Raw genomic sequence first — 144,179 nt, 5'->3', positions numbered from 1 at the left:
AGCTCTGTTTTACCTATGTCTACAGCTTCCTCACTGAAGGACCCAACACATAGGAAGATTGAGGCTGGCCTACCAGTTGAAATATTCAGGAGTGGAAACGTCCGAACTATAGTACCTCGAAAGCAGCTACCATTTTGTCCAAGAGACGCAGACAAAGAAGTAGGAACACCTTCCTTGGTCTGAGGACCAACTGAACTAACAACTGGATATCCCGGGCTTTGTCTATTAGAAGAAAACCCCCCCTGTGTCATATCCAGGATCATGCCCAGAAACAGGAGTCTCTGGGATGGATTGAGATGTGATTTCTTGAAATTGATTATCCAAACGTGTTTGATTAAAGTGTGATATGTCAGTAAGTCATGGTCTGAGAGAAGGGTTACAGATGTAGCCCTGAGTAATAGGTCGTCCAAATAAGGGATTATGTTCACCCCCATTGATCAAAGGAGAGCAATCATGACTGACATGAGTCTTCTGAAGATGCGGGGAGCCGAGGATAACCCGAACGGCAATGCTCAAAATTGGTAGAGATCCTGCAGTATAGCAAACCACTGGAAGGCTTGATGCGGTTCCCAATGGAGATAGGCATCCTTGATATCCAGGGATAATAGGAACTCCCCTGGTTCCAAGCTCACAATGACGGACTGCAGAGATTCCCTTTTGAAACTATATATCTTCAGATATAGGTTTAAAGACCTGAGGTTTAAGATGGGCCTGACCGAACCCTCCGGTTTGGGCACTACAAACAGGTTTGAGTAAACCCCCATACCTCGTTGAAGCTCCGAAACCGGATCTAGCACAGATACTATTAGATACTGGTTAGCCACCTGTAGAACCCTGGCCTTGTCTGCAGGTATTGGCAGACTCGTAGTATAGAGCCGAGGTGGAGGGGGGACTTCGAAGTCTATAAGGTACCCGAGGGAAATTGGTCTGGGAATCCACGGTACTGAAGAGGTTTGGTTCCAAACTTGTTGACATTTTTGCAAGCGGGCTCCCACCGCAGGGTATCCCAGGTGGGACGGAAGACTGTCACGCCACCTATTTTTCAGCAGGTTAGGCTCCTGTCGATGTGGAACAGTGTGCGGTCGACCTCTACCTCTGCCGCCTCTTGCTTGCGTGGGAGCACCTTTGGCTCTACTACGAAAGTAATGTGGCACACGAAAGTAATGAAAAGAAGGTCCAGTGTAAGATCTTCTGGGAGCCGGAGCAGTAGATGGGAGGAAAGAAGACTTACACCCCCCCCCCCCCCCCATGGCTTGGAATATCCATTCATTCAATTCCGGGCCAAAAAGCTTGTCACCAGTGTATGGTGAACCCTTCCCCCGCATGCTTCGATTCTGCGTCCGCTTGCCAAGCGCGCAACCAGAGGGCTCTGCGGCCCGAATAGTAGATGCAGAAGTACTGATAATCAATATCCCTATAAGCTTCTCCCAGGTAAACTGCAGTCTCACGGATGTGTTCTGCTAGTAGGTAATTCCCAGAGCAGAATTACGTCTAAGTCCAATGTAATCAACTGGTCAGCCCAGCAAACCACAGCCTAGTTAACCCAGGCAGTAACAAAGGTGGGTCTAAGTTGAGCTTCCGCTGCAGTATAGATAGATCTTAGTGTTGTCTCCAACTTACGATCCGAAGGGTCTTTTAGTACAGTAGCTCCCGGTACTGGAAGTGCTGTTTTCTTAGAGACGGGAGATAAACGCATCTACAGGAGGTGGCGTTTTACACTTTTCCAACATGGAAAAAGATAGCTAGACTGAAGCCGACCTGGAATTTGGAACCGCCTATCCATCCAGGCCGCTGAAAGCTGCTGTTAAAGGTGTTGCCCATGAAATAATTTGCACTCCTGGGATGCAGGAATTATATCCTCAGGTAGATTGAGGATATTTCTGACTGCCAAAATTAGAGATTCCACCCTGTGAGAGGCGGACTCTCGAGGAGTACCGTCCTGTAAATGGTGAGAAGTGTAGGGTGGGACACCGCTGTACCCATAACCTGTACCAGGGTGTCTAAGAGACTTTGCCTCAGCTAACTCTGACATTAAGTCAGTCATAACTCCTACCATGTCAGTGGCCCATGGAGGAGCAGGTGAGTTATGGGGCACATCCACTAGACGATCTACTCCCTGTTCAATCTCTAAACGATTTTTCCTTGATTTTTTTTCCCTTGAAATTTTATCTTTCAGTCTGAACGATTTGCAAATGATTTACAAACTATCTTTAATAGATCAAGTGAAATTGACCTGCATGTTCAGTCGACTGACGAGACGGTCAAACGACCAGCGGGAGCGCGCATCGTTGATCGTTAACGACCAAACACTGCACGATTTATAAACGATTTTTAAACGATTGAACGATAACGACGTCGTTATCGTTCAATCGTCTGCTAAAATCGTGTAGTGGATGCCCCCCTTTAGTAATAGCCGTAGATGGATCCATTGTTATACAAGCATCACATAACGTGGACCCAGTGACGTGTATTTGTTGTTACACTTAAAACAGACAACCAGCGTTTAAGAAGCCCTTTGTTCTGCTTGACATTGATACACACAGTCACTCAGAAGGACACAGTATAAACAGAAGTTAATCAGAACTGAACAGAGCTGAGACAGAACTGAAAACAGAAGGCTGGTCCGGGACACAGAGGAGGAGATAAACCCCACTCCCTTCACACAGATTTTACTCCCTATACTTACACCCCAGATTTACTCACAGCCTTCTGTACCAGGGATGTAGCCATATGGTTGTGCAGGAGTCCAGCCTGCTGTAGCCTAGCAGCTGCACTCTGCCTTCAGGAGGGAGAGAATGCACGCATGAAGTACAGACATTGGCAGGCACGCTGTTTGTAACAGCTCTGTGCCTTATCAGTGGAGAGAGACCGCGCTGTGTAGGTTCCGCCCCCTTATCAAGGCTGCCGTCCAAAATGGCTGCCCCCATCTAATGGAGGAACTCACTCCCCCGCCATGTGCGCACCCCCCATCCCTCCGCAGCCCTCAGCGGCAAGCAGGGACCGAGGACAGCACATGGCCTGCCTGAAACAGCGCTACACACTGGGCGGGAGGGTGGTGGGCCAGAGCGGGGGAATGCGGAGCCATACCGACTGCTTCCTCGGAGGCTCTCACAGCTGCAGCACACACTCTTCTCAGTGCTGTAATAACGCTGGGCAGCGGCAGGGGTGGGAGCCAGGGGATGCGCTGCTGGTTACTCACTGCGTGTCCCCGTAGAAGTCTCTCTGCAGCAGTCTTCAGCACTTTCTGTTTTCTGTTAGAAATGTGCTGTGGTGATAAGGAGCTGTCAGTGCTTTTGTAATAAGCACTGTGCACTCCTTCCTGTTCTGCTAAGAACAGGGCGCCAGGTACCCGGACCCCACCTTTAGAGAGGTGGCGAAGGGTACCTAATATAGTGTAAAAGATGCATAAAAATAATAAAACCTAAATAAAAACAATGTAATGCTGGAGCACAGCAGATTGTGACCAGCTCCTAGTAGGCACATTTTCTAAACTGAGGGCTGATGGGGCATAGAGGGGGAGGAGCTTCACACTTCTACATTTAAAGTGCCAGCTCCAGATATCCACGCCTCTATACCCCAGCGTAAGCACCTCCAGTATCCCCTAGTAGATGAAAGAGAAAATCATTATTTCTAATCTTGCCAATGTCTTGACTATATGTTCTATTCATTTTGCAACTCATTTGATAAATAAAAGTCAGTTTTCATGTAAAACACGAAATTGTCTGGGTGACCCCAAACTTTTGAACGGTAGTGTATATATTTTGTGACAAGAATCACATAGACTGGGTAAAATCCATCAGTAGCTTTATTGCTCACAACAGGCAGGTACACAGGCAAGAGGTCTTCCAAACAGCAATATTTTCTTCAGTGAACTCGCAGGTCCATGATCCCTAACACAAGTCAGCCCCGGGCCTATAAGCTGGGTGACTATCTCACCATCAGGCTTATGGGCCCCATACATTAGTGACGGATTGCCACGATCCTGCGATGCTGCAACCCGGCATCGCAGGATCGCAGAAATCCAACATGGATTTCAGCGATTTGACGATCACGATCAAATAATGATCGCAATTGTCAAATCGCTGACATTTAACATGACAAATGTCTGCGATCTGGCGACGGATCGCAGAACATCGATGGTGGGAGGTCGGCATTTCCACCCGGAAACGCCGGCATTTTCCATCGCATTGCTGGGTCGCGACAAACAGTCGCTGATGTATGGGCACCTTCAGTTTCTCCAGTGTCTTTGCAGTTCTTAAACCAGCCTCACACAGGTGTCTGTAACAGAGTTGCCCACCCTCCTGATTCCTGCAGGAGACTCCCGCTTCACTGCGGAGCCTCCCGCTGTCCCGCAAAATTGAATCAATCCGACGGATTCGACGACTGCGCATGGGTGAAGTGTTGTGGGCGGGGCCTGGAGGAGAGGAAGCCGCTGGCGTCTTCTTTGGTGCAGTAGCCTGTTCGGGATTTCCAAACTCTCCCTTTGTTGCTCGGTCCCGCACAGGATGATCTCTAATGTGTCATGTGAGCAGGAAAGGCTGATCTGTCACATAAACAAACCCTGTGTGTGTGTGTGGAGTGTCACATTCCAGCCGAAAGTCCACCATCTGGCTTTATCTGGACAATAAGATAAGAACTGTCCCAGTGCATCCTATAGCTGGCTGCACATCTCAATGCTCACAAGAAGGATGTGGTTTATTGTAAAACCTATTACTATATGGGAGCTGGTCATTAGAATCTCCTTATTTTCTCTGTACAAAGTTTCACACCACAAGTTATTGGGCATTCCAATGTTAGAACATACCTCCCAACATTTGCTGAAGGCTAATCGGGATAGCCTGCACCGAAGGCGCGCACCTTCCCGAAAAGGGGGCATGGCCAATAAGTAAAGGGGCGTGGCCTAGCAGCACGCCCCTTTTGCATCACTAAGAGGCGTGCCCAGCATCTCCGGGATGCTGGGCTTCCCACTGTACCGTGAATAGATGCTGTGCGCATGTGCACAGCATCTATTCTCGCTCTGCATACACGCTGCTCTGCTACGCAGAGCAGCAGCGTATGCTTCCCCCAACTGCCCCCCCCCACCGCTGGACACTGCGGCCCGCGGGTGGGACAGTTGGAAGGTATGCTTAGAATGTGGAGAGGCCAGATGAGAGGACGATCCAAAGCACAGGTTGTATGGAAAAAGCTAAAACAGTATAATGCCACTCACAGCCATCTTTAGATTCTACTTTGGTTTTCTGGCTCACCAGTTACCACTATTAACTCAACCACTGAATAAACCAGGACTTAACAAAATGTAGATTCTACCTTTTGTCATAAAATGGCACACAGCAAGTCAGGTCCTTTATGAGAGTTGCCTACCCTCCCGCATTAAGGTGGGAGCTCCCGCTACCCCGCAAAATAGGCTGAATCCCCTGCATTCCCTCTGCCCGTATAAAAATCCAGACGCACATGCTCGAGTCAGGAGGTGAAGGGGTCAGGACCTGAGCTTGACTGTGTCAAGACGCAGAGGTGTAATTACCAAGGGTCACGGATGCAGGGAGTCAGGAGTGCAGTTGCTACTGGGCCCAGAGACCCCTGCACCCAGCTCACTCACCGGCCAAATACAGACAGAAAGACAGATGCTCCCCGCTTTCCCTGGCTAGCCAGTAATAACGGAGGGTGGAGCTGCATGAGACTGTGTGTGTTAAGGTGCGTACACACTAGACCAGTGGTTCTGAAACTCGGTCCTCAGGACCCCGCACAGGTCACGTTTTCCAGGTCACCCAACAGATGCACATGTGCATTCATTACTCACTGATACATTTTAATAGATCTACAGGTGGAGCTAATTATTTCACTTGTGATTCTGTGGGGAGACCTGAAAAACATGCACTGTTTGGGGTCCTGAGGACCGAGTTAGAGAACCTGTGCACTAGACGATATTTTGCCCGATTTGTCCGATTTCGACACTTCGGAACAACAAATGCTGATGTGCGTTCCCGCGGGTCGTACATCGCATCTTCAGATCTTGCCTACAGCAGGAAAGATCTGCCAATCTTGTTAACAAGATTCAGGTCATTGGTCAGATCTTTGTCAGATTGGACAGTTTATGCACGATATCGTTTGGGAGTGCAGGGGAGTTCAAGGGAAATCGTTCACGACATTGCATCTTGTGCGAGTCGTCTCGTGTGTATGCATCTTTAGAGATCACTGAAGCTCATGCAAAATATATTAATGTTAGTGCTGTGGGATAGGAGAGGGGGAGGAAGGGTGGGAGAGATCTATTAATGTGAATGTGTGTGGAGGGGATCTATTAATGTGAATGTGACACGGCGGAGATCGAGTGTTAATCTGAATGTGGCAGGGCAGATAACTTCATGTCAGTGGGGAAGCTAGGGTGTCAGTTTATAGGAATATATATACGCCCATAAGTGGAGCTAGACGCACCCTTTGGGCGGTACAGACCACGCCCCCACAACGGCGCATTCTGCAGCCATCCTCAATCTCCCTGAAAGTGTTTTTCAAAAGTAGCAAGTAGCAAGTATGGTCTGTAATCAGCTGCCTTCTAGATTCTGATTGAGGCAACACCTGTACTGGACATTACACATTCCTAATGCCTTTGCTCTGCCAAACCTGGGAGATCTGGATATTCCACATTTACTTCATGTGGAATTATGCTGATCCTGTCACAATATACATATATATTTATATATATATACAGGGGCAAACGCAGGATTTCTAGAGGGGGGTTTCCAAATGCTTGATTTACAGCAAGTGTTGCCAGTCAATGAAGAGGGCATAATTAGCATTTAACCAGCTATAACAGTGGTTCTCAAGCTCTGTCCCCAGGACCCCACACATGTCATATTTTCCAGGTCACCTAGCAGGTGCACAGGTGTATTCATCACTCACTGACACAGGTTAAAAAATCCACTGGTGAGCTAATAATTTAACTTGCGAATCTGTGCAGAGACCTGGAACACATGCACTGTTTGGGGTCCTGAAGAACGAGTTTGGGAACCTGTGAGCTATAATTTATGTCATACAAAGTATAGTGTATGTAATAATTCTGACATATATAGGATCAGCGATCACAGTAAGCCATTATATGCAGAAGCAGGGCCATCCTGCCTTAGCTAAATGTTTTAATGTCAGATGTGGGCTCCATTCCAGATCATTTGAGCAAGTTTGGGAGTCTGGGGGAGCAGCAAACGAACCTAGTACTGCCCTGGACATATAAGTACACATTGGTCTCCTTATACACTGGATAGTGTATTATTATACAGTATTAATAACTGACCCTAAAGATAGTCTATATCAAAGCACCCCTAACAGTGCATGTTTTCAAGATCTCCTAGTTGGTGCACAAGTGTATTCATTACTGGCTCACACATTTTGAAAGATCAACAGGTGGTGCTAATTATTTCATTTGTGACACAGAGGGGATCTTAAAAACATGCATCTTTAGTATTCTATGCTTATTTCTATTGTGGTCATCATGGATTGGGCTGAGGACGGGGGTTTCCAGGCAACCGGAACCCCCCACCCCCTGCGTTTGCCTATTGTATATATGTAAACACATACACACTTGCTCCTCGCTTCATCTATCCTCATCTTTTAAAAAAAATTAGGAAGTCATTCTTTTTTTAAACGTTCCCAAATTGGTCATTTTTTTATTATCACATTATGTAATTAATAGCTATTTAAACTTGATTTAACATTTTTTGTTTAAAAAAATTATATTGAATCAGGTTTAAATAGCTTTTATTTACAACATCTAAGATTGACTCCATGCATCATGACATCATATCCCACCAGTCCCCCAGCACTACACCTCCTCCTTTCTAGGATCATCCCTCCCCTTCCATTTTACTTACTCTGACATCTTTCTCCCCTGTAATTGCACTCATCCGGTCCTCCCCCCCTTCCACCTCCCCCCTTGACCCTATCCCTTCACGTCTCCTCCACTACCTCTCTCCTTGTGCCTGTTACCATCTTGCCCACCTCCTCAATCTCTCCCTCTCATCTGGCACTGTCCCTTCTGCATTCAAACATGCTCTTTTTTCCCCCATTCTTAAAAAACCTACCCTTGATCCTAACACTGTTGCCAACTACCGGCCCATCTCTCTCCTCCCTTTTGCTTCCAAACTCCTTGAGCCTATTGTTTACAACCGCCTTACCACCTTTCTTTCTTCCAACTCCTTCCTTGACCCTTTTCAGTCTGGCTTCCATTCTCTCCACTTCACTGAAACTGCCCTCACAAAAGTCAGCAACGACCTTCTTGCTGCCAAATCCAAAGGCCACTACTCTCTGCTCTTTCTCCTTGATCTCTCTGTTGCTTTTGACATTGTTGACCACCCTCTCCTGCTGCAAATCCTTCACTCCTTTGGTCTACGTGACACTGCCCTCTCCTGGCTGTCCTAATACCTCTCTAACCGATCCTTCTCTGTCTCCTCTCATGACTCCTCTTCTCCCCCTCATCCTCTTACAGTAGGTGTTCCCCAAGGTTCTGTTCTTGGACCACTCCTATTTTCCCTGTAGGTGAACTCATCAGCTCTTTTTACCTCTATTATCATCTATGCTGATGATATACAGATCTAGCTTTACTCCACTGACCTCTTCCCTCTCTCCTCACTTGTATCTCCAACTGTCTCTCTGCTATATCTTCCTGGATGTCCCAATGATTTTTTTTAACCTTAATATTTCTAACACTGAGATGATCATTTTCCCACCCTCCCACATAACTACACTTCCCACTATTTCTTTATCAATTGATGGCACAACTATCTCCTCTAGCCCCAAAGTGCACTGTCTTGGAGTTATCCTGGACTCCTCCCTGTCCTTCAAACCACATATCCAGAACCTCTCACAGTCCTGTCGTTTCCATCTTAAAAATATTTCCAGGATCAGACCCTTTCGCACCCAGGATGCTACTAAGACCCTAATACACTCACTGGTCATCTCTAGATTGGACTACTGTAACCTCCTCCTTTCTGGCCTACCCAACTCACATCTCTCTCCTCTCCAGTCTGTCCTCAATGCTGCCGCTCGACTCATCTTTCTCGCCAAACGCTCTACTTGCCTCCTCTCTCCTACAGGCCTCCCACTGGCTCCCCTTCCCCTTCAGAACCCAATTCAAGGTTCTACACACTCGCTTACAAAGCCCTCACACATTCCTTTCCCGCTTACATTTCTGACCTCATCTTGCTTCACTCTCCTGCCCGCCCTCTTCGTTCAACAAATGCACGCCGCCTCTCATGCCAACTGATTACTTCCTCCCACTCCTGCCTCCCAAGATTTTGCCCGTGCTGCTTCCCACCTTTGGAACTCTGTCCCTCTCCCCATCAGACTCTCCACCTGTCTACAATCCTGCAAACAGGCTCTCAAGACCCATTACTTCATCAAAGCCTTCCAGTTCTCATCCTAACCCGCTACTTCATGCTCCCTCCTCCCTGTCTACCCCATATGTGTCACGCCTTTAGAATGTAAGCTCTTGCGAGCAGGGCCCTCTACCCTCTTGTGCTTCTCCTTACTTTATTTTCATCTACTTCTTACTCCCCACTAGGGCACCTAACACTTGGTTATTTATGCTCTGTTGCTTATTTGGGTGTTATGGTCACCAATGTAGCAATGGATATTATCCTTGTCCTCGTCCTGTATGGTATTGTACTGTAAGTCACTGGTCAACCTATTTGTTTATGTACTTTTGTAAGGCGCTGAGGAACACTTGTGGCGCCATATAAATAAACGATAATAATAATAATTTTCTATTTAAAAAAAAGACAGACAATTTTGTCCTCGTCCTGTATGGTATTGTACTGTAAGTCACTGGTCAACCTATTTGTTTATGTACTTTGTAAGGCGCTGAGGAACACTTGTGGCACCATATAAATAAACAATAATAATAATAATTTTCTATAAAAAAAAAAAAAAAAAAGACAATTTTGTGGAAGTTTTTTTTTTTTTTAAATATTAGCCAGTTAAGTGGTTATACCATCTGAAGATGGTGTAAACTAATGGGGCCAAAAACAAAGCTTTTCAGAGTTTGTTACATAGGGGTCAGATCTTAGTCCCCATTGATAATAATGGGGACTGAGAACTGCAGTGCTAATTAGCACTCTGCCGGAGATTTCTGTGAAATATCCTGCATTGTGGTATTAGTACTGTTAAATTTGTAAATACCTTTTAATATATTCCTTCCTATAAACCTCTAAGATTCACCTGCCTAGAACCTCTAAGATAAAACCCTGCCTAAAAACCTCTAAGACAAAACCCTGCCTAAAAACCTCTAAGACAACGCTAATTGCGTACCCAGTATGACCGCAAATAAAGACAGGAGTGGAATCTTGTGGTTCCAACGCACAAGTATTATTCAGGTAAAAGTACAGTCAGTTACACGCAATCTATACATACATAATTTAGGCGTAAAAGGAAATAATACAGACCAAGTACGGTTATACATACGCTGCGCCTCTGAATCCAGAGATAGACTTCTCACTAGATATCCTCAGCTCACCCAAAATTCAGCATGAACTGCCAAACCAGTGTTTGGACACATGTATTTATTCCCCCCAGACTGAAACAGGACAAAGGGGAAACTTCCTGCTGATCTCATTGGTTCCCAGAGGAGGAGCATATGTAACGACAGATTTAACAGGTTGTTTCAGATAGACTTTTCCTGCCTCTAACAGCCGGGGTCTTTCTGGTAACGCCTCCTGTAACATTCCATCAACTAAAACATTTTGTTGCTTATAAGTTCTGCGATCCATAACTTGAGTTTGCATGATGCGATCTCTCCACCGATAACACCGGGATTCTGTAAAAAGCGTAGGCATCAGAACGAGATCAAACATACCTTGCTTATCATATATAATACCTTAGATATCAAAAACCTATATTTCTTAGCATTTAAACTAACTTAACCAACTTGAATCATACATTTTGATGCTTATGGAACTTTATGTGCGAATATGTAGTGTGTGGGTATTCGGGGTTTGATATAAGGATGCTAGTTATTAATGGGTGAGATTTAAGTGCATAATCTCTCATACACGAAGTGAACCTCCATCAGTGTGGATGGCTGAGGGTTGTAATTCGACATGCCCTCTTTCAGCAGGCCCCCACCTGCTGTGTTCAAAGGAAAACAAAACCTCTTTTGTTCTCACAGACACTTGTGTGAAGTGCAAATGTATTATCACCTCAAACTATGGGATTAGGAGACATCTTGTCTAGTATTCAGGCAAATCCAATTGTGTAGATATTATATCACAATTGCCACAACTATACTTTATCTGCATCCCGGGATTCCCAATTTGTATGTAAAAATACCCATTGTCTCTCCTTATCTACTTAGAAAGCTGGTTTTTCCCGTTGCCCTTGGTGTTAACAAAAACATTGCCATCTGTTCTTAGTTAATGGGTTATAACTTGAATTAATGCTGACCACACAAAATGGTGTCTTGTGATCTCATTTCCAAAATGGCGTCGCTGCGATAAAATTTTAAACTGAACTTGTCTCACTCAATTATTCAGCTTTGACAGTACATAGGTACAATACATAAATTTATGCAGAAATTGCAGTGTCTACATAATTCTATAAAATTAAAAAAAAATTAAAATGGATAAATAGGCCCCTTATTTTTTTTTAATATCCATCCAAATGCAAAGTTATCGTAAACCATGTGTAAAGCAGAAATGAGCAACCTAAGACAATATTTTTGTTGTGTCTAATGCAGCTTATAGGGCAGATGGGATGGCATTTATACGTATTTTGGATAGTAAAACTGCTTATTTTGTCTCACACCTTTATGGGGGTTCGGTATGTTTTGTCAACAGTAATTATATAACCATAATGCTAACATGTACAAGATGTTGACAAGCACAATGTCAACTTGCAAAACATTGACACTAACAAAATGTCGACAGCTACATAATGTCAACCCCTAATTTAAAGCCTAAACCCTACAATTCTATTGTAGACATTTTGACTGTGTTGACAATCCACATGTCCATATTTGGCATGTTTTGGACATTTTAACCATGTCGACAGGATGACATTCAACATAGTGTCGATCTTTCGATGGTAGACATTGTGATTGTCGATATATTGACTACATCCTCTCTATGGGGTGCGAGCAAAACTGAGCAATGTTTTACTACTTCAACCTTGCAGCTCACTAAATCTGCCCCTAAATGTTCTTTGATTATAAATGTTGTTGATCTTAATGAGGTAAGTGAATGGATGTCTACGTGAGAAGTGCTTGCTTTGCCACAATGTTGACACTGCTTGCTATTGGTAAACATACAGTTTAGTTTTATGGGATTGCTTTTGTAATGTGCTGAAGGGACGTTTTGAGCAGCATTAATGAACACTTGGGGGGGAATCCAGTTACCCACGTTAGAAGATTAAATTAGCAGGCTTTACTGCGCACTAATCCAGAGAAGTGAACTTTTCCACGCAGCTCCTGAAGCGAGAAAAATGCACCTGCATGTTAACGCGTGGTGAATATCCATTGGTTTCTCAGTTTACACAGAATCATGGGTTAGTGTGCGTTAACCTCTGGTTTACTGTGCGGGTAAAATGCTATAGAATTTTCCCGTGCAGCGTGGGTAATTACCTGCGGGGTAAAGCTTGTGGCTAATTGGATTCCTCCCTTAAAAAAACTACAAATTATTTGTTTTTCGCCAATTTGTTTACACTGTTTTTCTTCTCTGGTGTGTACTAGTCTTACATTTGCACTGCTTGCTATGAAGCAATTTTATTAAAGTACACCCCAGCTAAAGTCCTGGTGGCCCCAGGTTTTCATCTGTAACTATGGGTCTAATTCTAAATTCTAATTTACCTATTTCAATGCTTCTGCATTGAAATAGGTCCAGCGTTATAGTGTTACATATCAATACCCATTGATGTTTTTACTTCCAGTGTGCTTTTTGACAATTGTACTAGGGTCCCCCAATTGTCAGAGATCCAATATTTTGTATTTGGGACCACCTCTTTTGGTGTACCAGAAAAATTGCACAAGGACACTGGGCATCGGAATGTACAGGGGGTGTCAGGAGGGGGTGGGTGGGGTACTATTGACCCAGGATGGAGGGGGCTAGGCGGGAGCCCTGGTCCACTGCATGCCTAACCCACCCACCCTCCTCACCTGTCAGCGGCAGCAGCCTGTGTCTCCCCAGCTGTGGTGTGTCCAGGGAGGCTGTGGCCATTGATTAGCAGCAGTCTCCTCTGGCTGTGCAGGGGAACCAATCGCACTGATCCCTCCCCCTGGATTTGTACCTGGCTGAAGGGCACACGGCGCCCCCCTGTGGAGCATACTGCACAACTTCATGGCGCAGCTTTTTCCTTCTGAGGGAGCGTGGCCACACCTCCTTACATTAGGTCACACTGCCCAAAAGTAGCGGGGCCAACACAGTTCTCTACGGCCCTAAGAATGAATGCTGTATTATGGAAAATATTCCCAGACTGACAGGTTTGAGACAAGGCGTATAAACAGGACAGGTCTGAACATAATGGAACACGTTATACACAAAAGCTTCAATTAGGATTTTGGGGAAAGGTTTCTAGCAAAGACATAAAGAGGATTCTGCACAATTGTTGTGGAAGAGGAAGTAATGTGGTTTTAATAACAGCTGTAAATGAACAAAGAAACAGAGTCTGCAGAATACACAGCAGCTACAGTGTGGAATGAATGGAATGTTTCATTGTCATGGTAATCACTATTGGGAAGCTGGGCTTGGTTGTGTCCAGATAAAGCTATACATTTGTTGTAATCATCATGCAACTTACTAATAAGGAGACAGCTGATGTTTTTTCTCTCTATGATGGGGATGTAGTCCGGAAGCCGGCTTCCAGACAGGGGGGTTAGGGTTAGGCACCCTAAAGGAGGGTTAGGGGGTAGAATTAGATTAGTTAGTACTTACCTTTTAGGACGATCGGGATTTCCTCCTTTGTCGGGCAGCTGCTGTCGGGATTTGAACACCCCTATGATGATTTGAGGATTGCAGACCCTGGTTTGAACAGCTTAATACCTCTTTTACACCAAAGTCCCAGGTCTGAACCGAGATTTGGAACATGTTTCCAACCTAGATCAGACCTGGGACAGACTTACTGACTGCAATGCCAACCCGGGGTATGGCTGGGTCGGCACCATTCACACCGGAGCTGGGTCTGCAGTGACCCGGCTGTTCCGGTGTTGCAGTGGACGGTTGGAGATGATGTAATCTCCAAGCTCCAATGAAGCAGGTCAATCGGGTAGTAGGCGGCACGATCCAGGTCATCGTGACCCAGATCGCGCCATTTACACTGCAGGGTGACACGGGAACGACCCGTTGCCAACCCTGCAAACTACCCGAGTTGGATCCCTGGGTCCCTGGACCAGAGAGGATCCGTTTACACTGACAAAAATTCCAGGTTGATGCGCGTAAATGAAGGCCACTGCGACTAGTTAGAACATATGTCATACCTGTCGAAGCCGGATAATTGGCTGAGACAGGATCGGTTTAACATTAGATCAGGGCAACGCCATTTTGCAAATGGCAATGAGATGCCATTTTGCGACTGGCCGCCCAGCGCCATTTTAGTGAAACTCGCCATTATAAGTACATACGGCGATGCTATTATTTAGCGTCGTGCGATTCCCACACAATGGAAAGAAGTTAAAGGTCCCCACCATACAAATACAGACAGTCATTAATGCATATAAAATGATTATCCCCGCAAAACACGTACCATGGTGTATTCCACAAAACACATAGTCGCACAGCGCTAACTAGCGTCTTTTGCCCAATTCCCCAATACTTACACACTGCACACTTACATAAAAGGTTCCCTAGTATTAAAGTGTAATATTCAAGGTTTATTCAGTAATTATTAATGTTATGAAATAAAGATTATTTGATATCTAAGGTTTAGTACATGGTAAGCAGACCGTGTTTGGTGTTGTATTGATCCACTGTGTCTCAACAGATTTCCGGTATCATCGGTGAGAAGATCGGAACATGTGTCTGCAAACTATGGACTATAGAATGTTAAAACATTAAAATGTACTCTGTAGGAAAGGTGGTCAATACCTCATTCAGATTTTTGGAAATACCTGCAAGTTCGCCATTACCTGTCCTCTGCGGGTAGAATGAATGTTTCTAGTCGAGATCTCACTGCTTTCGAAAAACTTTGCATTTCACCAACCGATCCATCCCACACAATTTCTGCTATCTACCAGATACTCCTTAACAACCCTTCCTGTATCATACCTCCTTGGGCTAAAAAATGGGAATTAGATTTAGGCATTACCCTCACAGAGCAAGAATGGCAAACAATATTTCTCAAGGCACACTGCAGCTCAACTTGCTCAATTATCAAGGAAACGCAATACAAAATTTTGATGAGATGGTATAGACACCCTACACTATTACATGCCATGTTCCCAACAAAATCCAACTGTTGCTGGAGATGTCTTAGGGCTCCAGGGTCATTACTACATATATGGTGGGACTGTCCACAGCTATCTAAATATTGGTTGGAGGTCATTTCCGTTTCACAACAAATTTTAGGCGCGCCTGTCCCCACTGATCCAGCATTTTGGTTAATAAATTATTCTGAGTCCTCACTGGGATACTACAAAAAGTCCTTGCTGCGCCATTTGAGTAATGCCGCAAGAGCTGTCATTCCAATTCTTTGGAACTCTTGTAACCCGCCCACACGTAGGGACTGGTTCCAAAGACTCGATTACTACATGTCAATGGAAGACTCTTCAACCCTCTCCATCAATAGCCCTTTTATTCTCACTAATACTTGGCTTCCATGGTTGGAATACAAAAACTCTATGGAATATAGAAATTATATGTTTCCAGCCGTAATTACCCCGTAATATAGACTGCAGCTTCTTTATACTGGCTAACCACTTACTTTTAAAACATGAAGACCCTTCCCTGTTCCCCCATTTTTTGTTACTTAGTATATAGTTTTTCTTTTTACTTTACCTTCTTTATACTGTGTGATGTGTTTATTGAAATGTAAAAAAGTGGTTTCTAATTTGCGTACATTTGGACACGTACACGTTGATAATGTTTTGCTTCTGTATGATGTACGTTCTTTGTTTGAAACCTCTAATAAAAACAGAATGCAAAAAAAAAAAAAAAAAAAAAGTACTCTGTAATGTTAGTAGCTTAGATTAGTATGCAGCGGGAAAAGCGGTTGAAGGCTGTTTGTGTCTATTTGAATTGACCTGTGAACTATCCTGTAACAAAAGCACCTTTAAGAAGAACCAATGGAATCATCTCAAACTTGTCTATTGTATTGCCTATCCCTGCAAGAGTATATATGTGCGCTCTCTGACCCCAGTCTTGAGTCTTCTTGCTGTGCTGTTGACGGAGGTTTCTAATGCTGATGCCGGTATCTGGGCCCAGAGCGCGTGCGTATGTAACAACTGTACCTTGGGTCTGTATGATTTATTTGTGCTAATTGTATTTAGATCACAGTGTGTAACCATCTGTTTTTATTGAATAATCTCTTTTTGTGCTTTGGAACCACATTCAAAGTCTGAAGGCATTTATTTCTTGTGCGACTCATTATGCTGAATTGCGACAATTTTAGAAGGTATAGGCAGGAATCTATTGTTAGAAGGTATAGATAGGAATCGATAGTTGGGGGCTCGCAGTGTTTATCACGCTACCGGGCACCAGGTAACACTCGGTAGTGATCTCTCAGCAAAAGGGTGGAGGCGCCTAGCAGGAGATCGCATTGTGTCTTCGAAATCTGCTATCACTTTGTTGCTGAGAGTCCGCTACCTGTTATTGTGGCTTTACGTCACTGATTGAGAATCCATGGACGAGGGAGGAAAAATTTTATTTTCCTTCATCGATAGTTTTTTGTGTTAAAAAGGGGAAGTCGCATTATTGTGTATGCGACCAGTCGCAATATAGCGTAAAAGTCATAATACATGTTGTGTAGTAGTCGCATTATTGTGTATGTGACTAGTTGCACAATAGCGTATACGTATTTCCGGTATTGTTGCCACGTGTTTTAAACAAAGCCGATGAGAGTACACAGTGATATTGATAGATAGCATTGTTGTAAATACATTGATCAAGATCCTTACCCACACCCACAATATTTCCCTTCCGCTCAACCCACAGAGCAATCCTTTCACCCACCCCACTCGCGAAAGTGCTTTAACTGCAACCAAGTGGGACATGTAAGTAGGTACTCCCTAACCAGGGAATACCTGTATATCCCCATACGGGATATACACAGAGTACAGGAAACCCACAACAGTCACCAGCTCCAATTGTGGCCGTAAATGCTGTATTGGAGAGTGTGAGTCAACGCTAGGGGTCAGGTCATACCTGTAGTCTACAGATAGTCAGGTTAACGGGAAGTACTAGGAAGGAACCTGTAATGATGGTTGATGTAGGTGGTACTAAATATCCTTTTCTTGTAGACATAGGGGCGACCAGGTCAGTGATAAAATCTCCCGCTAACTTACAGGTAACCAGCGAGACAGCACCAACAATGGGTGTAAAGGGTAAAGTGCAACATTATCCTTTAACAAAATCCACAGAGGTCACTATCGGGCCATTGCATACCAGGCATTCTTTCCTACTGGAAGCAGCGGCTCCTACTAAACTACTGGGAAGGGATTTGTTATGTAAGATGGGATGTGTCATATTGTACCCCTGCTGGTGTATTTCTAGATATCCCTAAGAGAGTTGCGCACGAGGTGAGGGATATGTTGGACACTCCCCAAAGGATAATGTATTACTCTACTGGTTCAGGTAAAAATCCATCTCAGGTAGATCAAATGTTATCCCAAATTCCAGATTCGCTTTGGACCAAGGATGGACAGGACACTGGATTAATGGCAAATGTAAGTCCCGTAATGGTAAATATAAAGAGTGGTAGGCAAGCTCCTAAAATTCCCCAGTACCCATTAAAACAGGAGGTAGAATTAGGGGTTTATCCCATAACTGAGTGATTGTTACAGCAGGGAATTTTAGTTCGTACAGCAAGTGTAGCCAATAGTCCCATCTTTCCTGTAAAGAAGAGTGGAGGGAGGGGTTATAGGCTGGTACAAGACCTTAGAGGGGTTAATAAGGTGGTAGAGAGCCAATTTCCCGTAGTTCCAAATCCAGCTGGCATTCTTATGCAGATCCCACCCAATGCAACCCATTTCACTGTCATTGACCTCTGTTCTGCTTTCTTCTCTGTACCTCTTCATCCTGACTGTCAGTACCTATTCACCTTTACATACAGGGGTGTACAATACACATGGACACGATTGCCCCAGGGTTTCATAGACAGCCCCAGTATCTTCTCCCAGGCCTTACACAACTGTTTGCCATCTTTTCAACCTGCCAATGGATCTGTTCTAATACAATATGTGGACGATTTATTGTTATGTTCTGATTCGTTTATGGTCATGTTTAAATGATACTAAACTTTTGTTGCTTCATCTCTCGCAAACAGGACACAAGGTTGATAAGGACAAACTACAGCCATGCCAGTCCAGGGTTACATATTTGGGACACTGCCTAACTCAGGGGTTACAACATCTCACAAATGACAAAATCCAGTCCATACAGAACATGACACTGCCGCAGAATCAACAGCAAATTCGTACCTTCTTGGGAATGTGTGGATATTGCAGAATGTGGATCCCAGGTTTTTCTATTTTGGCCTTACCATTACAGGACTTAGGACCTCATTCAGAGTCGGTCGAAGCGGCCGCTCGGTCGTACGGGAAAAGGGGCCAGATATGCAAATGATTCCCTCGCAAGTTGCGTCCCTAAGTTTGGATCGGTAGCTGGCCGACCAAGGGGAGGAAGCGGCCGGAAGACAAAAAAATACGCCCCCTTCTCGTAGGCATTACACGTGTTCCAGGCATATAAGGATTAATCGAGACCATCGGAACTGGTCGTAGAGCTTAAGGTTGACCATATCCTCTCTTAAGCTCTACGATCATGTCAGTGTAAAAACCTCCCATGTCACATGTGCCATGATGCTACTTTGTTAATTATGCACTCCCATAAACCGCCGTTCGCATAATTAGGCACGCCTGCATTCGGATCTCCACTCCCCCGTTTTCAAGCACCTTAACCTGTTACCACCCACAAACGCCTCAATATGTCACTCAAACTACTGACCTGGCTGTGTTTAAGGAGAGAGAAATTTCTGATCGTAGCGGCTAGTTTGAGCACATGCATTGCGAACTTTACGCATGCGCAGTATAGCGAACATCGGTGGCGTACGACCGTGCGGCCGCTTTGACCGACTCTGTATGAGGTCCTTAGTCTCTTCCTCAAAGCCCGATTGTGTCATACACACAGAGGAATCAGAGCAGGCTTTCCTTAATCTTAAGCATACTCTGACAAGAAAACCTGCATTGGGAATACCTGATTATGAAAAACCTTTTGATTTGTATTGTACGGAAGCCGATGGTTGTGCAGCAGGTGTCCTCACACAAAAACATGGTAGCATACTACAGTGCACAATTGGACACTGTGGCAAAATCACTCCCAACATGTTTAAGAAGTGTAGCAGCAACTGCTCTATTGGTCAGTAAGAGTGAGGATGTGGTACTAGGCCATGATATGATTGTCTATCCTCCCCATGCTGTATCTGCTTTGCTAAACTCTGCCCAAACCAGACATGTCTCCTCAGCTAGGTTCACGAAATGGGAACTAGCCTTAATAGCACCTGCAAACATCACCATCAAAAGGTGCAGTACGTTAAATCCAGCTACGTATTTATCATATGTGCAACATGATGCACAAAGGGTGGAGAGAGGTGAGCCGTGGGCAACAGGTGAGTTCTGCAGGTATATTGATGCACATGATTGTATGGAATATCTGAATCAAACCTTTACTGCAAGACCTGACATACGGGATACACCTTTAGAAAATGTAGATGTGATATTTTACACGGATGGGAGTTGTCATAGGCAAACTGACACTGGAGAGTTATGTACAGGTTATGCTGTGGTAAATGACGAGGACGTTATAGAAGCCGAACCTTTAGGACCACCACAGTCGGCCCAAGTGGCGGAACTGGTGGCACTAAAAAGAGCGTGTGAATTAGCGGAAGGTAAATCTGCTAATATCTACATTGACTCTAGGTACACCTTCGGGGTAGTACACGATTTCGGTGCCTTATGGCATCTGAGAAAATTTATGACAGCAGCAGGCACACCAATTACACATTCCAAACATATAAAAGGACTATTAACAGCAATCCAATTGCCAAAGGCAGTGGCAGTAATTAAGTGTAAAGCCCATACATGTGAGGATGATCCGGTGTCACTGGGTACCAACAGGGCAGACGAAGCTTCAAAATGGGCAGCAGGATTAAAAATGAATATACCAATTGAACAAATCATGACTTTTCAAACAATTGATATGCTGAAATTAATTGAGATGCAAAATTTGTGTTCTATCCAGGAAAAGTCAGTCTGGAGGTCCAAGGGATGTGGGCAAGAGTCCTCTGGACTCTTGAGAGACGGACAAGGTAAGCCAGTGGCTCCCAAGGCATATTACCCAAACCTGGCTAAGGCAGCGCACGGTCTGACTCATCTGGGAAAGCAAGGCATGTGTAAATTGGTGAGAGCATACTGGTGCGCACCGGGTTTTTCTTCTCAAGCGGAAAAGAGAGCAATGTCCTGTGACCTGCTTGAGGAAAAACATTGGGAAAACGATCCCTACCGAACCATCCCACATTCCTCCGACTGACTGACCTTTCCAGGTAATACAAATTGATTTCATCCAATTACCACCCTGCAGGAATCTCAAGTATGTATTAGTGTGCACTGATGTGTTTTCCAATTGGGTTGAGGCATACCCAGCTGCCACTAATACTGCTGCCTTTACTGCCAAGAAAATTGTTCAGGAGTTTGTGTGCAGATACGGTATCCCTAAAATTATTGAGAGTGCCGGGTACTCATTTCACAGGTGATGTTTTTCAAATATGTGTAAACTGATGGGTATTAATAGTCGACTTCATAGCCCCTACCGACCGCAAGCCAGTGCCAAGGTGGAGAGGATGAACGGTACTATTAAAAATAAATTAAGTAAGATCATGGCAGAGACTGGACTAGGATGGCCAGAAGCATTACCGTTGGTCCTACATAGCATAAGGACCACTCCTAGACCTCCTCTAAATCTGTCTCCTTTTGAAATACTGTTTGGTAGACAACCTCATTTGATTATAAGTCCACAGGAAGATTTGAAAGGTAACAACGAGGTAACTGTAAGGTATCTTATAACAATGAGTAAACAGTTAAAACAGCAGCAGAAACTGAAATTGTTGTCCCATGATATGCCTGAAACAAACTGTCATGATGTTGAACCTGGAGAATATGTTATGATCAGAAATTTCTTGCGTTCAGGTTGTTTGACTGATCGTTGGGAAGGTCCGTATCAGGTGTTGCTGACAAGTACCACATCTTTGAAGGTGGCTGAGAGCGATACCTGGGTCCATTTCACTCACTGCAAGAAGGTCAACCAATCCGTGGAGAAACAAGGTGGAGACGAGGCTGATAACGTGGACCTGTCGATCGTGAGCTTGTTCCAGGAGGGTTAAGAGGTTGCAGTGAGATATCTGAACTAAAGAAATTTGCAGGTCCTTGCTATGGCAATGGACTGGTCTGCTGTGTCCATTTTTGTATTCTCTTCCAGAGTTTCCATCATCCTGGTTTGTTTGGGGATTTCTGGTTTCTGTGACGGGGGACCGATACAGGAGATGGGAGCTAATGGCAATATTGATGGAGTGGAGTCGAGAGGAGGAGTGCTATGCCAATCAGGGGAGTGTCTGACCAATCTTAGGGCCTGATTCAGAGCCGGTCGCTATTTGCGCTCGCTCGTCCAGAAAATAGGGGTGGCTATTCAAATGAACCGTTCGCTGTTTGCGGTCTGTTCACGCCTCTAGGTCTGAACGAGCGAAGAAAACTTGCAGTCGTTTTTTGGGAAACAACGCCCCCTGGCCGCTGCCATCCTACGTCATGTCCGCTATTTATTAGATTAATCGAGTACATCGAACAGGGTATGAGCTGCTCGCTATTCTTGTGGTTGGTTTTTGCTACCACAATTTTGCGAGCAGTTCTGGCTTAAAAAAAACCCAGTGATGTTGTCAATGACGCTGCTGTTTTAATTATGCACACCCATAAAACGCCCGTTTTGACCTTTAAGCACGCCTGCGATCGGATCTCCACCCCCCGTTTTTAAGCACCTTCCCCTGTTACCACCCACATACGCCTCATTCTGTCACTCAAATTATCAGGCATTCGCTATTTTGCGAGCACATGAATTTCGGCCGCACTGACTGGTTCGCGCATGCGTATAACGATCCGTACGCATGCGCAGTTGGGCAAACATCGCTCGGAGAGAACGAGCAGCCACTTGTGTCCGGCTCTGAATCAGGCCCTTAGTACAGTAATTGTTAAGAGATCCACTATTTTGGATACTCGGAGACAGTGTGAAGGTCTATCGTCTGAGGATTATTGTATGTGTGAGTTCTGTGGGTCCGTAATGGATGAGAGATACATTCAACGGTGTCAACCCAAGTATAATCAGTATTGGGGTGGGTATCCTTTAGAGGACTATCACACCATGGTGGGAATTGGTATTGGATCCCACCAGGATCGCTCGGGGTACACTGAATTTGGATCCCACTGAATCGCTCCGGGAACAATGGCAGGTGGGGAGTTTGACTGGGGTGGTACACCTGTCAAACCGTAATGCAGGTGTCGTAAGGCGAGCTCAGGGAGGACAAAAACCTCCCGTGGAGCAGAAGATCTTGCTAAATTAATAGATAATATCACCAAGATGTATGATGACACATTCAGGTATACAGGTAGGGAGTTGCAAGCTTACAAGAAAGAACTTGTGCAACATAGACTAGTTAAATTATTTAACAGCTGTCACTGGGGGGTATTGCGTAACTTTGGCCACCCAATTTGGAGTTAAGTGTTGCACTTATATTACAAACGATACCAGCGACCCCAAGGAGGTAATAGACCGGAGGATGGATGAAATTCTGCAGTTAAAATGGGAATTTCGAAAGAACCATAATGCTTCAGTGGCTGAAGTAGAGGAGAAGGTAGAGGAATGGGTTTCATGGTTGAACCCAGTGAAATGATTCTCAGGTCTAGGAGAATGGGTCCAGGAAATGATTGCGAGCATAGGTAAACTCCTGATCCTCATACTGGGTGTCATCATAGTAATTGGCATATGTGTCAGGTGTGTTCCTATTGTGTTGAAGTGTGGAAAATGTAAAGATAAGGTGAATCAAAGGAATGAAATCATGATGGTGGTCAGTGGTAACAATATGAATACTGAGGTAATTGTAGAACTGCATTACAACCCTGAACTAGAAGGCACCATCGTATAATGTACAAGATTTAGACATGCATAAAATGTATTATTAAAATGTTATTTTAAACATCTCAATTATGTAAGTCCCTATTCCCCCTCAAGACTTCCTTTATAAGATTGGTGCATCCCCACATCTTTCCCATGATCTCCCAAGATCCGTGGTGTGTGTATAAGGGTAGTTTTATGTCCCCTCCTAGAGACACATTATTGATTGATGAAGAACCACCTTGTGCCATCCCATAATATAACATTGAATAATATGTCATAATGTAAGCCTAGAGTATGATAGCAGGTTGTTTGCTATCAAAGAGTGGACTGTCAAAGCCAGATAATTGGCTGAGACAGGATTTGTTTAAAATTAGATCGGGGCGATGCCATTTTGCGAATGGCAATGAGATGCCATTTTGCGACTGGCTGCCCAATGCCATTTTAGTGAAACTCCCCATTATAAGTACATACGGCGATGCTATTATTTAGCATCGTGCAATTCCCATGCAATGAAAATAAGTTAAAGGTCCTCACCATACAAATACAGACAGTCATTAATGCATATAAAATGATTATCCCCGCAAAACACATACCATGGTGTATTCCACAAAACACATTTTAACTAGCGTCTTTTCCCCAATTCCCAATATTCAAAGTTTATTCAGTAATTATTAATGTTATGAAATAAAGATTATTTGATATCTAAGGTTTAGTACATGGTAAGCAGACCGTGTTTGGTGTTGTACTGATCCACTCTGTCTCAACAGATTTCCGGTATCATCGGTGAGAAGATCGGAACATGCGTCTGCAAACTATGGACTATAGAGAGTTAAAACATTAAAATGTACTCTGTAATGTTAGCATCTTAGATTAGCATGCAGCGGGAAAAAGGACACAAAGGGCGGTTGGAGGCTGTTTGTGTCTATTTGAATTGACCTGTGAACTATCCTGTAACAAAAGCACCTTTAAGAATAACCAATGGAATCATGTCAAACTTGTCTATTGTATTGCCTATCCCTGCAAGAGTATATATGTGCGCTCTCTGACCCCAGTCTTGAGTCTTCTTGCTGTGCTGTTGACGGAGGTTTCTAATGCTGATGCCGGTATCTGGGCCCAGAGCACTTGCGTATGTAACAACTGTACCTTAGGTCTGTATGATTTATTTGCACTAATTGTATTTAGATCACAGCGTGTAACCATCTGTTTTTATTGAATAATATCTTTTTGTGCTTTGGAACCACATTCAAAGTCTGAAGGCATTTATTTCTTGTGCGACTCATTACGCTGAATTGCTACAATTTTAGAAGGTATAGGCAGGAATCGATTGTTAGAAGGTATAGATAGGTAGGAATCAATATACCCCGCAGCTGCATGGTATCACTTAGAGACCTGTCCCTCCCACTGATAATACTCCACAGTTGCAAACTATTACTTTATAAGTGACTCAGATGATAGCCATCTCATTAGAAATGAGATCCCACTAAAAAGGAGTGCAGACCATACTTGCCGACTTTTATTAACTTTTATTAAGGCCGGAGAGGTGATGTAGCTGACAGCTTCAGGGGAAGGGGGAAGGCACTGGACTCTCCATGTCATTAGGCCATGCCCCCATCACTGGAAAATGCAGTGATTTGCATGTCCACGAGGAGGGGGCAGGGCTAAATGACATGATTTGCATTATGTTAGTCCCGCCTCTCCATACAGGCCCACCAATTCCCTGTATAAACTCATCCTGCCCACTTCACTAGAAAGTGTGTAGGATTCGGGCGATCCACCTAATATTCCGGGGGTGTAACCGGAAAGCCTCCCGCAACTTCTGAGAGAGTAGGCAAGTATGGTGTAGGCCAGTGCCATTGTTAATTAAGTTGATTTAAAAAAAAAAAAGACAGTTGGAGAGAGGACAGATGAATGATATAAATGGGCAGCAGGTGGAGGAGCAGCTCCCTGATGCTGGAACACCAGTTGGAGAAGGTGAGACAGGAGGCCTGTCAGGTTGCGGCCTAGGATCGTCCGTTACCTCAGCACCTGCTTCACCTCACCCCCCGAGCAGTCAGACGTTAGGTGCGGTGGCGAGTGATGCGCTGAGGATTATTCCTGGGGTCTGCTAGGACATCCATGTGTTGCTCCATTATTAGGTTCCTACGGTTACTGTCATGGATGCAGCCATGATAGTCTACATCACCTGATTAACCTTCACCCAATGGTAGCATGGATTGCAGTCAGCTGACACCATCCTCCAATGGATCGTTACCCAAGGGTATTTAGCCAGGCTCTAGGCCTGAACAACTTCGCTACAACTTCGCTTGTTGCAGCGTTCCAGGTTCCACGTTCCTTTCTTCTAGTGAAATATTCCTAGCGTCATTCACCAGTGTGTGTACTCAGTACGGCACCTGAGTACTGACTCTTAGTGTCATTCTCCTGTACCAGTCCTGCGTCTGGATCACCAGCGTATTGTGATGTTAGTTTTGCATCTGCGAAAAAGTTCCGCTTGCCAGACTTTTCGCCTACAATGCGTGTTTTGGATGCGAAAACTTATTGTGCGCGTCCCTGCTTTTCCACCATATTCAATTCCTAAACAGCCGAAAACAGCAAGCAGCAAATGCAGAACAGGCGGAAAGCACTGTCAGACTTGGGGAAATCACACTGACCCCCCCCCCCAAAAAAAAAAAAGCACTAACATTGGGGATCAATGTAGAAGTGTTCCAATAGCCGTAATAAAACTAATTGGGGTACTGAAGTCGGTTAAAATCCTTGTTATTAGCGTCCTTGCACAAGTGGTGAAGAATGGAATTAAGCAGTATTTTTTGGTGAAAATAAGTAGTCATGTCAAATTTGGGGTGCTTGAAAATGGGCACTAGCATATTTTAATGTCTCTAAAGAGAAGTTTAAGAGAAGTGAAATTCCTCCATCATACATGCACCTGCAATCCCAAAAACACTTGGCCCCTTCTTAGAGCACCCCCAGAAGCTTATTTTGCTAGTTTTTGAAGTTGTCTCCCCACTTTTGTAATTTTTAACCCAAATTTCAAAGGCGTTTTTTGGGGTGATCCTGGAAATTTTAATTTTTTTTTTTGGTGAATTGTCCATTGGGGTGTACTAAGGGTTTTGAGTGGTTTCCCAACATCTGCACCCCAAAATATAGATTTTACACTTTTTTTTTTCACCTGCTATTCTGTGAAGAAAAAGTACCTCGACTCTTCGCATAGGCGAAAACGGAATGGAATTGAATATGGAGAAAAAAAAAAAAACAGGCGAAATTTTCGCAAAAAAACCCACGTGAAAATGGCTTTTCGCTACAAATTGAATACGGCACTAAGTCCGTTGGAGTTCTGGACTGCACCAATACATTTCCTTTTGGATACTGGTGGATTTCTATCCATTAGCCACTTTTTTTTTTTACAATCTCTAGAACCCATTAATCTTTGTTGGAATGTGTCCATATGTTATGTTGCGTATTGCTAAATTTAGCTCCCCTACTGGTGTTTGAAGGGAATTATTGTGAAGTTTTTTTGATTGTGCTTAAAGTGTTCTTTGGATTGGTGGTATGCGAAGAAGCCTAAAAAAGAGTGTGTGGCCTAGCTGGCAAACAGGGAGGACATGGATGTATGCAGCTCCTACCCGGTTGACCTTCTAACTGCCCGGTCAGTACACCATCACAGTGTCCAACGCCCACCCGGTGACCCTGTGACTCCCGCTACACCCTGGTGCCGACACCTGAGCTCTGGGGTGACCCTGGGCCCCGTACACAGCTGCGGCCTACCTTCCTTCCAGAAGCTGCGGACTTGAGTTGGGGATGCCTGGGGCGCGTTCACTCCACTACTGCCGCTACACCCACCGAGCACTTCTTCTACCTCCAGGAGGTCCCACTGTCTCTCCCTTGGTGGACCCTGTCCCCATGACACCTCCTGCTGCCCCGTGTGGCTCTCTGTGGGCGGCTGTATGAGGTGCATACAGGTTAACAACCTCTGCATAATACAACTGCACATTTGATCCTGAGCTTACATTTTTATGAAAAAATGTCTCATCTCAACTTCAATGACCCCTACTGGCTCCGCTCAGGCCCCCCCGAGACGATACCCCGGGTGGAAACTCCTCTGACTCGGACTGTTCTACCACTCGCTCCACCACCCACCGTAAACGCAAATCACCAACCAACTCTAGAACATCCGAGATGAAACCTACTGATATTGCCCCTATCCTGGGTCTTCTGCTTGATAAAAAACTTGCAGGAATCAAGGAAGCTATTGAGTCTACTTTATCTTAGTTAACCCAACATTCTACTCGCTTAGATGAAATGGAACAGAGGATATCAACATTAGAACATGACCTGAGTATAGCCCAACATACCATCAAACCTCAACATAAGGTCATCACCACCCTCACCGACAAACTGGATGACCTAGAGAATCGTAGTAGACGTAATATCCTACGGGTCATGGGCCAGATTGCAAAAACACCTCTGATCGCCAATGCCCTATTATACTAAAAATCTTAAATTACGCAGATAAAACTAAGCTCTTGGATCACTACCACAAAACAACTTGTCTATCATACAAAGGGGAACGTCTTCTCATGTTTCAAGGCTTTTCTGTTCATGTCACCAACAAATGCAGGGACTTTGCCCCGATCTGCAAGCACTTATTCGATACTAAAGTCAAGTTTTCTCTACTATACCCAGCCAGACTGCGGGTGTTTGAAGGAGGAAAGCCACTCTTCTTCGGTGATCCAGCTGCAGCAAAAGCTAATTTTTTGCGTCCTGATACTTGACTGATCTGCATTTAAATTCTCTTGCATTTTACTTTTCCTGTCTTACTTATGCATATAGACCACACTGTGGATATACTGAATAACCACGTATGCACACGAAATGCAAAATTTTTTCTTTACACAATTCTCTTATGTTTACTGTTTTGTTAAATGTTGATATGTTTTGTGCTTACCTGTGCTTGGGGCTCCGATCTACCAAGAGTTCTCCTTTTCTCTCATGCTGGGACAGGAAGGGACCCCTTTATGTTCTTGAATCTATTCCTTCACTGATTCCAGCTGTGGGGGTAGGTTAACATAGCAAACCTTACCCTGCCTCAATCATCTATAGAGAGAGATGTTCCACTTCTTCCATTTAATATAATAATGGAACGCCGAGGGGCTTAATAGCCCTATCAAGCGTAAAAAGGTGACTTCGCATCTTGGCCGTATGTCTCCACATATAACCTTTCTCCAGGAAACCCACTGGACCGATGATCCCAGAAATTCCCTAAGGGCCATATGGTTTGGAGATTGCATCTCTGCTCCATTTTGCAACAAAACCAGAGGGGGGCCATTTTACTCCATAAAAATTTACAATACTCCATTTGCAGGAAATACTTAGATCCTGATGGAAGATATATATTATTAGATATCAAGATTGATGAAGTGATTTATACCCTACTCAATATAAATGCTCCGAATGCTTCTAATCAAACTTTCTTTGCAGCACTTTTGCAGAAGGTTCTTTACTGGGGCAGTCAGAATCTTATACTGGGGGGTGACCTAAACACAGTTGTCGATCCATCCTTGGACAGATCTGGGGTAAGTACACAAATAACTGATCATTCTCTTCTTTCCTCCTTTTGTACACAATTAGACCTACTGGACACGTGGTATATACTTCACCCATTTCAAAGAGACTACTCTTTTTATTCTCATCCGCACTCCACCCACTCTCGCATTGACTATCTGTTTATATCCAAACACCTCTTCCATAAAGTCACTAATACATCCATTAATAATATTATCATATCAGATCATGCCCCGATAGTTATGACTATCGAATTAACCCTGCCCCAGCACTTCTCCAGGTGCTGGCGTTTCCCCGCATATCTTAATAAATCCCAATACTTTTATCTATTTCTTAAACATACATGGCTGACTTACGTTAATGACAATTCATCACATGCAGCGGACACACCGTTATTCTGGGGGGCTTCCAAAGCCATCCTTAGGGGACATGTCATTTCATACATCCATTCCAAATGTAAACACTTCACTTCCCATCTGCAAGAGCTGAGCTCCACACTTACAGCAGCTTATCGAACCTATAAACGATCTGATAATCCTACACACAGGGAGGCTTATCGCCCTGCTAGACAGATATATGACGCCTTTCTCACTGAACAGGCCCAAACCAAACATGATTATCAGAGGAATAAATTCCATAGATGGGGAAACAAATCAGGGAAGATATTGGCCAATCTTATTAAAGGCCCACACACTAAGACCTGGGTAAGCGCCATAACGAATTTAAATAATATCCTTACCACTCCGACTGATATCTGCGCTGAATTTGCACTCTTTTGCAAATCACTATACACCAGGGGCCTGGATGATATTAACGAGGGACACTCCTTTTTGAAGGAAGCCCGTCTTCTTGAACTGTCTCAGGAGGAGAGAGAATCCCTAGACGACCCCATCACGGAAAAAAAGATACTTGACACTATTAAATCCCTCCCAAATAACAAAAGGCCTGGCCCTGATGGCCAGGCCTTTTGTTATATAGAGTTTTATAAGATGCTTCGGGAGGAACTAACCCCAAGGCTGGCAAAACTCTATAACCACATTCTTACCACTAAAGAGACCCCTCTTAGATTTAATGAAGCTACAATCATTGTATTAGTGAAACCTGCCAAAGATCCAACCCTGGTAGGGTCATACCGCCCCAAGTCCCTGCTAAACCAGGACTTTAAAATCTTAACTAAATTGATGGCTAATCGCCTACAGGCTTGCCTGCCCCAACTAATTTCCCCTGCACAGCTAGGTTTTATAATGAATAGGCAATCGGTACAGGGAATAGGAGCTGCTATTGCCACAATAACATATACTCATATGCACAGAGCTGTGGATAACATACTCATTAATTTAGATGCAGAGAAAGCATTTGATAAAATAGCATGGTCCCATCTCGGTAGAGTGTTACATCATCAACGTTTTGGTATAACATTCTGTAATTTAGTAAAGACCCTCTACGATACACCCACTGCCCAAATAGTGGTGAATAACGTGACCTCTCCTTCATTTCACCTTGAAAGGGGCACTAGACAGGGATGCCCTCTTTCACCCCTCCTCTTTAACCTGGCCTTGGAACCCTTTATTCGATATCTCATGCAGTTGCCTAGATTTACTGGTATTAGAATTGGTGACCGAGAGATACGTATCACAGCATTTGCAGACAATCTCCTCATATTTACGTCCAACCCTAGACAATCCATTCCTCTTGTAATTGATGGCATAAACAGGTTCTCCTCCTTTGCTGGCTTTTCCATTAACTTTGAAAAATCAGAAGCTTTGGCCATATTCAGACAGGTGGAGAGGGGATGGAGTGGTACATTTCCTTTTCAGTGGGCAAAAAACCACCTTACTTATTTAGGGGTGGCAATTCCTTCCCACTTGCCTCATTTATATACCATAAATGTTGATCCAATCATTCGCAAAATAAAAACCAGACTTAATTTGTGGCAAAATCTACCTATTAACCTGTTGGGGTGCTGTAACTTATTTAAAATGGCTTGTTTCCCGAAACTATTGTATGTTCTGCAGATGACTCCTCTTCTACTTACAAAGTCAGATTTATCTTTACTTAATGCTATTGTCTCTAACTTCATCTGGAATAATAAAAGACTTAGAATTAGACAAAAAAAACTTTCTCAAACCGTACCAAGGGGGGGTGTGAATCTGCCGAATATTAGACAGTATAATGTAGCTTGTCTTCTGCGCTTCGCCATAGATTGGATCATTGAAAACAATATATATGCTGATGTCAGGTTGGAGTCCCAGTTATGTGCTCCTCTATCTCTTAGCTATATACTACATATGCAGTTTTCGAGATTACAGCCGCCTAATCTAGATAACCCTCTCCTCACATCTACCATTCAGGTTTGGCAATCCTCAACTACTCAAACTCCAGCAATTCCATTCTTTAACGTTACCCTTTATTGGCAATCTAGACATCCAGAAAGGCGAGACATCATTGCCCTTTACCACTTGGCGCTCTTCTGGAATCCTACATCTACGCACACTCTTAAATGACTCGCACCACCCCCTCACCTTCAATGAAGCCATGGAAAAATATAAACTCAGACCCCAACACAAATTCTCTTACTACCAAGCTACCCATTATCTACATTCTGTCCTTTCTCAATTAAATGAGCAGGATTATGTAAACCCCTTAGACTCTCACACGCACCACTGCATATTCCAGCTCAACGATATACACACGTATACGCACAGAAATAGATCCAGAAATTGAACTTTTGGAATTAGGTAAATGGTCCTCCCAGATTCCATCTATGTCTCCAGATCTAATTTTAGAGAATTTCCAAACTAATTTAAAGCTTATTCCTGCCAGCTCATATCAAGAGATGGCATATAAACTGTTACATAGGGCATATCTGTCGCCCCAAAAAAACATTAATTGATGGGTATATCTGTCGCCCAAAAAAAACATTAATTGATGGGTATATCGGACGAGTCGAGATGCACCAAATGCTCAACTACAGATGCAGATTTTATGCACTGCCTCTGGGAATGTCGATACATAAGGAAATTTTAGAGTGAGTTACATCACTATGGGTCTGAGGTACTAGGCATACCTTTTCGATGTACTGCGTCATGGGCTTTATTTGGTCATTTAGCTGACCAACTCGAGATTCCCAAATCTGATAAAAAAACTTATACTGATCCTATCAGCAGTGGGTCGGAAAGCCATCCTGCAACAGTGGATTCATGATTCACCACTAACTGTTTGTATGGCCACTTCTAGACTACTCTTTCTGTTTAATATGGATTGGCTGGAGGCATCCTTAGACAAGGAAACTCTAACCCCTGCGCTTTTCCAATGCTGGGGCAAATACATTCAAACACTCAACTAAACTGGCAACACAACAGTGTTTTCCATTCACATCCTGGTATTCCTATCAATTATTAGATAACCAAACTCCTATCACCATTTAATCCTCTGTTTTTATACCACAGCCAAACACCTGTTACTTCCCTTTTTCTCTCTCTATTTGTTATCTTATCTCTTTCTTATCCCATGGATGGATCGACAGCCTCTGGCGTAGATGAGCAAAGGTTGACGTTGTTATATTTTTATTCTATTTTATTTCTCAACACTGTCTGATAGAGTTATAAATCTCTATTCATATTATAATTTTTACTAATTAACTATATAAAATTTTGGAAAATGTTGGTATATTTACACACGCTAACTGTGAATGACCTCTAGATGACATGTCTTCTTGAACACACTTTATATTAACAAAGCTGTATTTGTTATGAGGTCATTCATGCTTTGCCATTTCCATGTATTTTCAGTGTAATGTACCTTAATAAAAATATGTTGGAAAGAGGAAAAAAAATAAAATAAATAAACCTAAAAAAATTAAATAATTGTTTAGGTTATTTAAATAAAAATGGTGCAAGCTACAAAAGTAAGTAGTTGAAGAAATTATCATTGGATAAAATGAAAGTTCCAAAAGATACTGAAAACTAAACCCAAAAATGGTGACTCCGCTTTTCGAGAAAAGTCACATTGTTGCTAAAGGATGACCTCTCTAAGGCCCCTATACATCTAACGACAGGTCTCGCGATCCTGAGAACGGATCGGAAACACCAATCCATCAATGTTCTGCGATCTGTCAGAGGATAGGTGAAATTATGCATGTTACATTTCACAGATTTGCCGATCACGATCATATTTTGATCGTGATTGGCAAATTTGTGAAATCCAACATGTTGGATTTCACAGATCCGACGACCCAGCATCACAGGCACGCAGGATCGTGGTATTCCGTTGCAGATGTATTGGGTTGGGTCCTTTAGGTAGAAAGAAGAAATCTAAAGCTGGGTACACACCTAACATATATTGTCACAAGCCGCCACACTGCGAATGCAGGGCAAGACGAATGCAGAGTGAGCATTCGCTGAAATTCCTCATATCTCCTGTCCATCAGTCCGGGAGTGATCTGGATTGGCTTTTGCATCTATTTCTTCCTGGTGCGAACGCTGCTCCAATGCCGGCGATAGAATTTTCGTGTTGCCAGTTCTGGCATTGTCTCCTGTTATCCAGTCGAGCTACAGTTCTCCTGTCTATATTGTTATATTGCCGTTGTGTCATCCAGGCACCACAGTTTGCATACCATCTATCTGCCGTTTGTGTCATCTAGGCGGCACGGACAGCACTGTGTCCAAGAGTGCGCAGTCCTGCGTACGCTGCTTGTGTCAACCCAGCGGCACAGGCCGCACTCTAGCGTACACTTGTGTCAAATGGCGGCACAGGCCACACTCCAGCATCAGCTGCTTGTGGCAACCTGGCGGCACATGCAGCACTCCAGTGTCAGCTGCTTGTGTCAACCCAGTGGCACAGGCCGCACTCCAGCGTCAGCTGCTTGTGTCAACCCGGTGGCACAGGCCGTACTCCAGCGTCAGCTGCTTGTGTCAACCTGGCGGCACAGGCCGCACTCCAGTGTCAGCTGCTTGTGTCAACCCGGCGGCACAGGCCGCATTACAGCGTCCAAAGTATGCAATCCTGCGTACCAACGCCATTGTCTCTTCTGTGGTACTAGTCCTTCATCTAGCTAAGTCATACCAGCCCTCAAGGCTGTTGAACGGCCAAAAGGCCACATCTTGTCCTACGGCCCACAGGCCACAGCTAGCCAAGTCATACCAGCCCTCAAGGCTGCTGCACGACCAAAAGGCTGCATCTTGTCCTACGGCCCACAGCCCATAGCTAGCCCAGGCATACCAGTCCTCAAGGCTGCTGCACGGCCCAAAGGCCGCATTGTGCCTTACGGCCCATAGGTCCATCAAGCCAAGGCATATCAGCTCTCAAAGCTGCTTCACGGCCGCATCTAGCCAGGACATACCAGCCCTCAAGGCTGTTGTGGGACTAATACCCTCAAGAGTCACACACCCGTAGCTTAACATATATTTGCAGATCAAGTGATCTGCAGATATATTTGCAGATGATGGTTGTCCATACACACTGAACAACCATCATCTGACCGCGGGTCTCCGCAGTAAGTGTATAGGCTGTTGGCTGACCTCCTGTACACACAGCATGATGCCCAATATATCTGCAGATATATTGGGCAACGGCTGTGCATCACAGCCGACGCAATATGTCTGTGAACTATGGCGTTCGCAGACATATCGCTGGTACACACTGGCCGACGCACGCAAGATATATTGGCCAATCAATTAAACGGCCAATATATCTGTCAGTGTGTACTCAACATTACTCTAAACAGACCACCATATCTGTCAAATGATTGCACTTATTGTTAAGTCGCACATAGTGGGTAATAACATACAGTCAAGAACAGTGGATTAAGGACCTGATTAATTATGGAGCTGCAGCAGCGTACGCAGTTGGCCAATTGTTGCGTACTGCGCATGCATCACAGTGCACGACGGCTACACTGCAATCACGCAGAGCACGGTAAGCCATCACAGAGTGATTGACAGGTAGTCAGAGTTTGAGGGTGGTGACGGGGGAGTGATCGGAGAAACACAGGCGTGCCTGTCCGTGGGCGTGCATAAATTAGCAACTGCTACGGCATACGCAGCTTGAGATCTCACTGCGTGCGTTGAGGTTAGCAATTTCTGAATGAGGTCAGAAATGCTGTAGTATACATAATACTGCAAGGTATTATGGATGTGTGAAAGCCGTAGTGGGCGTCTCTCTGTGCTGGCTTTGGGCGTCTCTGTGCTGGCTTTGTGATTGTAGTCATTAGCATATTTACGCAGCAGATCTGTGTGCATAATCGCAGCTGCGATCGCAATAGCGATCCGTAGTGAATCAGGCCCTAAGTAAGGTGCTCAACAAATGTGAACCACTTATAATTTGGTATGTGGGGTACCACGGCACAAAGCAGAAATAATATATAGTGTACACTGTTTGTACAATCTCAAATGATAGCATAAGGACGCTTGCAGTGATGATCAAGTCTATTTACATGTTCCTTGAAATGTTCCATCCATCAAAATGTATCTTACTAAGTGCCCAATAATAAAATATGTTATTTGTGTAATTCTTGTGCATGTATGGAGATGATTTTTGATGGCTTTAAAGATTTGAAGGATCATCCAGATACTCTTGATAATCTAACACTGCAAGCTTTACATCTCAATGAGTGCAGTGAAATGCAACAATATACTACTTTTTTGGATGGCATGAATAGTGTCCACTATATATTATTTTTGGGTCTATATGAGGTGGAGTACCACACATAGCAAGTTAGCATTTAAAAGGAAATTTGAAGCCTTAGTTGGGAATTCAATTGGCACAGCACTTTACAAGAAGCACCTCTACGCTATATGCTTTGGGACACGGTCTGGACATAGGACATGCCAGCGCGGGTACTGGTAAACAGCGGCTTGTCCACTTGGGACATTATCCTTGACATCAACACCAATTACAGGATACTGCTGGGACATTGCTTATGCCGGTAATCTTTTATAGCTGGCGATTGTTACCAAGAGGACTGTAGAGTTATTCAGTCCTGCTCACTAAGATGCATACTCTCACTGCTGCCGATGGTATGCAGTGTGTATGCATTGTGCGCATACCTAAGCAAAAGTTCACAATGCATTCGCTCACTGCGCATAGACAGCCCAGCAGAGTGAGTGACAGGGGAAGCCGTTTGTAGGTGGTAACAGGGGCCGGCCATTAAAAACGGGGGAGTGGAGGTGCAAACACAGGCGTGTCTGAGCATCTCAACGGTGTTTTAGAGGTGTGCATAATTAAAAGACAGCATCATAGTACACGTCACCTGGCTTGTTTTTACATTGAAGTGCTCACAGTGCTTGCGGCAGTGTATGGTCAACCTCAAGCGCTGCGATAGCACCTGATGTACCGATGGTTGCATACGCTTCCTGGACATGATGTACACAAGTGGGCGTCTTAAAACAGGCTGGTGGGTGTCTGCATACACTATGTGATCGCTCTGTAAGAAATACTGGGCATGCTAATGTATTGCTGTGCAGTAGCACTGCCTACGCAATTTGCATACACATCGTGCGATTTTTATGGAAATTGGATATTATGCATGCATGAACTTACTTATTTTTATATATTCCGATGTGCCTTTACAAAATCTATTGAATAGAATTTTTAGATTTTATCTTATTTATTGTGTTAATAAACTGTAGAGATATACACCTTTTACCAGCGCTGTTTTTGTTTTACTTGTTGTTATATAGGAGACTATCTCCTTTCAGCAGCAGCTTGGGGCAAACAACTCCTAACAGCACCCATTTAACGATTTATAGTTTTCCTATTGTTATCCAACGTACCCCTGATTTTTTTCCATTATACTTTTACCCCAATACTGAAAGCAAGAACCTCATCAGCTATACCAATCCACTCATGGGGACCAGACTCATCCTGCCAGTAATACAAGGCTAAAGTAAATTACACTTAATAAAAGGGTATTGATTTTAGTGGAATTGGAATGAGTGCAAGGGAACATGTGGCTTGCACTGTTTTAGGCTCACCTGCACTTATACTATACATTACAGCTTATTCCATGCTGGCAATATTAGTAACACCCTCACACATATTACTAGTCCCCACAATAATATTCCAACAAATTCTACAAAATCACACATTTTACAGGGTTCTTCACTTGTTACACATCACATTATCACAAATGACATGTGGATACCATCTCTCTGCACTTATTCCCGGTGATTGAAGTGTAAATCTAGAAGGTATTTAATAGTATTACAGATGAAGCAGGAGGAAAAGTGTCCATATGGCATAGCGCCGTATACAGGCACACTTAGGGCCTGATTCAGACCTGAACGTTCTGACCAGAGCGCTCAGTCTGAATCAGGGCCCTCCATGAAAATGGAGCGGCCTCCTGGCCGCTCGTATAGCTGTGGGTGACCACCCACAGCATATGCGAGCGGCCAAAAAGATGGTCGCGATGGTCTTGACCATCGCGACCATCGGACTTGCGACGGAGACCCTGCGGTAGGGTCTCCCTGCCACAAGCCCTGGAGTGATTTTGGCTCTATCAGAGCCAAAATCACTCCCACTGACATCACTAGTGATGTCAGTGGGGCCGGCTTCAGACGGTAGGCGTTCCCATGGGAACACCTCCGTCTGGCAGGCACGCCCACCAAAGGGGGCGTGGTGTCAATCAGCATTGACAGCACGCCCCCTTTGGTGCGAGACCCGGAGCGATGGAAAGCCGGTCGCTCCCCGGGTCTCGCGCATGCGCACAACGGAGCTCCCTCCGTCGTGCGCATGTGCAGTGGGGAACATCGACCCGCTTGAGAGCGTACTACCGCTCGCGAGCGGGTCTGAATGACCCCCTTAGAGAATTGCTTATACCACTAGTTATATTGGTCACATATGCAATTATTACACCCCCAATTACTGCCTTATATCCACAAATTAAATATATAGCTGTAACAATAAAAAAACAATCCTTCTGCAATCTATGAAAACCAAATTTTAGGTTTACGTTTGCTAGTGTAACAAGTAGTGATCAGATTTACAGAGTATAATGTTGTCAGAAAATGTGTGACAGGGAGCTAAGAAAATTATAAGGATGTTATATGATCAAGGTTATATAAGTCGTTAATAAAAGAGAAGAGGATCTTGGGTCAGCTCATGTTATAGCCTTGAGAACCCAGGATCACATCCAAAGGAAGTGCCTGGAGCAGGTGGTCAGATCAGGTTATTATATAGAGGAATTTAATCCCACACTCACAGATCCTGAAATCAGAGCCAGATACTCAAGAATGAAGATTCATTGCAACATTATACACGTCTTTCACTGAATGACACTTGTTAATAATGCCTGACAAGCTGTCAGCATGGTTTGTGTATAGATAGGGAGCTTTATCCTGGCGCTCTCTCTGTTTTTTTGGTGGGTATAAATAATGTCCCTTCCATATAAATTACATTTTGCTGACATATTTTGCCTAGGTTGTAATGTAATTATATTGCATAAAACAACCATGTTTGTATAGGCAAAAATGTACAATATTTAATTTCCCTAATAAAGTTTTAAACGATCTATTTAACTGGGCCCTTTTATTTATTGGGACTGTGACACAGTTAGGTTAGGGGGTCCCTCTCCTGGGTAGAGGACTCCTTCCTTTCACACACAGCAGCTGGGAAACAGTACGCCAGACTGGATGCAAGTACAAGCTGGTCGGCGCCAGTCTTTATTGTACAATGACAGAAACAACATAAAGAAAACATAAACATAAATCCTAGCCCTGTCGGGGCACTAACTTCACAGGTAGTTCCCTCACTACCAGAACCTGGCAGGGCCTAATGCCCTCACCAGCAACAAAAGCACAGCACAACACTTACAGTTAGGTTTTCAAGTGTCTCTGAGCAAACTCCCTGTCTGCTCTCCCAGGTGAGACCCTCAGCCCTAAACAAACTAGGCTTATATTGGCCACTCTCAGGTGGAAACCCTAACAAGCCTGTTACCAGGCTGCGAGAACCAAAACCTGGAGTGGCCGTGGGTGGAGCCCTCCCTCTCCTCTCACCCACAAACCCCAGGTCCCAAACCGGCTTTTCAAAAAACCGAAACTCAAGCCTGCTACACTGCAGACTTTCTCCTTGGGGTTTAAAACACATAAGACAGGAATCTGGGACAAATGTACCTGCCACAGACCACTTTACCAATGATCCTATCACAGGACTTATTATGCTCCGGATTTATGGGCTGGTGTTAGTAAATATTTTTCATCGGACTAACGGACATTGGGATAGACAAATGAATGTGCAAAGTTCCTAAATTCACCGAAGTACAGCACTGAACATCCAGACATAAAGAGGACACTACACTGCTGAGCAACCACTACAGGACAACAGTGCTAAGATTGTTCAAAGCTTTCCTTTGTTACTTATATGGAAGTGATATTATTTATACACACCAATAAGACCGAGGATAAAACGCTCAATCTATAAACTACAACCCCCCAGAAATGAAGTTGAACAGTTCCAATGTCCCAGACGGCATATCTCTAGTTTTCATGAATTTCAGACACTTCTGGTGCGAAGCATCCATAATACTAAAGCACTGTATGTCTGTCAGTCTTAAAAGAGAAAACAAGTTGCATTGAGCTATTAAATTATAGATTCTTTATTTTTCTTTTTGTGTTGTATGCTGCTTTCTAATGACCTTCCTGACAGATTAAGTTATGTATATATAGATAGGATGGTCAGTGATCATGCCATATTCATAATTATGTGGGACCCATCGTTAATTAAAAAAAAAAAAGTGGGGTCCTCACTCACTTTCCCAGTCCCATCATAATTTATCTCTCCACATGCCTATCAGATCTCCCACGTTCCCCTTTTGTGCCATGTTCTCTACACGCCTCTTTCATATTGTCAGACTCCTTACTATACTCCTTATAACAGCAGTCACACTCATACTTGTTGACCTTTGGGCTGTCCTCTCTCTCGGGAGGGGGTGGGTGGCAGGTTTAAGATGTTTTGGGGGTTTGGCGATGCAATCACATCATTATGGCCCTGCCCCCACTATACAGTGGAGTGTTTACTGGCATTGTGAAGAGAGATGGAGCCATGATAATGCAATTTAACGCAAATCGCATCAGCAGCCACCTGTACTGGCCACTTCACTGGAAGACCGTTGGCTATGGCTCCGGGATACTTGCCCACTCTTCCAGGTGACCGGGATCTCCACCCAATTTTCGGGAGCCTCATGGTCGATCCAGGAGCATAAGCAAATATATAGAGTTATGGTAGACTTACCTAGATAACTCCTTTTCTTCGAGGTCCATAGGTTCCACAGGGATACCATGGGGATATTATGGTTGGAAGACCAGGCACCAAACAGTTAAAGCTTTGGCTCCCAGAGTGCCCTGAGTCCTCCTCCATATATACCCCACCCCTAGCCATAGGACTTCAGTTCAGTTAACATGCCTAAAGGCAGGAGAAGGAAGAACAATCGTACACCAATCATCTCTCACAGAAGAAGTGACCGAAAGAAAATCCAGGTGCATCAGGGTGGGGGCCCTATGGACCTCGAAGAAAAGGAGTTATCTAGTTAAGTTTACCATAACTCTATATTTCTTCTTCGGGGTTCATAGGGATCCACAAGGATACAATGGGGATGTCCTAAAGCAGCTCCCCTAGGGTGGAGGACGCTCATGAGCAGAAAGGAGTACTCATCGCCCAAAGGAGGCATCCTGATAGGCAAAACTATCAAAGGCATAAAACCTAAAAAAAGTGTGGACAGTAGGCCACGTGGCAGTCTTGCACAATTTTTAGGCAGAGGCACCACAACTGAAGGCCCACTATGGCCCTACAGACCGAGTAGAATGTGCTGTCACCATGCTTAGGACAGGAAGATCAGCCTGTGTGTACACCTGAGAGATACTAATGCGTAGCCATCTTGTCAGAGTCCTCTTATTAGCTGGCCATCCATGTTTGTGAAAACCACATAATACAAAAGAGGTAGACAAAGAGAGGCAAGATGGTGACAAGGAGAGGGTGACAGGGAGAAGTAGTGGGTGACAGGGAGAGATAACAGGCAGTGGGGGCCAGGGAGAGGGAAGAGGCAGTGGGTGACGGAGAGGGTGATAGGGAGAGGTGACAGGAAGTGGGTTACAGGGAGAAGCAGTGGGTAACAGGGAGAGGTGACAGGCAGTGGGTGACAGTGAGAGGGTAGAGGCAGTGGGTGACGGAGAGGTGAAGAGGCAGTGGGTGACAGGGAGAGGGGACATGGATAGTTGACAGGCAATGGGTGAAAGGGAGAGGGGATAGGCAGTGGGTGACAGGGAGAGAGTGATAGGGAGAGGGTGACAGAGAGGGGAGAGGCAGTGGGTGATAGGGAGATGCAGTGGGTGCCTGACACATTATACCACACTGTAGTACCCCCAACATTATGTCACACTGTAGTGCCCACACATTATGCCACCTCTAGTGCACACACATTATGCTACACTGCAGTCCCCACAGTGTACTCACCAGCAGCATCCACAGGCAGCCGGCAGAGCAGCAGTCACAGCTTCACAATGAGTCACACCCATGAGGCTGAGCTGCTTCTGGGTCAGAGGAGCATGTGATGGGCTCCTCCAATCAGAGCTCAGCACATGCTCCTCTGACCCCACTGCAGCGACTACTGGGATTTATTATCCAGTAGTGAACTGCAGTGCTGAGCCTGACTGCACTGTGCTCCGGTCCCCTGTATGTAGCTGCCGGCCGGGTCAGTCACAGCCCAGCAAGCAGCTGCACTGCACCTGCCATACAGGCAGTGTGGACCCCTATATTGTGGAGGGCCCCGTTGCAGTGCATTGGCGGCACCGCCAGTAGTTCCACCCCCGGCACGAACTACATCCAGGGAGGCTTCACCTACAGAAAGGGCTGGAGCCTGAAAAGCTGGAACAACAAATTTCTTCATTTACATGAAAACGGGACACTACCTTAGGAAGGAACAGCTTTATCCTGGAGAAAAATAAAAAATGGGGAGTGACAAGAGAGCACTGCCAAAACCAAGACTCTGTGAGCAGAAGAGATAGCAAGAAGAAAAAGTGTCTTTGCTGTCAACCACTTCATATCTACAGAGTCTAAAGGTTCAAATGTGGAAGCTTGTAACCCCTTAAGAACCAGAGACAAATCCCACAGTGCTACCGGTGGAACAAAAGGAGGCTGAACTCGCAGAACTCCTTAGAAAAAAATTCTAACATCTGGTAATGAAGCAATCTTCTTCTGAAACCAGACTGACAGTGCATAACCTGCACTCTCAAAGTGGCCAGGCGGAGACCATTGTCTAACCCTGCCTTCAGAAAAGCCAGTATCCTGGAAATCCTGAACACCTTAGGATCATATTCCTTTCGAGAACACCATTGAACAAAAGAATGCCAAACTCTAATAGATGCGGGCAGAAGCACACTTCTATGCTCTAAGCATCCTTTGAATTACATAACTAGAAAATCCCTTCACTTTTAAGATGGAAGATTCAAGAACCATGCCGTCAAAGCCAGGACAGGAGAAGTCCGGATGTTGGCAGGGAGCCAGCGTTAGCAGATCCTGCCACAGAGGGAGAGTATGCGGAGTGTCTACCGTCAGATTCTGTATGTCGGTGAACCAGTGACGTCTGGGTCGAGAAATGTATTTTAGAAAACAAACAAACTAGAGAGCAGTTCTCTCCATCCCAGACCAGGAGGAAAAAAAAAAAAAATCCCTATTTTTGGCTAAAATTTGGGAATTTCTTTCAGAACCCTGTGGACAACCCCCCTAATGATAAATGACCCCCCAATTTTTTTGAACATTGCGTACTCTGGCAAAAAACAACCACGCAAATTTTGGGCAAAAATAAAAAACTATATATTTGCATCCATTTTAACGTACCCCCAATTATGTGGAACAGTAATTTCCTGGGGAAAACAATTACTTTCTATAATTTTCAACAATTGATTTTTTTTTCGCCCAAGATTTGCGTGGTCGTTTTACACCAAAGTATGCAACTTACGAATTTTTTTGGGGGGTAATTTATCATTAGGGTGGGTTTGGGGTGTCCTAAGGGTTCTGAAAGAAATCCCCACATTTTTAGCCAAAAATAAGGATTTTTGCATTTTTTTCTCCTGGTCTGAGATGGAGAAAACTTTTCTCTAGTTTTTCTCCATGTCGCGTGGTTGCAGTTTTTTTTTTTCCCCTCGAAAAGTTTACTTTTTCTTTTTTTTGCAAAAAACAGCTGTTTGACACTGGCGAAAACAAAGGGTCAATTTTCGCTATAGCCAGAAGAAAGTCTTCGCAGTGAGTCACTTGATATCCACTGATTTCAGGGGTTCGAATGGAGGTTCCTGAAGTGCTTGGTGCACCACTGACAAATCCCATGGAGCCACAGGAGGGACAAAGAGGTTGTATACGTAGAACACCTTGCAGGAAGGTGTTAACATCCGGTATAGGAGCAATTCTGCGCTGGAACCAGATGGACAAAGCAGAGACGTAGATCCAATCCAGCCTGAAGAAAAGCAAGAATTCTAGAAACTTTAAAAACTTGAGGGTCATAGTTTCTTGGAGTACACCACTGGATATATGTATACCATATTCTGTGATAAATTCTGGCTGAGGCTGGTTTACGTGCTCGGAGCATGGTTCGGACCGCAGAACTGGAAAATCCCTTAGCTGTTAGGAGCGATGTCTCTAGAATCAAGCCATTAAAGACAGATGGGGAAGGTCCGGATGTAGACATGGACCCTGAGACAACAGGTCTACTCGTAGAGGAAGTTAAAGAGGAACATCTATGGAGAGATTTTGAAAATCAGAGTACCAATGGCATCTGGGCCAAGCCGGAGCTATTAAACTGTGCCCCTTCCTGCTTGAACTTTCAAAGAACTCGAGGAAGCAGAGATATTTGGGGGGAGGTATGCCAAATGGAAGGTCCACTTCACTGGCAATGCATCCACGAAGGCTGCATCGGGGTCCATTGTCCTGGCTCCATACACTGGAAGTTTGTTGTTGTGTCTTGAGGCCATGAGATCCACATCCGGTAGACCCCATTTGTCCACCTGGAGCTGAAAGACTTCTGGATGTAGAGACCACTCCCCTGCATGCATGTCGTGACGGCTGAGGAAATCCCAATTGAGAACTCATGGGATGAATACGGTGGAAATGGCTGGGAGATTGCGTTCGGTCCATGTGAGAACATGGGACACTTCTGACATTGATACCCAACTTCGAGTGCCTCATTGGTAATTGAGGTAGGCCAATGCCGTGGCGTTGGACTGTGCGTGTATACCCTGAACAATATCCTGAGCCAGAGTGAGCTCTGTAGATGACTCGAAGTTCCAAGACGTTGATTTGTAACACTGCCTCGTCCGAAGTCCAGCGGCCCTGGAAGGAGTTCTGGCCGGTCAATGCACCCCACCCGCATTCGTGGTGAGGAGAGCTCAGCCCGGGACCCAAAAGGGACAACCCTTGTCTAAATGGGATGTCTGTAGCCACCAGGCTAGGGGGATGCCCATCGACTGGGATCTGATCCGGTGAGGTAACCCGTTCCCACCGGGAAAGAATTAAATGTTGTAGGGGCCTTGAGTGGAATGGAGCGTACTGCACCATGTCGAAGGTGCAGACCATGGATCCCAGAATTTGCATTGCTGAGTGAATTGACACTCAGCGACTGGAGTAATCGGCACACTCGTTGCAGTGTGGAGATCTTGTCCGCTGTCAGGAAGATACTCTGAGTCAGAATCTAAAATAGCCCCCAGATGTACCATCTTTAGGGAAGGGCTCAGGGAGGACTTTTTCCAGTTGATTAGTCAACCATGTCTTTGCAGGAAAGCAAGGGTTACCTGTAGATGGTGGCAAAGAACCTCTGGAGAGCTTGCTAAGAGCAAGAGGTCATCCAGGTATGGGAGCAACAAGATTCCCTGACCCTGCAGGTGGGCTGCCATGGTAGCCATAATATTGGTAAAGACCAAAGGGCAGAGCCCGAAACTGGAAATGTTGCTGTGCAACAGCAAACCGAAAGGTATTGATGGTGAGAGGGAGCTATAGGTACATGTAGGTAAGCATCCTGAATGTCCCGAGTTACCATATAGGACAATACAGCGGAGGGTTTCCATACGAAACCTGGGCATCCTGATGAACGTGTTCAGAGATTTTAGATTGAGGATAGGGCGATAAGACCAGTTTGGATTCTGGACCAGAAACAGTGTGGAGTAATAACCTTTCCTTTGCTGTGATAGTGGAACTGGAACTATTACCCCTGCTTGCAGCAAGGACTGAATGGTTTTTTGGAGGATCAGGGCAAAGTTCGGATCCAAAGGAGGGCCTGCGCAAAATAATTGTTAGGGTGGCCTTCTTAGAAAAAAAGATTACATACCCGTTAGAGACCACTTATTGTACCCAGGAGTCTGTGGTAGTCAGATGCCAGTGCTGGGCAAACTGCAGAAGTCTGCCTCCTACTCTGGGATCTCCCAGGGGGGGAAGCCCGTCCAGTCAGGCTGAAGGCTTGTCCTCAGATTTGCCGGCTGGGCATCTGGTGGCCCGGTCTGCTTAGACTTAGGCTTGGAGGCCTTAGTGGAAACTGAGTGTTGAGGAACTGATTGACCTTTAGCCCTGCCTTGGGAATGAAAGGACCGAATCCGAGGTTTGGGTGTGATGCGGAGGGTATCAGAGTCGGGGCCAAACAGGATCTCCCCACTGTAGGGTAGAGACTCTAAGACCTTCTTGGCATCAGCCTTCCAAGAATGAAGCCAAAGAGTACGGCGGATAGCCACTGAAGTAGTAGAGGCTTTGGAGGCCAGGAGACTAGTATCCAAAGCCGCTTCTCCTTAATAGGAGGCCGCATCCCTACTGTTAGGTATATAGGACATCTAAGGAGAGCGATTCCTCTAGAGCATCTGCCCAGCCTTCAATGGCCTTAGCCACCCCTGTCACAAGGCTCAGGATCTCAGCTGCTTCGGCATCAACAGAACCATCTGAACCCGGTTACCAGAGTGGCTCTCCTTTAGTGGATGCAATCCAACAATCTTTTAGCGGGCCAAAGATTCGGAGTGTGGGGCTGGATCATCGTAACACCGGATGCCAGCCTTCAGGGATGGGGAGCAGTAGTCCTCGATTATCCAGGACATCCATCCCGGGGAATGGAAGCTTCATCCAGACGTGTTCAACACGTTTATTCGTCAATAGGAGTGTCCTCAAGTGGACCTCATGGCGTCCCGATTGAATCATCAGCTCCCAGTATACGTATCAAGAACTCTGGATCCGCAGTCAGAGGCAGTCGACGCTCGGACAGTTCAGTGGATCTACGACTTTGTTTACCTTTTTTCCTCTGATTCCTCGTCGTCTTAAAAGAATAAAACACGAGTCGGCCTCTGTCATTCTAGTGGCTCCAAACTGGCCTCGGAGATGTTATTTCTCGGACCTTCGGTCCCTATTGGTAGACGACCCATGGCCCCTTACTCTGCGGCCGGATCTTCTACAGCAGGGTCCTTTCGTCCACCCCAACTTAACGCAGCTGCGTTTAACGGGGTGGCTCTTGAAACCGATATCTTAAGACGTAGAGGTATCCCAGACTCTGTTATTCCCACCATGCTGTGCGCCAGAAAGCCAGTTTTCGGCTGCGCATTATCATCGTATCTGGCGTTCTTATATATCATGGTGTTCCAGTCGGGGTTTTCCGACTAGGATTTTTCGTTTGTCCCGGTTTCTGTTTTTTCTCCAGATAGGGATTGGATTCTGGCCTTCGCCTTGGAACTTTGAAAGGTGCAGGTCTCTGCCCATTCCATTTTCTTTCAATGCAAATTGGCCCTCCTTCCTGAGGTGCAGACGTTTCTTCAGGAGGTCTTGCATGTGCAGCCTCCTTTTGTACCTCCGGTAGCTCCTTGGGACTTGACCTTTAGTGCTTCTGTTCCTTCATTCAGCCATGTTTGAACCTTTTGGAAGAGGTTGACCTTAAGTACTTTTTTAAGAGTTTCGGAATTGGGTGCTCTCTCCTATAAGCCACCTTACCTTGTGTTTCATGCTGATACGGCGGAACTCCTTCCTTCCCAGGGTTGTGTCGGCTTTCCATTTCAACCAGCCTACGGTGGTTCCGTCATTGGTGGGGGACTCGGGTGATTATTCTACCTTGGTTGTGGTTAGAGCTCACCGCATCTATGTTGCCAGGACAGCGTCCCTCCGTAGTCAGTCGCTTTTTGTCCTCTATGATGCTGTTCAGAGGGGTTGGCCAGCGTCTAAGCAGACTTTGGCACGTTGGATCAGGCTGACTATTCATCAGGCTTATGTTAGTGCTGACCGTCGGCCTCCTTCGTCCACTTCGGCTCATTCCACACGTTCGGTGGGTGCGTCATGGGGGACCGGTAGGGGTGCCTCCAAGTCACAATTATATCGTGTGGCCACTTGGTCTTCTATTCACACGTTTGTAGAATTTTACAGATTTGACACGTTTTGCTGCTTCGGCATCACGTTTTGGCCGCCTTGTTCTACAGGTTCCGCAGAGCGCTCCCGCCCGTGGGGAAAACTTTGGGACGTCCCCAGCGTAAGCAACCTCCAGTGTCTCCTAGTGGATGGAAGAGAAAATGGGATTTTGGTACCTACCGGTAAATCCTTTTCTCTTATTCCACAGGGGACACTGGACGCCCACCTCAGCGCTCTCTGCCTGCCTGTTCGGTTTGTTCCATATGTTGTATGTTTTGATTATTGTGTGTTCTTCTCTTCCATTTACTCCTCTTGTTCTCCATCTCCTCTCGGTATTCATTTTCTAAACTGAGGGCTAATGGGGCATAGAGGGGGAGGTTCTACATTTAAAGTGCCAGCTCCAGTTATCCACGCCTCTATACCCCAGCGTAAGCAACCTCCAGTGTCCCCTGTGGAATCAGAGAAAAGGATTTAATGGTAGGTACCAAAATCCCATTTTTATTTGAAATAATAATTTTGTCCTTTTATTATTATTATTATGATGATTTATATGGCGCCACAAGTGTTCCGCAGTGCCTTACAAAGTACATAAAGAAATTGTAGACAAGTGACTTACAGAACAATACAATACAGGACATGGATAATATATATTGCTACATTAGCGACCATATCACCCAGATAAGCAACAGAGCATAAGCAACCAAGTATTAGGTGCCCTAGTGGTGAGTAAGAAGTAAATGACACTATAGTAAGGAGAAGCACAAGAGGGTAGATGGCCCTGCTCGTGATAGCTTAAATTCTAAAAAGGTGGGGGAAGACAAACTGGGTTGACACAGATGGGGTAGATGGGGAGGAAACTCCTTCAAACTTTGCTTTCGTCAAAGAATGCTACTTTTTCAGCAATTACAGCATTGCAGACCTTTGGCATTCCAGCTGTTAATTTGTTGAGGTAAACTGAAGAAATTTCACCTCACACTTCCTGAAGCACCTCCCACAAGTTGGATTGGCTTGATGGGCACTTCTTGTGTACCATACGGTCAAGCTGCTCACACAACAGCTCAACTGGGTTGAAATCTGGTGACTGTGCTGGCAACTCCATTACAGACAGAATACTGGTATTCTGTATTATGTGCATCTTATGTACACTTTATGTACTTATGTACATCTGCCTGCTTCTTCCCTAAATAGTTATTGCATAATTTGGAGGTTTGCTTTGGGTCATTGTCCTGTTGGAGGAGGAAATTGGCTCCAATGAAGCACTGTCCACAGGGTATGGCATGGTGTTGAAAAATGGAGTTATAGCCTTCCTTATTCAAAATCCCTTTTACCTTGTACAAATCTCCCACTTTACCAGCACCAAAGCAGCCCCAGACCATCACAATACCTCCACCATGCTCAGGCACTCTTCCAGCATCTTTTCACTTGTTCTGCTTCTCACAAATGTTCTTCTGTGTGATCCAAACACCTCGAACTTCTGTCCATCACACTTTCTTCCAATCTTCCTCTGTCCAATGTCTGTGTTCTTTTGCACATATTAATATTTTCCTTTTATTGGCCAGTCTTAGATATGGCTTTTTCTTTGCCACTCTGCCTGGAAGGCCAACATCCCGGAGTCGCCTCTTCACTGCAGACGTTGACACTGGCATTTTGCGGGTAACATTTAATGAAGCTGCCAGTTGAGGACTTGTGAGGAGTCCATTTCTCAAACTATAGACTCTAATGTACTTGTCTTCTTGCACAGTTGTGCACCGGGGCCTCCCACTTCTATTTCTACTCTGGTTAGAGCCTTTTTGTGCTGTTCTCTGAAGGGAGTAGTACACACTGTTGTAGGAAATGTTCAGTTTCTTGCCAATTTCTCGCATGGAATAGCCTTCATTTCTAAGAACAAGAATAGACTGTTGAGTTTCACATGAAAGTTCTCTTTTTCTGGCCATTTGGAGAGTATAATCGAACCCACAAATGCGATACTCCAGATACTCAACTAGCTAAAAGGAAGGCCAGATTTATAGCTTCTCTAACAAGCAAACCCGTTTACAGCTGTGCTAACATAATTGCACAAGGGTTTTCAAGGGATTTCTAATCATCCTTTAGTCTTCTAATGCGCTTAGCAAATATAATGTATCATTAGAACGCTGGAGTGATGGTTGCCGGAAATGGGCCTCTATAGATATTCCTTTAAAAAACAGATGTTTGCAGCTAGTATAGTCATTTACCACATTAACAATGTATAGAGTGTATTTCTGATTAATTTAATGTTATCTTCATTGAAGAAAACAGTGCTTTTCTTTCAAAAATAAGGACATTTCTATGTGACCCCAAACTTTTGAACGGTAGTGTGTATCTATATATATATATATATATATATATATATATATATATATATATATTATATACATATGTGTATATATATATAAAAATAAAAACAGACAGGATAGATGCAAGATGCAGCACTCAGGGGTTTCAATAAATCACACATTACCAATTTTTCCTGGGGTCAATGTTTTAATGACTGTGCATTTTCATGCACAGTCATTGAAACGTTGACCCCTGGAAAAATTGGTATTGTTTGATTATTGAGACCCCTGAGTGAGCATCTATCCTGTCTGTTTATTATAGCATTTAACCATGCTGGTGCTGGCAACGGGGTAAAGACATAATTTTTTTTGCAGGGAGTGCTGGATCCGTGGACATATATATATATATATATATATATATATATATATATATATATATATATATAGAGGCCGAGTCTCCCATATCTGAAATGCTTGGGACCAGGAGCATTTTGGATTTTCTCTGTATTTAGAATACCTGGGGTTCGGCGGTGTAGACAGGGGTGCAGGAGTCCGGTGGGGTGCATGGTGGTACAGCAGAGATGCAGGGGGGTTCTGGTTGCGTCAGCGGGGTGGGGGGCTTGGGGTTGTCCGGCGCCGTCCACCGCTGTTGAGAACTAGCTGGTATATGTGTGTATATATATATATATATATATACACACATACATACACACACACACATGCAAATATATATGTATATACAGTCAGGTGCATAAAAATTTGGACATTGACAAAATTTTCATATTTTGGCCTTTATTCACCACCACAATGGCTTTGAAATTAAACAAACAAGACATGCTTTAACTGCAGACTTTCAGATTTAATTTGAGGGTAATTACATCCAAATCAGGTGAACGGTGTAGGAATTACAACAGTTTCTATATGTGCCTCCCACTTTTTAAGGGGCCAAAAGTAGTGGGACTATCAACTCAAAAGCTATTTCATGGACAGGTGTGGGCTATTCCCTCATTATTTCATTATCAATTAAGCAGGTAAAAGGTCTGGAGTTGATTCGAGGTGTGATATTTGCATTTGGAATCAGTTGCTGTTGACTCTCAATATGAGATCCAAAGAGCTGTCACTATCAGTGAAGCAAGCCATCATTAGGCTGAAAAATCAAAACAAACCCATCAGAGAGCAAAAACATTAGGTGTGGCCAAATCAACTGTTTGGAACATTCTTAAAAAGAAAGAACGCACCGGAGAGCTCAGCAACACCAAAAGACCTGGAAGACCACGGGAAACAACTGTGGTGGATGACAGAAGAATTATTTCCCTGGTGAAGAAAAACCCCTTCACAATAGTTGGCCAAATCAAGAACACTCTCCAGGAGGTAGGTGTATATGTGTCAAAGTCAACAATGAAGAGAAGACTTCACAAGAGTGAATATAGAGGGTTCACCACAAGATGTAAACCATTGGTGAGCCACAAAAACAGGAAGACCAGATTAGAGTTTGCCAAACAACATCTAAAAAAGCCATTCTGGAACAACATCCTATGGACAGATGAGACAAAGATCAACTTGTACCAGAGTGATGGGAAGAGAAGAGTATGGAGAAAGAAATATTATATGCTCATATTCAGTCAAATGCTTCAGAACTAATTGGACGGCACTTCACAGTGCAGATGGACAATGACCCGAAGCATACTGCAAAAGCAACCAGAGTTTTTTAAGGCTAAAAAGTGGAATGTTATGCAATGGCCAAGTCAATCCCCTGACCTGAATCCGATTGAGCATGCATTTCACTTGGTGAAGACAAAACTGAAGGGAAAATGCCCCAAGAACAAGCAGGAACTGAAGACATTTGCAGTAGAGTCCTGGCAGAGCATCACCAGGGACGAAACCCAGCGTCTGGTGATGTCTATGCGTCCCAGACTTCAGGCTGTAATTGCCTGCAAAGGATTTGCAACAAAGTAATAAAAAGTGAAAGTTAGATTTAGGATTGTTTAGTTTGTCCCATTACTTTTGGCCCCTTAAAAAGTGGGAGGCACATATAGAAACCGTTGTAATTCCTACACCGTTCACCTGATTTGGATGTAATTACCCTCAAATTAAATCTGAAAGTCTGCAGTTAAAGCACATCTTGTTTGTTTCATTTCAAAGCCATTGTGGTGGCAAATAGAGGCCAAAATATAAAAATTCTGTCAATGTCCCAATATTTATGCACCTGACTGTATATATATATATATATATATATATATATATATATATATAGTCCACTAACTGTCAGCACTCAGTCAAAAAAAGGGCTATACAGGTACTGTGGCTGATGAAAACCAATTGAAACGCGGGCTTGTGTTTAATTCATGAGTGTGCCGGTTTAAGGGATCGTATGGTAAGTCTATATATATATATATATATATATATATATATGTATATATATATAGTCTTTTATATATATATATATACACATACACATATACACACAGTAGCCACCAGTCTGTACTGCCCAATCACTGTGGCGCGTCGGGCACATGTGAGGAAGAGGCGGAGCTTCTGCAGGAACTGGTCAGAAGGAAGGAGGAGGTGGGCTTTAAATTGGCCGGAGTCCAGGCATGTGCAGCAGCTGCGGCTACCAGGAGCAACGGCTGCTCCTCTCATTGGAGGGGATGGCTGCAGTACATGGAGGTATCGGCCGCTTCCTGATCACTACTGGCTAGTGATTGGGACACAGTAGCAGCCATGTCTACTGCTTATTTGGAAATCACGGCTGCCCTTGCAGCCGCACCAGGAGGGGGGTTCCGCCAGGTCCCGATCACTGTGGCCAGCAGTGATCAGGACATCGTGGAGGGTGAGCCACGGGTGCAGGGGGCCTCAGCAGCCGACCAGTGGGCGTTTCTGACTGGCTGCATCAGATGCGACCATGTCAGTTAAAGCCCAGTCTGGTGTGGTCACATCTGATGCGACCATGCCAGGCAAGTGGTTAAACTGCTTTAAGCCTATGGAGGCTTATGAGCAGGAGAGAGATCTTCCGATCCCACTCCTGCAGCTTCCAGCCGGCAGCAGAAGCTGACACTGTGAGCATGCGTAGTGTCAGCTTCCTCCGGATAAGTCTTTCACAGACGTGAAAGAACTCTACAAAATTCCGGGGATATAACTTGCAGGTACAGAGGTTGTCACAACTGCTGTCCCTGTAAGTTTCCCATAGTACATAACAGGATATTTTCATAAAAAATTTAAATATCTGCCATTAAATGGAACCTTAATAATCATGGCAGTTCCGCAAATCTTAAACCTGGTAGCCCTGTGGTTCCCAAACTGTGTGCCGTGGCACTCTGGGGTGCCTCAGGACACTTGCAGGAATGCCTTAAGATGGTGGTCCAGCACCAAATCCAGTGGCGGAACTAGCGGCGGTGCAGCCGGTGGCTTTCACTGGGGACCGCTGTGGTGCAGGGTCCCATAGTCCCTGCGGCCAACAGCGCCGCTGCACCTGCCGCCAGTGTCCCCCGGGCCCCACAGTGTAGTGCGGACCGCAGTGAGTGCAGTCTGCACTACACAACAAACACCGGCGCCGGCCCCGGGTAGTAAACTCGTACTACCCAGCAGTGGTGTGTTTGTTTTGGCAGCCAATGAGTCAGACAGACATAGGGGGAACTACTACTGGGGGCACTGCACATAGGGGGGAGACTACTACTGGGGGCACTGCACATAGGGGGGAGACTACTACTGGGGGCACTGCACATAACCGGGACTACTACTAGGGGCACTGCATAGGGGTACCACTAAGTGGGGCACTGCATAGGGGGACCCAAAGCATATTCTTGCACCTGGGTGGGCCCACCACTCCCTAGTTCCGCCAATGACCAAATCAAATTATTTATGGTCAATGTAATGTAAATATGTGGACAAACAGAAGCACAAACCTGTCCACCACCTCATACCTAAACCTACGGATGACGGGTAAGCACAATTTACTTAATTTTACTAAAAAAAATTTTTGGAATTTCTCAATAACAAACTTTTGGCTTAGGGGTGCCGTGAAAACAATGCTGATACGATAGGGTGCCATTATTTAAAAAAGGTTGGGGAACCACTGTGGTAGCCTATTACAATCAGGCAGGTGTAGCTGAAGTGAATGGCTACTCGGCATTTTGTGATAATAATAAAAAGGAAACCAAATGTAAAAAATAAATAAACTCCCCCTCCACATCAGGAATATGAATGCTCTGTGAAGTACATGTACAGCTGCTCCACCTGCGTGCCACAATGCTGCATTCCCACTGCAAGGTGTGTCCCAGTCCCACTCCCACAGCTGGCTGGGGAAAAGTTCTCAGAGGAAGTCCCGCCCACAAACTTTTCCGCGCATCTATTGGTCCATCGGCTGTCAGTCTGGACTATGGTGCGTAATCTCATTGGACGAGAGAAGGGGAACCGTTTACAGCCAGAGGGAAAGTGTAGGGAAAGGAAAGAAAGTGCAGGACTCAGGAGATTGGCTGATAGCTAATTACATGTAGTGCGGTGCCCGCTGCTGGCATGAGGAGACAGGGCAGCTGCAGGTGGCGTCTGTGAGAGAGAGAGAGCGAAGCCCGCAAACATGAAGAGTCTGAAATCCAGGCTGAAGAAGCATGAAGTCACCATCACAGTGAGTGCAACAATCTGGCTGGGAGGAGAGGCGTGCACACTGCACAGGGACTGGGTTCAAAGGGACATGAGCTGACCAGAGACATAGATCAATGCTGGATGCTTAGGGGTCCTCTCTATTTATAGCCCAACATCTGTTTCCAAACAATTCTAATGCAAACTAAAATCTGCCTTAAAGTAACCAAATGCACCTGGGAGCAAGTGAGCTGTCTCTCTCCTTACCTTGCAACACTATATAGAGAGCAACAAGTATCTTAATTATCAATAAATGAAAATAATGCATGCTGCCTATTCACTACATAGGGTGACTCAGTCAGAAACCTACTGCCTGCAGCCAAATGCTCTTTTCAGTAGCCTACTTTGTCTAGGAACCTTTTGAATGTAGTGGGTGGAGTTGGGTTATCAATTTCCTTTTGCAGACTCCTTTGACCATCCTGTTTGTATGCAATGCTGTTGGACTGGACTGGCCAGGCTTATTTCCACAGTGTGACACACAGTCATGGTACTATGAGACCATCATATTTACATGACCTGCGTGATCTGAGTTTTACTCTGTTGCATCTTTGTTCTATGAGACTTGGGTGTATGAGTTATTGTATTTTATGTGCTATGTGGATTATATGTGAGCCTCATTGTATATGTGAAAAACCAAGACATCATTTTTATCAGGTAATTTTTTGGCCATGTGTCTCCATGTTATACTGTGTGTGCGCAGAGTGTGCTATTTTGTGTGATCAGGAATTAATAAACTTTATTGAATGTTTTTTATATATACCTTTCATTCACTGAACAGAAGTGCACATATGTTTTATCAATGGCATGAAAAACTCCTGTGCATTATATGCCCCTGAGCAGGACTCCATTCAGTGAGTTGCATGTTGTCCTGTAGGCTGGTGTAACACCCTTTTATATGAAATGGATAAAAAAAAAATCCCAAACAAACGCCACACCCTGTGTTTTGAAACTGTCTCACTCCATAAAAGCTGTCAATTTTCTTTTGGCGCCAAATGAAGTAAATACTCTTTGGCATATGTTTCCACAAAAATAAATAAATAAATATATATTTCTTTAATCTGTATTATCTGCCTTTTCTTGCCATGTCCCCTGTATGTTTTAAAATATGTGGTGATATAATTAATTAGTACCACCACTTCTCTAATACAGTGAGGTATAAAGTCAGTATTATAAACTTCCTAGCTATATATTGTTCTGTTGTACAGTCAGTGAAAATTTTCTGGGACGGAGGGCGGAAAGTTACAGAATAAGGCCGCATATTGGAACGACATATCATCTAATATATATGCACAATTGCGCGGCCCTTGTTAGTGACGTCCCGTCGGCTGTCTGCATGTCTGATGGGACAATGTCATGCAGGTAAGCAATACTCCTTCCCAGGGCTATTCAACATCGTGCTGAATTGAATCACCCTCATACAGATACCTTTTAATTCATTGTTTTGTACTTGCAAATTCAATGTTATTAACTCTGCAATAAACCGGTTATATTCTTTCTGCATGCCATATTTGTGCCAATGTTTAGAGTTACTATATGAAAGCCTTTTCCTTCAAATATATAAACGTGTTTATAAATATGCAATATAATTATTATATCTCCTGTATGACGTACACAGGAGAGAGAAATTACCTGGCATCTTCAGCATGTTTTATTTTGATAATATCAAATACCCGCTGGTCATACCCATGTTATGAAATAAACACTTTTTAGGGGATTGGGCGATTCAGTTGTCTCATAGGGTGCATAACAAATGGGTGCTTGACAGATCAATTCAATTGTTGCTCCGTTCGGGCGTGCATAGCCGCAGTTAGACACACTTCACCTGAGGTGGCAAGCAGAAATGTGCCATAAGTCAGGAGTTTGGGTGCCCAAACCAAGGCTTTAGACTCCCACTAACCAGGACTTTGGCTAACCAGAACTCCCAAACTAACCAGGACTTTAGCTGCTAAACCCAGTCCTTGGGGCCCAAACGGAGCAACAATTGAATTGCTCCATTAGGCGCCCACAAAACAATTGAATCGCCCCCCATTTAGTTTTTTTGGGGGGAAATTGTTTCAATGTGACATTCCACTGCACTCTGTGCCTGATTCAGACCCGCTCGCGAGCGCATAGCGCTCGCAGCGGGTCGATGGTGGGGTACTATTCCGGGACTCACTACAAAAGGGGCGGCTGTCAATGTTGATCGCTAGTTCGCCCTGTTTTGTAGGTGAGGCGGGGGGTGGCTACACAAACGGAGGCGTTCCCGAAGGAGCGCCTGCCGTTTGAGGGAGGCACCACTGACATCACCAGAGCAGGAAGCTCCCTGGGACTTGCGACGGACGAGACCCTACCACAAGGGTCTAGTCGCAAGCCCCGATCACCTGGCCGCCCACAAAAGCTGTGGCTAGTCACCCACAGCTTAGCGAGCGGCCAGGAGGCCGCAACAAAAAACAAAAGAAAAGCACCGTGATTCAGAGCGAGCGCTCTTAAAGAGCGTCCGGCTCTGAATCAGGCCCTCTGTGCATTAGGACGTGTGCGATAAGTAATGGGTCCCTGTGGCACAACCAAAAACAATTGAATTCCCACCTTAGTATAATAAGTGAATAAGAGTAAGTTAGACCCCTATAATGGCATGTTTTAGGCCATGGTGTACAAGTTCATTATGGATAGAACATCTTGATTTTTTATGTTGGAAGTTCTTTAGGTGACATAGAGATGTGTCCTCATACATTTAGCCACCATACACCATGCAGCACGACTTGCCTTGCGTTAGTGAGCCGCCAGGTCCTGTGCTACTCTGCTAGCGTGGGGCGTCTTTTTTGACAGAAAATGCCTATAAGGAGCATATTCAATTAGGTGCGAAGAGTCAATTTCTGCGGAAAAGTATCACTGGTGTCGTCAATTCGCTAGGTGAAAACTTATCCCCGTATTCAATTCCAAAGACTTTTCGCTGGTGCGGAACGTCAATGCATCGGAATAGGTGAAAAAGATTTGCCTATGAAAGCTATCGAAAAAAAGTGCAATCTTGCGGGAACCACCCTAAACCCTTGGGACAGCCCCCGAAAGGTCAAAAAGGTTTTAAAAAAAAATACTTAGGAACACCCCAAAAAATGACTTTGAAAAAGTCCAAAGTTGGGGGACAAACTTAAAAACTAGCAAAATAGACTCCATGGGGAACCCCAAGTATGCCCCAGGTGTTATTAAGATTGCAAGTGTTTGCGGCAGGTGGATTTTAAAGTTTTTTTTGTTGTGTGTTTTTTTTTTTTTTTTTTTTTTAAAGCTTAACTTTAGCAACTGCAAAATATGCTAGCACCCATTTTCATGTACCCCAAATTTGCTGGGACTATTTATTTTCTTCATAAATAAACTGCAAAATGCTATTCTACACCACTTTTGCAAAGACGCTAATTAGCAGCTATTGAGAGCATTTAAGTACCCCAATTACCTTCAGTAGACCTATTCAGGGGTATCTATAGTGATTCCCAATGTCAGTGCATCTTTTGGAGGTGTCAGGCTGATTTCCCCAAATCTGACAGTACTTTTCGGCAGGTCTGAATTTGCCGGGTCCCGTTTTCGCCGATTTCTAATTGAAAACGGGGATAAGCGGGTACGAGCGCTATACTTTTTCGCATGGAAAACCAGCGATGTCAGCAAAGTCCGTCATGCGAAAAGTACGGGACTTTTCGTGTCTAATTGAATATGCCCCTAAGTCGCAATGCAATGTGACTAGGACGCTCCAGCAGACTGTGCTGATTGGTTTGATATGCAGCACTTGTACTGTTGACTCTAACATGCGCCAAAACTGTGCATACAGTGGCAGTATTAAAAAAGGGTTAAACCACTTGGATAACCCCCTTGTGAAGAATGCAGCGACATTTCCCCACTGATTATAAAATGTGGTGATGCATTATTATTTTTCTTATGTAAAATAATAAATTGCTATAACCGAAGAGCTTTAGAGATGCACTGACTATGTTCCAACAGGCCCTGGCTCCTGCCTACCATAGATATCAGGGCCACTTCCACTAGAAGCTGGCCAGTCGGGATCTTATTTGGTAAATATAAACTCATGGGTTAAATGTAGGCTGCTTGGTCGTCATATCTATGTTTTTCTTATAAGCAGCCACTTTGTGACGAAAAGTTCAGGTATATGGGTGCAGGTGTTCCCCAGTCTCATCAGAGCTACAGCCCAGTAGAAAACGTCTTCCACTAAATACAGCTTCCGCCCAACTCCCAGAAGTTCCTACCCTGGGAATTGGGGCCTCCACAAAGAGCGATCCCCTGGATGTTCGAGGTGTCAGCACTGGCCGGGGATTACAGTTCCCGTTGGAGTGGTTAGAAGATGTACATCCATTAGAGCATCTGTTTTCGGACTTGTAGTGGTCTATGCCTGCCTAAGGCAAGTTGACATTGAGCTTGGCCACTGTTAAGCCAGCATATGGAGAATACCAGTGAATTTCTTCAGGAGGATCACCCTCTTGAACTAAGACCATGATTCAGACCCGCTCTGTGGGCTTTTTTATTTCTTTTCTCCGGCCGCTCGCAAAGCTTTGGGAGACCACCCACAGCTTGTGCGAGCGGCCAGGAGACAATCGCGACCATCGGCCTTGCGATAAGACCCTGCGGCAGGGTCTAGGCTGCCGCAAGGCCGAGTGGACTCCCTGCTCTAATAGAGCAGGAAGTCCACTACTGACATCAGTAATGATGTCAGTTTGCCTACCCAACAAACGCCAGGCCCCCCCGTCTCCCTGCTCGGCTACACGCTAAGATACCCAACTTATCTTCGTTCGGTAAGCCGGGTGTAGGGATTTAGTAGTGGGGATAATGATAAGCGTCAGGATTTCGACGTCTATCTTTAGTCCCATGTCGGGATGTGGCTGTCGGGATATCGGCGGGCGAGATAGCGCCCGCTGGTATCCTAACTACTTTCCCTGTGCAACAGTTAGCCGGAAATGTATCAAACCTTGGCGAGAGATAGACTACCAACCAAACATCTACTAACTGCCATTCTACAGGCTGTGTTCGTAAAATGACAGAAGCTGATTGGTTATATAACTCCAAGGCTTGATACATATCCCTCTATAGTCCTGATCACAATCAATTAGCAGTACAAAATGGATGCATGTCTTAATCTACAGATTATTATTACCAGTTATTTCTATAGCGCACACATATTCCGCAGCGCTTTACAGAGAATATTTGGCCATTCACATCAGTCCCTGCCCGGAGCTTACAATCTATGTTCCTATCACATGCACACTAGGGTTAATTTATATTTGGAGCCAATTAACCTATCAGTATATTTTTGGAGTGTGGGAGGAAACCGGAGCACCCGGAGGAAACCCACGCAAGCACAGAGAGAATATACAAACTCCACACAGTTAGGGCCGTGGTGGGAATCGAACCCATGACCTCAGCGCTGTGAGGCAGTAACGCTAACCATTACACCGTCTGTGCCGCCCAACCTAACCTGAGCAAACTAACAGGAAGACATTATGGGGGTATTCAATTCTGTTGGAACTGCCTCCAGGCGTTAGCACAATGCACGATTGCTCACATATCGGCCAAGTACATTAGTGCCAAAATCTCAAAACTTGCGATGCTGGCAGGATATGATGTGATTTTCCGGAAAGGCACCTCTCGTCCCCTGGAACGTTTTTAATAATCATTCATTACTTTTGTAAATGTTATAACAATTGTGACACTCTGGAAATTTTTGTTGACATGTAATGTCTAGCACCCAAAGAGAAAAAGGTTGCTAAGCCATGAGCTATGCAATTAGAAGGTTGACCATATCTGGGGTAGACAGGTAGGACTGTGTGTATTAAAATGCTTCCATGAACTGGTCAGGAGTCCAGTAGTAGATGTGTGATGCATTGTACCTATTCCCTAGTACGTTCTTCAAACTTCGCCAAGTGACATGAAAAAATGAAAGATGAGTACCAGTCTCCTTTCTACAAGGATGTGTAAGATGCAGATCTAAGACCTATTTTAAAGAGATTTCGTACTGTTTATCATATACACAGAGGACACGTTAGTCATTGCATTAAAGTATGCAGACATTACTACAGCTGGGTGCAAGCTACAAAATGCTTGCTTAACATGTGGTGTAACTCGCAGTTTTTCCTTCCAAGGAAACATCTGATATCATGCATATATAATTGTTCCTTCCAATATCCACTATTTATATGGCCTAATTATCGGTAGAAATAGAGTTTTACATATGCAAGCCCACAACTATTGGAAGATCTGTCTGCAAGTTGAAAGTTGATCGCCAGATCATAGACACTGTAATGGGGCCCATACATCAGCAAATCGCAAAAAATGATTCTCCGATATTGTGCACCCCCACCCCCCTCCCGGTTTAACGATTCCCCAATCCACCATTACTATGCCAGTGATTCGCAAATAATTTTCACAGAAGAACTGATCTGCCAGTAGTGTAGTGCCAGGCATTCCTTTGCCTTTGGTGAGCAACCGTCTGAAAAACGGGTGTGGTCAATAAAAAAAGGGGGCGTGTCATTGACCCGCCCCCCCCCTTTTTTTTAAATAAAAAAAATCACTGTAGGGGGTGTGCCCAGCCCTTGGGGAGATGCTGGGCTGCCTCCAAGCTCTCCTCGCAGTGTGTACAGATGCTGTGCGCATCACCGTTATGGCGCCCAAACTGAGGGCTTTGCACATATTTCTCCTCGCACCTCAGGAGGTGGTGAGAAGAAATGTACGTGTGTGTGTGTGTCCTGTGCGGCTTTAGCCATCCAAACAGAGGAACTAATGAATGTTTAAACAATTAAAATTCCATCAGTTGCCCAATCATCTATAGATGCCCAGCAGGAGGGTGCCCAAAACAATTGAATCACCCCCAATATGCATTTCAGTTCAGCGTTCTCACCTCTCATGACTACTTAACAGTTCCATGGGTGTGTGAGAGAGAGGTATCAGGCACCATTACTTAATTTCTAGTATACTCCATAGCCAATATGTTCTGAATAACAGTGCTGCTATATCTGGTACATGAAGACTACCAAAAGGGGAACAAATAATATATACAATTTCTTCCATCTTTTGTTACTGCACAATTACTTCACCTTATTAATATAAATCTGTTTTATCTGTTGGTGATGGCTTAGCCAACAAAATCGGAGCTTTGGATTGTAAGCTCTAACGAGCAGGAGCCTCTTCCCTCATGTGCGTTTCTTCCCTCGCTTACACCACCATCTCCTCCCCACTGCTTACAAAGGCACCAAGCACTTGGTGCTCTGCCGCCCTGCTGCATATATGGGTGCTATGAATGCTGATGCAGCAATGTTTATAAACCTTGTCCATGTCCTGCGATGTTCTGTACTGTAAGCCCCTATTTTTCTTGTTTTGTTCATTCTGTTTAGGTTCATTTTATGCCAAATCATGACAAAAAAAGTCACTTTTCAACCCGACCGTCTCAGATTTTCGTGAAATTTGGTAGGATGGTAGACGGCATAAAGTTACTTTCATAATGAAAAAATTTTAGCCGTCAGTGATACACTGTGTTCATGCTATAGGATTGCAAACATGACACATTTTTTTTTTTTAACAATTATGCTTGTAAGGTCAACTAAAACGAATCATAAAGCTGGCCACACACATAGCGATATTTTGCCCGATCTGGACGATTCCGACACATTAGAACGACAGATTGTGTAAAATATGGCCAAATCCTGAGTAAATCGTGAGTCCCCACTCACGATCACATTGCGCGTCCCCGCTGGTCGCACATCGCATAGTCAGATTTGCCGTGCAGTAGGGCAGATCTGACAATCTAGGAGGCGATGCACTGTGACAGTCTGGATGCAGGAGAGATCGTTTGAAGATTGGACACCAAATTGTGTGCAGATCGTGTGCAGAGCTGCCGGGGAGAGTTTCAAGGGAAATCGTACACATCGGTTGATCGTGTGTAGATCGCCATATGTGTGGCCACCTTAACTTTGCTTCTAAGTGTGCTAGAACTTTCATGTTGGTCTTGCTTTGAAGCTAAGGGATCAGAGTTTTCATTAAAAAAATTTTTTCTACTTCAGGGTCCATAGGGTATCCACAGGATACCTTGGGGTATAGGTGTGACGTCAGTCGCAGGGCACCAAAGAGTTAAGCTTTCAGCCTCCCAGGATGCACTAGGTCCCCCTCCTATACCCCGCCCCCGGGCCAAGGCACCTCAGTTTAGTTTGGTGCCCGGCCGGCGTCGGGTGCACCTGTCAGAGTGGGGGCTAGAAGAGCCCCTGAAGCTTTCTTCAGTGCAGCTTTGGCTGCACATCTGGATGTACAGCATGGACAGTCAGTCCTGACGTCCATGCTGTCTTCCCTACACCCCCGCCGGTACCAGAACGCCGGTACCGATCCGGGGATGCTGGTGAGCATCTGGGGTCACAGCTAGCGGTGACCCCAGATGTTCCGGACCATGGCCGGATCCAAGGGGGACAAAGGTAAGCAGCGGGGTCCCGCGGTGGGTCCCCGCTGGTCACATGGTCCTAAGTCCCCAGGCAGGGGGCTCCCTGGGGACTGGCTGCAGCGTGAAGCCAGGTACTGAACCTGCGCTTTCCACTACCCCCTGGGACAGCGGACCGCAGCAGAGCGGTAGCGCTGCGGCGTCCCAGGGGTTAAATGCATGCTAGGGGAGCGCGCCTTCCCTGTCTCACAGCCGGCGCCTCCCCCGCTGCACACAGCCCTCTCTGCACTGTGCTGACTGGTCCTGTGTCAGCGCTCCTCCCCCAGGCCAGCTTCTCTCTGCTCCTCGGCGGCCATCTTCTCTGCAACGCATGGCGAACGCTGCTGGAAGCCTGGAAGGAAGCATCGTGGTCTGGGTCCCCCCGCATACCTCTCCTCCGCTGTGGCTCAGGTCTGTGTATGCAGCGCTGTGTCCTACCAGGCCCTGTGTCTGTGTAGTTGAGTGATCAGCGCTGTTAGTGTAGGAATTGTTATTTCTCTGCATTGTATGTGACTGTGCTAGCGCTGCCTGTAACTTTTCTTCTCTAAACTGTCAGCTTTATTACTGTCCCTGTTCTTTCTGCTAAAGCCCTTGCGGTGCGGTGCTGCAGGGTGGTCTCTCACCTATTTAATACTTAATTGGTGAGAGAGGTCACATACGTGGTGCCATCATGTCTGAAAGTGATTTTCCCCTCCGGCTACAGTGTACCACGTGCAAAGTACCGTTAGCGGAGGGGGAGGGTAGCGCGGAGGGCCTTTGCCGGCAGTGTTTGTCCATGGCGCGGCCTATTACGGTTACAGCACCGGTACAGGAGCCGCCCTGGGCTTGTTTCGCTCAGGCGTTAACAGCTTTAGTGGGCCAGTTAGCTCCGCAGCCCGCGTTTACTCCGATGGGTTTGTCCCAGCAGTCTGTGGTGTCGTCACCCATGCAGGGGTTCCCACGACAATTGGTGGTACCCCACAGTCTCCCTATTTCCCCGCTCCCGGGTTCTCAGGAGCCAGCGTGGGTTAACTCCCTGACGAGTTCTGTACAGCACTTGTCGGATGTGTTGCAAGGGGAGTCTGTGATGCGACCTCATAAAAGGCCGGTGGCATCTCTGTCCGCTCCTTATGAGGATGACGAAGGGACGTCTGATGATGGGGAGATTCTGGATCCTTACGATCAGGAACCTCTCCATACTAAGGACGCTGATGCTAAGTCCAAAGTATATATTCCTGGACTTATTCGGGCGGTCCGCACAGCCTTGGTGATTGAGGACGAAGTTCCCCCTGCGGCTAAATCTAAGTATGCCTTTTTCAAAGATGTGAAGGGCGATGCCACAGTCTTTCCTCTTTCGGGTCAGTTGGTGGACCATTTAGAGGAGGCGTGGAAACAACCTGGCAAAAGATACCAGCCGCAGAGACGCCTGGCGGTGGCTTATCCGTTCGCGGATAATTATTTTGCTAAGTGGGAATCCCCTCCACAGGTGGATTCTCACGTGACCCGTCTTGTCCGTAGTGCCACATTGCCGATGCCATCCATGTCCTCCCTTAAGGATGCTACGGACCGCAAGGTAGAAATCTGCCTGAAGTCCGCTTATTCCCTTGCAGGGGGGGCAGCACGGCCGGCTATGGCCATTTGCTGGGTTGCCAGAGCGATGGAGTGCTGGGCGGATTCATTAGAGGCTTCTTTTGAATCCGACTGTCCGGCCGAACAGGCGGAGTTGATTGGCAATCTCCGTGATTCGGCCACCTACATCAACGAGGCGGCTCTAGACATTAGTACTCTGGTGTCTAGAATTTCTTCAGCAGCGGTAGCTGCTCGTCGCACCTTGTGGCTGCGATCCTGGAAGGCGGACGCAGATTCCAAGAAAGGTCTGGAAGCGTTGCCGTTTACCGGAGAAGTTCTCTTCGGTCCGGATCTGGATAAGATTGTGGCCACGCTGGCGGCAGCCAAATCTGCTTGTCTCCCGTCGGCCGCTGCTCCTTCTGGTTCGGGACCATCGTCCTTTCGGTCATCTAGGGCCCAGGGCAGGCCCAAACCACAGTCGTTTCCTCGACAGGCTGGCCCTAAGAAATCGGCCAAGCCCCGGAAACAGGCATGGAGTACCAGACGTCCGGCCCCCAAGCCAGATGACAAGCCTGCGGCCTGACGGTCCGGGCCTCCCTTTGGGGGATCCCAGGGTGGGAGGCCGCCTGCTGCAGTTCTCCCGGTGTTGGTCGTTCACTACGACAGACACTTGGGTTCTGGAGGTGGTCTCCCACGGGTACGCCCTCTCCTTCCGGCACAGACCACGGGTCTACCATCAGACCGGAACAAGGCTACGGAGCTGCGGAAGGTATTGCACACTATGCTCCAGGCTGGAGTTATAGTGCCTGTTCCATTCTCCCAGAGGGGCCAGGGTTTCTATTCAAATCTATTTTTGGTACAGAAACCCAATGGGTCATATCGTCCGATTCTCAACCTCAAAGCACTCAACAAGTCTTTGCGGGTCCCGAAGTTTCGGATGGAGACCCTACGGTCCATCATTCTGCCGCTGGAACCTGGGGACTACATGGTGTCATTGGACATACAGGACGCTTACCTGCATGTCCCTATTCTTTTGCACCATCAAGAGTTCCTTCGGTTTGCAATCCGCAGCGACCACTTCCAGTTTCGGGCGTTAACTTTTGGCCTGGCGACAGCACCACGTGTTTTCACCAAGGTGATGGCGGTCATGGCGGCTTCTCTGCGGCTGCAAGGAGTCCGCATGTTGCCGTACTTGGACGACCTGTTATTAGTGGCAGGATCTCCAGAGCTCCTGTTACACCACTTGGACCTGACCATTGCACTGCTGCAACGGCACAGCTGGCTAATCAACTGGCAGAAGTCCACTCTAATCCCGTCTCGGAGGATTCTGCATCTTTGAGCCTTATTGGACTCGGGACAGCAAAGGATCTTCGTGACGGAGGACAAGATCTCTGCTTTACAGTCAAGGGTGCGCAGTTGTCTGCACAGCCGCCGGGTGTCCTTACACTCGGCGATGAGGTTACTGGGCTCCATGGTGTCAGTGTTCGACATGGTGGAATACACCCAGTTTCACTCCAGACCTCTGCAGCACCTGATCCTGTCCAAGTGGAATGGGCTGACTCAGTCTTTGAAGTTCCAGACGATTGTGCTCACCCCGGAGGTTCGCCTGTCCTTTGCGTGGTGGTTAAAGACGACCCACCTCAACAAGGGACGTCCGTTCTGGGTTCCAAATTGGGTCCTGTTGACAACGGACGCCAGTCTTCGGGGCTGGGGAGCAGTTTCGGGTCCACACTTGTTCCAGGGCAGGTGGACGCCGACAGAAGCGGAGCTTCCAATAAATATCTTGGAACTCCGTGCGGTCTTCAATGCTCTCCTGCAGGCACAGCGGTTTCTCCAGGGTCACCCGGTGCAGGTCCAGTCGGACAACGCTACCACCGTGGCCTACATAAACAGGCAAGGAGGAACTCGCAGTCGGCCGGCTCTCGTAGAGGTCTCTCGGATCCTGGTTTGGGCGGAGCGCAATCTTCCGGCCATATCACCGGTCTTCATCCCGGAGGTGCTAAATTGGGAGGCGGACTTTCTAAGTCGCCAGGACGTTCATCCAGGGGAATGGTCCCTGCACCCGGACGTTTTTCAACTACTGGTGGACAGGTGGGGTCTTCCAGAAATCGACCTCATGGCGTCCCGGCACAACAACAAGTTGCCGGTGTACGGGTCTCGCACAAGAGACGAAGGGGCGCCTCTGGTGGATGCTCTGTCCGTCCGGTGGACATTCCGGTTCGCATACCTGTTCCCTCCGGTCTCCCTTCTTCCACGGGAAATCCGGAAATTCAAATAGGAAGGAGGGACGCTCCTGTTGATAGCTCCCGCGTGGCCCAGACGGCACTGGTTCTCAGACCTTCAGGGTCTGTCCGTGGACAGTCCTCTGCGGTTGCCGCTACGACCGGACCTTCTGTCTCAGGGTCCTTGCCTTCACCCGGACCTGACTCGGCTGTCTTTGACGGCGTGGCTGTTGAGACGGCCATGCTGAGGTCCCGGGGGTTTTCCAGCTCTGTGGTGCGTACCATGTTACGAGCTCGGAAACCGTCTTCCGCGAGGATATACCATCGCGTGTGGCATACGTTCTTCCAGTGGTGTCGACCGAGAGGTTATGCACCGCGGGAGTTTCGTCTGTCTCGGATTCTCGCCTTCCTGCAAGCGGGACTAGATCATGGGCTTCGCCTTGCTTCTTTGAAGGTACAGGTTTCGGCCCTATCTGTCTGGTTTCACCGTAGGATTGCTACAATCCCGGATGTGCGCACCTTTATGCAAGGTGTTCTCCGTATTCAGCCGCCCTTTGTTCCACCTGTGGCGCCTTGGGATTTGGCTGTGGTCCTGAGGGCTCTCCAAGGACCGCCGTTTGAACCACTGGGCTCAGTGGATATTAAATGGCTAACAGCTAAGACTGTTTTCCTTCTGGCCATTGCTTCGGCCAGACGTGTTTCTGAGTTAGGGGCTCTTTCTTGTAGACCCCCTTTCTTGGTTTTTCATGGGAACAGGGCAGTGCTCCGCACTCGGCCCGAGTTTCTTCCCAAAGTTGTTTCCCAGTTTCATGTTAACGAGGAAATCGTTGTTCCGGCCTTTAACTCACCGGGTCTTTCCGTGGGTGAGGCCTCTTTGGATGTTGTGCGGGCCTTAAGGACTTATGTTGACCGCACTTCTTCGTTTAGGAAGTCGGACACTTTGTTTGTCCTCTATGGCTTCCGTAAAAAGGGTTGGCCTGCTTCAAAGCAAACTTTGGCAGCCTGGATCCGTATGGCTATTTCTGAAGCTTATCTTCATGAAGGCCTACCGGTCCCTCCTTCTCTGAAGGCTCATTCCACTAGGTCTGTGGGTCCTTCGTGGGCAGCTCGACGTGGTGCCTCGGCAGTTCAGATCTGCAAGGCTGCTACGTGGTCTTCTGTCCATACCTTCGTGAGGTATTACAGGTTTGACACCTTCGCCTCTCAGGATGCTTCCTTCGGGCGGCGGATTCTCCTTTCTGCACAGGAGCGTCCCCACCCTTAAATGATACTGCTTTGGGACATCCCCAAGGTATCCTGTGGATACCCTATGGACCCTGAAGTAGAAAATATGAGATATGGTAAGAACTTATCCTTGTTATCTCTATTTCTACGAAGTCCATAGGGTTCCACAGGACTCCCGCCCTGTCGCACCTGTGCTGCAGATGGGCTTTGCTCTGGTCACCGGTTTTCCGTCTCCCTCTGGTGAGAATGTGATTCTTGTATGTGTCCAGATCTTTGTTCTCTCTCTTCCTTCTCCTCCTCCGGCCTATGGCTTGGTAACTAACTGAGGTGCCTTGGCCCGGGGGCGGGGTATAGGAGGGGGACCTAGTGCATCCTGGGAGGCTGAAAGCTTAACTCTTTGGTGCCCTGCGACTGACGTCACACCTATACCCCAAGGTATCCTGTGGAACCCTATGGACTTCGTAGAAATAGAGATAACAAGGGTAAGTTCTTACCATATCTCATATTATATTTAAATATTGATTTTTACATTTCAAGGTCACATGACCTTGAATATCCAATAAAGTATGTTACATTTTTGTACATATAGTATGTTATACACTTAAATACAATCTCTATTTGGTAGAAGTTTCATTTTGGGAAGCCTTTGGGAGCAGGAGTTAAAAATATTAAGTACGGCAGTACATTAAGACTCAGTGCTGCAACCCATTTGATATTAAAAGACACAGCAGCAGTAGAAAACAATTATCAGGTTCCTCAGCTAGAAAATGGAATATATCCTTTTTTTATAACTTTTGCAATAGTTTTCTACTTTCATTTCTACTTTCTTTTCCTCTTGATAGGTGATGCTCCCATTCTGTTTAAACTTTTATTTAATGACTGCAAAGCTGATTCAGTCCTGCATGTTGCCACTTCTGTGTCACTCTCCTCATCAATTGATGTGCTTGGTCCTTCCTCAGCAGTTAAAGATTCCCTTTCAATTTGTTTCCTACAGTTATCACAAATCATTGATCACTAGTGACATGTGGCTGTATTTTAGTCATCCATGGTAGCACCTTCCTTAATTGTTTCCTACTGCTGCTATGTCCTTTGACATCAAATGCGTTGCAGCACTGAGTCCTAGGGGTAAATTTCCTAAAGTGAGAGTTTTTAGAAGTGAGTTTTAGAAGAGATGTTGCCCATAGCAACCAATCAGATTCTAGCTATTCTAGAAGGTGCTAGTTAAATGTTAAGTAGAATCTGATTGGTTGCTATGGGCAACATCTTTTCTAAAACTAACTTCTAAAAACTCTCACTTTAGTAAATTTACCCCCTAATGTACTTCTTATCCATTTGTCACGCTCTTGACTAAACTACCACTATTCACTGATAAACTGTATTAGATAAACCAGAGGTTCCCAAACGCGGCCCTCAAGGCACCCCAACAGTTCAGGTTTTAGAGATATCCATGTTTGAGCACAGGTGGTTAAATTAAACTGACTGTGGTCAAGCATGGATATCCTTAAAGCCTAAACTGTTAGGGTGCCCTGAGGACAGAGTTTGGGAACCTCCGAAATAAACTGTCTTTAAGGGTCTATTTACTAAGCAGTGTTAGGAGACAGAGTGAAAAGTGATAAGGTGGCAGCCAATCAGCTCCCAACTGTAATTTTCCAAACAGCCTATAAAAGGTCAGTTAGGAGCTGATTGGCTGGCACCTTATCACTCCTCCTAACACAGCTTAGTAAATAGACCCCTTAGTCCCGTGTATCATACTTGCCTACTCTTCCGAAATGACTGGGAGCCTCACGAAAATCAGGTGGCGATCCTGGCCCCCCCCCCCACTGGAGAAGCAGGCAAGACTCCCAGCCAGCTGCCTACCCCCTCCCCTTCCCCGGACTCCCTTGCATCTCCCACACAAACCCCCACAGCAGGGGGCCTATTATGCAATTCACGCTGAATCGCATCATCATGGCTCTGCCACCTGCTTCACAATGCCAGTAATCTCTGAATTTGGTAGTGGTGATGGGACCAAAATCACGCTCCCCGCAGTGCTTCTAATGCCGGGTAATATCCCTAGCCACACCATGCCCCCCCCCCCCCCCCCGATATGCTAACCTGGCTGCCCACTCCCGAAGGCAAGCCTGTCTTGTATCACTAGTTCTCAATGCAGAAGCTGCAGCCAAACTGAGTGGTGCAAACCATTGATGCATACTTGATGACAATCGGCTACCTCCTTCCGGGAGGGAGCTGTTTGTCGGCTAACAACGGGGGGCGTGTCTGGACAGTCATGACACATTGGGGGCGAAGCCGCGTCATCCTTGCCCCGCCCCCTCTTCACAATGCCGTTACTTTCGGCATTGTGAAGCAGGGGATGGGGCCATGATGACTCAATTCAGTGCAAATCGAGTCACTGCCGCCCCCCCCCCCCCCCCCACTGCAGGGATTTCTAGTTTATTCTGGGGGAGGTTGGGAGGGTTGGTGGATGTTGGGAGGGTAGGCAAGCCTGCATTGATGGTTCATCATAGGTTGATATTGTACCACCAATAGTCATCACTGATGGCACCATCGATGGAAACCCACCGATGGTTACCTCTAGAACACAGAGAGAGACACTATAAGACAAGTCTGAACTTGCCAGTTGTGTGGTTCGTGCAAGAAGGGTTCAACTGACATGCAAAGGGGCAAATGTATCAAAGCTTGATGTGTGATAAAATTGTGAAATTATATCACCAACCAATCAGCTTCTAACTTACATTTTGCAGGCTGTGTTTAAGAAATGATAGTTAGGAGCTGATTGGTTGGTGATATAATTTCACAAGTTTATCACACATCAAGCTTTGATACATGCCCCATGTTTTTTTTACTTCTGTTCCAAAGGCTTCTCAAAATGAAACTTATACCAAAGAGAAATTGTATTTAAGTGTATAACATACTTTGGGGGCAATTCAATTCAGCGCAAATTGAATAGCGCCGGGAGCGAGCTTCCGGAGCTATTCAATTTAGTGCACTGTGTGGTCGGAGAATGCCAGTTCTCGCGCCTTAACAAGGGTGTTAAGGCGCGGTAACCGGCATTCTCTGATCAAAGTGATGGGTGCGGGGTTATTAGCGCCGTGCTATGCAGAAAAACAGCTGCGCGCCCGACTCTTTGGGCGGATTTCTTCTCTTATCCCCAGGGGGGTGCGAGAAGAAATCCTTAGCCCGCCCAAACAGCGCAGTGTATTGAATAGCTTTGGGAGCTCTCTCCCGTCGCTATTCAATATCGCACTGAATTGAATTCCCCCCATTATGTACGAAAAAATTGAACATACACTTTTTTTTTTTTTTTATATTTAAGGTCATAGGTTACTTCATGTGACCTTGAAATGTAAAAGTCAATATTTATATATAAAACTATTTCTTTCTGAAAACTCTGATCCCTTCGCTTCAAAACAAGACTAACATGAAAGTTCTACCACAATTCAAAGCAAAGTCATGATTCGTTTTAGTTGACCTTGCAAGCATAAGTTTAAAAATGTTTGTCCTGTTTGCAATCCTGTAGCATGAACACCGTGTATCACTGAGGGCTAAAATTTTACATATGAAAGTTACTTTATGCCGCCTATTATCCTACCAAATTTCATGAAAATCTGAGAAGGTCGGGTTGGAAGCTGTGATGATTCGGCATGGAATGACCCTTTATGTACTTTCTAAGGTGTTGCTGACGTTTTGTGGCACCATATAATTTAGCAGCACTATATCCCCCGAAGTATGTGCTTTATGTGTTTTTAGTTGGAATAGTCCTACTAAGCATTTTCTGTATTCCAACTGTTTGGGGTCTTTGTACTAAGCTTTGGAGATAGATCAAATGGACAGAGATAAGTACCAACTAGTCAGGTCTTAACTGTCATTTTTCAAACACAGCCCACAATATGACAGCTAGGAGCTGATTGGTTAGTACTTTATCTCCATCCACTTTCTCACTCCACGGCTTTATTTATTACTATATTAATATGCACTATTTTTTAGGGTTTCATTAAATCTGGTGCAGGCCACCTATTGAATTTGGCTAAAGCTACCCACATACAGTACATGCTGACTCTGGGCCTGATTCAGCAAGGAACGCAGTTGCTAATACGCACGCAATCGGTCGACTAATTTGCACGGCGCATGCTTACGCATCACAGTGCGCGAACTAGCATTTGCAAACAGACCTGTGATTGCAGCGGGTACATAGACCAGAGCAGAGTGATTGACAGGAAGATCCGTTTGTGGTTGGTGACGGGGGGGTTCGGTGGTCGGGCGAACTCAGGGGTGCCAGTTTGTTGCAATGCCGTTTCAGGGGCGTGCATAAATTATCCACTTCGTGGCCATACGCAGCCTGAGGCCTCATAGCGTGCGCTGAAGTTAGCAATTCCTGAGTGATTTCTGAGCTGCCTTAACTGTGCGTATGGGTCCGATGTTACAGATTATTTTGCTATGTTTCCCAAGTATGTGCAGAAGGTGAAGTGGGTATCCTTATGTTAGGCTGTGATCGCAATGCGATTGCAAACATTTGCATTTCACCGTAGCGTGCGTATTAGCAGAATAGCGATCCTTCCTGAATCAGGCCCTCTGTCTGACAAGATGTGCTGGATCCAAAAACTGTTCATGACATCCAGGACCTGTTCACAACCGAGCCATTGGGTTGGTATATCCTGTCTGCACATGACCACATCCACCCATGTGTACGGTCATCAAGCCAACGTTTGACTAATTTGTCCATAATGTGCTAGGCCAAATTTTGGCACTAGTCCTTTTGTTCAGCAATGTGGTGGACTCCAGATCTCTGTCTGCCTTTACTTATCACCATTCTGTGGGGGCGATTCATCTATTTTGGGCGCCTGTACGAATAGGAGCCTGACGAAGAGCTTCAATTGTTTGTCTGTTCAGGTGCCCACTAGTAGTTACCACGCCTAAAGGCACTGGGTTTAGCAGCGCTGGAAATTCAGTGCAGTTAGCAGGATAATGTTTATCCGCTCCTTGCCGTGAAGGTTAATGTAGTAGAGGACTCCATGTTTGAAGCATTCTTGTTCACATCTGTTAAGCACATAATTGAGTTTATTAACTGTACACTTCCCTGTGAAACTGTTTTCATAAACGTACTCTACCTTGATGTGTTTTGCCATTTATACCTATAAATAAACGATGGTGTGAATCAGGGCCTAAGAGCCTGGAACTGTGAATGGCAATGCTAAAAGGTCAGCACTTGCTGCACACACAGTAACATTAACCTGCCACTGCATGCTATTCCGTCTCCTCCAAAGCTATTCTTGGACGCCGGGTAACTTTACACATGAATGTTGGGTTCTTGAAATTCTGTTTCTATGTATGCAGCCCTGTTTACAGTATATTTCCATATGGTGTTTGTGTGTGTGTGTGTGTATAATAATTTTTTTTTTTTTTTTGTAAGGGCAACATTTTATATGTGATACATTTACTATATATATCCTCCTCACTGATCAGCACCCTGCACCTAAAGTGAAATTGTGGTGCTGTATAGGGTGTTAAAGGGACTCTAACCTCTCTGTGTATATTCTCAGTGTATAGGGAGTGCAGTATACCAGATTTCCTAATATAGGATCTTCTTTAGTTTCTATAACGTTGTTTGCAGAAACGAGTTTTCAGCCATTTGTTCTCTCTCCCCCCTCAGGCTACACCTATGGCCTGATCTCCATGTGATGTAAATGGATGACTATACAATAGCTTGGGTGTGACTCAATGGAAGCAGATATGTGTAACATAATTCAGGGAGGGGGCTAGTGAGGTCCAATATAGCAGAAAGCCGACGAAGGTAACAGGCACAATTTCCTGCACATAGGGATAGCCAAATGCTATATATAGTATATAATGTACATCCCACTGTACTAGGCACACGTAAGCAAATAAATATTTTCAGATAAATGTCCCTGTAAGTATTTCCTATCAGGGATGAGGATGAATGGGAGAGGCTAGTGCAGTCCTGGGGAATTGTGTGTTTTGGAATGAAGAGGGGGTCTTGTCAGGAGCATCAGCCACATGTGTGAGAGGCTAGCATGGGAGGGGGATTATGACTAGGTTCCAATATTGAGAGAGTGGGAATGGTTAGGCATACTAACCTATACATATGTAATGTGGGACATGAAGGGCAATGATGAGATTCAAAGATCATTTAGATTGAACCTTTTACCCAAATAAAGTGTCTGCAGCCATTTCAGGGATGTGTATTTGTAACCTTTTAAGGTGCAGCCCAATATATACTTCTGGTTCTACTCAGACCGCACCATCAGGCTGCATTGAAGCCAAAATTGATCCAACCCATAAAGTGAAATTCAGTCAAAGGATAACAAAAAAACAATGCACTGAAATTGTTGAGTAGTGGAAAAAACACAGACATGTTTGGATTTAGGGCCTGATTCAGAGGCGCTCGCTATTTGCGAGCGCACGCTCTGAATCAGGGCGGGGAGGATTTTTTATTTTTTTTCCTGTCCGCTCGCAAAGCTGTGGGTGCCCACCCATAGCTAGTGCAAGCGGGCAGGAGATGGTTGCAGTTATCGCGACCATCGGGCTTGCGAGGAGACCCTGTGGTAGGGCCTCCGGTCTCGCAAGCCCGAGTGGACTTCCTGCTCTTATAAATACATTTATAATTTAACTGTATAGTATCCCAAGTCTAGTGTGTGTGTGTGTGTGTGTGTGTGTGTATGTATATATATATATATATATATATATATATATATATATATATAATTAGAAAAATACACATATTAGTCCATGCACGGAGCTATATGCATATCCAGAATGCCTATAAATGCATAGCATATGTGCCTACAGGTCATTGGGCCTAATTCACTACCATATGCAACTGCGAGCACTTTCATCTGCCTGATACCTGGTGCAAAAAAGTACACCTCTGAGGGGCATACTTTACCTTACACTCAGGTCTTAGCAGCAAGCATTTCAATCAACACGCCCTCCCTGAACTTTGTCTTCGTGAGAATATCCCATCACAGTGCATTTCAGCCTCTTCGGTTGTAAGTGCCGATGCTATAGAGATGTGTATAGCTCTAAATCACCTGTACTTACGTGCGCCCATTTTCAAAGCATGCGCAGTATGCTCCAGAAATGGGCAATTGGTTAACTCTGCACCAGCCCCCTAGTTTCCAGGCAGTTTTCATCCAGGCAGCTGAAAAGCAATGGCCCCAGAAGTAACAGGGAAAGTTAGAGGCCTTGATTACTCCGGAATAAAGCAATGGTTTAACCCAGTGGTCTTCAACCTTGGCCCTCCAGCTGCTATGGAACTACAGATCCCAGAATGCCCTACCACAGTTTTAGCATGCTGTTATATCAAAACGGTGGCAAGGCATGCTGGGATGTGTAGTTCCACAGCAGCTGGAGGGCCAAAGTTGAAGACCCCTGGTTTAACCATTTAGCTGGGTTTGTAATGAGGAAATCAGCCCTGCGGAACTGATATCTCATTCCTTCACTGAAGGGATGGGATGTATCGACCAATCACCACTAGCATCACATGATGCGCCCCAGAACGCCTTGCGGTTTGCATTCTGGAGAGCAAGGCACAAAATGTAGATGTGCAGAGAGGTGATTTGAAGTCCCCATCTTAGCACTATGCCGGAGGGGCAGATATGTCATCATCATCAACCCTTCTGAGTTCAGAGCTCAGCAGGAAGACTGATCGGTCCCCTCTGAGACACAAACACGCTCCACTGCGCTGTATATACAGGAGGGGAAGATGCTATAATAGAGATCTATGGTACTGGTGTGTGTGGGGGAGGGGATATTAAATACATCTTAAATGGATATTCTTTACCTAATTAATAGAAAAACATGAACAATTTCTGAGAACTTTTGGAACTGGAACTTAACTTGTTAAGTAGGCATATGGTCACATTACCTGAATAAATCCCATAATACTGTACTGGAGAGTACATCAGTCTAATAGCCTCATTTATCAACGAGTTTATCACTCAAAACTAGTGATGAATATCACTTTTTATGATAAATGGTGTCCAGCCAATCAGCTCCCAACTGTCATTTTTCTAACAGTTGACAGTTGGGAGCTGATTGGCTGAGCTCCATTTATCATAAAAAGTGATATTTATCACTAGTTTTGAGTGATAAACTCGTTGATAAATAAGGCCGTAAGGGTTTATATATCAAGCAGTGGACCAGTGGAGAAGTTGCCCATACCAACCAATCAGCTTTGAAGTAGCATTTATCAAGTACAGTCTATAAAATAATAGGAGCTGATTGGTTGTTATGGGCAACTTCTCCACTGGTCCACTTCTCCTCACTTTTCACTGCTTGATACATAAACCCCTATATACTTACAGCTGGAGAGATGGTCCCTTTCTGGTGTAAGTGAATGTGCTGTACGACCACAGGACCTCGATGTGGTTACAGCCGCTGGTCTTTCTATTTTGGTCCGGGACGTGGGTAGCGCTGCAGCCGCTTCCTCCCCATCTAAATGCCCACCGTAGGTCTGTACTCCTCAGGCTGCCTAATGATGTTGGATAAGACAAAGTGACCACATCCACATTGTGCTGCCAATGCTTTACAATCCATGTGGGTCTTTCTCAAGGCTTGGGACCATCTCTCCAGCTGGCTGACATCAGGAGAGAGTGGGGGTGGGGAACGACTGAGAGCCCATGCTTTACATACACTGGCTTTTTGCTCCGCATAACACAGGTTTCCAGAGGCCCGGTGACCATTTATTGCTTTGAAGTGCTCTGTGTGCTTTTCACTTGCACAGAGGGCCTGATTCAGAGCCGGACGCTACTTGCGAACGGTCGTTCAGAAAAAGGGGCTGGCTATTTAAATTGAGCGCTCGCTCTTTGCGGTCTGTTGACGCCTCTATGTCTGAGCGAGCAAACTAAACATGCGCTTGCTATTTTGTAAAGAATCCCCCTGGCCGTTCGCATCCTACGTCATCTCCGCTATTTATTAGATTAATCGAGTACATCGAAAGGCGTCTGAACTGCTCGCAGTGCTTGTGGTAGGTTTTACTTCCCGCAATCACTGCGAGCAGTTCAGGCTAAAAGACAACCAAGTGACGTGGTCGATGACGCTTTGTTAATTATGCACACCCATTAAACGCCCGTTTTGACCGTTTGGCACGCCTGCGTTCGGATCTCCACTACCCGTTTTCAAGCACCTTCCCATGTTACCACCCACAAACGCCTCATTCTGTCACTCAAATTAGCAGGCACTCACTGTTTTGCGAGTGCACGATTTCTGACCACAATGACTGGTTGGCGCATGCGCATTATGACCCATACGCATGCGCAGATGTGCGAGCATCGCACGGAGCGAGCGGCCGCTTACGAGCAGCTCTGAATCAGGCCCAGAGTTATAATACTGATTAAGCTATGACTGTGTATTATATATGAATAATAAACTGTTTCTTTACCTTGGATATTTAATGGATCCTGCACTTTTAATTGAAATTACTTTTTGGGGAAGGTTTTGTCATTGCAATTATGGTTGGCTGATTTATTATACCTTGTGGATGATTATGGTCCAACATCAGGTTTGAGCTCTGCAACATTGAACCTGGCACTGGGAGGGTTCACATAATATACAGTATATAGTTTTACAGTGTTGTTTTTAAATAGACGGTTAACTATGTGTGTGCTATAAGCTGCAGGGATTGGTAGAGCTCATATAGGGAGATTTTTTTATGTCAGTGTCTCCACAAAGTAGTTGCCTTGGGGCCACCGCAAACCTTAATCCTGCTCTGATAAGGAAATAGGCATTGATACACAAGGGTAAATGCTATATATGGCAAATCGGTGCGGTGAGATTGTATGTTCTTGGGCTGTATGAGCCAGTCACACAGCAAAGTCGGCCTGGGATCAGTGGGATGTGGGAGTGTAGAAAGAGAATGTCAAGTTATGTGTGGACTGTGCAGAGGGGCTGTAATTGATATAACAGTTTACGGAGGTTACATGGGTGGAATTTGATGAGCTTGCATGAAGAGGTGAGTTTTCAGGAACACTTGAAGGTTGGAGACTAGAAGTAAGTCTTGTGAGTGGGAGGACATTCCACAGAGTGGGTGCAGCCCGAAAACAAGTCCTGTAACCGGAAATCTTGTGAAGAGATCGAGCTGGGAGATAATTTGAGATAAGCGAAGAGATAGTATGTTAGTTTACTTTGATTAATAGCCTTATATGAAAGTAAAAGTATTTTATATTGAATTTGGTAGGGCCTGACAGAGCAGAACAGCAAAAGAAAAATATTTTGTGAGGGAGTTTAACCTAACTGCTGCATTCACAAAATAGATTGTAGGGGTGACTAATACCCCTTTTCCACCTAAATTCCGGGTCTGACCCGGAGTTGGAACAAAGTTCCTATCCGGATCAGACCCGGAATTTTGCCGGCGCTGACTCGGGATATTCCCGAGTCAGCGCCGCTCACACCGCAGTCGGGTCTGCATAGACCCGGCTTTTGCGGAGTGAAAGTGGTCGCTTGGAGATGACGTCGTCTCCAAGCGCCACTGAAGCCGGACCAATCGGCCGGCTAGCAGCGCACTCCAGGTCATCGTGACCCGGAGTGTGCTGTTCTCACAGCAGGGTTTCACGGGCTACGCCCGTGTTCAACCCTGCTAGTTGCCTGGGTTGGATTGCCGGGTCACTCGACCCGGTGATCCAACTCTCTCCCCTTTTAAACCAGGGAGCTGCCCGGGTGAACCCTTCAAAAACCCAGGTTTTAGCTCCGGTGTAAAAGGGGTATGAATGATTTCTCCTCGCACCCTCCTGAGAGTGTGAGGAGAAATCCAACCAAAGTGCCGGCCGCGAGGCTATACACCTGGCTTTAGTCGCGAGAGCTGGCATTTTACCACTTAAGTGTTTATAGTCTGATTACTATTAAATAGTCCTGGGACCAACATCCCGGCGCTATTAACATCACGGTCAATTGAATCACCTCCAAAGAACAGTTCAGTGTTAAGGATGACACCAAGGTAGTGAGCTTGAGAGGTCGGGTTTATTGTCATGTTATCAACAGTGATAGAAGCGTCAGGTAAGTCATCGCTAATGGCTGGTAAAAAATCTTATTAATTCTGTGTTTGAAAGATTAGAGTCTATTTACTAAGCATGAGCGGAGATAAAGTACCAGCCAATCAGCTCCTAACTGCCATGTTACAAGCTGTTTGAAAAATGATAGGAGCTGGTTGGCTGGTACTTTTATTTCCATCCACTTTTATCTTCATCCAAGGCTTGTAAATAGACCCCCCTAAGTTTGAGGTGGCGAGAGAACCTCCAAGAAGAAATGGGAGGAAGTTAAGGTTGGATGAGCACAGGAGACAGAATTCTACTACCTCTCCCCTTGATCCTGGTAGAGTAGGAAGATGAGAAGAGAGTAAATACTTAGGGGGCGATTTAGACCCGGACACAATGCTGCGCTCTCTCGAAGCCGTCAGGGTCCGGGTATGCAAATTCCGCAATCGCACTGTCTGGCTTAAGGTCGTCCGGTATAAAGATGCCCACTTTTCTTTCTTAATACACGTCATCTCCAGGAAGAGTATGATTAATCAGAACCATCGAGAGCCATCTGAGCAGCTCATGAGGTAGACCCTACCCCACCACAAGCACTCCGATCACTGCAGGCTGAAATACAACCAAGTGAAGTGTACAATGAAGCTTCCATGCTAATTATGGACTCCCATTAAACGCTGTTTCTACTTCAGGGTCCATAGGGGGTCCACAGGGTTGACCTTGGGGTATAGCTGGATCTGGATCCACGGGCACCACGCAGTTAAAGCTTTGCTGCTCCCAGGATGCACTTGGGTCCGTCCTCCTCTATACCCCGCCCCCGGCCACAGGCACCTCAGTTTTAGTTGGTGCCCGGCCGGAGTCGGGTCACCCTGTCGCAGTGGGGCTGCAGGAGCAGCCCCTAAGCTTTATTTTAAAAGAGAATTTTTTTATTTTTTTTTACTTTTTTTACACTTTTAGAGCGGCAGCACCAGACTGTCCTTTAGGACGTCCACGCTGCCGCTCCTTCTCCCCGCTGGCGCCGCGACGCCAGTACAGCTCTGGGGATCGCGGCGGGACCCCAGAGCCTGTCCTAGCCGGGCTCTGGGGACTCCCTTGACTGCTGCCGGACGCGACGGGGATCAGGCAAGCCGGGGGTCGCCGCGTGCGGCGGCCCGCGGATACTTTTTATGCAGTCACAAGCCTCCGGTCTCTGGGGACAAACCGGCGGCGGCGGGCTCCCCCTCAATTGAGGAATACCCCGCGTGTCCGCTAGACCACCAGGGTAACAGGCTGGTAGCGGGACCGGCAACCCGGGGGTTAATTGCTAGCCAGGGGAGGCAGCCTTCCCTGTCTAGCGGCTCCTCCCCTCAGCTCAGCGCGCCTTTCAACAAGCAGTCTGGCGTCGCTGAGCTGCTCTTATCTTACGGCCACTCCTCCTCTGAGGTCTCCGGCGGCCATCTTTACTGGCAGGCATCGCAGACTCCCAGGCGGTATCAAGTGGACCGGTCCCCCTGTGTACCTCTCCCCTGCTAAAGGACAGTGTACACAGCGCTATAGCCCTCCCAGACACTGAATCTGGGCGGTTGATTGTAGCGGAAGGTGCAGTGAGTACTAACTTTTCTGCATTGTATGTGACTATTGCTAGTGCTGCCTGTCTGTGACTTATTCTCCTTGCTGTCAGCTTATAACTATCCCTTTCCTTCTACGGCCCGGCAGGTGTGTGGGGGAAGGGCGTTTTCTGAGACCCTCACTTATATAAAACACGTATTTGTGGGGTCAGTCACATACTGTTGTGTGCTACACAGTACCATATCTGGGCTGTTGTGTCGCATACTGGTGAGTGCGCGGGTGTTAAAACCGTAATTCCTCTGGTGATACCTATTTCTTGTGAGTTACGGTATCATGTCTGATGAGGAGACTGAGCGCTCTGTGGCTCCTGTGCTATTTTCCTGCAGACGCTGTGCTGCTGGAGTTGATGGGGAGGACTTATCTCAGGATGGTCTGTGCGGGCGGTGCCAGCTGGTACCGGGCCCCTCCAACCCCCCTGTATCACAGGACCCTCCTTGGGCGATGTTTTCACAGGTGCTGGCGTCTATTGCGGACCGGTTATCGGTCCCATCAGCGGTCCCTTCTAGGGCGTTGCCGCAGCCCACCATCCCCCATTCCCCGGGTGTTCCACAAATGTTGCGGTCTCCCCCCGGGGCCCAGACTGTGGGTCCTTACTCGGGACTGCCTGTGTATGTGCAGTCTTCCCCAGGGATGCGTCAGTCTGTAGTGCCTTTGCAGAGTTTTGCTCCGACGGCTCCTCCGCCTTGGGTGGATGTTCTCTCCAGCTCCGTACAGAGTCTGGCGGCTTCATCCTCGGCGTTTCAGTCCATGTTGCAAGGTGATGTGCCACCAAGGGCGTCTAAACGTCCGGTTGTGAGTTCACTAGCTGCGCAGTTATCGGACTCGGAAGTGTCCTCAGATGATGGAGAAATCCATGAGGACTCTGACTCTGATGCCATGGGGCAGGAGGTGAAAGCTAAGTCCTCCATTAATGTTCCAGCCTTAGTTAGGGCGGTGCGGGCTATCCTACATGTTGAGGATGATGCGTCGGCTCCTAGGTCGAAGTTTCCTAATTTTAAAAAGGCCAAGGTGACTTCAACTGTGTTCCCCCTGTCTGATCAATTATCGGATCATATGGCGGCGGCCTGGCAATCACCCAGTAAGAGGTTCCATCCACAGAAGAGGTTGGCGGCGAACTATCCTTTTCCTGAAGCTCATTGCAGGAAATGGGAGACTCCGCCGGCGGTGGATTCCCACGTTATCCGCTTGATCAAAAGCGCGACGCTGCCATTGCCGTCTATCTCCTCTTTGAAGGATCCCACGGACAGGAAGGTGGAGACTTGTTTAAAGTCCATTTATTCTCTTTCCGGGGCGGTGGCTCGCCCGTCCATGGCTATCTCCTGGGTGGCTAAAGCCATTGAGGCATGGGCCAATGCCTTGGAGGATACCTTTCCTGATGAGGCTCCGGATATCCAGAGAGCGTTAGTGGGACAGATGCGGGATGCAGCTTCCTATATTGGGGAAGCGTCTTTGGATGCCAGCCTGCTCACTTCTAGGGTGTCGGCTGCAGCGGTGTCTGCTCGGCGCTCCCTGTGGCTGAGGTCCTGGAGGGCTGATGCAGATTCAAAAAAGGGTCTGGAGGCCTTGCCTTTTAATGGTGATTTACTATTTGGTCCGGATTTGGACAAAATAGTGGATACTTTGGCTAAGTCCAAGTCTGCTTTCCTCCTTTCGGCCTCTGCGCCGGCTAAAGTGAGGAGCTCTGCCTTTCGGTCCTTTCGGGTTCAGGGTAAAGCCAAGGGCCAGTGTCGGCGACCAAGGCCGCACCCAAGCCCAAGAAGCAAGCATGGAGTGCTCGGCGCCCTTCTTCCATGCAGGAGGATAAGCCTGCTGCCTGATGGGACGGGCCTCTCTCTGGGGGACCCCAGAGTGGGAGGCCGACTTCTCCAATTCGCCCAGTGTTGGCACAATACCACCACGGATGCCTGGGTTCGAGAAGTAGTCTCTCAGGGGTACGCCCTGTCTTTTCGGTTCAGGCCGCCCCACCAGTTTTTCTGTACGAGTCCTTCTCTGGACAAGACCAAAGCTGGTCAGATTCAGGTAGCTATAGAATCCTTGCTACAAGCAAGGGTCATTGTTCCCGTTCCGCAGTCTCAGCGCGGGACGGGGTACTATTCTACTCTGTTTCTGGTACAGAAACCCAATGGTTCTCATCGCCCTATCCTGAATTTGAAGTCTCTGAACAGATACCTCAGAGTTCCCAGGTTCAGGATGGAAACGTTACGTTCCATCATTCTGGCGATGGAACCCGGCGATTATATGGTCTCCCTCGATATCCAGGACGCCTATCTCCATGTGCCCATAGCACCGGCACATCAGCGGTATCTGAGGTTTGCTATCCTGAACCATCACTACCAATTTCGGGCGTTGCCTTTCGGCCTTTCCACGGCTCCGAGGGTGTTCACCAAGGTGATGGCGGTTATGGCTGCCCACCTTCGGTGTCAGGGTCTACGTCTGTTGCCGTACCTGGACGATCTTCTGCTGCTGGCGAGCTCCCCGGAGGTGCTTCTTCGACATCTCCACCTGACCATTGCTTGTCTTCAAGCACACGGGTGGTTGATAAACTGGAAGAAGTCCTCCCTGATTCCATCACAGCGGATGGTTCATTTGGGAGCCCTGCTGGATTCTCGTCAGCAACAGATTTTTCTGACTCCGGAGAAGGTCTCCTCCCTGCAGCTGCGGATACACAGTTGCCTGAGCAGTTGCCGCCTGTCGGTCCATTCAGCTATGAGAGTTCTGGGGTCCATGGTGTCGACATTCGACATGGTGGAATTTGCCCAGTTCCATTCCCGGCCCCTGCAGGGGCTGATTCTATCGGAATGGAACGGGTTACCTCACCGGATCCGCTCTCAGATGCTGGTGTTGTCCCCGGAGGTTCGGCGGTCTTTGGCTTGGTGGCTTCAGACGGCGCATCTGGTCGAGGGGCGCCCCTTTTGGATCCCGGACTGGGTCCTGCTCACGACGGATGCCAGTCTCCGGGGTTGGGGGGCAGTGACCGGCTCATTATCGCTTCAGGGTCGTTGGTCCGCGGAAGAAGCACTTCTCCCCATCAACATCCTGGAACTGCGGGCTGTGTACAGGGCCCTGCAGTCGTCCGGCCTCGCTTTTCACGGAAGGGCGGTTCAGGTGCAGTCCGACAACGCCACCATGGTGGCGTACATCAACCACCAAGGGGGAACTCGCAGTCGGGCAGCAATGTCGGAGGTGTCTCGCATTCTTGCTTGGGCGGAGTGTCACGTTCCAGCGATCTCGGCAGTCTTCATTCCCGGAGTCCTCAATTGGGAGGCGGACTTCCTCAGCCGTCACGACGTGCATCCCGGGGAATGGTCGCTTCACCCAGAGGTTTTTCAGCTACTCGTGGACAGGTGGGGGCTGCCGGAGCTGGACTTGATGGCCTCCCGTCACAATCACAAGTTGCCCGTTTACGGGTCAAGGACAAGAGACGCAGGCGCCTGTCTGGTAGACGCTCTGTCGGTGAAATGGACGTTTCACCTGGCATATCTGTTTCCTCCGATATCCCTGCTTCCTCGGGTTCTGCGGAAATTCAAGCAGGATGGCGGCACGCTCGTGCTGGTGGCTCCGGCGTGGCCCAGACGTCCTTGGTACTCCGATCTGAGGTGCCTCTCCATCGACGCTCCGTACCTTCTTCCTCAGCGTCGGGACCTGTTGTCTCAAGGGCCCTGCCTTTACCCGGATCTGGGTCGGCTGTCTTTGACGGCGTGGCTCTTGAGACAGCCGTCTTAAGGTCTAGGGGTTTCTCCAGTTCGGTCATTGGTACCATGCTTAGGGCACGCAAGCCTGCTTCCGCGCGGATTTACCACAGGGTGTGGCGCACTTATTTTCAGTGGTGTGAATCCAGAAACTATGATCCGCAGGTGTTCTGGGTTTCCAGAATCTTGGAGTTTCTTCAATCGGGTTTGGACCTCGGCTTACGCCTGGCCTCTCTGAAGGTTCATGTGTCTGCTTTGTCCGTGTGGTTTCAGCGACGGATTGCTACACTGTCAGACGTTCACACCTTTTTCCAAGGTGTTCTCAGGATCCAGCCTCCCTTCGTGCCTCCGGTGGCTCCGTGGGACTTGGCGGTGGTACTGCGAGTCTTGCAGGGTCCTCCTTTTGAGCCGCTTGAGTCGGTGGAGCTCAAGTGGCTGACGTTTAAGACCATTTTTCTCCTGGCAATTGCTTCTGCCAGGAGGGTTTCAGAATTGGGGGCGCTTTCCTGTCGCCCCCCTTTTCTGATTTTTCACCAGGACAGGGCGGTGCTCCGTACTCGTCCTGAGTTTTTGCCCAAAGTGGTCTCAAAGTTCCACATTAATCAGAAACTTGTTGTGCCAGCTTTTCAGTCACCTGATCTTTCCGCTGGTGAGGCTTCCTTAGATGTGGTCCGGGCACTTAGAATCTACGTGGACCGGACTGCTTCGGTTAGGAAGTCGGATTCTTTGTTTGTCCTTTTCGGTTTTCACAAGAGGGGTTGGCCTGCCAACAAGCAAACGTTAGCCCGTTGGCTTCGTTCAGTTATTCGTGAGGCTTATGCACAGGAGGGTTTACCTGTGCCAGCCTCTGTTAAGGCTCATTCCACTCGTTCTGTGGGTCCCTATTGGGCTGCTAGACGTGGCACCTCCGCTGTTCAGCTGTGTAAGGCGGCTACTTGGTCTTCAATTCAGACGTTTTTGAGGTTTTATGCGTTTGACACCTTCGCCTCTCAGGATGCATCCTTTGGGCGCCGGGTACTCCTTTCAGCACAGGAGCGTCCCCGCCCTTAGTTGAATTGCTTTGGGACATCCCCAAGGTCAACCCTGTGGACCCCCTATGGACCCTGAAGTAGAAAACGAGATATGGTAGGAACTTACCTTTGTTATCTCTGTTTCTACGAAGTCCATAGGGTCCACAGGGCGCCCGCCCTGACGCACCTGGCTTCAAATGGGCTGTGTGGCTGGTCACCGGTTTTCCGTCTCCCATTTCTGTGAGTATGGTTTCTTGTGTGTTCCAGTCTTCCTTCTCTCTGTTTAGTCTCCTCCTCCGGCCTTAGCTGCTTACCAACTGAGGTGCCTGTGGCCGGGGGCGGGGTATAGAGGAGGACGGACCCAAGTGCATCCTGGGAGCAGCAAAGCTTTAACTGCGTGGTGCCCGTGGATCCAGATCCAGCTATACCCCAAGGTCAACCCTGTGGACCCTATGGACTTCGTAGAAACAGAGATAACAAAGGTAAGTTCTTACCATATCTCTTGTTTTTGGCACCCAGCCCGTTCACAAGCACCTTCCCCTGTTACCACCCACAAACGGCACATTCTGTCACTCAAAGTAGCGCTTAGTCTGTGTTCAACGAGCACACGGTTTCCACTCGCAATGACTGGCATGCATATAAGTACTGCGACTTATATGCATGCGCAGACGGGCGACAATCGCCCATAGCGAGCGTTCGCGGCTTAGCGGCCGGGTCTGAATCAGGCCCCTTAATCCTCACTTGAGAGAGTGTACATGTAGAGCAGGTTCAAGAGGGTTCAGGGAAGGTATTGAGAAGGTAGCTGGCTAAGGAAGGGAATACCATTTTATTTCGAGTCTTAATCAGTTCCTTGAAGTGGGTAGTAAGATCTTTTTGTGGCCAATGAGTTTGGTTTGGGAGGGGTGAGAAGCGATTTAAATGTATTTAAAGATCGTATATGAGGAAGTCCTATGGAGACCTACGGCACTGCCACTGCTTTACGCTAGAGTTTTTGTAGGTATCTTGTTACTTTTAGAATGCCATGGTGACATCAACACAAATGTAGTCACATGACTAATTGCATAATACAGATCACAAAATCCATAACAACAAGACAAACATACGTGTCACATCCATTGGCATAATTAGAAATTGCCTATAGTTGATTAATAACTGGAAAAAATTGCCTTCCGTCTACTAAAAGCTTGTTCTCTTTAATCATTTAATTACATCCCAAAGCTGTCCCGCTTTCCCATCTCTCCTTATCTCTTATGCAAGCTGCAGGTAGGACAAGGGATGTCGCTATTATTACACACCATGCTGCTGCTCATTGTCACTGATTGGCTGAGAGCAAAGAGCGCCAGTGACATCCTCGCCACGCTGCGCAGGTTCACAGCTATGGGCAGGAGCCAGCAGCATGCTTTGTGTTACCAGGGACATCTCATCTGCAGAGAGGAGAATGAATTGCAGTGGGGGGTAGAGAAAGTAGTTACTGGAAGTGGAAAGGTTTGAGGGGAGGGAGACCTGACTGCGAGATTAAATACAGCAAAGGGTTATGGGATAAAATGAATGACAGGGGAGGTAGAGGCAAATGAAATTACATGTAAGGGTAGTAGGAAATGGACATCAGGAGAGAAGAACTTTTCACTAAATTAAGAAAATAAAGATTTTAGCAGACCAAAATAATCGTTTGGAAGACCAAATAGGAAACTTGCTGGACATAACTGGGAGGTCCCCACAGTAGAATTATTTCATGCTCTAACATTAAAAAATAACAAGCTACTAATTGTATACTAATGCTAGATACAGTATTGTCATGTACAATATAAGCTTATTGTCTAGCTCTTGCCTCATTCTTTTGTACATTCAGAAAACCTTTCTATACTCCAGTTTTGGGAATAGTTTATTTCAGCATTGCTCATCTAATTTAGTAGTTGTTAGATTTGCCCTCAAGCAGTGCATATTCTCTCATCACAGTCGCAATCCAAATAACGAAGTAAAAGATCTAATTCTAGCACCCTGCATCTGTCAGAACCCGTGCAGTTCCTCTTTCCTGCCTAGGGTGTCGCTCTCTGCTCTGGTGCTTCTAGCACGCTGGGCTTTATAAACTAAGCAGTTTGTTGCATCTGCTGAGTGTGCTAGAAGCACCAGAGCAGAGAGCTACACCCCAGGCAGGAAAGAGGAACTGCATTGGTTGTGACAGGTGCAGGGTGCTAGAATGAACACTATCAGCAGCCAATAGTGGTACAACAGGTTGAGTCTCCCATATCCAAATATTCCAAAATACGGAATAATTTTGGCATGACTGATATAATGAAACCATCAATTTTTGATGGTTCAATGTACACAAACTTTGTCTAAGGCACAAATTATTACAAATATTGTATAAAATGACTTTCAGGCTATATGTATAAGGTGTATATGAAACATAAATGAATTTCAAATCTGTACACAAACTTTGCTTGAGCCACAAAATTCTTTAAAATATAAAATTACCTGCAGGCTGTGTGTACAATGTGTATATAACACATAAACACATTCTTTGTCTATATTTGGGTCCCATTCCCAAGATATCTCATTATGATATGCAATTATTCCAAAATACGGAATATTCCGTTATCCAAAATACCCCTGGCCCCAAGCATTTTGGATATGGGAGACTCAACCTGTATTGTAAACAAATTGTGTCCAAAAGAAAATAGTTCCCACACGTGTGAATTGGTTAGACAATAATTGTTTGTTTTGTGCAATGCAAAATCGATCTTGAACAGATGTAGACAATTATATTTGTATAGAATTCAGGATCCTTTGGAAAATTATTAGAACAGTAGGTGTTCTGCCAAGGTGCTTGTGTTGGCGTTCATTTTTTTTATCTAGTTCATTTCCGATAGGATCTCCTACCGTATGGGGACGTCGCAAACAATACACATTTGTGATTGGTGCATCGGAGGTTGGCGTTTGTGTGCCTGTGCTTCAGATGTTGTTAATAATGCCGTGCTTATGTAGACTCGTACAGCATTGGTACCTTTTGGTGTGGATGAAAGGTTACCATTTGCACAGGACAATTTCAGTAGGAGCATTATGATGCTTTGTGTTTGTTTTGTGGGCCCTCATGCACTGATATTGAATCAGCCCTGATAGATCATCGGTGTTCTGCCACTGAAGCTGATATAACTTTATCACAATGCTTGTAATGTAAATTGCAGCAGCAGCCGGCCATATATTAGATGTCCACTAGGTGGTGATGCAGGAGAGCTTACTTTTTCATTGGCGTTATCACAATATCCACCATGAGTTAATGCAGACGCAGTCATGATACTTGCATACAATAATTTGAAGGATAGGGTGGAGAAAGGATTGCAAAAGATGCCATAACCTAGGCTGTCTATGCGATATACTCTGGAGAATTTTAGAAAACTGAAAGTTAGCCACATACAAACAAGTGGTTGTAATATAATGAAATACAATAACATACACTTGCTCACAACCTGATATATGTATTTGTTTTGTGAGTGGGTACTTTTTCATGGAGAACTGATTAAACCCCTGGAGTAGCCCAACATGCTATGACGCTGTGCATGGCGGGGCTTATCTCTGGAAAACAGTTGCAATGATTGGCAGCAGATGATCAGCTTGGCTGATCAATTGATCGGCCAATATATCTGCTGCCCGTCGGCCAGTGTGTACCCGCGATATGTCTGTGGAAGTCGCATTGGCTGTGCTGCCCTAGGAGAGCTGCCTGTCACTATTTAACTGCCGAGAGGTGGGTGCCCATATATATTTCTATACATCCTAATGGACAGATATGTCTGCAGATATTTGTCCATCAGCAAGTGTGTATGGGCGGTCTGCAGACCGTCCATACACACACAGCGGGACACGGCCCCCCCTTGCCGCCGGGACCCTCGGCCAGACACAGATGATGGCCATTCAGTGTGTATGAACGACTATCGTCTGCAGATAAATCTGTATAGTGTGTTGGCGTGTAATAACACACAATATCATCCAGTTGGTGCTATTTTCATGTAACTGTGTGGCTGTGATTTTGTTCATTACTGCTATAAATAGTTGTGAAACACTTGCGCTTTGCCCTATGTTAAGGCTAGTTTTAGGTAAGGGGTCCTGTCTTAAATGTTGTTACCTCCAGGGGTAAATCTGCACTGAGAGTGAGCAGTTTACTTCAGATGATGTTCTCTAGGGGGCCACAATGCAGGCACTGCTAGATGTTGATGTAGCAAAAGAAAGGAAAACATTTTCTATATGATTTTTTGTCCAAGATGCGTTCATGGAGCTCTTCCTGTAGTCCAGTCCTCCACCTGCCCAGCCATTGCAGGAGGATCACATTAGTCCGAAATTGGGCTGTTACCTGCCACTTTGGGCATCTCAGAGCACACATTACCCTTCATTATGTTACTGTAGGCCAGGAATGGGGAACCTCAGGCCCGGGGGTCGTATAAGGCCCCCGAGATCATTTGGTCTGGCCCTCGGAGCTTTTTTCTGATAGCCTCATCTGGCTAGCAGGGTGCTTAGAATGGCACCCTGCAGCCAGAATCTATGCAGCAGTGCCGCCTGGAGTGTCCGTAGGAATCTTTAGACGGTCACACCGCTGCCCTTACAGCTCCCCGTAGCAAACGTTTGGGCGTGGGGCCCCCAGGGTTGTTCTGGCTGGGCCTTTTTCAGGGCATCACCACTTAATTCACATAAATATTTTTTCATCACTTTTCTATTTGTTTGTATATTATCTATGTAATTTTAATTCTTATTATATTAACACTTAATGATTTATCTTTTACACATCTATACTTTACACTTCACTATAACCTTTCTTCCATTTTCGTGTGATGCCCTGGGAATGGTGCTTGGCTGGATTATTTTGGGGTGCCTTGCGCCTCGGACGTGAACCCCTTATTGTTAGAGACGCCGGTATAGAGGAGCCTTGACGCTGGCCAGGCGCTTAATCATATATTTGCAAATGTATGCAACTAATACCTCTGAATTCTGTTATCATGTAGGATTCAAGTATTTTTGCCAATATTGCTGCAGTGTGCTGGAGGGAATATCCCTTTTTATTTTTCTCTAGCTCCCTGGAGCATCCTCAGGATGCTCCGGGCATCGCTGTAATCACTGGTGATTGTGGCCCCACCCAGTGTGATGTCACACTGAGGGGGCGTGGTCTGCACCAGGCCCACTAATGATTTTATATATATCAAAATGGCCCTCGGCAGAAAAAAGGTTCCCCACCTCTGCTGTAGACAATCTTTGCTAACTTTCCTACACACCTGTAAAATACTGTTTGCGGAAAGCCTTGGCCTGACCATTGCATAGACACTTCACAGCTATTGCACCGTACTGGATTTGTAGTATGTGCTTTTGGAGGCAGCAGACTGTTTCATACTCTTATATATGCTTGCCAGCGTACAAACAAATCAATAAGTTTGAATTAATGATAAAGGGCCTGATTCAGAGGTGGGGCGCTGTGCTAAAATATGCAAAAGCTGCACGAGGCGTCTTAAGTTAAATGTTGCCCCCTGCCGTCATCCCTGGTGCGATGCTGCGTCCAAAGACGCAGCCATCAGATAAACTGCGTGACCATCGGACATCTAAGTAACCCTCAGGTTACTCAGGATGTCCGGGAAAATCCCGCTGCCAGGGCCAGTTAACCTGCGTCTAAGTACACAGCCATTGGCTTCGGCACGCCTGCTAAACTGGAGCTGACATGCCCCTGTTTTCTGGAATACTGCTCGCTAATCATGCTTTGGCTTTCAGAACTGATCTGCAAACATCTCTGATTTAAGCCCAGAATACTGTAAAATACTAATATGTTAGTGCTATTTAACATGGTGCCATTTTGGGCCACTGACCTCAGTAATTTGAGGAGTGTTGAGCAAAATCTTTGCTTTAAACATACCTTAGACTTAGGGCCATATTCAATTTGGTGCGAAAAGTCCGGGCTTTTCGCATGCCGGACTTTTCGCACCACATCGGAGCTTTTAACGGGAATAAAGTATCGGGCACGTGCCCGCTTATCCCCCTATTCAATTCCAGAAGCTGCGGAATCGGGACCCGGCTGAAAGGTAAGTATGGAAAAAATCGGTGAATTTTCGGGAAATCATCCAGGGACCCCCCCTAATGATGTCCTGACATGGGGGATCACTATGGGGTACCCTAATTTTGGCCTGCGGAAGGTAAGTTGGGCTTTTTAAATAGCCGCGGCAGGTGCATAAATGCGCCTTTGAAGAAGGGTGAAGAATAGCACTTAGTTTTTTTTTTGCAAAAAAAAACCTAGTTGCATCAAATTTGGGGTACATGAAAATGGGTGCAAGCATATTTTTAAGTCCCTAAAGTGCATATTTAAAATTCTTAAAAAATGCACCTGCCGCTACTACCCCGCATTCTCCAAAACTCCAGCCGCATACATGGGGACCCCCCCCCCCCCCCCCGAATCAATATTGCAACTTTAAAACTTTGTTTCCCTGTTTGTTTTTTTAAACCCCAAAACTAAACTACCCTTTTTTGGGGTGTCCTGAACGTTTTTTTTTATTTTATTTTTAACACAGAATACTTGTAGGGGTCTCTCCCTAAAACCCAATTCTGCACTTTTTTTCCGTCACCTATTCAGTGGTGAAAACTTATCCCCGTTTTATTTTCAACGGCGAAAAGTCTTTGAAATTGAATACGGGGATAATTGAAACATGCGAAAATGACGTCATCAGCGATAAATTGTCGACCGAAAACCGCTTTTCGCAGTCTAATTGAATACTACCCTTAGAGACAGAAGAAAATAAAGTAAATATGAACCTGTATAACTCCTCTGTGCGTGACAATAGGTGGCAAACGCAGTGATTAAAAAGACTGGACATAGAGAAGTTCGAGGGTACGAGCTCCTATCTGAAGAACCATAGCCTCCCTTTAACTATTATTTAAAGCCTGTTTTCAGACTGATAGTGCTGGGCAGTGGGGGAACTACAGTAAGTGCAGGGGGGAGGGGGCACAACAGGGCACAGATAGCTGTGCCACCTTCTATTTACACTACTGGGTATGTTTAAAAAATGTAACTTCACTTGCATTTAAAAAATTTTTATTAATTTGGCTTTAGTTGTAGGAACAGACACAAATAACTATTCTCTTTGTTCGTGCACTGTTTAGAAGACTTAAAACAAAATAACAACCTGCTTAACTAGATTTGGGGGAATTACATTTTCTGACATCGCACGATGTGCCAGCATATGACATATGGGTAAAACCACATGAACACTAAAGCCCCCCTATTAGTGATAATGCGTGCCCCGTATACTTCCAGACAATGGACGGAATTCAATTGTTTCTAGCCCCTTTGCGCCCGATGGAGCTATTCAATTGTTGCTCCTGTCGGGAGCGATCAGCTGCCGGGGCACCATTTTATGAGCTGAAATGGGCGAAAAGTGATCTGTTTGGGCGCCCAAACTGCACTTTTCATGATCGCACTCAGCACTTTGGTCGGGGGTAGCAGTTTTACGCGACTAAACCCGATCTCAATGGGCGCAATCAGCGCAATAATGGGCATCAATTGAAAAGCGCACCTCCTGTCACTTTAGACGTGAGATTGGGCACGCTAAATCAATTGAATACTGCCCAATGTGATTTAAAATACAATACATTTTACTATAAGCACGTAAAATAAAAATAGGATGTTCCGTCTGCATTTTGAACTAAATTGTTACAATGCATAAGAAACCATTTTACCTATTTCTAATTACATTTCTGACTTTAGTGGCTGAGAAAAAAGACCCCAAAAAGTGGATAGGTGTGACATCCATCCAGAGGCACAAATAGGTTTCAGTAGTATTATAGAAGAGGTCAGAATACCAGTGGAAGCTTTGTTTAGTTCAGATTCCTGTGAGATTCTTGGTGTATGTCACTTAGTAATGCTCTGTAGTGTGTCACCTTGTGGAACCTTTAAATACAATATTTCTTTTTATACCTCTGTTCTCTTTTTAAGTTTATTAGTAGTCTGGGACATCCAGACAAAAAAACATGTTTGGAAATCCATTGCTCAGACAGAAGTTTCTCAGTGTCGCTGGACAGGAATCCTGTGCAGTTATAGACTGCCTATTATAAATCAGAACCAGACTGGATGGGGACTCATGGTGCAGTATTATTTCATTTCACTGTCACATACACACAAACACACACGACAATTTTTAACAAGCCACTTAACCTACTGTACCCTGGGTCTGAGCAGTGTAAAGGCGCATATCCACTACACGTCGACTGAACGATAATTACATCATTATCGTTCAATCGTTCATTATACTGTGCAGTGGATATGGGCCTGATTCAGAGCCGGTCGCTATTTGCGCTCGCTCGTCCAGAAAATAGGGGTGGCTATTCAAATGAACCGTTCGCTGTTTGCGGTCTGTTCACGCCTCTAGGTCTGAACGAGCGAACAAAACTTGCGGTCGTTTTTTGGGAAACTACGCCCCCTGGCCGCTCGCATCCTACGTCATGTCCGCTATTTATTAGAATAATCGAGTACATCGAACAGGGTATGAGCTGCTCGCTATTCTTGTGGTTGGTTTTTGCTACCACAATTTTGCGAGCAGTTCTGGCTAAAAAATAACCCAGTGACGTGGTCAATGACGCTGCTGTTTTAATTATGCACACCCATAAAACGCCCGTTTTGACCTTTAAGCACGCTTGCGATCGGATCTCCACTCCCCGTTTTCAAGCACCTTCCCCTGTTACCACCCACATACGCCTCATCCTGTCACTCAAATTATCAGGCATTCGCTATTTGCGAGCACATGAATTTCGGCCGCACTGACTGGTTCGCGCATGCGTATAACGATCCGTACGCATGCGCAGTTGGGCAAACAACGGTCGGAGCGAACGAGCAGCCACTTGCGTCCGGCTCTAAATCAGGCCCATTGTGCCCACACTGAATTATATGTCGTTCAGTGCAGGCACCCTCCATACACAACCTGATGATCTCGTCAGGTTGGGGCAGTATGTTCAGGCGATGACTGATGCCGACAATGACCAGCGGGAGCGCGCATGGCTGGTCATTGCCGGGACATTGACTGCACGGTTAATGAACGATAATGATGTCGTTATCGTTCAATCGTCCATTTATATCATGTCATCACCAATGTAAACGATTTGTTGACCATGGCTCAAAACATCTAGTAAGTGATAAATAAAGTTTATTAAAAAAAAAAGCATACAGAGAATAGTTATATTTTATGGTAGGGATGGCCATTGGTGGTGGTACCATCGATGGTAAAATAGCAAGTAGCCATCGATGGCTACAAACTACCCATTGGATGACTATCGATGGTTTCACCAACCAATAGTCATCCCTGTTTTATGACTGGCCCGTGGGCCAATCAGAATCTGGAGGTGGGGCTTTGCGGGTGCCGGGGGGCGGAGCTATGCTCCGAGTCCCAGCACCTTGTTAAAATAAAAATAAGAATCAGTTATGCTTAGACATCGATGGGGGAGAACTATCTGGTTATCCTCCATCGATATCAAAAGCATTCGACAGTGGCCATAAATCATCGATGATTATGAATCGTCGATGGCCATCCCTATTTTATGGGGAATTGCATGAGATCATATTCAGTTTGCATCAACTGCTTTGTGAAGGTCCCCCATTACCTCTCTTTTGTTAGATTAAAGACTATCGCTCCATTTTTCTCAGTAGAGCATGTCCTATGTAGCCTCCACTCATTACTAAATACAAATATGAAAATTATATAAATTCACTTAAATTGTCGGTTTTATGGTTTACTTGGACAGTAATAGGAAATACAGGCTATTTAACAGTGTAGATCCCCCTCATGCTGCCAAAACAGCTCTGACCTGTCAAGGCATGGACTTCACAAGACCTCTGAATGTGTCCTGTGGTATCTGGCACCAAGACGTTAGCAGCAGATCCTTTAAGTCCTGTAAGTTGCGAGTTGGGACCTCTATGGCTCGGACTTGTTTTTCCAGTACATCCCACAGGTGCTCAATGGGAATGAGATCTGGGGAATTTGGAGGCCAAGTCAACACCTTGAACTATTTGTCATGTTTCTAAAAACATTCTTGAACAATTTTTTCAGTGTGGCAGGATGCATTATCCTGCTGAAAAGGCGACCACTTTCATCAGGGAATACCGTTGCCATGAATGTGTGTAGTTGGTCGGCAGCAATGTTTAGGTAGGTGGTGCATGTCAAAGTAACCTCCACATGAATGGTAGGACCCAATGTTTCCCAGCAGAACATTACCCAGAGCATCACACTGCCTCCGCTGGCTACATGAACTAAGGTCAACAGGGTTAAATGGTTTACATGATCAAAAGGTTGACACATTGTTCTTTTTGCTTTCTACATCAGGGTCCATAGGGTATCCACAGGATACCTTGGGGTATAGGTGATGACATCGGGCACCATAGAGTTAAAGTTCTCAACCTCCCAGGATGCACTAGGGTCCCCCTCCTATACCCCCGCCCCCGAGCCAAAGCATCTCCGTTTTGTTGGTGCCCGGCTCGGAGTTGGATGCACCTGTTTAGAGGGGGGCTAAGATTAGCCCCTGAAGTTTCTTCGCAAGCAGCTGTGACTGCTCATCTGGAAGTACAGCATGGACAGTCAAGGCTGACGTCCATGCTGTCTTCCCTAAACCCCCGCCGGTACCAGAACGCCGATACTGATCTGGGGATGCTGCTAAGGATCTGGGGTCACAGCTAGCAGGGTGCCCAGATGTTTGGGACCATGGCCGGATTCAAGGGGGTAGCAGGTAAGCAGCAGGGTCCCGCGGTGGGTCCCTGCTGAGTACATGGTCCAGAGTCCCCAGGCAGGGGGCTCCCTGGGGACTGGCTGCAGCGTGGAGCCAGGTAACTAACCTGCACTCCCACTACCCCCCTGGGACAGCGGACCGCGTCTGAGCGGTAGCGCTGCGGCGTCCCAGGGGTTAAATGGGGGCCAGGGGAGCGCGCCTTCCCTGTACACAGCCGGCGCCTCCCCCGCTGCACACAGCCCTCTCTGCATCTGCTGACTGGCCCTGCCCCAGGCCTGCCTCCTCTCTGCTCCTCGGTAGCCATCTTTTGCTGGAAGCATGGCGAGCGCTGCTGGACGCTGATGATCGGTGGCATCGCGGTCTGGGTCCCCCGAGATACCTCTCCTCCGTTGGTTACAGGTCTGTGTATGCAGCGCTGTGTGCTACCAGGCTCTGTGTCTGCGTAGTTGAGGATCAGCGCTGATAGTGCAGGAATTGATTTCTTTGCATTGTATGTGACTTCTGCTAGAGTTTGCTGCCTGTACTTTCACTTTCTACTGTCAGCCATTTCACTGTCCCTGCTCTTCTACTGCTAAAGCCCTTGCGGTGCAGTGATTGCAGGGTGGTTCTCCCACTATACTAACAAGTATTAGTGAGAGGGGTCACATACTTACCATCATGTCTGAGAGTGACTTTCCTCTCCAGCTTATTTGTACTACATGCAAGGTACCAATAGCGGAGGGGGAGGGTAATGCGGAGGGTCATTTATTGGCGTTGCCAATTACTGTCACGGCTCCGGTACAGGAGCCGCCCTGGGCTTGTTTCGCCAAAGCGCTTACAACCCTCGTGGGCCAGTTAGCTCCCAAGCCTGCACAGATGGGATTGTCCCAGCAGTCAGTGGTGTCGTCACCCATGCAGGGTTTCCCGAGACAATTGATGGTACCCCACAGTCTCCCTATTTCCCCTCCTCAGGTCTCTCAGGAGCCTGCGTGGGTTAATTCACTGACAAGTTTTGTACAGCATTTGTCGGACGTGTTACAAGGGGATTCTGTGTTGCGGCCACATAAACGGTCGGTGGCGTCTCTGTCCGCTTCTTATGAGGACGACGACGTGACGACCGATGATGGGGAGATTCTGGATCTTTCAGACCAAGAACCTCTCCGTTCCAAAGAGTCGGACGCTAAGTCCAGGGTTTATATTCCTGGACTTATTCTGGCAGTCCGCACGGCTTTAGTGATTGAGGATGAAGATCCTCCGGTGTCCAAGTCAAAATATGCCTTTTTTAAGGATATTAAGGGTGACGCCATAGTGTTTCCTCTTTCGGGTCAGTTAGTAGACCATTTAGAGGAGGCGTGGAAACACCCTGGCAAACGGTATCAGCCTCAGAGACGCTTGGTGGTGGTTTATCCGTTTGCGGACAATTATTTTTCCAAGTGGGAATCCCCTCCACAGGTGGATTCTCATGTGACACGCCTAGTCCGAAGTGCCACGTTGCCCATGCCCTCCATGTCCTTGAAGGATGCTACGGACCGTAAGGTGGAGATCTGCCTAAAGTCCGTTTATTCCCTTGTGGGGGGCAGCCAGGCCAGCTATGGCCATTTGTTGGGTAGCCAGAGCTATGGAGCGCTGGGCTGATAGTTTGGAGGCGTCTGGATTCCGACTGTTCGGCTGAACAGACAGAGTTGGTAGGCAATCTCCGAGATTCGGCCACTTATATCAATGAAGCGGCCTTGGATATCAGTACCCTGACTTCTCGGATTTCTTCGGCAGCTGTAGCTGCTCGTCGCACCTTATGGTTGCGATCTTGGAAGGCGGATGCTGATTCCAAGAAGGACTTGGAAGCTTTGCCTTTTAATGGAGAAGTCCTATTTGGTCCGGATCTGGACAAAATTGTAGCCACGCTGGCGGCAGCCAAGTCGGCATGTCTCCCGTCTGCTGCGGTTCCTTCCAGTTCAGGTACGTCGTCCTTTCGGCCTTACAGGGCACAGGGTAGGCCTAAGGCACAGTCCTTTCCCTGACAGGCTGGCCTCAAAAAATCGGCCAAGCCCCGGAAACAGGCCTGGAGTACCAGACGTCCGGCCCCTAAGTCAGATGACAAGCCCATGGCCTGACGGTCCGGGCCTCCCTTTGGGGGATCCCAAAGTGGGAGGCCGCCTGCTGCAGTTCGCCCGGTTTTGGTCGGTTACCACGACAGACACTTGGGTTCTCGAGGTGGTTTCTCACGGGTACGCCCTCTCCTTCCGGCACAGGCCCCCGTCTCGATTCTTCACCACGGGTGCAGTTGTCTGCAGGGTCGCCGGGTGTCTCTGCATTCGGCGATGAGGTTACTGGGCTCCATGGTGTCAGTATTCGACATGGTGGAATATGCCCAGTTTCACTCCAGACCTCTGCAGCAATTGTTCCTGTCCAAATGGAATAGACTGCCTCAGAGTCTAAGGTCCCAGACAATGGTGCTCACTCCAGAGGTTCGCCTGTCCCTAGCCTGGTGGTTGCAGACGACCCATCTCAACAAGGGTCGTCCATTCTGGGTGGCGAATTGGGTCCTGTTGACAACGGACGCCAGCCTTCGGGGCCGGGGAGCGGTCACGGGTCCACACTTGTTCCAGGGCAGATGGACTCAGGCGGAAAAGGAGCTTCCGATAAACATCTTGGAACTCTGCGCCGTTTTCAATGCTCTTCAGCAGGCACAGCGGGTTCTCCAAGGTCACCCTGTGCAGGTCCAGTCGGACAACGCCACCACCTTGGCTTACATAATTCGGCAAGGAGGAACCCGAAGTCGGGCGGCACTCGTAGAGGTGTCCCGCATCCTGGTCTGGGCGGAGCGCAATCTCCCGGCCATATCAGCAGTATTCATCCAGGGAGTTCTCAACTGGGAGGCGGACTTTCTCAGTCGCTAGGACATTCATCCGGGGGAATGGTCTTTGCACCAGGACGTCTTTCAGCTTCTGGTGGACAGGTGGAGTCTTCCAGAGATCGACCTCATGGCGTCACGGCACAACAACAAGTTGCCGGTGTACGGGTCTCGCACAAGAGACGAAAAGGCGTCTCTGGTGGATGCTCTGTCCGTCCAGTGGACGTTCCAGTTTGCTTATCTCTTTCCTCCGTTTTCCCTTCTTTCACTGGTAATCCGGAAATTCAAACAGGAAGGAGGGATGCTCCTGTTGATAGCTCCTGTGTGGCCCAGGCGGCACTGGTTCTCAGACCTTCAAGGTCTGTCCGTGGACATTCCTCTGCGGTTGCCGCTACGACCGGACCTTCTGTCACAGGGTCCTTGTCTTCACCCGGACCTGACTTGGCTGTCTATGATGGCGTGGCTGTTGAGACAGCCATGTTAAGGTCCAGGGGGTTTTCCAGCTCTGTAGTACGAACTATGCTAAGAGCTGGGAAACCTTCTTCTGCAAGAATATACCATCGTGTGTGGCATACGTTCTTCCAGTGGTGTCGGCCGAGAGGTTATGCACCTCGGGAGTTCCGTCTGTCTAGAGTGTTGGCTTTTCTATAGGCGGGACTAGACCATGGGCTTCACCTTGCTTCTCTGAAGGTACAGGTGTCTGCCCTGTCCGTCTGGTTCCATCGTAGGATTGCTGCAATCACTGATGTGCGCACCTTTTTGCAAGGTGTTCTCCGAATTCAGCCACCTTTTGTTCCACCGGTGGCGCCTTGGGTTTTAGCTGTGGTCCTGAGGGCTCTCCAGGGACCGCCATTTGAACCACTGGGCTCAGTGGACCTTAAATGGCTGACAGCTAAAACAATTTTCCTTCTGGCCATTGCTTCGGCCAGACGTGTTTCTGACTTAGGGGCTCTCTCTTGTAGACCCCCTTTTCTGATTTTTTCATAGGAACAGGGCGGTGCTGCGCACTCGTCCTGGTTTCCTTCCCAAAGTTGTTTCGAGTTTCCACATCAACGAGGAAATCGTTGTGCCGGCTTTTAACTCACCTGACCTGGTGAGGCCACTTTGGATGTTGTGCGGGCCCTAAGGATTTATGTTGACCGCACTTCTTTGTTTAGGAAGTCAGACGCCTTGTTTGTCCTCTATGGCTTCCGTAAAAAGGGTTGGCCTGCTTCAAAGCAGACTTTGGCAGGCTGGATTCGTATGGCCATTTCAGAAGCATATCTTCATGAAGGCCTTCCGGTTCCTTCCTCTGTGAGGGCTCATTCCACTAGAACTGTGGGTCCTTCGTGGGCAGCTCGACGTGGTGCCTCTGCAGTCCAGATCTGCAAGGCTGCCACGTGGTCCTCTGTCCATACCTTTTGTGAGGTATTATGCGTTTGACACCTTTGCCTCTCAGGATGCTACCTTCGGGCGGCGGATTCTCCTTTCAGCACAGGAGCGTCCCCACCCTTGAAGGATACTGCTTTGGGACATCCCCAAGGTATCCTGTGGATACCCTATGGACCCTGAAGTAGAAAATATGAGATATGGTAAGAACTTAACTTTGTTATCTCTATTTCTACAAAGTCCATAGGGTTCCACAGGACTCCCGCCCTGTCGCACCTGTGCTGCAGATGGGCTTTACTCTGGTCACCGGTTTTTCCGTCTCCCTCTGGTGAGAATGTGATTCTTGTGTGTGTCCAGATCTTTTTTCTCTCTTCCTTCTCCTCCTTCGGCCTATGGCTTGGTACGTAACTGAGATGCCTTGGCTCGGGGGCGGGGTATAGGTGGGGGACCCTAGTGCATCCTGGGAGGCTGAGAACTTTAACTCTATGGTGCCCGATGCCTGATGTCTTCACCTATACCCCAAGGTATCCTGTGGAACCCTATGGACTTCGTAGAAATAGAGATAACAAAGGTAAGTTCTTACCATATCTCCTATTATTTTAACCCTAATGCTAGCCCTGGTGCCTAAACCTAATGTTCCATTCCACAACCTAACCCTTCACCATGTGCCTAACCCTAAAAATCCTGAATATCCATGTCGACTTTTTGACTATATCTAGACACTGTAGTTTTTCGATCCCTGCAGTGCATCCTGGTGCCATCTCTTCCCCGTGTAAATGACCAGCACGTTTCCTGCCGTCCACATGATGTAAAAACAAACGTGATTCATAAAACCAGACCACCTTCTTTTATTGCTCCATGGTCCAGTTCTGACTGTCACGTGCTCTTCTGTGGGATCGGACCAGATGGGCTAGCTTCGTTCCCAACGTGCATCATTGATCCTTGGGTGCCCATGACCCTGTTGCCAGTTCACCGGCTGTCCTTCCTTTGGGCCATTTTTGGTAGATATTAACCACTGCATACTGGTAACACCCCACAAAAACATGCCATTATGGAGATGCTCTGATCCAGTCATCCAGCCATCACAATTTGTCCCTTATTCAGCCCCTTACGCTTGCCTGGTTTTCCGGCTTCCAATAGATCAACTTCAAGAATTTAGTGTTTTCCCATTGCCTAATATATCCCCTATCCCACCCCTTGACAGATGAAATTGTAATGAGGTAATCAATGTTATTCACTTCACCTGTTTGTGTTATGGTTGGACGGTGTATATTTTTCCTCCAAGTATGGACCATCAAATATTTAATTGTAAGGATAAGCAGCTTAATTGAATTCCAGATATATTGTCTGTCTCCTAATATCAATATCCGTCCCAATTGTTAATGGCCTGTTTAATGCGTTCTGGTTTGTTGATTTCTGCCCTGAAGTCTGTCGTTCTGTCTCCAAACAAAAGAGCAACATCCTGGTCCACTTCCCAAAATTATTATTTTTAGCATTTATTTTTAAGGCACCACAAATTTTTCCAATGCCATACGTAGCAAAACATGGAGACAGCGTAAATAAATCAATAAGCTAACATAATTTCCTATTGGCAAGTGTAGGTATAGCTACTATTGGCTGATTTAGTGAACTTAGGGGGCGGGATGAAACAAAATGAGGAAGGGCCCTGGTCATGAGCTTACATTCTAATAGGGAATGGGAGATAGAAAAATGGTGTCACACAGGCACTTTACTAACTTCCAGTCATGCCTACTTGTTTATAGCATTTATATTGTATCTAAAACATTGCAGTGCTTTTCAGTCATGTAATGAGCATTTAAAACTGCTTATATATAATTTATTTTACTTGGAAAGCTGTTGTTTTGAACGGTTTGGACACCTGTCCAAAAAGTTGCTTTTGGCATTGTTAAAATCCATTCAAGTGACGCTAGCCTATATATGCCTAGAGCAAGGGATATTTACAGCAGTCTCATTCTGGGACTATGAGAAACACTGTCGCCGTCTTCCTGGCGCTCTGCTCTTTTTAATCAGACCATGTAATGAGGTATTGTTTCACTGGTGAGTTTTCAGGGAATGATTGGCAGAAATGCCCACCCTTCCCTCCCTATTCACTTGTTTGCTCCTGCTGCAGTACAATGTCCATTCACTATTTGCTGCCTGATCTCACAGCCAGACACCAACGTCCAGCTCTCACTTTTCTCACGCTTTGTGAATGCAGAAAATATTTTAACTGCAAAACAAAGGTGAAGTTTTTGTCAGATTATGTTTTTGTGACAGTGGAAGAGAAACGTGCATATTAATGTACGTTCTATACTTGGTATTCACAGCTTATCTCTGTCCCCATCTCTCCTTCTTGTGACCAGATCCTTTGATTTATTATTGCACTCCCTATGGGGGAGTCTCTTCTGTCTTTACTTCCAAGCCAGAACCAGACTACTGGAATGCTCTGTATAACTTCCTTTGGCGCCTCCTGTGCATTGTACAGTATATACTGTATTCTGGTATGTGAGTGTGCACAGATGAATAATTATAGACCCAGGTATTTGGTTTTACCTGCTGCCCAGGTTGAGAAGCAGTCCCTGCAGAGATTTAAGGCATTCAGTGCCTGATATTCACTTGCACAGTTTGCCCATCACAATGGTTTTTCTATTCTCTGTAAATGCAAACTCCCAATGTTTCTGTGTGGGTGGGTGAACACTGATTAGCCAGCATTTCATATAGATACAGCTGCCCTTCCTGTGATTGGACTGTCTTGACACCTATACTTGCAGTGGTAGTTTTAATGCAGGTTGTCCGGTAAAAACAAATGGCATGTGTGTGTGATACAGAGAGAGAATGATCAGTACAAATGGCATTAAAAACAACTTTGTTAGTTGGGCAAGCAAGTAAGTGTAACCCAACTAGACTCCTCATGTATGACACTGCCTTGGGTGTATATTCCCCAAGTCCTTTCCAGCCAATGGTGGTCCTGGACTTAGGAATAGACCCAATCTTCTCCCATTTATATCTCTGATCTAATCTCCCTTCAATCTCCTGTCCGCCCTCTTCGTTCAACTAATGCACGCCGCCGCTTATGCCAACTGTTTACTTCCTCTCACTCTCTCCTCCAAGATTTTGCCCATGCTGCTCCGCACCTTTGGAACTATCTTCCTCTCCACCTCTCTACAATCATTCAAATGGGCTCCCAAGACCCACTACTTCATTAAAGCCTTCCAGCTCTCATCCTATCTTGTTGCTATATGCTCCTTCCTCTATGTCTACCCCATCTGTGTCACACCTGTTTGTCTGCCCTTCACTTTAAGAATGTAAGCTCTTACGAGCAGGGCCTTCTACCCTCTTGTACTTCTCCCTACTTTACTTTTATCTACTTCTTACTCCCCACTAGGGCATATAACACTTGGATGTTTAAGCTGTGCTGCTTATGTGGGTGTTATGGTCTCTAAGGTAGAAATGTATTGTTTTTATTGAGCAAATCACAATAAAATAGAACAGACAAATATTCAAACATAGATTACAGCACAAAATATGCATATGGAATATAAGCTGTAACTATATATAACAATAATATAGTAATTACTTGTTTTAATTATAAAACAAAATATAGATGCAAGAAAAATATCTCACAGCAACGGTGTGGCAAACTGTCAAAAAGTAGTAGAGGAAAAAAAACGAAAGTAGATAAAAGGAGATATAAGGGTGGGTGGACTCTAAACGGGAAGGCATTCCTTCAATCTAGATGCAATAGAGAAAAAAAAAGAAGGGTTAAATATTGAATGGAGAGGGAATATTTTGGTGTGTCAACCAAGGGCCCCACACCTTATCAAAAGATTTTGATGAGTTATGTAATATAGCAGTCATATATTCCATCTTGTAGATGTACCAAACCCGTGATAGTATTACCTGCATAGGAGAAGGATCAGGGTTTTTCCAATCCGCTGCTATCTGGCAGGTCATAGCGGACACTATGTGTCGGAATAACTTATTCTGATATCGTGATAGGGAGGGCAGATATAAGGGGAGAAGAAAATGCTGAGGATCAGAGGGAATAGTGGTCTCAAAGAGGCACGAGAGAAGATCAACAACCTCCTGCCATATACTAGTGAGTTTGGGACAAGTCCACCAGATGTGCAAAAAAGTACCCTTGCCACTACAGTTCCTCCAGCACCTATCCGAAACATCGGGAAACATTTCTTGCAGGTGCGAAGGCACATAATACCATCGATACAGCAATTTATAGATATTTTCCTTAATTTTGACGCAGATAGAACTGGCAGCGGCGTTGTCCCAAATTTCCGTCCAATCCTCAGCATCTATAGGGTGCCCCAGATCACGCTCCCACGCCAATTCATGAGAGTCCCGATCAGGACTGACCTCCTCCCCCAATAAAGAATAAACAGTAGAGATAAGACCCCTAGTGGAAGGACGTCTCCAACATATAGACTCATAACAGGTCAAAGGTCTACTAATCAAAATTTAACTAATTTTAGAATGGAAGTGTCTAATTTGTAAAAAGCGAAAAAAATCTTTGGATGGAATTGCTACTCTATCTTGAATTTCAGAAAATTGTGGAAAATTATTATTTATAGTGATGTCATTTAAATAGTAAATATTACCCAATGGCCAAGTAGTAAAGGATGATTTGTGTAAGCCTGGAGGGAAAATGGGATTGTGGAGTAATGGTATCAAAGGGGATTGGCTTGGAGCTAACTTTAAACTGTCTGTTAACCAAGTCCCAAATTGCTAAAGAACGGGAAATTACAGGGTGGGAAGAAACTAACTGGGGGCGATGAATCCTAGATAGCCATAACAGGGAAGATACAGTGGTCAGTCCCAACTCCTCGGCTTCGATAGCAACCCAGACCTTCCTTGCATTAAAGTTACACCATTGAGCACAATGAGAAAGCTGCGCAGCATAATAATATTTTTTAAAATCAGGAATGCCCAACCCTCCTCCCCTGGAGGGATGCTGAACCCGCTTTAATCTGATCCGCGGGCGTTTCCGGTTCCATATGAAATATGAAGTCTGATACTGAAGGAATTTGAAAATGTAGGGGGGGAATATAAATCGGGAGGGTCTGAAATAAATACAAGAGTCGGGAGAGAACGCTCATCTTAACAGAATGAATTCTGCCTATCCAAGAGATAAAATAATTGGACCAGTCATGCAAATCAGACTTAATACTATCTAGCAGGCGAGGAAAGTTTGCCTGAAATAGCTGATGATAGTGATGGGTTAAGAAACCACCAAGGTATTTGATCTTCTTCTTTTTATGCCAGGTACAAGGGAGAATGGCTTCAAGGGTTTGTTTTAGGGTAGCAGGGATATAGAAATCGAGAACTTCAGTCTTGGAAACATTAATTTTATAACCCGAGTGTTGAGAATATAAATTTATTTCCTCTAGAAGTGAATTTAGGGATTGGGCTGGGTCAGTGAGAGAAACTAAGACATCATCGGCATATAATGCAATTTTATATTCAGAGGTGCCTGTGGATATTCCAGAAATAGATCTATTACAACGGATCCTTGCAGCCAATGGTTCCATAACAAGTGCAAATATTAAGGGAGAGAGGGGGCAACCCTGCCGAGTACCGTTAGTGATCCCAAAACTAGAAGAGTAAACACCATTAACCGAGACCCGTGCCGTGGGGGAACGATAGAGTGCCGAGACACCATCTAAAAATTTGCCCTAGAAGCCCATTTTGTCTAGGACAGCAAATATAAAGGGCCAAGAAATGCGGTCGAAAGCCTTCTCCGCGTCTAGAACTAAAATCAAGGAGGGGAGTTTCCTCTTATGAATAGAGTGTATCAAATCGATAGCCCGTCTAGTGTTATCTGATGTCTGACGTCCAGGTATAAAACCAACCTGATCCGGATGTATCAAATAAGATGGCTAAGGAGCTAACCGCGTCGCTAAGATTTTAGCATAAATTTTCCGGTCAACGTTCAGTAATGAAATCGGCCTATAGTTAATACATTGAGTAGGATCACGATCCGGTTTGGGATCACCACGATATCGGCCCGGGTCGTATCAGGAGCAAAAGAAGCGCTCTCTAAAACATCATTAAATAAAGATGTAAGATGTGGGGCAAGTTCCTTTGCAAATAGCTTATAATATTGGGCTGTAAACCCATCGGGTCCAGGGGCGGCAGAGGAACGCATTGATCTAATGGCAGCTACTGTCTCTTCATCTGAAATACGGTCATTAAGAATATTTAATTGGGATTCTGAAAGACTAGGCAGGGCGGTAGAGGACAAATATGAGCATACCCCCTCGGCTCCAGCAGAAGTGGGAAGAGGAGAATCTAATAAATTATAAAGGGAGCTATATAAGGTCCGAAATTCCTCAGCCATAACTTCGGGATCATAGGTAAGAGAATCAGAAGATGGGGAGTTGCAGTTTGTCTATCGCACTCAATGCCTGCCTGCGACGCAATTTATTGGCTATTAGTGAATCAATTTTGTCAGCTTTATCATAAAAGCGTTGACGAAGTTTTTGCAAGATAAGCGTCGACACAGAAGGGCATTAAGCTGACCTCGTAGTTTCTCTATTTGGGTTAGCACAGAGGCGCTAGGGGATGTCTTATGTTGAATCAAAAGTACTCAGATTTGTGACTCAAGGGAATGAATTTCTTGTGCAGACGCTTTCCTGACCGCTGAGGTTTTAGAGATAAGAAAACCACGTATAGTAGCCTTATGGGCTTCCCAAAGGATACTGGGAGTAATATCAGGAGAGGTATTCTCTTCAAAGTAGCGGGTCACTGACAATTTTATTTCTAGCAAAGCGGAGGGATGTTGTAAGAGGGAGTCATCAAGGCGCCAATTATACTTCCTACGAGGAGAACGATCTACATCTAAGAGAATATAGACACCTGCATGGTCTGTCCATGTAAAGGGGGAAATACCGGCTTCCGTAACAAGGGAGGTAATAGAGGAGGAAATATGGATCATATTGATCCTGGAATAATGTTGATGTGGAGCTGAAAAATGAGTATAGTCCTTGGCATGGGGATGTTTAAGACGCCAGGTATCACAAAGGCCATAATGTTTAAGGGAGGCCAGTAGAGTGCGAGAAGCTCTAGGAAGAGACATCCCGGGGGAATTTGCAGGGGGATTAGATCTATCCAACAAGGGATCAAGAATGGTATTAAAATCCCCAGCCATAATAATATGGCCCTGTGCCACTCTACTAATACGCCGAAACAGTGAGTCGAAAAATTGGGGCTGGTCTTGGTTAGGAGCGTAAACTGACACCAGAGTGAAAATCTCAGTACGGAGGAAACCAAAGTAGAAATGTATATTATCCATGTCCTCATCCTGCATTGTATTGTATTGTACTGTAAGTCTTTGGTCACCTATTTGTTTATATACTTTGTAAGGCGCTGCGGAACACTTATGGAGCCATATAAAAAAATGATGAAAATAATAATGATGATGGAAGGGGTTGACAGAGATAAGTGTATCTTGTATGGAGTAACAGAGAGACTGTAGCAGTCAGCAGAGTACAGCATTGGTTTCATTAGATGCATATGATATGGTGGGCAATGACTAGTGAATCCGATTCCAGACAGTTCTTGGGTTCCAAAAATACAGTGATTGTAATTATTTAAATACCAGATATTACGGGATTCCGAACACACAGACTGGACTGAAGGGCAGTAGGATAATACTTTACGTTCTCAGTTGCTGATGCTTTGTCCCGTCCTTTCAGGCTCAGCTGCCCACAGTAGAATACATGGAGTCCTGTGATGCAACTGCTCAGCCACTGGTACACTGGGAGCACACTGCGCTCTACTCTCCTGGCCAATCAGTGCCTGAGAGCAGCTGCATCACAGGACTCTAGCTCCTCTACTACAGCTGGCCCTGAGAGAGGACCGGACAGCGCACCCGCCAATGAGAGGAGCATCTTCTGAGCGCCACTATATTGCTAAGGTAAGTGACCGGGAGATGGGATGAATGGCAGGGAGGACAGGAGGAGGGGGAGGATAGCACTGTAAAACCAGTGTAGAAAGAGTCTTTAACAAAAAAAATACCAGCATTATTATTTTTGTTGTGAAAAAATAAAAATATAATATTTAAAAATATAATGCTTGTTTTATTCTACACTACTTTACCCTCTTAGTCCTAATCCTGAGATTAATACCAGCATCCCAAGATTGGAGCCCGGTAGTCCTGAAATCCTGGGATTACAAAATGATACTGGGATTGGAATCCCTAACAACAACACCACTGACTACAATATAACTTTGTCAACATTGTAATGGTCAACGGTGTGTGTCCTCGGAAAACATTGATAAAGAGTAGAAGAAATGCTTGAATGCTCTCTAGAATCTCTGATTACTGTTTCCCATCAAATGCATCCCTATGTCTTTTTGGGTTGGGTACGGGATGCCGGCACTCAGGATCACAGCGGTCAGAATCCCGATGCCGGCATCCCAACTGGGTCACAATCCCGACAGAAGGAGGTAAGTATCCTACCCTTCCCCCTAACCTTCCCTCCCTGTAGCCTAAACCTACCCCCCCCCCCAGCAGTCTAACCCTCTCCCTAGTGCCTTACCCTTCCCCTTGTGCCTAAACCCTAATTGTAACCCTCCCTCTAACCCCAATACTTAACTCGGGATGCTGGTGCTTAGATTCTGACTAGTATCAGAATAATAACTACATCCCGTCTTTTTAGTATGCCCTTCTACAAAAGGACTCAATCTAGCCATTCAGGCCGTCGTTGCTGCAGAATCATTGTCCATTGTGGTCATGGTCCAGATGTTCGTAGGTTTCTGCCATCACTGATGTTAGTGTGGTCATCAGATCTACTGGTGTACAGAGAGCTTAGCAAAATTACAGTATATGTAATATTTAGTGGCTGTATATGAAGCATCTGTATTCGAAAATGCAGCAGAGCTGACCTTTGCCACCAGTGTCCCCAATTGCTGATAGTGGATGTCTACATTTCTTGTATCCCTATGCTGTTGGAGCCATATGATAACTTTAGTTTTACAATTACAAATGTTCCATTCTGTTTGTAATCCATGGTAAAACGTGAAAATCCTCAAAGATGCTCTGCCATCTACAGATATTAGCACAGCCCCTTTCACTTCCTGCAGCATAGAGGGGTGAGCAGGATGGGCAAATCGAGGGCACCCTCACAACCATTTCCGCAAGTGGAGAACGAAAAAGGAGCTTTAAATACATTCATGCCGTTTCTGTTTCATGATGGATTAAGATATTCCAGCTCAAGACCAGATTAAGGTATGTGGTGTCCACAGGGCAATTAATTTGTGAGGGGCCCTACCAATACAATTGTCAATCAGATATGCCGGTGATGTTATTAAAAAGTGTAATGTGTAAATACTCCTAGCACCACAAGTGTATTACACAGACACTAGTGACTCCATTTCACATTATGCCATACAGAAACCTCAGTTCGCATATGCCACAGTGGCCCCCATGCTGGTGGTGTCACTATGTGTGGAGGGGCCCCCAGAGGACATGTTGTTAATCCGGCTCTGATCCGGCTAACAAATAGACACCATACTGTAGCAAATAAATAACAATAATAATAATAAAACAAATTTAGTGGGAGGTATTTTAATCAAAATAAACAATATTATCCACATAATAACCTGTTGTACAGATCTGTAGCATGGATTAGCTGAATCTACAGGCAAAATGGATCAGATAAGAATCACAGAAACCAATCTTATTAAATTAAGTTTAATATGAGAGAGTGTTTTAAGTATATACAACATCAATAAGAATGACCTACGACAATAATCTTATCAAATAGGTTTCATTTAATCAAAACGGGGGGAAAAACTGAATAAAAGTCTTTCTAACAGGATTCTGTTTGCAGGGAGACGTAAAAAGTTGGAGCAATTCCCAAAGTCAGATTGGTTCCCAAGAATTGTACAAAGTTCTCCATAAGGGATATGGGCCCTGATTCAGAGCCGGACGCTCTGACCAGAGCGCTCGCTCTGAATCAGGGCCCACCTCTATAATTATGGAGCGTCCTCCTGGACGCTCGTATAGCTGTGGGTCACCACCCACAGCATATACGAGCGTGCAGGATGATGGTCGCGATGGTCTTGACCATCGCGACCATCGCCACTGCGAGCCGAAGCCTGTGGTTGAGTTTCTCAACCGCAAGGCCCGGAGTGATGTCAGTGGGGCCGGCTTCTGACGGTAGGCATTCCCTTGGGAACGCCTCCGTCTGGCAGGCACGCCCCCGGCACGCCCACCAAAGGGGGCGTGCTGTCAATCAACATCGACAGCACGCCCCCTTTGATCAGACACAACGAGCGAAGAAAAGTCCTTCGCTCGTCGCGTCTCGCTCATGCGCACGACGGAGCTCCCTCCGTCGTGCGCATGCGCAGTGCACACCATCGACCCACTTGCGAGCGGACAGCCGCTCGCGAGTGGGTCTGAATCAGGCCCATGGTCTTTATCCCTATCTCTGTGTCTGATTACCCCCTCCCTTACCTTGGCTTTCTGTGTCAATACAAATAAGCCCAGATCCCGCTTGTCAGCACAACATTCTTTTGGTGGTGGTGTGTATAACACTCTCCAGGCTAACCTCACGTTGGTGAGAAGAGCAAGTCCAGAATGTATAAGACCCCATCATTTTACCATAATCTGTCTGTTGGAGCCTTTGCTGGCAGTCCTAATGGGCAATACATAAATCTGCCAGCTTCCCCCTTCTTACCTGGCATCTTCTTAGCCAAATAATTAACCCTGCAGCTGGACTTTACACATCAAAGGTCATTTGCAGGTCACCCCTTAAACAAAAAGGGTTACATGTTGGCTAATATCTCCATGATCCATAACATAATCACAAAACTTATCTGAACTTGAGATTAACAATTTAAAATAAAAAAATTTACTACATTGTTAAAGACTCTTGCAGATATTGCCCACTTACTCGCAGATAGAATTGTGCCCTGCAATGCATACTGTCTGCACTCTCCATCTACCCTTTCTGCAGTGTTTCCACCATGTAACTGCACCCTGCCTCTAAGGGGGTGATTCGATTCTGCGCAATGTAGAATAGCCCTGGGAAGGAGTTCCTGGATCTAGTCAATTGACCACGCTGTTAAGTCTGACTAGAACCCACTTAAGTAGGAAAATACTGGTTACTGCACCGTAAGATGGGTGTGGAGTCGCGGTAACCGCCATTTTGCTGACTAAAGTGCTGGCCCCAAGGCTGTTAGCTATGCACTAAGCCGGAAAACAGCATCGCGGCCAGGCCGTAAGTCAGATTTCTGCTCGCACCTCAGGTGGGTGACAGAAGAAATCCTGTAGTCAGACTTAACAGCACAGTCAATTGAAAAGCTTCAGGAACTATTTCCCACGGCTATTCATAATCGTGCTGCTTTGAATCATCGCCCCTTGGTCTGTCAGACCTCTGGAGCAGGATAGAGCTGGGTGGCATGTAAAACAAAAACTGTGTGGCGCGCCCATGAAATTGATCCTGGGAAGAACACTGCAACTCTGCAACTACTGATTACATCTACACATATAATTGTAATGGCAGCCACACATGACATGCCCCTGCCTTAGATGACAGCCACTCATTCAGTGCTCTTGTCAAACAAACAGATCTCTTGTGTTGAAAATTGGCTGCACACAGGCCAGCAGAGGTAACAATAATGGTCCAGTTGATTTTGGCTGAATTCTTATCGCCCTTGTGTCTTCTAGTTAGAACCACATGCTGCAGAATTAGGCCAGCTGCCCAATATTTTAGTGTTTGTGGCCAATATAAATGTTTCAGGAGCTTATCTGAATGGAAGGTATGAGGTTTTCTTTTTTTGCAAAGAGTAGACTTCCTGTCAGTAATCACATTGGAGTACACTGCAAGTACACTAAGTCTGTGTAATGTACAGTAAGCTGAATCCCAAGACCTTTTGTCAAAGATGACCACTTTCCATTGAATTATTGCAGTCAGATGACCAAGTGCATCACTGCTCAGTTTTCAATGATATGGTTATGTTACTCAGAAATGGATAGGGGAAGTGCCAAAGAAGTGTTACAGAAGCAACGCGTGGTGTCAATGCTGTAATTGTTATTATATGCTCCTGTCCCTGAGTTATGAGGCAGGCCGGATGGCTCAGTGCATGGGAATGCAGGGCATGTGTGTACAGATCCTTCCCACTATCTCAGCTGTTAACCTCCTCCTGGGCAAAAAATAGAGCAGCCCCCTCCTGGGAAAGAGGCCAGAGACGCTGTGTTTACAAGGGAGGCGATATGAGAGAAGCCACTATTTGTGTGAGGAGCAAAGCCTCAGAGGGAGAGAGAGAGGGGAACAGTGCTCTTTTTAAGAGGAGGGGACTCAACCTCACAAAGGAGCCAAGTCTCACATAGAGAAGGAAGAAGGCAGGCAATGAATTGGATATGACTGCCTGCGCTCCCCTGTCCTAGGACAGGAAAGGAGCACCCATCTCTAGGGCAGATGGCTGTTGGCATTGAGTGTCCAGTGCCAAAACATGTGCTGACTCTGCCATATTCCAGTGAGGTCTCCTAGGACTCCCCATAAAACCTGGTGTCTGTGCCAGGAAGCCTGGGGAGAGGCAGGATGACACCCTGGTTTACCTGTTCTTCCAAGCACAAGGTATGTTCTACATACTTACTAACTGGTCTGTGAACACCGCTTGTCTGTCAGTTTTCTTTCCAAATTGTTCCCTTCTGGGACACTTAGCAACTGAATGCTTTTTTTATTACGTAGATATCGTTTATTAACTACTGTACTTTGTGTGTAGTTATTATCTTACTGTGCTGCATCTAGTGTATATGTATGTCTGGGGAAAACTGATTGCCTGTGAGTAAAAAAAAATCCTATATATATTTTATGTTTTATTTAATGGTTTTGTCCACTCCTCCCTACTTAACGTTAATTAATGTTTACTAATTATTTTATGTGTAAATGTTATTTAATTCCACCAGCCTGAGCCTGCTGTACAGATTTTACATCTTCACCTGTTCCTACCAGAACAAGTAACCTGTAGGTACCTGTATGTACACACTGTCCATTATACAGCTGTGCACCTGCACTTGTCTGCTCTGAACTTTTTACTAAAGTGCTTGTGGAATACAGGTCTACTGCAACTGAATAACTTGTGTGAGTGTAATGCTTCTGTATAAAACTGCCTGAAATAGTGTTTTGTACTTGGTATATAGGCTGTGTAAACAGTTTGGTTGATTATTATTTTTATTATAGTCAATCACTATGTGTTTAAATCCCTTCTTCCCTAGATTAATCTGGAAAAGTATTAGCGCTGTCTGTGCGTGTGTATTTTTTTTTTTTTTTAGAGAAGGGGAAGGCAGTACCCCTATTTAGAAGGCTCCTTTCATTAAGACACTTGGGGATATATTTACTAGAGTGCAGGTTTTTAGAAGTGGAGTTGTTGCCAATAGCAACCAATCAGATTATACTTATTTATTTAGCACTTTCTAGAAGATAACTAGAATCTAAAAATCTGCACTTTAGTAAGTATACCCCTTAGTCGGTATTGATCCTGTTTACCAAGAGGCTATTAGCGCCATAGACGAAAATAATGCGTGAGGTTTTTTCTGTTATTGTTATTAACCTTGGTGACACAGCGCCCGTGCTTTACAGAGTGTTTTTACGCTGTCACATTAGTCTGTCTAGTGGAGCTTTGTTTATATTTCTAGTTCACACAACACCTCCTGCCTCCAGCACAGTGTCACAAAGTCCTGGTTTTCAGCAATAGTTTTGATGAACAACTTAGCACAGAGCAACCTCATGAGCTATCGACAGCTAATTAATGGGGCTTTAAATAAAGCTGTGAATATGCATAAATCTAAATTGACAAATACAGTATACATCCATTAATGCTCTCATGACCCACTACTTCATCAAAGCCTTCCAGCTCTCATCTTAACTTGCTGCTACATATTCCTTCCTCCCTGCCTATACCATCTGTGTCACACCTGTTTGTCTGCCCCTCCCCTTTAGAATGTAAGCTCTTACGAGCAGGGCCCTCTACCCTCTTGTGCTTCTCCTTACTCTACTTTTCCTCTCCACTAGGGCACCTAACACTTGGTTACTTTGCTCTGTTGCTTATCTGGGTGTTATGGTCGCTAACGTAGCAATGTATATTATCCATGTCCTTGTCCTGCACTGTAGTGTACTGTAAGTCACTGGTCGACCTATTTGTTTATGTACTATGTAAGGCGCTGCGGAACGCTTGTGGCGCCATATAAATAAATGATGATAATAATACTGGTAAATACTGGCACATTACACTATAGCACCTCTATTATACCTAATACTGTGCTATGCACCTGTTCTTGCCCTCTAACATGACCAATATTGCTAATATTGTATAGTGTCTTACTAGTTGCCACATTACAGATGCACTATATTTCATCAGATCCTAATTTCAGAGATATGGTGTGAAGAGCTTATGGACATATGGGAAAGAAAGTGATAGAATGTGGTTACTTGTACTCATTCTATGAACTAATGAAAATTGGGTAAAATTTACAAAATTGGCTATAGGAAGTGGAACTCATCAGACCTGAGACATTCAGTCTTCAATGTAATGTCATTGTCCGTGTAGAAGATGCACACTGTGTGTGATGTGCTGGTCCCAACATGTACCTTATGTGACAGGTCATATACATGAGTTGGATAAAACATGCCACCATTATAAAACTGGCACCAAATTCAGCATCCGTGGGTTGATCTTTTACAATATGCATGCAATGCATCCAAAACCTAATTTCCTGCAGTTATAGCCAGCAGAAAAGTTATTGCTTCTAGCAATTATAATTACAAGCAATTTGTAATCATTCAAGCTCCTCCTGCTCAATTTGCATATGCTAATTAGCTGTTGGATTCTGTTAATTGCTACATTCCTTTTTAAACAAGTTCTCCAATCTTACTGAATCCTAAAATAGACTTGGTGCATCTTTCTTTACAGTGGGCTTTTACACAACTGCACATGATTATTATCCGGTCATGGGAGATGATTGTCATTGATGAATCATTAGATTGGTAGCACATAGTAAACTCTTAAGTTTTTAGTCGTTCATTTTCCACAGCAATGAACGTGTGTTATAGATGTCGTTGTTCCACAGAGGTTGGTGATGTGGGATGTTTCACTAGGCCATTGTAATGTGGGAACTGAGACCCCAGAGCCATATTTCTTGTGTACAGGATCACAGTCGCAGGACGTGAACCCCCGCCAAAACGGTCGCTACACACCTGTGTTCTTTGCCGCCACTGTTACCTCTCCCAAGCGCTCCATGACTATTGTGTGCTAACGTTTCTTCTTTTTCAGACCTGCAAATCCAATTTTCTTTTTTTATTTTTTTGTTTTTGTTTTTTTTACTGTTCCGCTTAAATTTGTCAATTACACTGCAAGTAATGCTGGGCATACACGGCAAGATAAAATGTCTGTCAGACAGACAGACATTTTATCTGGCCGGCTGCCACCCGCAGATGTCCGCGGCATACACTGTGAGAAAAATCTCACAGTGTATAGCCCGACATCTGCGCTCTGCCCCCGGGGGAGGAGACATTTCCCTGTTCCTTCCGTAGGAAGGAACACAGGAAATGTCTGTCTGTCGGCCGCGCTGGGCATACACTGCCCGATGCGGCCGTCAGTTACCGGGTAAATATCGCATCGGACGGGCATGCTGGACAATCCAGCATGCCCGACCGAGCAATATTTAACCCTCGGTCGCCCCCCCCTACGCTACAATTATCGCGGCGATATCGGTCGGATCGTCCCGATAATTGCAGCGTGTATGGCCAGCATTAGTAGTGGCTGCGGGCAACTATGTATAGCGCATGCGCAGATTGATGATTATGGCTACACTGCGAAAACATCGGCGTACAGCTCTGATACAAGCCCTTAGCTCCTAGTCGGTAGCATTACTGTGACCTTTCTGAATGGATCCGCCTTGTGCACATTAAGGTGACTCCTGCTCTCGGGGAACCCTGGGTTAACCTTGATGCGCATCTCTGGGCTCTGACCAGCTTAAATGTCTCAAGGGGTGCAAGGTGCAAAAGTGAAATCATCACCTCAAAATCCAACTTCATACCACATTAGACGAAGCTTTCAATAAATAGAAAACCTTCTGGTATTCCCATTTTATGGCTTTAATTAATCATGAATCTGAATAGTTTATATGACATTGTGCAGAGTGCATTTAGTAATGTGCTACTCTACTGCAGCTCAACATTGAGGGACAAAACAGGACCATTAGAAGCATAGGACAACAATTTAAGCAAGCGTTGTAAGTTCCTGATTGTTCTTGTTAAGAGGAGTAAATAATGACCTATCTTTACTAATATTATAAGAATGTTGTGTCTGCCTGTTTGTTCCAAGTTGGAGAAAAGACGACTGAACCGATTTTCATGAAAACTGCATCATTTTGCAGAGAAAACTCCTAGAATATAACCTGTACATTGTTTCATCTCAATCCGTCAAGTTAAAGCTGAGCAGTAACAAAACCAATATGTATTGACATCAATGTAAGAGATACTGTAGGTGTGGCACCATGCGTGCGGCCGGCAAGGGTTGGGGGACAGGTGCTTTGGGCCCATATTCACTTAAATAGGATAGGCTAGATACATAGCAGTCTGTGCACAGGGCACACAGTGACATTGGTGTGAGTGCTGGGTGTAGGCGCTGCGGCCACCAGGCTGTATAGTGCTGCTGGTCACATGGGCCATTCTAATTGTATTGCTTTGTTGTATGCAAAGCAATACAACTAGAACACCTCAAATAAAATAAAGTTGACAATTGTTTTCATAGTTGGCGAAGTTGCAGGCGACAGCTAGTTTTGTAATAAATATTCCTGATTACCAAACCTGGTCCATCGAGTAATATTGTAGTTGCCATCACTCTGGCTAACTGGCTGTTGCACATAACTATATTCCTTTTAGTACAGGACTATATTATTGCAATTCCTTTCCCATCACTAAAATTACTATTATTATTTTGCCAGCAAACAGCGGACTGGAGCAAATACGATGAACGTTTGATGAGAGGAGCAGAGAGGGGAGATGTAGAGAAGATTTCATCTACGCTCACTAAGAAGGGTGTGAATCCCAGCAGGCTGGACTTGGAGGGACGCTCAGCGTGAGTTCCATGACCTATAGAGACCCTAGGGTCTACTGCAAGTCAGGATATGAATTAAAATTTATACTATAGGATGTTTATTGTAATGCACATAGGCCTGGAACAAGGATTAGAACATAATACAATTTATAGCAGAGTGGTACAGGGAAAAAAAAAAATCTTCCTCGCATTGTAAATTGGTCACAAATCAACATGCAACAAGGATATAGAAACTCTGGGCAGCACGTGTGACATTAACAATGGTGTGTAAAAGGCTAACTCTCGCTCCGTTGAAGATGAGATTGACATTTTATTAGGAACGTTAAGTTGTTGCCTGTAGAATATACGGTATAATAAACAATGCTACCAGCTGTTGGCCAGTCTTTTAGTACGGCCAGGAACTCCCATCGACATCTCTATAAAAACCAGGGACTGTGTAGACATTACGGACAGGGGAGGCTATGCAGAATGCTCTGTCTCTCTATTGCCTTATAGAGAGCCTTGGGAAACACACGTACACACTGTGTAATCGGAGCGAGCTGTGGGGAGGTTATATAGCATTGCCATTCAATGCTCTGGGAGGTATGGCATTTGGAGTCTCCTTAAGACACTGGTGAAATGTAATATTTGTTTTATAGACTAAATTCTATCATAATCCAGATTATATCTTCCTGCCAGGAATTCTCCAGCCCTCCTGCAAGTATGTTGTGTTCTCTGATGGTGTCGGTGTTTGTTTTCGCACACTAAATATCTTCTCCATTTATGGAGACAGGAATATCTGGCAGTGGCAGCAGAAGGCAAAGGGGCCAATGATTTAACTCATGAGCACAAAACCTATAAACACTATCACACGCAGGGATTATACTGCTTTATACACCCGGGTGACATGGTGCGCTGTGTAGCCTGCAGCCCTGCCCCCCACCCCATTCCTCTCTGACACGGGTATGGTATGGAAGTGACATAAGTCTTGTTACGGGCAGGTGTGGTGAATCCAAGCCAGAGTCCCGCATGCTGACCTTATATTTATTTTTATGAATGATTTAAAAGACAGGCGACCTGTTTATTTGTAAACCATTATTTCATAGGGACGCTCAGCATCCATTAGTCATTTATAGGTCATCAGCACATGGGATGGAGCTGCCTATAAACCTTATGCACTTTGTGTTACAGGAAGCCTAGTAAAACGTAAGCACACTGATGCATACATTGTTATCTAATTATATGGTGCCTTGTTTAATACATACCATGGAATTTATTCACTGAATATTTTTATTATTATTTTTTTTATGTACCTAATTTAAATTAGATTTTTTTTTTTTCTTCACATTCAGATTCCACGTTGTTGCTTCAAAGGGTCACCTGGAGTGTCTGAATGCCATCTTATTACATGGGGTGGATCTCACAGCTCCTGATGCTGCTGGTATGTTCATTGCTTATGGTGAATGTCATGGACACAACAGTTTAGGAATAGATTCAGAGGGAGATTTATCAAAGCTTGGAGGGAGATAAGGTACTGACTAATCAGCTTTTAATTGTCAATTTTCAAACACAGCCTGTAATATGACTTTATCTCTCTTCAAGCTTTGATGAATTTCCCCCACAGGCTGTGTAGTTAGTCCCCCTCACAAGTTTCCTTTCACCTCAATTGAGCTTTCTGCAAGATCTGTTACTCAGTGCAGTCTCATGGTTAGATGTCATTTGACAGTCGTCCCATTCATTGGATCACCAACTCGTTTAGCTTTTACTGCCAAGAAGAACTCAAAATATACCTCTATCTCTGGTGAGAATATGTGTGCATCTGATGACAAAACTGTTTCGCTTCAGTGATCTCTATGTGCACAAACACTTTCAGAACAAAATGTGTATTAGGAGGAAGAATAATTCTGAATTGGTGGGTGCAGAATTATTGAAATGAAGACTGTAAACGGCTTCCTCAAAATTGTCCGTACACCTTGATGTGTTTTAAAGATAAAATTTCCAGGTGGGTTTGATATTCTAAAATATAAATGTGCGTTTTCCAATGACAGGGAGAAATGCGTTGCATCTGTCAGCGAAGTATGGCCACTCCCTATGTCTGCAGAAGCTCCTGCAGGTAGGTGGCGCTGTCTCTATTGTGGAGGTCTGTGTATTTGAGACCTGCAAATCCAATTTCAGCAGAAAATTATAAGGCTGTGTGAGTATTGGTTATTTTATGTGGCAGTATTCTTTTATTAAGACAGGGTTCTCTCTATGGAGTATAAAAACTATATGTTTCCAACCGTTATTACCCTGTAATATATACTGCAGCTTCTTTATATTTGGCTAAACTATTTACTTTTAAAACACGACGACCCTCCCCTGTTCCCCCCATTTTTGTTACTCCCCTATTTTTGTTACTCCTTATATTTTATCTCCCTTATACTGTGAGATATTTGTGTTTTATTGAAATGTATAAAAGTGGTTTCTAATTTGTATACATTTTGACACGTACACGTTGATAATTTTATTCTTCTGTATGTTGTATGTTCTTTGTTTGAAACCTCTAATAAAAGCAGAGTGCAAAAAAAAAAAAAGACAGGGTTCTCTGTGATAATGTCAGGCACATTGTTCTACAGTCATTAGGGATTATTTTCTAATACTTCATTTAGGTGTACATTTTACATTAACCACATCAGTGTTAGTCTGCAGTTTCCTGAAGCGCAGTTTCCTGAAGCGCAGTATCTTCTCCCTGTACTTCTGCCCATGGGTAGAACCTATACAGTAACATGAGCGATCCCTAATATTACATCACAAAAATACCTAGCCACCTATTTTCATTAAGGGTCTCCTTTACAACATGGCTATTGCTACTGCTGTGATTTGGATTATTGAACAGTCGGTGAAAGGAAATTAAAGCTACGGGATGTTTTATCCAGACTGCTGGTGACATGGTTCTGGATAAGAGATGACAGTGACCGCATTCTTTTCCGTGCACTACCCCTGTCATTTTCTCCCTCATAAATGTGTGTAGCAGTGCTCCTCACAGTGGGCATTTTGTATGCGACGCATCCCACCAATCATCGCATGCATACCAGCGTTTAGTAACGCAGTATGCATGATGATTTAAGCAAAGGACAGCTCTCCCGATAAGAACTGTACTTTGCGGTGTGAAGACTTCTGGGTTTATGGCCTAGGAGTCCCTCTGCGCATGCACGAGTCACAGAGGACCCTGAGTGGGATCTTATTGGATCCCTCTCGGGGAGGGGGGGGGCGACTCAGAAAGAAGCCCGTATAGCATTGCCTATTGGGACCAAGCTTGGTGTTTGTGGGAAATGCAGGTAAACCACAGAAAACAGCATGTTCGGAGGTATGGCCGTATTTCTCTGCGTAGTGTATCTCGCCCAGTGACTGTAGAAGGAAGCACTTGGTAATCGTATGGGTGGGTGATGCTACAGAGCAGACAATTCCTTACTTTGCTTGTCTCTTAGACACCACATAGAAAGAAACTCTTCCAGTTCAAATAATTAATGCGTGAACATTTTTATTTTATTTATTTTCATGGAAATCTATATTGAGATCTCATGTGTTTTTTTTTTTTTTTCGTTCAGTTTAACTGCCCGACCGAGAATGTGGATCTGCAGGGGAGGACAGCGCTGCATGACGCAGGTGAGAGAGCAGGTCCCCTAGCATGCAGGGGCTCCCCGGATAAGTCATTCATTATTTTATTGTTCGCTTTATAAACAGACAGTGAAATAAAAGCTATTAGTCTCCCACTTCTGAATCTATATTCATCTTTCTTCCTCTTGCGCAGCCATGTCGGACTGCTGTTCCAGTGTGCAGCTTCTGTGCGATCACGGGGCTTCCGTAAATGCAAAAGACCTGGTGAGAATTCCAGAGAGTCACATTCCCTTCACCCCCACCCTGATCCTTTTCTAGACCTTTTCTCTCCATTGCCAGCACCAGGCTCCCATCTGTTTGCTCTGAAATCCGCTTTTGAGCCAGAGGTTGATTAAATACTTACCCTTCACTGTATCCTCTTCTTTCCTCTAAGGATGGAAGAACCCCGCTCGCTTTGGCCACACAGATGTGTCGCCCAGCTATATGTCAGCTCCTCATAGAGAAAGGAGCCGATTTCAATGCCAGAGACAAGCAGAATAAGTAAGTGATGGAGAGAAGTATGCTCTATGGACTTTATACTAATATGGAATCCGTTTCTTCTATATTATTTGATACTAAGCATTGCTGAGAAGATATATTACTATTTATGTTACGCAGGACGGCTCTGATGCTGGGCTGTGAATACGGATGCAGAGAGACAGTAGAAGTGCTGCTGAGAGCAGGGGCTGATGTTGGCCTGGTTGACTCCTTGGGACATGACTGTGCCTATTATAGCAGAATCGGAGATAACCTTGATATCCTGTCCCTGATCAGGACAGCGGTTGAGAGCTCTCCACGAGGTGCCCGTCTTTATTTTCTGTAGAGTGATTCATATTTTCAGTGGATGCATCTCAAGAAAAACAATGTTTAACCGGTTGTATCTTCCCACAGGGACGGAACCTGTACGAAGCATGGTGTCTTTACGCTCAGTGAGTGTGTGTCTTTGTAATTACAGGAGTCAGACCTAATCAGTAATGTGCATGTAGAACGACCAGCTACCTAGAAGTATTTTGTGGGTAATGGCAGAGGTTTTGGATAATGTTAAGATTAGCCATATAATTTAAGTTTATTTACTCAGCGCTACCCTACCCATTATTTGGGATGCAGTTAGGATACCGGCGGGCGCTATCCCGGCTGACGCTATCCCAACACTGATATCCCGACATGGGACTAAAGATAGGCGTCGAAATCCTGCGCTTATCATTAGTCCCACTACAAAATCCCGACAGCTGGCATACCGCACGAAGGTAAACAGAGTGTCTTAATGTTTAGCCGCGGGGGGGAGGGTTAGGTTTCGGGACCCCCCGGGGGGATTTAGGGGTAGGCACCTCCCCCGAAGGGTTAGAGTAGGGGAAGGGAGGAGTTAGGCACCACTAGGGGGGGTTAGGGTTAGGCCCCCCTCCATCCCCTGGGAGGTTTAGGGTGCAGCGAGGGGAGGGGTTAGGTTTAGGCACTAACGGGGAGAGGTTAGGATTAGGCACTAGGGGGGGAGGTTGGGATTAGGCACCCTTAAGGGAGGGATTTCGATCCGTCTGGCTGCCGCTGGCGGTATTTGATCGGCGGCTATACAGCCGCCGGCATTACATACCGATTCCCTTTATTTAGCCATTCACATTGTCTTTGGTTATCCTATATGTATGTGTGTGTATATATATATATATATGTGTATATATATATATATATATATATATATATATATATATATAAAATCATATTACTTATAACACCGTATGTCACCCTATACAGATTTGTCCTTATACACATATCCCTTTTTGTGCTTCTTTTTACTCAGGTTTGTGATTTAGTAGTAGCAGTAGACCTAGGTAGTTAGGATTACTTATTGTTTGCAGAGGAATTGGGATAAAGTCGCAGATTAAGCATAATGCTGCATGGCGTGGGTCACTCGTATCGGATCTGCCTTTTGCCTGATTAGCCAGGATTGTGCTGCTTTTTCCTCAGTTTCGTGTCTTAGGGCATGAGTCAGAGATTTACAGAGCTCCGATGTTCACGTAAATCTCTGATGATTGAAGACCTGTGCAGGAGCCGCACCGCGCATATTCAGATCAGGTCCTGCAATGCCGTTCGTAGTGCCCCAAAAGCCGCAGCGTGAATTGACATGCTGCTGGCGTTTGAGGGAGGTGATGGACAGCGTTCCAGAAAAAGGGGGCATGTCAGTCCCGTTTTCTGGGCATGCCAAAGCCAGTCCTCGAGTACAAAGTCGCAGCAGCTGCGCCATTAGCATCCACCTCTGAATTAGCCCTTTAGTTCGCTTATAGTGTACTAGAAACTTAGCATTAGTGTTTTGCCGCTGCTAAGTAGCAATGTCCGTGGTGCGCTAAATGGGGCTACTGTATTTGCTGCGAGATTTCAGGATATGTGTATGTGGACACATCTGTTATTAAAAGTAAAGAATATAAAAATGTCAAATATTAGAAATATATGTACAGATTGGATATAAGTATATGATCATGGGTGGGGCGTTACGTAAACTTAGGCCTCAACTGATCTAACTAAAAATTTCCAAAATAGTTTTTTTTAGTTATAATTAGTCCTTGTGGAAGTTAATTGTGGTAAGATGTTACAGATAAATATCATTAGAATTTAATGGCTACCCATAGATACAGTTTGGCTTTCCCATGACAAGCATTTATATGTAGCATCCCACAATGTACGCAGTGCTATACACAGGAGAAGGTGCTATGTGTACAGCTGTCCCCTGCCCAGCCTGCAGTTTGTTTGCTGAATATAAAAGCTACATCCTGCCAGTTACATTCCAATTAGTGTGTATTGTAAAAATTCTATTGTTCCTTTTATTTGCTTAATGTAAACTAACAAATCTGTGTATATTGTACCCCTGCCATGCAACTCCACAAACCCATAATCAGGGCCCTAGCAGTGATGCGACAGCAGTTTAGTCCGAGGCGCCTTAGTTTATATTTCTAACATAAGTAATGGAATTATTAATGTGCCTTCTGGCTATACTTCCTATTGCCACACAGTTTACTCCTCTGCTCCGTATGCAAGCAACGATGGCCAATACTTTTATTTCTTTTACCTCCATACAGAAATGGGCAAAGCATAATTCAAAGGAGGAGACGCACGCAAAGTCTAAGGACCAGTCTCAGGTGTGTGCATGTGTATGTGCTTCTATGGTGAGACGGGAGAGTGCTGCTGTCACACCTGTGTGCTCACACACCGTCCTCTTGTTCCGTTCTCATTCAGGAATTGGAAGCTGAAAACGAAGATCTGCGGGAGAGACTGAGGAAGATACAGCACGAGCAGCGCAACCTGCTAGATAAAGTGGGGGGCTTACAGCTGCAACTGAACCAGGTGGAATCCATTGTTTAATAATGATATTACCCATTGTATAGAGAGAGATCTGAATAAGGCGTGCAATATGTCACTATAGTTAATATGCAAGCGTTTTATATGTATAGGTCATTAAATTATTTGTGTAGATATTGACTGAGGTGTGGCAAGGATGAAAGGGATAGCACAAACACATAATGTGTTCCACGTGTTATCATGATGATTGATCACTTTTATTTAAAAATTTTTTTTTTAAAGCTCTACTTAAAATGAGGAATTTCGAACTCGCCCACCATCCCCTTTGCAAAAACAAATGGGAAAATTAGCCCTGACCTTGTGCACAGAATACAGGAAGTAGCTTATTTCTGCAGCTTCAGAAAGTCGGGGTGTGGTAGGCTGTGTTTTTGTATGTGGGGGAACTAGGTGGGGTTTCCAGAAGGGTTTGTGTGTTAGTAACTGTGAGTAATAGAGCATTGGATTTTGCTGCTGTATTAGACAGGGGAACTTACGCTGTGTTCATATTGCAGGAGCAGATGATGACTGATGACCTGGAGAGCGAGGTAAAATCCAGGCCTTCCTCACCTCTGGGGTGCAGTGCACATCTGTGCTTTATGTGGGTCTCACGGAAACACTTTTTTTTTTTGTTTGTTTCCCCCTATTGTTCAATCACAGAAGGAGGAGCTGAAATCACTGCTAGAAGCAAAAGAAAAAGAATTGGAAGAGAGTCTGAGAACTATGGAGAACCTGCGAGGAAAAGTGAGGTATTATGAGGTAAGTGAGGGAGATGGAGGAGAAAGGATTCGGAATTGTGAGGAGATTGCGGGCTGGATAGTGGGACAGTGATAGAAATGGGGACTAAAGAAGAGGGAGTTTTCCCGGTTGAGAAGTGGAATGAGGAACAAAAACAACTGAATAGGAGAAGAATATTTTCTCATGTGGGTCTGAAAAGCTGCACTTGTTATTTTATTTTTACATTTTTACCTGAAGTGCGTTTTTAGCTCCTGTGTAAATGATCTGACCCTCCTGATCATACAGTCTATAGCTCATCCTTCTCTGGGTTATCCTGTGTCTTGGAGTAACATTGAACATGTGCTGGCTGGTTGTTAAGGGTCTATGGTCTATGCTCGCAAGCGGGTCGATGGTGGGGCACTGCGCATGCGCCGAGCACGCAAGCCCCGTAGCGGGTGAGAAATTCACTCGCTCCGGGTCTTGCTACAAACGGGGCGGCTGTCGATGTTAATCAACAGCTCGCACCATTTTGTAGGCGGGGAGGGGGGGGTGGCTGGACAAACGGAGGCGTTCCTGAAGGAACGCCCGCCGTTTGTGGGCGGCCCTACTGACATCACTCGTGATGTCAGTAGTGAGCTTCCTGCTCTGTTTGAGCAGGAAGCTCACTGGGGCTTGCGGCAGACGAGACCCTATCACAAGGGTCTCGTCGCAAGCCCGATAATCGCGACCATTACCTGGCCGCTCACAAAAGCTGTGGGTGGTCACCCACAGCTTAGCGAACGGCTAGGAGGCCGGGTTAGAAAAAAAAAAAGCGGCCGCCCTGATTCGGAGCGAGTGCTCGCTTTCTGCGAGTGCCTCTGAATGAGGTCCTATGTTCTAAGCCTTGGAGAGAGCTAAATTGGATAGAGATAAAGTATTAACCAATCAGCTCCTGTCATGTTACAGGCTGTGTTTGAAAAATGACAGGAGCTGGTTGTTTGGTAGTTTATCTCCGTCCACTTTATCACTCTCCAATGCTTAGTACATAGATCCCTTAGTATCAACAGTAAGCATGCACAATAGTATGGTGATATGAGCTCTGTGTGGTTAATGTATAGTTTGTATCCTTAAGATGGTCTTGTATGCATGAGACTGTTAGGTGCAAGTCTTAAAATATTGCCATTAGTGTTTCAGATTATATTGCTAAAAGCTTTTTTTTAAGATGCGTTTTGCAAATGTTGTGTGAAGCGCATTTCTGTAGGCAACAAAGTTCTCACAAACAACTCACTCATCTCAAATAATACAGTTAACCTGATTGACTTTAATAATACCGAGCTGCATGTATGGCTGGCAAATCCAGTATCAGATTAGCAGCACGCCGAGGGTGCAATGCATGCATCAGTCTAGTGGGTCCTTGCTGATTCAGATTTAAAGTATTTTGTCAGAACCAAAAGATAAATATACTGTTATCCACTGTGCCTCAGGGTGAAAGTTCTGACCACAATGTAAACCAGTTTCACATTTTGTTTTCCAGCAGAAGAATCCCTCTGCTACAAGCAGCCCATTCAGCCCTGGTGAGTGTGAGTGTACGCACCATACTGACATTACAGCTGTTATTAGGAGAGCTCTGATTCTATCTCTTGCTTCTAGGAAAAGAAGAGGTTGTAATGAAGCAGAATCTTGTTCTTAGCATTGATCCACAGGTAAAGTGTGTATGGGTGGAAAAAAATGCAAATTTGTAACTGTCCTGCTGTATTTGGCGCCCTCAAGTGGTAGTTATGGATGTAATTTCAGAGCTGCAATCAAATGTTTACAAATCATAGAGAAAGCGTCATTAAAAACTTTTATTAATATACATTTTCTTCTTGCATGTCCCTTTTCTCTGAACATGATTTCTGAATTTAATATATTTAGCTATTGTGTTAAATATTGCAGTTGAAATCTGCATACTGGAAAACAAAAAAAGTAATGTGGTAATATCCTATGACTAGTTTTACAAAACTGCAACCTTTTGTATCTGAAGTATGATCAATATGTTCTTCTATCCTCCAGCTTGCAGCTAACCTGCCGGCCAGGTCTCAGCTGCGACCTTTGGAGCTTCTTGGGGAGAATGCTGAACAGCGTCAAGAGTTGGAGACTGTTCGCAGATACTATGAGGTGGCCAGGGAGGAAGGATTGAGGCTTCAGCAGGAGCTGTCAAGGAGATCTTCTGAGTGTTTGGCATTGGCCTCTGAGAGAGACCGGAGCAAGTTGGAGTCAGACCAGCAGATCAGACAGCTGGAAGAAGCTCTGCGTGACGTGCAGAAGCGCATGCTAGACTCCGAGAGCAAAGTGAAGCAGATGCAGTCACATTTCCTGGCCCTCAAGGATCACCTGACACAGGAAGCTCTGAGTGGCAGCTCTCGCGCGGAGGAACTGCAGGAGCAGCTGAGGGAGATAAAGGGGAAATATGAAGGCGCATCTGCCGAAGTTGGGAAGCTACGCAACCAGCTGCGTCACAACGAGCTGTTGGTGCAGGAGCTGCGCAGAGAGGATGTCCGCTTGCGCAAGGAGAACCGTCGGCTGCAGGACGAGCTAGCAGTATGCGAGGAGGACAAGGAGAATGCAGAGCGAAGGGCCCAGGAAGCTAGTGAGCATCTGGCTCTGGCCGTAACAACAGACAAGTTTGAGAACATGAGATGTCTCCTGACCAATGAGGTAAATGAAAAGTCACGGAGCCTGGAAGAGGCAGAGACTGCTTTGACACGGCTTAGAGATGAGCTAGCGACTGCCAACAGGGAGAAGAAGAGGACAGATGCAAAGTGGGACACGCTAAAAAAGGAGTTGGATGAAATGAAAGTAAAGAGCAGCACTCTCACTCGGGAAAATGAGAAGCTACAGGCGGAAAAAGTCCTGCTCCAAAGGCAGATTGAGGAGTTAAAGGGGCAGATGAGAAGTAAGCATGTCCCAGTACAGCTTCATGCAGAGACCAAGAGAGCCTGTGAGGAGACCATTGCCCATCTAAGCCAAAAATTAGCAGAGTCCGAGCAGAATCACAGGAAGGCTGAGATGGAGCAGGGCAAGTTGTTGGAGGAGAGAAAGACCTTAAAGGAGGGTATGATGCTCCTCCAAACATCCACCACTCCTCGTCAGGAGCATGAAAAAGATATGAAGGATCTGCAGTTAAAGATCAAACAACTGGAGAAACAATTGGCAGAGGCATCAAAGAAATGTGAAGAGGAGGCAAAGAGAGCTTGTTCTCTCCTCTCAGAAAATGCCAGCCTGCGGGAAAACCACATACCACTGACGACACACCTGCAGGCTTCTGCCTCACTGACCACTGAGCTGGAGAAAGCTAAAGCTGAGATGGTCATCACCAGGAATCAACTGGATAGTGAGACAAAAGGCCTTACAGAGATACGGGAAGAGTTACAGAGAGAGGTCACTAAGCAAGCAGCCCTGCAAGCACAGCTGGTCAGCGAGCTGGCACTAAAGTCAGAATTGCAGTCACAGCTGCAGGGTAAGGTTGCAGACCAGGCAGAATTGCAAGAAAGGCTGAATAGCGAGGTTGCAATAAATGCAGAATTGCGGTCTGACATAACGAAAGAATCTGCTGCACGTGCAGAGTGGAAGTCGCAGCTGCAGAAATTGAATGAACAGATGCGTTCTGACTATGTGACACGGAAGGAGCACGAGGAGAAAGTGTCAGAGGTGCAGAAATGCGAAGAACAGATGAAGCAAGAGTATTTAAAGGCACAGGCTAATTACCAGAGCGAAAAAGATGAGGTGCAGAGACTACAGGCAGCTGTCAGAGAACAGAGAGCAGAACTGGACACATTGCAGCGATGTATCACTGAAAAATATGCTCCGCTTACCAGCATGGAAGAAAAGGAAAACAGCTTTCAGGCAATACGAAAAGAAATGGAGTCAGAGCTGCAGAAACAGTGTTGTGTAACTCGGGAGACACAAGACACTCTGTTGAAGCAGCAGCAGGAAACTTTGAACCTGAGGGAAAAACTGGAGTTTGCAGAGCGTAGCCTTCAAGATGAACGAGCAGCTCGAAAGCAGGAAGAGGGTGCAATGCTTAGAGAATTGGAGGAATTACGCAGCTGCATGGATGAGTTGCGGAAGTCTGAGGTAGAGGCCAAAGAGAAACACTGTTTGTTGCAGGAAGAGAATCTCCAGACCACTAAGAATTTGAAGAACCTTCAGGAATGCCTCAACAGTCAGTACATCCCCATAGAAAATCACAATGAGTTGAAGACCACACTGAAGAACACCACCGCTACTTTAGAGGCAGAGCTGAAGGCCCAGGTTAACTTGAGTGAGAAGATGCAGGATAGAGTCCGGAACTTGCAACAGGAACTGGAGAAGCAGAAAGGTTGTTCTGTCCCTAGCACACAGCATGCTGAGGAAAAGGATGCCTGGGAGAGGAGAGAGGCTGCAACTAAAAAGATATTAAGAGAAAAAGAGGCGGCTTTGCAGGCAGCTGGAAAGGAGATGGATAGACTCCGAGAGGAATTGAACAGGGCACAGCTAAACCTACAGGAACTGCAGAACACCAGAGAAAGGGAAAAATCAGATTTCAGTGCTGTGAAGACTGCTCTAGAAGCACAAGTGGCCCAACTAGAGGAAACCAGCAATAGGTATATAGAAGATGGCAAACGGGTGGCCCAAGAACTGCAAGAGACACTGAAGCAGAGCGAGAAACTAAGGCAGAAGAGCAACGGTCAAGAACAAGAGATCACTCAACTTATGGGTAGGCATGAACAGTCACGGTCTACCATAGAAGAACTGCAGCAAAACATTCAGAGATCTTCCAGAAACTTAGAAAGTAAAGAAAAGCAGGTGAGTTTTTTTGGGGGGGGGAATGTAACCTTATACACACCTCATATTCCCTTCTGAACTAATGATATGCAGTGTGTCAGTATTGTGTTATCACCTCCATTTATGGTGTGTTTCACTGGGCTTAAGGAATCTTTTTTTATTATCAACCATCAGCTCTCACTTTTCCTTTATTCTACCAAATATAAAGTGTGTGGTGCTAGAGTAGACTGTCGATTATATAATTCAAATCTACACAGCGGCACAAAGAATTTTAGGAGCTTTGTACTGATTTGAGTGAGTGTGAGTAAGGATAGCGCAGTGTGGGTGAGGCAAGCAAGGAGGTGGGGGAAGTAGAAAGCCACAGAGTAGCGACGTGAGGCTTCATTTATAACGGGAGCGTCCAAACTTTTTTTTTCTTGCCGTGCCATATTAAGAAAATGTTTTTGAACTGAGGGCCACATAATTTTTTTTTTCTCACCGTTCACCTCCCAGCAATTAGGAAAGGGTTCTTTGCTGAGTGAGCCTTATTCTAAGCAATAATAAACCTAATAAAATTCTAGATTTAAACTGCTTATCAATGAATTTAGATTTCAGTTTTACTCACTGTGCTGAGATGCATTATATGGCACAAAGCAGTGTCCCCAATTCATATGCCACACAGTGTACCCCCAATTCATAATATGCCACACAGTAGTGCCCCCAATTCATTCATAATATGCCACACAATAGTGCCCCCAGTTCATAATATGCCTCATAGCAGTGTCCCCAATTCATATGCCAACATTTGTACCCCCATTTCATAATATGCCACACAGAAGTGCCCCCAATTCATACTATGCAACACATCTGTGCACCAAATTCATAAACCACACATCAGTGCTGCCTGCGCTCGGCATGCCACACAGGGCGATTCTCACAGTTTTTCAAAAAAGTAAGTGACCTGCTAGAACACAGGGGATGCAGCAGGCAGCGAGACGCAGTTTGGAAACCGCTATTTTAGACTGATACCAGAATACTGTGGTGTCAGAACACTCCTATATGAAATTATTTTCTGTCTTATAACTTGCTAATTCCTGTTTCTTTTAAACCCTATAACAATTGCATTCTTCCACACTGTTACCCTGTGTGTGTGCTATGTGAATCTTCATCTACGACATTTGTCTGATTCATGTCCTTTTTCTCTTGGCAAGATCCGTTCTCTTCTGACTGATGTGGACAGGCTGAAGCGTACTTTGTCCCAGCATCCTGGGAAGAGCCAATCAACAGAGGTTCTACAGAATCAGATCAAATCACTACAGTGCCAATTGGATGTAAGTACGATCACATGACTCCTCTATAACTAAGCCATGGACAAGTGATTTACTCTGAGACCTGCGCTGAATGTTTTCTTGGCTACCCATCTTGTCATGAGTGGGGATCTTGTCACAAATAGGCTGATAGTCATGATCTGCTATTCTCTCCCATTTAGTAAACATTACCAAAACTGCTATGACATTTCAGCCCCTTACTTTCTGTGCTATTTGTCACTCTGGCCTCTGCTTTGTCACAGGAGACTCAGCGCAGACACCAGGAGATCATCTCCATATATCGGTCACACCTGCTGAGCGCCGTGCAGGTAGGGAGAGTATATTTGTATCTTTCTCACAATGTCTTTATTTATGTAAAATAATGAGTTACCACTTCTGTACTGCGGCATACAGAATATTCTATAGTTTTGGATTTTACTGCATAGAAATATGGAATTGAATCGAAAATTTCCACAGGGAATTTATTTTCCTTTATAGCTGTAAGCATACGAATTCTGTCACTATACACAAATCACCATTGTAATTTTGCACCATACATTGAAGGACCTGGAGGTATTGGTGATCTGAAACTGAATTGTTTCTAGTTGCCTTTTTTTAGTAATTCAGGACCTCATTCAGAGTCGGTCGTTGCGGTCGTAAGGTAAAAGGGAACGGATATGCAAATGAAGCGCTCGCAAGTTGGTCGTTAAGATGGGATCGTAAGCTGGACGAGCGAGGGGAGGATGCGGCCGTAAGACTAAAAATACGCCCCCTTCTCGTTCCCATTACACGTCATCTCCGGGCATATAAGGATTAATCGAGACCATCGGGAACCATCGGAGCTGGTCGTAGAGCTTAAGGTTGACCATACCCTCTCTGAAGCACTACGATCAAGTCAGTGTAAAAACCTCCCATGTCACATGTGCCATGACACTGCTTAGTTAATTATGCACTCCCATAAAAAGCCGTTTGCATAGTCAGGCACGCCTGCGTTCGGATCTCCACTCCCCCGTTCACAAACGCCTCATCCTGTCACTCAAACTAGCGACCTGGCCAAGTTGAAGAGGAGAGCAATTTCTGATCGTAATAGCTAGTTTGCGCACGCGCATTGCGAATTTTACGCATGTGCAGTTTAGCGAACATCGGTGGCGTACGTCCGTGCGGCCGCAACGACCGACTCTGAATGAGGTCCTCAATCTTTTTAAATATAAGTTCTTGAATTACATCTTCTAATATAATGTGTCTTCACAGGGCCACATGGATGCAGATGTACAAGACGCATTGCTCCAGATCATCCACATGCGGCAGGAACTTGTCTGCTGATTTTTACTGCAACGGAATATAGAAATATAGAAACCGGTGGGGTAGTAAGCAGTGCAACTATGACAGCGGGCAATGACGTAAACTCTACAGTACATACATACACAGCCAGTACACCCCGTGCAAAGAAAGAAAGAGTGCGGAATGTGATAGAGATGGGATAGGAAGTGGCCAATAAGGATGGGAAAAGAAAGTGATGATATATATAATATATATAATCAATTGTGATATGAGATTTGAGTACGTGACAATTTGGTTTTGAGAAAACAATAGGAAAGTCGGAGTTGATCTGAGGGAGGAGGACAAGATAAGATTATCAAGGAGAGGAGATGAAATGTGGATGTGAAGAAAGACAAGCAAGTGACAAGGAGGGAACCCTGAGAAGAAAGGTGTGATGGAGGTGTAACAGAGCGGTAGTGAGGGGGACAGGGGAAAGAGCCTGGACCTGGGTGAATGATGTAGAAGGTGTTTTGCAGAAATGTTCTGGAAGTGTCTGATCTTCAAAGAAAATACAAGACCATAGTAATGTTATTATACAGTGATGGGATGAAGGTGACCTCTATTAGAAGAGAAACTGCTAAGGGACCTATGAAATGAACAATGGAGGTTCCCATTGAAATCCAGAACATTTGGTTTTATAAACTTCAATTATTTGTCAGATCCATGGGTTGGATTTTCTAGTCCATTAGGTGTCGCTAACTATGAGCTCACATAGCATGCCCAGCAAGTGGGTTATTTTTTCCTGCTAGTAGAATCACTGATTGGGTAGAGCATGGTCTCTGCCAGCTGCTTATTGGTTTAGGCTGCTTTTCCGTTAAGTACCAGGTGTTCCATATCTTATGCCGGGTACACAATGGGCTATATATCGGCCGTTGAGTCGAATGGCCGATATATCACGAGCACGTCGGCAGGTGTGTACTCCTGATAGGTCTGTGAATGACATCGTTCACGGACATATCGCGTTAGCTGTGCAGCGCAGTATCTGGCTGTGTGTACGGGCGATCTTGCTACATTTGCTGCAGGGACTTACATCACAGCTCGGGGGGCAAATTCAAATGCCCGCCCAGCTGTGACGTTACCACGACATTTTGAGTAGCCAATCGGGAAGTGTGTATACTTACCTGAATCGGCCGTCAAGTCGACCTAGTGTGTACCCAGCTAAGAGCAGTGCTACTCAAACTCCGTATTCAAGGCACTTTAACAGTCCAGGTTTTAAGTATATCCATGCTTAGGTGACTTAATTAATAACTCCGTCATTTAAGATTTAACCATCTGTGCTCAAGCATGTACATCCTTAAAACTGGGCTGTAAGTGTGCCGTGAGGACTGGGTTTGAGAAGCACTGACTGAGAAGTACTGACTTAGTCGCAAGGTTATTTGTGTGTATTTGTGCATAGGCTAGCTGCTTGGTTGGGGGCTACGGGGCTCTACCATGTTGCTTCTGGGCCCTGCAGGACTCCTGACAATCACAATTGATATTGAAAACCTTGTACTCAGATGAGCGTTTCAGCCGTTTTTAGGTTTGGAGGGAGTGGCTTATGCCGATTGGACTAGTGGATCTCATCCAGCTACCATGATTGTCATCTTGCTCTGCCAATAGAGGGAGAAACATTTGAGTGTGAACCAATGAAACCAGGCAAAACTGATGATATCATGGAGTCCTCAGAGGGGAGAATTGTGAAGAGACAAAGACTAACAAACAATGCGGCACCCTAATCCAATTAACCCTATGTCGCCCGAGTTATGGACTTGGCTGGCAATGTTTTTGTAATTTTTTTTTTTTTAAGAGACTTTAGATTATCTTTACACCAGTTTACACTTTCAAATACAAGTTTACACTCCCAGTACATAGATAGAGATCTATATTTATAAATATATATATATTTTGTATGGAAATTTTGATTAATTTACCGATTCTGTGGAATTGATCAGCTGGTCTGAAACAAGTTCCATATGAGCTAATTAAATAGTGCATAGACCTACAGGTGGAAGAACTCTACAATATTCCTGTAGTCCTATAGGTTTGGTTTATGTACCCGTTTTACTTTCTTGTCCTAGGTAATAACAAAGTCATTTATGTAGCTTCATATATCTTTACTCAATGGCATTAGCTTTTGGAGTGTTGGGAATCGTCTGGACAAATTCGTAGCTCTCTTGTCTGTACCCCTTTGAGTTACATTATACTATGGGCTGAGGGGCTGCACGTCCACAGCTTCTGAACTGGATTAATATAAACTAAAATAAATATAGATTGTGCGCAATTTCTTGTTACTTTGTTTTCATTCCGTGTGTGTATTGCAAATGTGTTTGCCTGGGATGGACATGTTGGTCCGTATATGTGTATGTATATATAATATATATATTTCCCTTAGCTCAGGGGTATTCAACAAGCTGCCCTTCAGCTGCTGTGGAACTATACATCCCAGCATGCTATACCACAGTTTCAGCATGCCCTAACAGCAAAACTGTGACAGGGCATGCAGAGATATGTAGTCCCACAACAGCTGGAGGGCCACATGTTGAATACCCTTGCTCTAGATTATATGTAACTTCTGTATAGAGAAATGTGGCTCTTCCACTTGACCTTGTTTTCTGATTAACTACAAGTCAAAACACATAGTGAATGTGCAACAGAATAAACATAAATACAGATGTTTCTTTATATATCTTTGCAGTCGCGACAAAAGCCCCTCTCTGTGCCCCAGTTCCCGTGAGACTCTGTTAGTGCCGGGCGTCTTTTTTTTTTTTTTTTTTTTGTGCGTCTGTTTGCCGAAAATGCATCTAAGTCGCAATGCTATGCGACTAGGACGCCCCTTTAGACTGTGCTGATTAATTTGATATGTGACACCTGCATATCTGTGTGCGACTGAGTCTCTGAATCTGTATACGAAGTGCTACAATGTTGTGGCCGCAGCTTTTTTTTCATTCCAAGCTCCGTTGTGCTTCATATGCAGACTCATTCGCACACCGATATACAAGTGTTGCATATCTAATTAATCAGCACAGTCTGCTGGTGCGTCCTAGTAGCATTGCATTGCGACTTGGGCGTCTTTCTTTTGCCGAAAATGCATCTGACTCTAGCAGGGTATCACAGGACCTGGCGGCTCACCCATGCCAGGCAAGTCGCGCTGCATGACCTATTGAGGCTTCATATATGAGGACGCATCTGTAAGTGAACCAAAAGATAAATCCATGTGTAGAAAATAAACCCATTCCCTATAATATTTAGGTGGCTGCTGTCCATTAGTTCACGAGATGGTGCATCCTGTGTGCTGTATCTGTCACTACTAGTATAGCAATTACTCTGTGCTAAGTGCATGTATAACTAAGGTAAAATATATCAAGCTGATCTGTTTAACATATTCTCAAGGTATTCATTTATATGGTGCCACAAGGTGTCTTCAGCGCGGCGAACAGGGATTAATAATAAAGTTGTACATCAATACATAGGGCAACTATAACAAAACAATATAAACACTGGGTTCAAGGGATGGGGGAAGTGAGGAGCAGGGTACAGCGACTAAGTATGTTAGGGGTGAGGAGTCGGATGTAAATTAGCATTAAATGATCCTGTACCCAGCAAGTGGGTGGACACACAGGTTCAGAATCACTGTTGGGGGATGGGAGTCGGGAACTGAGGGGCACTGGTGACTGGTATAGTGCTAGGAGTAGAGAACAAGGGAAGGTGGCCCCATCCATGAGGGCTTACAGCCCAAAGGAAGGGGGTACTATTTGTTCCTTGCTGACAAAGGTTCCTGGTGTCTTCTAGACATAGTGGGCCTGACTCTGAGCAACACGCAGACGCGCCTGTGGCTTATGCCATGGCCGATTTCATTAATACTGAGACCTTCACTTGCAGTGTATTTTTGCGGCAGTGCATCTCGGTGCATTTTTGGGCGCACCATCGGTTGCACCAGCACTGTGGCAGGTGCAGTTTCTCCGTCTGACCATGGCCTCCTGAGTGAGTGGCTGTGGTCTTTAGATGCAGCCACCCACATCTGCTTGGCCACCTCCCAGGACTGCCACCTTAAAGTTATATACACCAGAGTGCTATATATTTGGGGCTTATTTTTGATTCTAGCTCCAGATTGACCTCATTGTACCCATTTTAGAATCTTTCCAGGCTTAAGTAATGAAAGAGAACACAATACAGTATGGGGGAGATGTACTAAGCCTTGAAAAGTGATAAAGTACCAACCAATCAGCTTCTGTCACTTTACAGGCTGTGTTTGAAAAGTGATATTTAGGAGCTGGTTGCTTAGTTATTTATCACTCTTCACTTTACCACTTTTAGTGAAAAGAGTGGAGTATTTTTAGTGTAGTATTTTTTAAAAAGGTTTTCAATGATCAGTGATTATTTTTTTTCGAGATCATGCAGCTAACAGATATCTTGAATTCGTCCCCAAATGTCTGTATATTTGGAGTTAGGGTCATTAAAAAAATTATACACAAAATGTAACAAGGTTACGCATGAACTTGTCTTGTCCAACAGTCTTCATGCTAACATTGAGCATATAAACAAAGAAGAAAAAAAAAAAAGAAAATACAAAAAGCCACACTTCACAATTGCAAATACAAATCCTGAAACTCTGGGCTCGATTCAGACCCGCTCGTTAGATGCGTTCGCACTCACCCAGTGGATGCAAATCTAGCACACACCCAGCATGGCAGGCGATCGCACGGCAAGGCATTAGCACGCCCACTATGTCTTGGCGTGTGATCGCTTTGTGTATGCAGATGCCCACAAGCCTGTCTAAAGATGCCCACTTGTGCATGTCATCTTCAGGAAGTGTATGTAACCATTGGTATCGAGGATCATCGGAAGCAAACGCAGCGCTTCTGGTTAACTATACCCTACCGCAAGCACTGTGATCACTTCAGTGTGAAATATAACCAGGTGACATGTACTATGACGCTGGCTGTTAATTATGCACACCTCTAACAGCGTTAAGACGCTCAGGCACGCCTGCGTTCGCACCTCCACTTCTCCATTTTTAATGGCCAGCCCCTGTCACCAGCCACAAACGGATTCTCCTGTCACACACTCTGCTGGGCTTACTATGTGCAGCGAGTGAACGCTTCCCGATCTCTCGCACTGCGAAAATCATCCAGCTACGACCAACCGCATCCTAGCAAGCAGGTCTGAATCAGCTTCTCTGAGCCTACACACTTTTATTGTGTTTATTATATGCCTTGTAACAGACCTTCCTCAAGTGAAGTCTCTTGAGCTCATACTTATAACCCATTAACCGGTGAACCTGTTAACTCTGGACCCTAGGGAGGGCACACGTAGAGCTCAGCCATCTATAACAAATACGGTTACATTTGTTTCAACTTTTCGAGTAGTATATAAGTATTGCTCATGTTTAACAGTGATATTAACCACGAGTCATAATCGGATGCAGAGGGAGCCATCCAAGCGTGAGCAACACATACATTGGCTAAAGTGTGAATATTGATGACATACTGTCTGGTAAAATACCGTCACCTATAGCCCCCAAACAGCGTGACATTGGTGTAAGAACTGAAGGGGAAATACCAGTATTAGATAATACACCTTTCAGTTGTCCCAAAAAGCACTAACTAACGGACATTCCCAAAGGAGATGCCAGAAGGTACTCAGACTGCCTCCCACCAAACTTCTTTAATCTCACAGGGGTTACATACGTTCTCTGTAGAATATACAATTGTATCTGCTGAAATCGTATAGAAGTAGTAGATTCTCAGGGACAGTCAAGTGTTTTGGCCACTCTTCATCATTCACGGGGGCCCACATAAGATTTTCAGCTTAAACTTAAGATGAGGCATATTGAAAGCATGATTGGTTGATCTCAGAAAGGACAGAGAGGGACCGACATGAACCTAGTGAGGAAATAAATATTTTAACGGGCAGTCTTGAATTGGTGGAGGCCCATCTAGAAACTGTGCTTATAAAGCATGCCTAAGCTGCAGGTATCTATAAAAAAAAATATGCAGGGGAGAGCCTATACTCCTCGTGTAACTGGATGAAGGATTTTAGGAGAAGATAATCATACAATTGACCTAATGTAGCTATACCTCTAGCTCCCCACACTTCCCTCACCTGAAGGGGAACAAGCTCAGCGAATGATCTAGAGTTCCACAGGGAAGTGTCAAGGTCAATTCCCTGAAATTGCAACAAGACCGTCACAGCATTCCAAATCTTCACTTCCTGCATATTCAATGGGGTCTTGACCTAGAGATCTCTCCACCAATTAAGGGCTGCAGAGTTGAGTGCTCACGTGACACTTTGGAAACTAACAGTGCGTGCAAAGTGTCTGAAGAGGTCTCTTGAAGCCAAGATCAAATATATGCTAGCTGTGATGCGTAATAATATAATTAAAAAGTATGTAGTGCAAATCCACCAGTAGATCTAGTCCTAGTCTGTACATCAAGCTTGGTACAAGGGAGTTGGCCCATCCAGACCAGAGAGGAGATCAGGCCATTCAATCTTTACTTCTCATTACGGATCGCAAGAGCGGTACGCAGATCGTCTGATGGTGCATACGGCGTATTCAACGAAGTGCGCATGCGTGAGTTGGCATTGCGATCAGCGTGAAATGACGCAAACAGAATCCTGAGATGGGAAGTAAAAGCTCGTAGTCAATTATGTGGATGAAAGATACAATTTAGCTTCATATTCAGATCAGATATATCATTATATACAGCAACAACAAATGCACGATCCTACTAACATAGCACTGTTACAGTTTTCATACACTTTGACATTGCACAGAGAAAAACACCTGCAAACTTGCTGTGTTCCAAGGAAAGTGGATTGCCACCGAGCGATAGCTGCTGGATTACACCGTGAGCCTCCCGACATAGGATGTACAGAAATCCCATATCTACGCACATCTCCAATGTTTGCAGATCTGTCTCTGTGATGTCACAGGCAGTGCCCCAAACGCTGCTGGCGTACATCTAATACACCCTATACAGACTGGCGTTTGGTGGTGACTAGCAGCTCTCCAGAAAACTGGGACGTTGGCCCTGTTTTCTGGCCATGCGGGAGCCAGTGGCTGCGTCCCCGGATGTAGCTTCACTGGCCCCGGAGCATTATCTCAGCGGACATCCTGAGTTATCTGAGGGTTACTCAGATGTCCGATGGTCACGCAGTTGATCCGATGCTGCCCCTTCGGGCGCAGCATCGGATCGGAGAAGCTGGCAGCGGGTGTTTTTTAACACAAGACACCTCCTGAGGCATTTGGGTATTTTAGCTCAGCTGCTGCTTACAAAGAGGCCCCGGCTGTGCATGTCCATTCCATCTCTGAATCAGAGCCATAGTGCTGTAGCAGGGGTAGAAGTGAGAAGAAATTGTAACTTATCTGCCACATGCGGTTTGTGGTTACATTCATGTTTGGATTGCAGTTAGGTTTTTCGGAAGCTTACTAATGGCAATCCACCATAGAGAAGGGAAAGCAGGTAACCCCTCAAGCATGGAAGAACACACATTCCACAAAGTGTATTGTAACCACTGCTGGATGTTGTAGGTTTCCTTGAACCATAGCTAAAATCAGGACCTCATCTAGCAGATGGCTGGAATTCCTTAAACCTAGAATAATCTGCCATGGACACAATTTTCAATTACCCATGGCTACCACTTGTTTGTGTTCATCTGCTATCATATAGGCATTGTTCCTGAGTGTTAAGGTGCATATCCACTACACAAGTGTAGAAGGACTGTACGATTACAACATCGTAATCGTTCATCCTGTGCAGTGGATAATGTGCCCACACTGAACGATATATCATTCAGTGCAGGCACCCTCCCTCATCACCGACCATGCACAACTGGTCGATATTGGCAGGTTGCCCTGCATGTTCAGGCGATGACGGATGCCATCGGCGTCGTTGCCAGCATATTCACTGCATGATTAATGAACGATTGAACCATAACTGTCGTAATTGCTCAATCGTTCATTTTTATCGTGTAGTGGATATGCGCCTTTACATTTTTTTTTTTTTTTTTCTATTGCTTTTTTTCTGGTAGTCCAGGTGCTTAACACTGCCCCTCTCTTTGTTGTTGTGTCTGTGTCCATATTTTATGTTGGACCTTCACAGCCTTGATAATTTTGGTTGGACCCTGGATTTGTAAATCCACCACCTTGATGGAAGGGCTTCTTAATTGGCTGTTCTTGAGGTTAGAAAAATACATTTCAGTTGTATAATATATGAACCTACCAAATTAGAAAAATCCAGAGATTTAAGGGAAAGATCTATATATCGACTGAAAGAAGCAGAGGTTCCCAAATGCGGCCCTTAAGGCACCCCAACAGTTAAGGTGTTAGAGATATCTGTGGCTGAGTGCAGGTGGTTAAAGCAAATTAACTGAGGTACTAATTAAGCACCTGCGGTCAAGCATGGATAGCCTTAAAGCCTGGACTGTTAGGGTGCCTTGAGGACTGAGTTTGGGAACCACTATGTACAGCCGCGTACACACTTGCCGATATTTGGAACTATAACAATATCATTATCGTTCACACTATTGGTCAGTGTGTAAGCGGAAAACGACCAGAGATGCGCCACTCCCGCTGGTCGTTTACAATATCCCTAGGCGGCTGTACAAGTAGCCCAATCTGGGTATATCGTGAGTAATGCAATGCAGTATGGCCACACTCTTAACAACCCCCCCCCCCCCCAGGTGGTCATCCGTCACCCCTCTTACATATTTATACATTGATGAAGGAGGCTAAAACTAGGTTAATATTTTGAATGAAGAGCGCTGGGACATCTGGTAACAATGATGTATCATTTCACCAGTTCATCTTCGTGGTGCTGAGGTCCAGCTGTAACTCGGACCCCATTGTATACCATGTAGTTGTGCAGGTGGTGCTTTATCTGCTAAGGCCACCACAGCCATTTGAACCTCCCTAGGTTTGCCTCTTTTGGATGAGGAGGAGGTTCTTGTCTCCTGGGACATCCATTCTGCAATGTAAGAGGAGCCTGATGGACAGACACTCTTTGTGGTGCAGTGTCCACTTATGCTATCTGTGGGACCCTTTTTGCTACCAGCTTCAGCCAGAATAAGTACTATGCTATGAAACTATATGCTAGGCACATTTAACCGTATATTAGCTGGACCCAGCTTTACATTACAACGTACATCACTTTAATTAGTAGCCCTTCTTAATAGACCAGTGTTTCCCAAACCCACTTCTCAGGGAACACTTATACCCCTTTTACACCGGAGCTAAAACCCGGGTTTTTGAAGGGTTAACCCGGGCAACTCCCTGGTGTAAAAGGGGAGAGGGTTGGATCGCCAGGTCGAGTGACCCGGCAATCCAACCCAGGTAACTAGCAGGGTTTAACACTGGCGTAGCCCGAGAAACCCTGCTGTGAGAACAGCGCACTCTGGGTCACGATGACCTGGAGTGCGCTGCTAGCCGGCCGATTGGTCCGGCTTCAGTGGCGCTTGGAGATGACGTCATCTCCAAGCGACCACTTTCACTCCGCAAAAGTCGGGTCTATGCAGACCCGACTGCGGTGTGGGCGGCGCTGACTCGGGAATATCCCGAGTCGGCGCGGGCAAAATTCCGGGTCTGATCCGGATAGGAACTTTGTTCCAACTCCCGGTCAGACCCGGAATTTAGGTGGAAAAGGGGTATAACAGTGTATGGTTTCCATTTTCCTAGTTGGAGCACAGGTGTATTCATTACTGGCTGACAAATTTTAAAAGATCCACAGGTGGAGGTAATTATTTCACTTGTCATTCTGGGAGGAGACATGGAAAACATGCACTGTAGTGCTTTTTGAGGAATGAGTTTGGGAAACACTGATATAAAGTATCTGTCAGGTAAACTGAGCTCCACAATTTATCAATAGGTCTAGAACAAGCATGTCAAACATGCGGGCCAAATAAACATTTTATGTGGCCCGACAGTGTGGGCCCAAATACATATATTATGCGACTTGTGGTGAAATGTGGAGAAAAACGGCGATGCCTGTTATGCCACAAGGAGAGTACAAAAGTAAAATACTTATTTACCAATATGGTGTACCGTATTTTTCTTTGCACCGTAGACGTTCTGTGTGGTGTTCTCTTTATATCCACCCAATCCAGATTTTTCAAGCATACATAAAGATAACAGAATGTGTAGTATCTTCTAAAGCACAGGTTCTCAAACTCGGTCCTCAGGACCCAAAACAGTGCATGTTTTCCATGTCTCCTAACAAAATCACAAGTGAAATAATTAGATCCACCAGTGGATCTTTTAAAATGTGTCAGTGAGAAATGGACACACCTGTGCACCTGCTAGGTCACCTGGAAAATGTGAACTGTGTGGGGTCCTGAGGACTGAGTTTGAGAGCGTTTACTAATTGCCCAGGGTTCCTGGACAGCCGCAGCAGACTCCCATGCCTGTGGAGGGAGCGATCTTACTGATCGCGCCCCCCACTGGCTATGCACGGGGCTCACCACAAAACTATTATTTTTTTTTTCCCTAAGGGGATGTGACCACGCCTCCCACAATTAGGCCACACCGCCTTCATCCAGGCCCGGCATCGCTTTTGGCTCGTCTGGTTGTATAGCTGAGAAATGGTTTAGAACAGTGTTGGCTAACCTTGACACTCCAGCTGTTGTGGAACTATATATCCCAGCATGCCCTGCCACAGTTTTAGCATGCCTTAATAGCAAAACTGTAGCAGTGCATGCTGGGTTATGTAGTTCCATAACAGCTGGAGTGTCAAGGTTAGCCAACACTGGTTTAGAAGATACTACACATTGGGGCATATACAATTGGGCGCAAGGTTTAGCGAGGAAAAAACCTCGTACCCAATTTAGGTATACCGCGGGTATGTGTGCTCCCGATACCCGCAGCATCCAATTAAAAACAATAGTCATCGCAGGGTTTTCAGCTATGAAAACCCCTTGCCGCGTAAGAAAAAAAAATCATCACCTTCCCGGGGGTCTCCACGACTTCCAGTGGCCTCCCCTGTATCTTCTTACTGGAGAGGGGCTGCTGGGAGTACCGGGGGCTCCTGGGAGGTTCCAGGGGCTGGTGGGAGGGGCAAGGGCTTCTTGGAGATGTAGTTCTCCCAGTGCCCATTCTGAGGGCCACACAGTCACTAGGGGGGCACACACACACACTTACAAACACCACACACACTGACATACTCACCCTGCTGCAGAAGAGCCGTCTCCCGACGCTGGATGAAGAAGATATCACTTCGGAAGGTGACTAATTAAGCTAATTGGATTACTTAAGGGGGGAGTTGGGGGGTGCCAGAGCAAGTCCCACTGTTTTTTCCTAAAATTAAAGTATTTTGGAAAAATCACGCTTGCTCTGGAGGTGTGTGAATAAAAAACTCCCGGCGCACACAAAAAAGAAAAACACGCACCTAATTGAATAGCAAAAAACAGCACCTGCAAGAAAAACCTCGCAGGTGTGGGTTTTCTTTGCTATTCTCTCACCCAATTGAGTATGTCACATTGTGTTCATTTTTATATATGCTTGAAAAATCTGGATTGGGTGGATATAAAGAGAAATACCACAGAGAACAGCTACGGTACAAAGAAAAATACAATACACCATATTACAAGATAAGTATTTTTCTTTTGTACTCTCATTGTGACATAATAGCATACTTGCCAACTCTCCCTCATTGTCAGGGAGACTCCCTGAAATAGCAGCAATCTCCCTGTCTCCCTGAAGAGCCTAGCAATCTCCCTCATTTCATCCTTACCCCCATTATGAAGCTGTTATATTAAAAAACAGAAATATATACATTCAAATGGGATCATTAGTGTCATTTCCTTGCATTGGTTATTATAAGGCACAATGGGCCTGATTCAGAGCCGCTCGTAAGCGGCCGCTCGTTCGTTCTGACCGATGTTCGCACATCTGCGCATGCATACGGATTGTAATACGCATGCGCGAACCAGTCAGTGTGGCCGAAAATGGTTTGTTCGCTATATAGCGAATGCCTGCTACTTTGTGTGACAGAAGGAGGCGTATGTGGGTGGTAACAGTGGAAGGTGTTTGAAAACGGGGAGTGAAATTCAGAACGCAGGCGTGCTTAAAGGTCAAAACGGGCGTTTTAAGGGAGTGCATAATTAATCCAGCAGTGTCATTGACCACGTCACTTGGTTATTTTTAACTCAGAACTGCTCGCAAAATAGCGGTTGAAAAATCAACCACAAGAATAGCGAGCAGTTCATACGCTGTACGATGTACTCGATTAATCTATTAAATAGCGGACATGACGTATGGTGCGAGCGGCAAGGGGGC

General features: G+C 45.5%; 1 protein-coding gene across 2 annotated transcripts; it reads left to right on the top strand.

Annotated features, from left to right (window-relative positions):
- Positions 1–53,934: 53,934 nt before the first annotated feature.
- UACA (uveal autoantigen with coiled-coil domains and ankyrin repeats) lies at positions 53,935–132,022 on the top strand. Of its 2 annotated transcripts, none has more exons than XM_088452802.1 (19): positions 53,935–54,146; positions 116,776–116,909; positions 118,220–118,308; positions 118,916–118,980; positions 120,455–120,512; positions 120,658–120,728; positions 120,898–121,004; positions 121,122–121,303; positions 121,395–121,432; positions 123,569–123,628; positions 123,726–123,833; positions 124,340–124,372; positions 124,485–124,583; positions 126,055–126,094; positions 126,171–126,223; positions 126,573–129,347; positions 130,517–130,636; positions 130,876–130,941; positions 131,864–132,022. In XM_088452802.1, the coding sequence occupies exons 1-19, from the start codon at positions 54,099–54,101 to the stop codon at positions 131,933–131,935; spliced, it is 4,218 nt and encodes a 1,405-aa protein (XP_088308928.1). In that variant the 5' UTR covers positions 53,935–54,098; the 3' UTR covers positions 131,936–132,022. The 2 variants fall into 2 exon arrangements, with proteins under 2 accessions (XP_088308928.1, XP_088308929.1); XM_088452803.1 differs by lacking the exon at positions 53,935–54,146 and adding an exon at positions 112,027–112,405.
- Positions 132,023–144,179: the final 12,157 nt, after the last annotated feature.

The sequence above is a fragment of the Taudactylus pleione genome, unplaced genomic scaffold (genome assembly GCF_031769625.1).
Source record: "Taudactylus pleione unplaced genomic scaffold, aTauple2 ptg000556l, whole genome shotgun sequence".
NCBI classification, from domain to species: domain Eukaryota; kingdom Metazoa; phylum Chordata; class Amphibia; order Anura; family Myobatrachidae; genus Taudactylus; species Taudactylus pleione.
This window is presented reverse-complemented; position numbering and strand designations above follow the sequence as displayed.

What these genes read in the sequence shown, in the direction of transcription:
- UACA (XM_088452802.1), top strand. Translation starts at nt 54,099, where the DNA reads ATGAAGAGTCTGAAATCCAGGCTGAAGAAGCATGAAGTCACCATCACA. An exon ending in GACTTGGAGGGACGCTCAGC is followed by an intron (nt 116,910 to 118,219) that starts GTGAGTTCCATG and finishes CTTCACATTCAG; the next exon opens with ATTCCACGTTGTTGCTTCAA. An exon ending in TTCTTAGCATTGATCCACAG is followed by an intron (nt 126,224 to 126,572) that starts GTAAAGTGTGTA and finishes TCTATCCTCCAG; the next exon opens with CTTGCAGCTAACCTGCCGGC.